This window comes from Mesoplodon mirus (assembly GCF_964341445.2).
Source record: "Mesoplodon mirus genome assembly, chromosome: 7".
Classification (NCBI taxonomy): Eukaryota; Metazoa; Chordata; class Mammalia; order Artiodactyla; family Ziphiidae; genus Mesoplodon; species Mesoplodon mirus.
Genome location: NC_138983.1, coordinates 116,698,593 through 116,809,357, shown reverse-complemented (window position 1 = coordinate 116,809,357; position 110,765 = coordinate 116,698,593). Strand labels below are relative to the sequence as shown.

At 37.1% G+C, this 110,765-nt stretch overlaps 1 protein-coding gene and 1 pseudogene across 2 annotated transcripts; both read right to left on the bottom strand.

Moving 5' to 3' along the window:
- Positions 1-3,382: 3,382 nt before the first annotated feature.
- Positions 3,383-103,369, bottom strand: CUL5 (cullin 5). Its single transcript, XM_082626594.1, has 19 exons — positions 102,937-103,369; positions 83,853-83,962; positions 67,103-67,202; positions 59,614-59,790; positions 57,581-57,722; positions 56,025-56,170; positions 55,862-55,942; positions 35,422-35,515; positions 33,663-33,793; positions 33,301-33,408; positions 30,336-30,400; positions 17,908-18,040; positions 16,752-16,883; positions 13,893-14,016; positions 13,412-13,587; positions 12,684-12,845; positions 11,811-11,929; positions 11,064-11,187; positions 3,383-6,966 (listed from the first exon to the last, which is right to left on the bottom strand). The coding sequence occupies exons 1-19, from the start codon at positions 102,958-102,960 to the stop codon at positions 6,772-6,774; spliced, it is 2,343 nt and encodes a 780-aa protein (XP_082482720.1). The 5' UTR covers positions 102,961-103,369; the 3' UTR covers positions 3,383-6,771.
- On the bottom strand, positions 72,872-75,424 carry LOC309808484 (mitofusin-1-like; annotated as a pseudogene). Its single transcript has one exon. The product of its transcript is annotated as a mitofusin-1-like (transcript).
- Positions 103,370-110,765: the final 7,396 nt, after the last annotated feature.

Below are 110,765 nucleotides of genomic sequence, written 5' to 3'. Positions count from 1 at the left end.
TCTGCTGCTGTCTTAGGCCTCAGACATTGAGGTATGAGCTCAATTAAGAGAAAAATTAGAGCTAGGCCAGTGGTCCAGAAATGCCACAGATTTAAAGCAAACATAATCTTACTGACCACTACTTATCACTCAGTACATTTAGTCTCCTTCCAAACGTAGGCTAAGAAGCAACCCAACAGCTAGTCCCTACCTACTTCACCTAGTATAAGCATTACTATGAAATGTTCTTATTCATTCAGTGAACACAGAAGTAAAGGTGAACAAATGTCAGATTCTAGAGATAATACATAACTAGAATCAATAATGTGGTGTGGGGAGGGGGTCAATAGACAGTCAAATGGAGGTTGCTAACCTGGAAGATGGAGATAGTTATTAAGTGGAGCAAGTCTGTGATGGATGATATGTTCAAGAAATAACTGGAAATACATGTTGATCTTGCAAGCAGTTGCAGACAGTCCCGAGCATCAACATGCAGATGGTGGTTGAAGCCACAGAGGTAGATAAAATTACCCAGGAAGAGTATGTAGCTCAGCAAGAGTAGAAATGGAGATGAAATTCTGGGATGTGCAGGCAGAAGAGCCAGAGAATGAGACTGAGAAAGCTAAGAGGTAAGTGTGGGATCAGGAAAGAATGGTATCTTTGAAGTCAAGAGTTGAACCAAATTCAATAACCAGGAGTGTTCAAGGTGCAAATGCTGTAAGGGGGTCAAGTAAGAGGAAGATTGAAAATGAGCTTCTGATTAAGCAATAGGAGGTCACTGATGACTTTGGCAAGAGGACCAGTGGGGACATAAGCCAATGAGTACTAAGTAGAAGACAGAGAGACAGACTGTGGACTATTCTTTCAAGATGTTTAGCAGAAAATGGAGGAAGGAGGAAAACAAGGTCATAACTTGACCAAGGTAGGGGAAGGCATTTTTTTTAAGAACGGCGGATACTTGAATGTTTGTAAGCCAGTGGTTCTCAAACTTTAGTGCATCAGCATCACCTGGAAGGCTTATTAAAATTCAGATCGCTGAGACACCCCCCACCACCCTGAAGACTTTCTGAATCAGTAGGTCTGGGGTGGAGCTCAAAAACTTGCATTTCCAACAAGTTCTCGAGTGATGATAATGCTGCTGGTCTGTGGACCAAAACTTTGAGAACCCCTGTTGGAGGCTAAGGAGGAAATAACTAATAAAAGGATGTTTGGAAGATATAGGAAATGTAGGTATTCTGGAGCAAAACACGGAAGCAGAAGGAATTCAGTGAAAAGATTAAAAAAAAACAGTTGGCCTCGAGTAAGAAGTGAGGCAGCCCTTCCTCTGAGATAGGTAGGCAGATGAAAATGGACACTGTTAGAGGTAAAGTTTAGAGGTAGAGAAAGCAAGTTATGAAAGTGCATGCCTGAAAGTCTTATTTTATTTTCTCTGCTTATATTCCCAAAGTAAGGTCATCTGCTGAGAATGGAGGAGGTAAGGCAGAGTAGGGGGAATGAAAATTACACACTTAGAAGCCATAGGAAAAGGGCCTTGTAAAGGTAGTCCCAAGCCCCACCCTTTCTTAGAGGTATGGTAACTGTGGCCTCTTAACAGGAGTGTTAATTTTCAAACCTGGCTTGTTGCAAAGTTGGCTCTTTCCTCTCTGCCTTCCTGGTTCCCACTGCTACCCTTCAACCATCAACCACTGTCAAAGAAACATCTAAGTATCAGTCTGCTTCAACATCCACAATAATAAAATACTGTATTTATCATTAATGAAAATAGCAAACCCCAATAACACCCAGGGAAGTCTCCTGTCATTCTTTAGATAAAAACAGCCAAAAACTAGTATAGATCTAAGTTTGAATCAGCACTTGTGACATTAGGCTGTTACCAATTCAGAGAGCAGGCTGCTACTTACTCTCTTTACTCACTGTGGGATCTCACTATCAAAGATTTTTAATCTTGAGTGTTGGAATACTTGAAATTTATACACAGACTTGTTTGTATGTTTATATGCATGTCGTTTTCTTTAACCAGATGCTCATAAAAGTCTGTAACTCCTCAACAGTCTAAGACCCCTGTTCCAGACTATCCATTGGTTAAAATAGAAGTTTAGTGACATGCAAAGTCCATGTTTGATTTTACAGTCTAGAATAGGCAATTAGAAAATAAACTCTTCCCATTTAAAACAAAGTATTAAACTCTACTCTGTTCTCAGGCACACACACCTCATTCATTCAATCCACACGTGAATGCCTTCTGTGTGCCAGACACGTTTCTTTTTGCATTCAGTTTTAGCAGGACTGGATTCAACCTTGGATATTTAGGGGATTCTCTTTGAGAAAAATAATACAAATCACAAATACAAAACTCTTAGGGCCCCTCCCAGTGCCTGGGGAGACATGGGCAAGTAAGGGGCCCAGGAGCTTCTGCCCGTTTCTATGCCTAACCTGTTTCTAGGTTCTGGGGAATCTTAAACTGAGGCCACACTTTTCTCTGCCTTCATTTCCAAGTCAATTTCCCCCCACCTCCAAATCCCAGAAAGTCCAAGGTTGATTTTAGGGTCATTATGAAGTGCTAAAGACTGAATGTCTGTCTCTCTCCAAAAATCCTATGTTGAAACCTAATCCCCAATGTGATGTTAATGGGAGGTGGGGCCTTTACTTTGGGAGGTAATTAGATCATGAGAGTGGAGCCCTTGTGAATGGGATTAGTGCCTTTATAAAGGAGACCCAGAGCTCTCTAAACCCTCTTTCTGCCATGTGAGGACACAGTGAGAAGTCAGCAGTCTGCAACTTGAAAGAGGTTCCTCACCAGAACCAGCCATGCTGGCACTCTGATCTCAGGCTCCGAGCCTGCAGAACTATGAGAAATAAATTTCTGTTGGTTTGTAAGTCATGCAGTCTTTGGTACTTTGTTACAACCACCAAGACTAAGACACAGTCCATCTTTGTAACCTTATTACAACTACCTCTAGCTCTGAAATTAAATATTCACTAACTTCCAAAAATATACAAAACATGAAATAATTTGTTTTATATTTTTTACTTTTCTGATATAAAATTTAAATTTTGGTTATGACATGACCTATCTAAACGGATGAATGAATGCATTAATCACTTTCAGGTTTGAAAATTTTGACCTCTTCCAGGCATGATAGCCCTATGCCATCATCAATGGAAAAGCTACGTTCCTGTTAGCTTTCATTTTGAACTAGATTTTGAAATTTAAAAGAAATAAGTGGGTTACTTTTCATATTTCTGATTCCTAAGGCTGGCTAAGATTTACTATTTCACAATTAAATATATAAATATACCTATTATAAAAATTTTAACTAAACTCTTAGAAACTATTTTACAGTAGAACATCAACATTTTCTTGATAGGTGAAAGCTTTTATATTACATTTTTATTTTGCAAGAAAATAAATTATACAACTTAAAAAATAAAATCCAAAAATTAAGCAGTTCATCAAAATATTTCAGCCTACTGCATACAGAAACTGCTACCATTTAAAATTGTACAGCATTATCATCTCAGTATGTAGTGGCACACATTCAAAATTGTATATACGAGGATAGATTACAACTTAGGAACTCAAATTTGTTCAACACTCCAGACAACATATATAGTGTAGATGACAGGAAAGCTCTCATTGTAATGTTTATTTCACAAACATGACATTGGAAGAGTTTATAAGATAGCATCCCAGTCATTTACATGAAAATAGAAAAAACAAGCTTGAGTTTAAGATAGCAAATCTTTCTGGAAAACTAGCAAAACTTTCACCCAAATTGAATTTTTAAAATTTGCCCTTTGAGCAGGGCCAATGACATCCTACTGCAAATAATACAAAATACTTTTAAACTACTCCAGTCATAGTTTGTATTAAATTTAATAAAAGGTAAAAATAAGAAAGCTAACATTTCATTTTTGGAAATTTTAACATTTATGCACAAAATAAGAGAAAGAGACTTAAATAAAGTTTGCCAGAATGCAGGGACCCCTCCAATAAATGTAAAAATTGGAAGACTTCAGAATTTATTTCAAGATACTCATTAAATCATTAGAACAGTAATACTCTAAATATTTAACTCATTGTAAGCATTAAAGTTGTTCTGTATTTTCACTTTGTATGTTTTGTTTCATATCTACTTACTCTGGCAATGAGATGGCAATAAAGGTTAACATTTTCAAGATGGCTCCACCTTTACATTAGAAAATGAATGTTCAAATCTTAACCTCTGAAGTGTCCTATTGCCATACTGCTCATGAAAAAAATATATGCATATATATGTATATATTTTTCCCCTTAACTATGTCAGAGTTCATCCCTGCTCAGATAGCACTAATTTTAAGTGCACATTAGAGAAAAGGGACTTAGTAATAAAGGATACTAACTGTGATTCTGTATCTTGAGCAAATTGCTGGTAGTTTCTTTTCCAGATCCTTTTTTTTTTTTTAATTAGCAAATCTGTTGTCAAAATATATTTAAAGAAAATTCAACAATGGTATAGGCACCTTGTCAACTAAATGGTTTTCATAAACACCAAAAAGTAGTCAGATAAACTTTTGTATACATAATGAACAAAATGATGAAAACTGTAAGTCTACAGTATTTGTTGCTGTTCTATTCCCCAAAGTACAATTAGGACATAATTATCAATTTAAAAATTTATAAAATTTAATAGAAAACTTTGCTATGGATTTAGAGTTACCCACTTTTGCATTAAATTTGCCTTTATAAATCAAAACATCATGGCTCTCATTCTTAAATGACTAAAAAAGGATTAGAAATTCCAAAAAAAAGTTCTGAGAACTATTCTGGTTTAAAACAACAACAAATCTTAAACTTTAAGAAATGGCCTGTAATTTTTCTTTCCATTGCTTCCTCCTTTGGCGCTCCTGTATCGGATAAGCAAATATGCCAATACCAAACTACTTGTTAAACATAAGGACCACAATTATTACCAAATTATCAGTTTTTAAAAATTTTGAAGTTATCCATTGTTAACAGTCATCTAATTAAACAGTGAGCGCTAATTTAGTTTAATCTTCACAATATACTTGGTCTAATAACTAACATATGCTACCTTAGAGCTCAAATGTAAGATTTTAAATTAGAAACAAAATTCCAATTTCTTATGAGTTTCAGAATAGGCCTTTGACTATAGCCAGCAAAACCTTAAATGTTTTAAATTTGCTGTCCTTTCTTTCAGTAGGCTGCTCACAAAGTCTCTTGGGATTGGGGACAGATTCCATGAAATGCTTTTGAAAGCACTCTGTAATAATACTGTATGCCTTTCAACACTCTGGCACTCCATTTCCTACTATCATCAAAATAATTTAAAATATTACTTAACATCAAATAAAATATAAAATAGTTCACAAGAAAATTTGAAATGTGCACCACAATGAATAAAATCCATGTTGAGCCATTCTTTCCCAATGGGGAGTAAGTTTTTCTCTTTTAAGTTGTTCATGTCCTCAAGTCCTAAAATCTCCATTACTCTGGGTATTCAGTTGCCAGCAACTAGTAAGTTGCTATTTTGGATTGACTAAAAGGAACAAGATAAGTGTTGCCTTCTGAACATTTTTTAAATGTTTATTTTTAAAATATATAAATATATATGTACATATATTTGGCAAGTTTACTGCTTATATTAAGATTGCAACAATTTTGCTTATGCTTTTCAGGTCTATGTTGTGGTTTTTCTCTTCCTCCTAGGTGACTGATACTTAATTATTACTTTTTAAAACAGAATGTCTTCCTTTCCAGAAACCTGAGATTATAAATCCCTAATCATGAGACTTTAAAATTTCAAAATATTTCTATGCTACAAATTAAGAGGTCAGTTACATAACTTTATTATATTAAAGCAGGAGATTTCTGTCTTGTTTTTAATAAATTTGAATATGGCATAATAAATATTAAGTATATAAATATTAAGTGTCTTGGTAAACACTTAATATGCTTGTTTTGCTGTTTTGACTCTGCAATCGACCAACCTATCTCCATACATTTTTTTAAACAATTAAAATAATAATTAATATGAGCTTCACTTTTTCAAAACAAGCTCTCTTAGCCATGTAAGATTTTAAAAACTCCTCATCATTTAACAATAAACAACTAAGACAGTAGTCTCCTGCTTAAAGAAAGCCAACATTTTTTAGTTGGAAAAATTTAATACCATTTTTAAGTCACCACTAAAATCCAGTTGCTATACTGAAGCAGTGTTTGAACATATAATTTGATACTATTATAAACTTATCTTTTCACCTATATCTGCCCTGTCCCAATGTTGTGTAGACCAGCTCACTCTTTTGATCAAAAGAAACCAAGAGTGCTATTTCTAGTTTTAATTGCATTTTTTAAAACAAAACGTAACAGCATTTTTCAGCACACAAACATCTGAAGATCCTTCCTTGTGCAAGTACATTTTTGTAAGAGAGGAAAAAAAGAAAAAAAAAGAGAAAAAAAAGCAACAAGAACCCCACTTTCACCCTTCCCAACTGTATTTCTTCCGGTGGGTATAAATCAGATTTTTAAAAGTTCATAATGGGCTCTTCATGAATGCAAGTTTCTCCACAAAACGGCATGCTGTTAAAACAGAGTGTGCAACATGAAGGGAATGCCACCATGCTAACTAATGTGATTGGCAAAATATAGTTGTTTTGTTAGGTAAGGCAGAGATTTTAATATTTATGTAATCAAAGTCCAAATAAACCTTCCTCTAGCACAAACTGCAAGAACTTTCTGCCCAAGCACTCCAAAATTTTGGTTCTTAATACTGTCCATGATATTCAAAATTATGCCATATATATGAAAGTGTTGATATCAGATTCATCTCTTCTGATGTATTTGTGCTCTATTAGCCATTCTATTTGCTCTTTTATCATTTTCTTTTGTGGCAAGAACATGTTTTTCAAAATTTCTACTAATTCAGTCTGCAGCTGAGCATTACTAATTTTCTTTCTCATCTTCATTATTTGTATGATAGCTTCCTAAAAGAAAAAATAAAATATTAAATTATTTTAAGTAAAACAAAACAAAAGATGACTTTTAATGTATTTTATCCTCTATCCAATACCTATCCAAATGATTAGCAATCACTAGATTAATCTTGAGACCAGTTTTTTTCACTCTGAAAAATAAAATCTGCATATTATGGAGATTTTAAAAAATGAGGAAAAACAAAATTACCCATAACTTCTCTGATGAAAAGAAAATCACACCTAAGGTTTTGGTGTATTTCCTTTCATTCCTTCATATCCACACTATGTACATTTAAAAAGCTTATTTTACCTGTGAACACAATATGTATATAACCTGATATTGTGTTAAGAATCAACTATCAACTAAGATACAACAAACCTCTTACACATACTTTTCCCCTTGTATTCACAGTTACTTCTTTGTATAGCAGTAGAGGCCAGTTGCTGTCTGTTTCAAAAATTAATAATTACTATTCTTTATAAATTTATCAGATTAATAAACTGTACTTGTTATAAGTATCTTCAGTTTGTATTGACTCAATTAAATGGTTTAACTTCCTGTAGGAGTAAGCACTTTTCATCTAAATCAATTTTATCAATAGCTTCCTTGATGATTTCTTCAATTACTATTATTCTTTTAATAAGGAAAATTAGAAAATTACTACATAGTTTCTCTTTTGCCTTTTCCAGTACAAGGTGTCTGCTTAGTCAACAAAAGGCATTCATCTGCCTTAATGGAGGTTAGAATTCATTATAAAAGAAATGTGAAAACAAAAAAAGGAATCAATATTTGCTTTTTAACATTGAAAATGGAGTTTGGCTACAAGGCAATAGGCTTGGGAGTCAGGCACTACTCAGTGTGAGAAAAGTATACCTTCAACTTCCCCTGTACAGATATGAGGATTCCTACACTGCCACTAGGAGGTCAGGTGAATTACTCTCAATGTCAGTATGTCCAGATCCAGACTCTTGATCACAGGGGTTTATGTTAAGGGTCCAGAGAGAAAGAAAGAAGATGGAAAAAGTCTGTCCCCCTACAGGCGCTTGTACATTACAGAAACCAGTAAGTAGGAGAGGAACAACTGTAAATATTCCAATTTCTCCTGTTCTAGCTTTGGTAGAGGTGAAGATGGCTGTGTTAGAGATGTTAAGAGAAAAACAGAGGGGTTCTTGCCCTGGTCCCATTTAATAGGTTGGAGGTCACTTGAAAAGTGGAATGATATGATGGAAGTAATTTGCACTCCTGAATTTCTCTCAGTTCCCATATGATGCAGATAAGAGTTTAGAGCCAATGGACCTGCCACAGGGCCTTCAGTGTCAGGAGAGGGTGATCCTGTAACAGCAGATGATAACAGTGTGCCATGTAGGCCAAGGGCCACAAAGAAGATGTAGCAGAGGCTCAGAGGGCTCAAGAGCTCAGTAAGAGCAGAGGACAGGCAGCCAGAACAGGAAAGAGGCCACGTGGTCCTTACCAACTAGAAAAAGAATAAACCATAGTTCATCTGCTACAGACATCAGCAATAGATAGCAATAGAAAGTCAAATTCCCATAGGTGACAGATAAAGCACTCTAGAGCTGACAGATAAAGCACTCTAGAGCTGACAAGACCAAAAACCCAGAACACTGTTACAACTGTACAGATAGGACAATCCCTTCACTGTCACTATGAAGTCAAGTGAATTTCTCTCAACCTCAATACATGCAGATGCCATCTGTGAAAACAGCAAAGAACAGGGATGGGTGGAGTAGAATCAGGGAGAAATAAGAAAGTCTGAGCATTACCTAAAGGGATAGCTTGGATTAGCAGATTGAGCATAATTATGAATCAGTTTTAGACAAAACAAAAAAACTTCATTTTCTTTGCACATCTTATAGTATGACTATACCTGCCCATTCCACTTCATATCTCAACCCTAATCCATCTGTATTTATCCTGGTGTAGCCATAAACTAAGACTATACCATGCTTTTTCCTCCCAGAAGTAAAATTTTCCAAAATCTCTTATTGAATAATACATTCTCTTTTCATGGGCCATGGAAATCATTTCCTTTATTGCAAAGTTCATCTACACTTATATAGGAAGTTTAATTCTGAGCTATTTTCTTCTATTAATCTGTATGTTATGCTATTTTATTTTTGTAGATATTTTAATATTTGGCAAGGCAAGTTCCACCACCATTAACTCCTTATTTTTTTAAGGTTCTCAATTACTCTCATCTATTTGTTCTTTCTTATAAAACTGAGAATCAATTTTTAAAATTCCAAAAATATTCTTAGTTGAATTTTTGTATGAAATTCAGTAGACTTGTTACTAGTATGGGAAGTTATTCAGCCTTATCATTAAAAAATATGGTATGTCGGACTTCCCTGGTGGCACAGTGGTTAAGAATCCATGTGCCAATGCAGGGGACACAGGTTTGATCCCTGGTCCGGGAAGATCCCACACGCCATGGAGCAACTAAGCCTGTGCACCAAAACTACTGAGCCTGAGCTCTAGAGCCTGTGAGCCACAATTACTGAGCCCACGCGCCCCAACTATTGAAGCCCATGCGCTCTACGACCCATGTGCTGCAACTACTGAGCCCGCGTGCTGCAGCTACTGAAGTCCGTGCGCCTAAAGCCTGTGCTCCACAACAAGAGAAGCCACCACAATGAGACGCCTGCACCCTGCAACAAAGAGTAGCCCCTGCTCACCGCAACTAGAGAAAGCCCACACGCAGCAACAAAGACCCAAAGCAGCCAAAAAAAAAAACAAAAAACAAAAAACAAACGAATGTTATTTCATGTTAACAAGAAGCCAGAGGGCTTCCCTGGTGGCGCAGTGGTTGAGAGTCCACCTGCCGACGCAGGGGACACGGGTTCGTGCCCCGGTCCGGGAAGATCCCACATGCCACAGAGCGGCTGGGCCTGTGAGCCATGGCCGCTGAGCCTGCGCGTCCGGAGCCTGTGCTCCGCAATGGGAGAGGCCACAGCAGTGAGAGGCCCGCGTACTGCAAAAAAAAAAAAAAAAAAAAAAAAAGAAGCCAGATACAAAGAGTACACTGTCTGATTCCATGTATATGAAGACCAAGAACAGGCAAAACAAAGCAATGGTGATAGGAATCAGGTGGGTTGAAGGGGGAGATTGGTTGAATGGAGACATGGGGAAATTACTGGAGTGATAGAAATGTTCTGTATTTTAATTGAGGTGATGGTCACACAGGTATACACATTTAGCAAAACACACTGAAAACTATGAAATATGTATTCTATTGCATGTAAGTTATACCTCAATTAAAAAATTTAGTAAGAAAAAAAGGAACATGATCCTTCTGTTTATTCAAATCTCCTTTTGAATCTCTCAGGCGAAGGCCCCTCTCTTCAAACAGGTCCAACACACTGTTTTTTAAAGAAATGCCTGTGAATTCTATGGTTTCTTCTTTTATTTTCTTAAATTTATTTATTTGTTTATTGCTAAATAGAAAAGCATTTGATTTTTATTTATCTTTTCTCTGTTCCTTTATCATATTATATGATCTACAAGAAGTGAAAAATTTTAATCTTTTCTTCTTTTTTGTTTCATGCTTGATTGCACTGGCCAATAGTTTCAAACAATATTAAATGAAAACAGTAAAAGTGGGACAACTTGGTTTTAATAAGACTATTTCTAAAGTTAAAACAGTCATACATTAGTTTGCAATAGGTATTCTTTATCATGTTCAGAAGGTATAATCCTAGTTTTAAAATACGTTTTTTAAAGTGTCCCTAATTTCCCATTACAATGGAATTAGAAGTGTCAAAATTAAATTTTAAATATTCAATCCTAGAATTGTACTTGTTGCTGATATACATTTATTCTCTTTGGCATGCAGTCAGAGAAGCATAACCTAAAACCAAGGTTTTTACCCAACCAATAGAACCTACCAGAGACCACCAAGTCATATAGACATCTCTTTGAGCAACTAAGAGAATGTTACTAATACAATTTTTAAATTACAGTAAATTGAAAATTAGTTCTGTACAAAAAGTGTGAGTACCTACATTCCTTTAATTTTAAAAAAAGATTTGAAGATTAAAAAACAACAACGTTTTTCAAAATTTAGACATTCTGTCTTAACATTACAAACCTGGGTTCTCAGTATTCTTAGTTGAACTATTCCTTCATTCTCTTCTTCCCTCATCCTTTCTGTAGTGAGCTGCAAGCGGCCAATCAAGTTGATTTTACCCCTTTTCTGAACTTTTGCATTTTTTCTATAAAAAACATTAAATCAAATATTTTACAGTGAAAGCCTTTTTAAACATCATATTATAGCAACAATGTCTAAGAGAAAATATTTAGAAATAGTCTAAAAATTAATATCTAACACTGTTTAAGGGAAAAGTAACAAATAACCAACATGTAGCTTTATTAAAATGAACCCTATGATTTCCCTCAAACATGATAAAAGCTCTGTTAATAAGTGTGGCTATGCTCCCTGTAATAACAAAGTTAATATAATTTATATTGCCATGAAAGTGATTAGATCATTGAAGATATGTGGGTTGTAATTCAACATTATCTTCTAATTGGATCTAAAGGAAACAGTACTCCATGTGGATAAAGCTGCTTTAGAGTGCAAAAGGATGTTTACTTTAAAGATGAAAGGCAATATAGTATGTCAGACACCAAAATGTATCATGAAAAATATGTAAAGAAATAATAAACATCTCTAGTTCATTAATATGTTTAATAAACAACTAAATGGCATAAATCTAAAGTGATGACAGCATACAGATGTTTTAAATATCATGTAAGGAAAATTATTTTGCTAAAAATAAAACATTAAAATTCAAACAAGGTATTTTTATTTTAGATCAATCAACATAAACCTTACATTAAACTGAACTCCTGGTTCACTGAGAAGAGGGTACCTTCTGTAAAGTCTTTGGGTGAGTTGACTTGAGGTTCATACAATAATACTTGCCGTTTGAGCTTTGGGAAAGCTACTAAAGACTATGAAGAATAAAGAGAAAACAATTAGCTTCTATAAACACTATGGAATACCAAGATCAATTCTACAACATGACCAATATAGGTGAAAAAAAATTATGAGCACAAATTCATAATTCAAAATTTTATTTGGTACTTCCATGAATATAACAATGTAAATGCATAATGAGGAAAGAGAATGAGGAGAAAAGAGTTGGTTATGAGGAAGCAATAAATGCTCTCTTTACAATAAGATAACAAAAAAACACAACAACAACAAACTAGAGGGATTGGTCATATATGACCACAGCAAACATCATTGCCAGTTATAAACCAGCTGTTTCTCTCTAGGCAATAATTTATTTTGGAACTTTTAACAGGCATATGGAGTAGGGGGTAAAATGTAGTTTTGAACAGGAGGCTAATAAGTACATTTTACGGGGCCTCAAAAGGACCAAAGTCTTCTTATTCTTAGAATTTTGGTTATCATAAAACTCTTTGAACACATTTTCAATATGAAATCTTTGGTCATGCTCTTCACAGGCAAAATTTAAACATCAACTCAATCTCTTTCTTTCTCTCTCTCTTGCCATTCTCTGTCTTAGTAACTTGCTTATTTTCAATTTTTTTTCCATAAATACCTCACTAGTGTATTTTTCTTGCTTAAAAGTCATTTGAGTGTTATGAATTCATAAATTTATTATAACACAAGCCAACACATGTTTCCTGCTATGTGAGAGGATGCAATGTTAAAAACAAAAAACAAAAACAAACCAACCCATAAAGTCCTTCTAAGCTCAGCATCAGGGAGTTCAGTTGCAAGTTTTAGATTTTCAAAGCTGATTTTCTCTCTGGGTCTTTGGTTCCACGCAAACAATACAGCCAGCTGAAATGTTGTTACCTCCAAATCATATTGACCTACTTCATTCTTAAACGTTATCTATAATAGATAAAATAGTTAAAAAAATAACAATCTCTTCATGATGATTACCATCTATCTACTATAATATCTCTTATATGAGATTATATACAAAAAGACTGCGAGTTGTCTTTCAATATCCATTCTTCCTTTCTTACATGGTAATAAAAATTTTAGCAGACTTTAATGACTGTCCAGAATAAAGGCTCACCTCCCAGCTTTCCTGAGCAAAAATGTGGCCATGTGACTAAGGTCTGGCCAATGAGATTTGAGTGGAAATAATGGGGGAAACTTCTAGAAGTTGCCGTTCAAGGAAGCTATACCCTCACATCTTTCCCCTCCTGTTGGGCTGGAAGACAGACATAGGGAGAGGATCATACTGGATTGTGCAGGCAAGGGAATACCTTAAGGATGGTGTTGTAACCAGAAGTCTATGTCCCTAACAACTTCATGGAACAGATCTACTATATCTGCTCAAACTTTCACTCGTGAGAGAAGGAAAGATCTATCTTGTTTAAACAAATCTTATTTGGAGTCCTGCTACTTTCAGCCAAACCAACATCTGAACTAACACACCATCTACTTACAATTCCATTTGACATGAGATGATGCCAATGTAATTTTCTACCACTATGGTTTTTTTTGTAGAATTCTTCTACTTCGGGTATCAAATCCTCCAGTTCAGTAGGAAGTGAGACAAAGACTTTTTCAGAGCTTCTTGACCAGGCACCAGCATTCAGAATTTTTATATTAACTGAATCAGCTATAGGAAAGTATATCAGAAAATATAAAGCAAATAATCTTGACAATGGGTAAAATTCAAAATACATACTCAGAGGATAAGCTTTGGTGAAAAATAAGACTCTAAAGATTTTGTTAAAAGTGTCTTTCTGTTTCAAAATAAGAATTAGTAAATCTAAATTCTGCTTTGTAGGATATTTTCAAGGAATGTGGACTTTGAAACATCTTTGTCTCTATTACTGCTTAGTTTTATTTTTAATTTACAAGAAAACAAAGATATTCTTTTGTAAAATGTTTAAAAAAATGTATGTAATTATAAAATAATACCTGGTAAAGCCAATTTATTATTTTTGTGCATTTCCTTAAAAGCTTGGTTCAAATCTTCAGATACTTTAATGTCCTGAAACATTCTAGCAAGCTTGTTTACATAATCTGCTGGCATACCAACTTCCTATGAAAACCAAAGACAGAAGAAGTAATAAATAATAAATAATATGATATACTATTAGGAAAAATTTTAATGGAAAACTAAGTTTTAGATGCTTTAATATAAAATTCTTCTTCTCTCTTATATTTATAGAATGTTTATAATCTAATACCTATTAAATTTGATTCTTAGAACCTAAGCAGAATATACAGGCAATCCTGGCTTTCTGTGTATGATTCCAATATGCATGAATTTCAGTTACCACAGTACAGTTAAAAGAACACCAGTACCCCAACAACACTGTTCAACTTTCAATTACCATTATATATTAAACGTGAGTTATGCATAAAGCACAAATTTCACTTCTAGCTCCTCTATCTACAAATCACTAACAAATAACAGAGCAAATCATATCAGTGACCAATCACAATATTTCTTTCAAAATCTGTTAGTCATCTGTTTATTCAGTTCACCCACAGACAGCAAAGCATGTAGCTTTGTTGCATCCATGTCTTCCACTGATAAATCCACATGACATTTTACAAAAACAGATAATTGAAAGAGGTAATTGGTCAAGAAAGATGATAAAAGTACACCAAAAAAAAAAAAAAGCAGAAGAAAAGGAAAGGAAAGAAAAGGAAGGGAGGGAGGGAGGCACGAAGGAAGGAAGGAATGTTGGAAATGAAAATAAAATAGAACATAATGTTGGAAATGAAAATAAAATAGAACATAAATGGAGTTTCTGAAGAAACAGCTAACTGTGGTTGTAATGTTTGTTGATAACGTCAATGCTGAAGAGTCTAAACATGCAGGTACAAGGAACTTAATGAAGGCAAATTATCGACATAAATGAGAAAAGTGGTAGTGACAAAAAAATTAAGAAGAACTGATGCCAGCAAAAACTTTCACGACTTTGAAAGACCAAGAGACAAAAGTTTGGAAGCTGATTCAAACTTACAGAGTATGAGAACTCTTCAAAGTATACAAAAGGTGCTCACTAAGTAACTTGTAAGTTACATGACAAGAAGTCAAGTACTAGTCAAACTACTCTTCATTTTAGTAACAGTGTTATTGAGATATAAATCACGTACCTCAAAATTTGCCCTTTTAAAGTGTACAATTAATCAGGTTTCAGTATATTTACAGAGTTATGCAACCATCACCACTATCTAACTTTAGAACATTTTCATCATCCCCAAAAGAAACTCCATACTCACTAGCAGTCACTCCCCATGTTCCCCCACTCCTCCATTCCTGAAAACCATTAATTTATTTTTTGTCTCTACAGATTTGGCTACTGTGGACACTTTGTATTAGGGAATCATATAGTATGTGGTCTAACTGGCTTCTTTGCTTATTAGCATAATATTTTCAAAGTACATCTATATTGTTGCATACATCAGCACTTCATTTATTTTTATTACCAAAAATATTCCATTATATGAATAAACCATATTTTATCTATTTATCAGCTGACCTTCTGGGTTATTTTCACTATTCAGCTATTATGAATAATGCTGCTGTGAACATTCAGGTACAATTTTTTGTGTGCTCATTATGTTCTCACTTCTCTTGAGTGGAATTACCTAGGAGTAGAATTGCCGGGTCAACTCTATGTTTAACTTTTTGAGGAACCGTCAGTTTTCCAAAGTGGCTGCACCATTTTATGTTCCTACCAGCAATGCATGAGGGTTCCAATTTCTCCTCTTCCTCACCAACATATGTTATTGTCTGAATTTTCAGCCATCCCAGTGGTTTTAATTTGCATTTCCCTAATAACTAATGATGTTGAGCATCTTTGCATACACTTACTGGACATTTATATATCTTTTGTGAAGAAATGTCTATTCTAATTCTTTGCCCATTTTTAACTGAGTTGTCTTTATTGTTGAGTTGTAAGAGTTCTTTATATATTCTAGATACAATATCAGACATGTGAATTGCAATAGCAGTTTTTTCAAAGAAATACAACCCTTTAAGTCTGAAAGTTTGTTTTAAATTACAGTGTACTAAATACATATTAATTTTACTAATTTTTTCTTTCTCCTATATACTTAGATAATAAGAGGTTTTTAATATTTTGACAAAAACTTAAGTCACAGAGCAGTAATTTTTCCCAGTGATTTTTAATATTAAGAGCACCTGAACAGTAATTTTTACTATCCCACACTACCAGGCAAAACAGGGCTATCTGCAAATCTTTAATTTGAAATACACATATAAATGAAAAAAAAAATAAGATACATATAATTATATATATTATAATAGATGTTTTATTATCATATATTAATGCAATATTATATATAACACCATATATATAAATGAAAGACATTCATTTATGTTATACTAATATAACTCAAATTCCATTAAAATGGACTGAAAGGAACAGACGTAAAATATTTTAACATGGGAATTTAGCCATAATTAGCATTGATTAACCTAAATAAGCCATCACCTTTTACCTATTGGTTCTTTTTCCTTAATAGATGTATTTATTTACAAACATCTCTATGGCTAAATATTTAGTACTAAAAACATCTTAAAAATGAAACGGTTTGAAGCAAAGCAAGAGCAAAGATGCTTCACCAGAAGTCTTTATTAAGAAAACATACTTTATTTTATATAATTGATTCTATATTCTTCTAAAACGTTCCATATTTCTTCAATATTAACAATATCAACAAAATGCATTACTTTAGCACACATATGAACCATGTGCTATTTTAAGAAAACCAAATATTTTTAAAAATTTTACTTACTCTTAGCCACTCTACCATATTCTCTTCAATTTCACTATCAGCAGAGATGTCTAATATAAGACGTCGTGTCAAATGAGCTTTGTGATATCTCATAAAAACGTCTTTGTTTTGTACATATTTAAGTACCAAGAGCTGTACAGAAAAAAAAGTTATTTTCAATTTACATATACTCTTAGCCATCCCTCCCATTTAGACCTTTCTACATCCCCAATTGTCAAAATTCAGAAATTTATATAAGCAAATACAGACAGAGGCTTACTAAGTTGCCCATCTCTGAAAAATAACCAGTCCTGAAATACAATACTTTAATACTTTAGGAGTTAGCAAATTTGAGACTGTAACCAAATAACCTTTTAGTTCTTAGAAACATTAATTTTTGAGATTTTATATAAAATGTGATAAAACTTTACATGAAAATCAATGGTTCTTCCCCATTTTTTTCTTCTACATTTCTTCTTCACTTTATTCTGACACTAATCTTCTCTCTAACCACCCCCTACCCCACCCCCCCGCTTTGCTGGCTGCGCCATGCAGCTTATGGGATCTTAGTTCCCCGACCAGGGATTGAACCTTGGCCCAGCAGTGAAAGCAGTCTTAACCACTGGACTGCCATGGAATTCTCCCCTCTAACCCTCTTTGTCTATACTTTCTCTATATCTTTACTTACTAATTTTTTCCTCTTTGATGTGATGTCCTTGGCTTATATCATATTACAATAACAAGCAGAGACAAATAAATATGAAAGCAACTAACTTTTTATCTACACTCATTTATCCCTGGCTATCTATTTTGGGCTCTCACAAAAAGAGAGAAGTGAAAAACTCCCGGTCTCTCAAATATTATTCTAAATACCACCAGCTAGCTCCATTTTCCCATTTTTTGTCCTTTAATACAAGCTAGAATTTAACTGACTTTTAAAAATAATCAAGAAAGGGGCAGAATTAAATACCATTTCCCTTTCTGGCAGCTACAGAATAAAAAATTTCAGTAAGAAAAATAACTGCTCTATACAGATCTTGCACTCGTAAAATTTCATAATATTAGTTGCTTAGAGATATACGTTAAAAAAAAAACTGAGGCTATCACAGAAAGCCTTATAAGCAAAACACAAATTCAAAGATAATTTTAAAATTTCAAGTTAAAAAATTTTATGTACCACTTCTTTAAGCTTTGCTTCAATCTCTTCAGAGGTTAGTTTTTTGCTTAATGGCGTTTTTCTTAGCAACATGTCACAGTAATTGGCAAGCAGCTCAGGGCATTTTGATTCAGGCTGAGTTTTTAATCCCACCCTAAAAAACAAATTAAAAGCAGTTGATGAAAATGACTGAATCTACAAATACTTTTTCTAAAGCCAAGTTTTCACAGATTTCTTACGTTGTATAGATCCACTTGGACTAGGGTAAGCAAGTCTACATCTAGGGTGCATAGTTTAAGGAGGCACTCACTCTTAGGTTCCCATAAGTGCACGTGGAGAACACTGAGAGTGACACCTTCTTGTACTTTGTAACCTATGTGCCACCTTGCCTCACTCTAGTGGCAGCTTTGCCAATGATCTTTAAAAGATTTTATTAAGATGCTTCTAAAATAGTTTTGAAAAACTGTGTAAATCCTTGCACATTTATAAGTTAACATTTAAAACTTTTTTTTAAAGCACTCAGTGTTCGAATTATTTGCAAGATGTCACACAAGTAGCATTCTCCCCTGTTTTTCACGATCTGATTCAGAACATCAATCAATCAATATATGTTAAAACTGTTACCTCACTCTTTGAGACATATCCAATGTAACCTAAATTTCACAGTGATATGATATATATCATCCTTCATTAAAAACAACTGCAAACAAACTTTCCTTAACCAATGAACTTACATCTCTATTTCACTTTCCTAACAAAACTTTAAACAAGTGTATCGTATTTTATGTTTGAAAGTCTTTCATTTATTCTTTATCCTACTTCTCTAAACTATATATGTAAATAAATTTAAATTCAACATTTTAAAACTTCTTATGTATAGATAAAATTCAACTGTTATCAGAAATGAGTTGTCCAAATTATTATAAGTACACGACTTAACAAAACAACATAATTATATTGTATGTGTGTATAAAACATATGCATATGCAAAATTTTGTCTATGAAGTGGGTGAAACTTTTTTCCCCTCCCAATTATGAATGCAGGAAATCATCAATTTTACTTCTACCTTTTGTATTTATAAATTTATGTCTTTTCCCTAAAAAATCTTATTCACATTAAGTTAATAGATAGGACTAGAAGAAGTTTTTCTTATAATGTTACTCAATTCATTGAGCACCTCCTGAGTTATTTGCTAAAAAAACATATACTGATCTAACAAAAAAAGGTATTTTTTAATAATGGATCAAATTAGCCATCAATTGTGTTAAAAGCAAATAATTAGAAACCATTTTGCAAAAGGATATAACATCTAGTCATTAGAAATTCATTTTCTGTACAATACCAGTATTTCAAAATATTCCTTTCCTACACAACTTGGAGGCATTTTACAATTCAAGGCACATACCATAGTAAGAATGAAGAGAGATATGCCTTTCTTTACAAAATAGGGAAGAGTAATTCTGGAAAGGAAAAGGGAAAGGAGAAACTGCAATACTTCCACCAGAGGGCTCAATTTCAGAAAAAAGTAGATGTGGAAGTTGAGGATTTAGAAAGTGATTTCCTTAAAAGTATCTACACTGGCATACTCTTGGGAATTCTTTCTGTATCTCTCGAGGTAGATATAGCAAGTCTAAAGACCACTAACTTACTTCATAAGAATCTATCCATCTCCTCCAATCTATTCCCATTGCCAATGCCTACCTTCTGTATGAACTGCTGTAATAACTGCAGTGGTCTATCTCCCTTCCTCCAATTCAACAGGTTGAGAAGACAGTTTTCAGTCTTTTATTGTTGTTTCTTTGGTATTGTATCATTCCCCCGATCTCTGCCTTTTTGTGTTTTGTTTTGTTTTTTGCCAGTTTTTAGCTGTTTTACTATGATGTACCTAGGAATGGTTTAATTTGTAGTTATCATGCTTGAGATTCAAAGAGTTGCTTGAATACAGAAATTGGCATCTTTTGGCAATTTGGAAAAATTTTGGTCAATAGCTCATGCCTCCTTTTCTTTTCTCTATGATTCCAATTACTTATCGCTATAGATATTTTACCTTTTCTCAGGTAAAAATTTCCACCAATTTGTCTATTAATATATATTACTTACTCATTATTATTCATGATCTATTTAAGATTACTGAGATATAATCCACACACCAATTTATCCATTTGAAGTGTGCAATTCAATGTTTCTTTAAAGTATATTCACAAGGTTGTACAACTATCATCAAAATAAAATTTTAAACATTTTCATTACCCCCAAAACAAACCCCATACTCATTAGTAGTCAAATCTCATTTTCCAGCTATCCTTCCCTCCCAGTCCCTAGTTATAACTAATCTACTTTCTGTTTCTATGGATTTCCTTATTCTGGATATCTCATATAAATGGAAGCATACAATATGTGACCTTTTGTGACTGGTATCTCTTACTTAGCATAATGTTTTTATGATTCATCCGGATCATAGCACATATCCATTCATTCCTTAAAAAAAACTTACCCTTTAATCATGGTCAAAAGATTTATCATATTAGCCATTTTAAGTGTACAATTCAGTGGCCTTAAGTACATTCACAATGTTCTGCAAATATCATCACTATCTATGTCCAGAACTTTTTCATTATCCCCATACTCATTAAACAATAACCTTCCATTCCCTCCTATCCCCAGTTCCTGGTAACGTCTATTCTACTTTTCTGTATCAATAAATTTGCTTATCCTAGATACTTCATATAAGTGTAATCATAAAAAATTTGTCCTTTTGTGTCTGGCTTATTTCACATCTCAAAGTTTCACTCATGCTGTAGCATGTATCAGAATTTCTTTCCTTTTATGACTAAATAAAATTCCATTGCATAGATATACTGCATTTTGTTTATCCATCATCAGATAATGGACATTTGGGTTGTTTCCATTTTTTGGCTATTAAGAATAATATGCTGCTATGAACATTTATGTACAAGTTTTTGAGTAGATATATGTTTTCATTTCTTTTGGGTATATACCCAGGAGTGAAGCTGGGTCACATGTTAACTTCATGTTTAACTTCTTGAGGAACTACAAAACTGTTACCACAGTAGCTATGTACCAACTATAATGATCCCAATCTCTCTCTGCATCTTCACCAACACTTGTTAATGTCTTTTTAATTTTAGCCATCCTAGTGGGCGTGAGTGATATATCACTGTGGTTAAGCTATTAATCTTAATTATTTTAAAGTCCTTATCTGCTAACTCCAATAGTGGGATCACCTGAGAGTCTGCTTCTGAAATTATTTTTCTCTTAGTTGACCATAAATTTCTCGGCCATCACAGGACTAGTAACGTACTGAATACTATGCACTGCATATAAAAGAATCATGCAGGGGAAGAGGGATAAATTAGGAGTTTGGGATTAACATATACACGTTATTATATACAAAACAGATCACCAACAAGGACCTACTGTAGAGCACAGGGAACGAAACTCAGTATTTTGTAATAACCTACAGGAAAAAAGAATCTGAAAAAAATATACATGTATAACTTAATCACTTTGCTGTACACCTGAAATTAACACAACATTGTAAATTAACTGTACTTCAATTGAAAAAAAAAAAAGAATCACAGAGGCACCAGACAATGTTTATCTTCCGTTAAGAATGTGTGTTCACCCTTTGTTCTGCTATGGCAGAGGTTGATCACTTTAATCCAATCAAACTATTTTGGTTCAAGGATGGGTTGTAGTTTTGGTAAGAATCAGTCTACCTCTGGTTACCCACTGAATCTAAGGAATGTCCCTCCTGGGCTTCCTCTTGAGAGCCTAGTGAGTTTTGTCATTCCAGTACTGTGTGACCACCAAAAGCTCTACTGTCCCCCAGCAGTACTGCTCAGCCTGAGCAAAACCTAGATTCTCAGTTACTTTTTTTCAGGGAAACACAGCTACAAAGCATCAGCTAACTTCTGAAAGGTTCTCTCTCATTTCTATAACTTCCAAATATTTTGTTCTAGTTGCTTCTGTAGCTCTTTAATAAAATTAAAATGACTATTTCCTAAATTTACCTGATTTTCCTGATTGTTCTCAGTGGAAGCACTGGCTCACCAAGAACTACTATATTCCTCCTCAGGAGTGAGTCTCCCAAATAACCTGGGTGATACTAGCAGCTTTATTCTTCTAGAACATTACCTCTACCACCTCCAATAGCCACAACACTCATGTTCTGCTGCCTGAATCATCTAATAATACTCATTTTATTCCACAGAAATTTTCTACTTAATCTGGAGCTAAAGACAGACAGGACCTGGTCACCTTAGAATAAAAAAAATAAAGAGAAAGTAATCCCCACTTCTGGGAATTTAGACTGTAGAAACAGATATAAAATGGCAAATGTACAATATTATTCACTGGAGCACTATTATTAGTAATAGCAAAGTATCAGAAAATACTTACTAGAAATAAAGGATCAATTAAATAAACTATGCTATATGTACCACACATAACATCATGCTGCTATTAAGAATAACAAAGTTATGAAAAAAACTCCAGCTAACATACTAATCAGGAATAAGACAAGGATGTCAACATTCACCACTAATGTTCATCACTATGCTAGAAGTTCTATCTAGAGCTAGAAGTTCTAGTTAGAGCAATTAGGCAAGAAAAATAAAGACATCCAAATTGGAAAGAAGAAAGTAAAAGTATCTCTATTCACAGATGTCATGACCTTCTATATACAAAGTATTAAAGAATCCACAGAAAAGCTACTAGAGCCAATGACTGAATTTATTAGCAAAGTTGCAGGGTACAAATCAACACACAAGAATCAGTTGTGTTTTCATACGCCAGCAATGAACAATCCAAAAGGAAATTATATAAACAATTTCATTTATAATAACATCCAAAAGAAAAACATACCTAGAAATAAACTTAACCAAGGACATGAAAGCCCAAGCAGAGTAAAAGAGTCATCCTTGCAGGGTTGCAGCTTTGCATGGGGTGTCACAGCCACTAGAAAGGCCTAGCATCCAGGCATCAAAGACCAAACAGGTAAGGGGTGTGTTGACATGAAGGAGTGGCCATGTATGGAGTATGAGAGAAGAGACCAAATAGGTAAGGAGGGTGTCCATGCAAGGAGAAGGCACAACGGGAGGCATTAAGGCTCCAGTTGGATGAGGAAGGCATTCATGTAGGGGGTGGCCCAGTCTGGGGAGTCAGAGCCTCAGCAGGGTGAGGAATGCATCCACAAAGAAACAAGGCCAGGTATTGTAGTTGTAAATGCGTATGTGTACCTTTAGCTTGTCCACTGAGAGGCTCTAGGAGCAGTGACACAATAGCAATGAATACACCTAGCACCAGATTTTGTCCACTAAATACCAACGTCCACTAAAAGCAACTAGAGCTTTGTGAAAAAATGGCTAACCCTGAGGCTAGGCAAGGGAAAGTACAAAATGAATCTGGAAATCTTCACATCCCAAAAAGAAATAAGAATTTACTGTTAAAAGAACCCAGAAACCAGCTCCCATTAGTGAAATCTAGGATAATCTAAAAATCAAAACAAAGAATAAAAGTAAATTATGGGAATTCCCTGGTGGTCTAGTGGTTAGGATTTGGTGCTTTCACTGCTGTGGTCCGGGTTCGATCCCTGGTCAGGGAACTGAGATCCTGTAATCCATCCAGCACAGCAACCCACCACCCCCACCAGAAAAAAAAAGTAAATTATAACCCATTGAATAAAAATAGTAAACTATGAGTTCATACTGAGATGATAAATCAATGTACAAATTGAAAATTTAATGAGCAATGATGGGATCTTTACATAGTTTTAAAGTACCTGTCAAAAAATATTTAATTACAAAAAGAAAAAGAATGAGTGAAGTCTGGCATACACCAACTTAATCAGGTAATCAAACTAAACTAAATCAGTACTGGGATAAATAAAAATCATGCACCCTCCCTCAGATAAGATGAAATGAGAGAAGCCCTTGGTGGTCCAGGGGTTATGACTCCATGCTTTCACTGCTACGGGCCCAGGTTCAATCCCTGGTCAGAGAACTAGGATCCAGCAAGCCATGTGGCGTGGCCAAAAAAAAGATTCAATGAGAATAATAAACTTTCACTTCTGCCAAAGATGCAAACCTGAATCTAATCATAGAAAACATCAGATTAACTCACACTAAGGGACATCCTACAAAATAATTGGACTGTAATCTTCAAAATGTCAAGGTAATGAGAGTCAAAAGAGAGATAGTTCCACACCAAAGAAAAAGGAATATAAGAACTAAATGCAACACATGATTCTGCAATGGATCCTTCTGCTATAAAAAAAAATACAACATGGTCAATAAATTTAAAGGGATCTGAGGAGTAGATGGTTATTATGCATCAAAGACAATTTTCAGACTTTGATAGTTGTATTGTGATTATATTTGTAGAAAATATACACTAGTGTACTCGGAATAATGAGCAACTTACTCTCAAATGGTTCCAGAAAAAAATGTTTTAATGTATTTCCAAAGAGAAAAGGATAATAAACTTACAACTATATGTACGTTATTTCAACAACTGAGAAGAAAAGATTCCTCGTAAAGCACCACTTGACCAAAACTACAACTAGATTAAATTTAAAATTTTGAAAAGCCTGTGTCTATTAAAGAAATCGAACTTGTGATCAGTACCTGCCCACAGAGAAAACTCCCGACCCAAATGGTTTTACTAATGGATTCTACCAAACATTTAAGGAAGAAGTAATGTCAATTAAACTAATTCTTTTAAAACATACAAAAGGAGGGAATAACTCTCAATACTTTTTGAGGCCAGCATAATCCTGAAACCCTTTTCTGGTTGAAAAGGACAAATATCAAAAAAATGAAAATTGTACAAGGCACAAAGGCCAGAAAGAAAGTGGTAAATCCACAAATATAGACCAAAAAAATTTAACAAAATACTGGCAAATTAAATCCAGGAATACATAAAAAGAATAATACAACACGACCAAGTAGAATTTATCCCAAGAATTCAACCTTGGTTAAATGTTTTCTTAAAAAAATCAATGTATCCTGAAGAAGAAAAATGGAACTGAAGGAATCAGGATCCCTGACTTCAGACTATATTACAAAGCTACAGTCAACAAAACAGTCTGGTACTGGCACGAAAACAGAAATATAGATCCATGGAGAAGGACAGAAAGCCCAGAAATAAACCCATGCACCTATGGTCAATTAATCTATAACAAAGGAGGCAAGAATATACAATGGAGGAAAGACAGTCTCTTCAATAAATGGTGCTGGGAAAACTGGACAGCTACATGTAAAAAATGAAATTAGAACACTCTCTAACACCATACACAAAAACAAACTCAAAATGGATTAAAGACCTAAATGTAAGACTGGACACTATAAAACTCTTAGAGGAAAACATAGGCAGAACACTGTTTGACATAAATTGCAGCAATATCTTTTTTGGATCTACCTTCTAGAATAATGAAAATAAAAACAAAAATAAACAAATGGGACCTAATTAAACATCAAAACTTTTGCATAGCAAAGGAAATCATAAACAAAATGAAAAGACAATCCACAGAATGGGAGAAAATATTTGCAAATGAAGTGACTTGACAAGGGATTAATCTCTAAATTATACAAACAGCTCATGAAGCTCAATATCAAAAAAAACAAACAACCCAATCAAAAAATGGGCAGAAGATCTAAACAGACATTTCTCCAAAAACGACATACAGATGGCCAAAAAACACATGAAAAAATGCTCAACGTTGCTAATTATTAGAGAAATGCAAATCAAAAATACAATGTCACCAGTTAGAATGGCCACCATCCAAAAGTCTACATACAAAAATACAAAATACAAATACAAAAATACAATACACCAGTCAGAATGGCCATCATCCAAAAGTCTACAAACAATAAATACTGGAGAGGGTGTGGAGAAAAGGGAACCCTCTTGAACTGTTGCTGGGAATGTAAATTGATACAACCACTATGGAGAACAGTATGGAGATGCCTTGAAAAACTAAAAATAGAGCTACCACATGACTCAGCAATCCCACTCCTGGGCACATGTCCAGAGAAAACCATAATTTGAAAAGAAACATGCACCCCAATGTTCACTGCAGCACTATTTACAGTAGCCAGGACATGGAAGAAACCTAAATGTCCATCAAAAGAGGAATGGATAAAGAAGAGGTGGTACATATATACAATGGAATATTACTCAACCATAAAAAAGAATGAAATAATGTCATTTGCAGCAACATGGATGGACCTAGAAATTATCATATTAAGTGAAGTAAGTCAGACAAATATTATATGATATCACTTATATGTGAAATCTAAAAAAAATTAATCAAACTTATTTACAAAACAAAGAGACTCACAGACTTCAAAAACAAACTTATGGTTATGAAAGGGGAAATGTGTGTGGGAGGGGAATAAATCAGGTGTTTGGGATTAACATATACACACTACCACATATAAAAAAATAATCGGGCTTCCCTGGTGGCGCAGTGGTTGAGAGTCCGCCTGCCGATGCAGGGGACACGGGTTCGTGCCCCGGTCCGGGAAGATCCCACATGCCGCGGAGCGGCTGGGCCCGTGAGCCATGGCAGCTGAGCCTGCGCGTCCGGAGCCTGTGCTCCGCAACGGGAGAGGCCACAGCAGTGAGAGGCCCGCGTACCACACACACACAAAAAAAATAATAATAATAATAATCAACAGGACCCACTCTATAGCACAGGGAACTCTACTCAATATTCTGTAATAACCTAAATGGGAAAAAAGTCTGAAAAAGAATGGATATATGTATATGTATAACTTAATCACTTTGCTGTTCACCTGAAACTAACACAACATTGTAAATCAACTATACTCCAATATAAAATAAAAATTAAAAAGCAGAACTGAGGTTTCCCTCAGGTTTCTTTCTGAGAAGAAATTCTGCCCAAAGGTGTATAATCAATTCCTGTCCAAGAATTTCCAGCCTGCTAGCCTGCCCTACAAACTTTGGATTTGCCAGCCCCCACAATTACATAAGCCAATTCCTTTAAATAAATCTCTCTTCTATCTCCCCACTCCCCTCCCCCAAATCAATGTATTTCACCACATCAAAAGAATAAGGAAGAAAAACCTTCTGGTCATTTCAACACAGAAAAAGCATTTAATAAGTCAGCACCCATTCATTATCAAACTTTCAGCAAATTAGGAATTTAAAAAAACCCAATTAAAGGCATCTATGAAAAACCCTCACCTAACTTTGTACTTAATGACTAAATATTAAGGCTTTTCCCCTAAGCTTGCCAAAAAAGGCAAAGATGCCCACTCTCACTACTTCTGTTCAACACTGTACTTATGATCCTAGCCAGTGCATCAATCCAGAAAAAGAAATAACTGGTATAAAGATGAGAAAGGAAGAAATAAAGCTGCCTTACTCAAAGATTACATGATATTTTACATAGAAAATCTTAAGAAATCTAAACAAGAACTACTAGAACTAATAACTTTAACAAGGTAACAGGAGGTAAGATCAATATACAAAAATCAACCATATTTTTATATACTAGCAAAATACCAGAATATCAAAAGCACTCAAGGAAAAAAAAAGAACAAAGTTATACCAGCTGACTTAAAGATTTACTGCAGAACTATATTAATCATGGCTGTAACGGCCAAAGGATACCCATTTAATTCAATGGAATAGAATAGAAGGTCCAGAAAAACATACATATTTTTAAGACACTTGATTTTTTTTTTTTTTTTTTTTTGCGGTACGCGGGCCTCTCACTGTTGTGGCCTCTCCCATTGCGGAGCACAGGCTCCGGACGCGCAGGCTCAGCGGCCATGGCTCACAGGCCCAGCCGCTCGACGGCATGTGGGATCTTCCTGGACCGGGGCACGAACCCCTGTCCCCTGCATTGGCAGGCGGACTCTCAACCACTGCGCCACCAGGGAAGCCCAAGTCACTTGATTTTTCACATAAGACACCAAAGCAACCCAGTGGGGAATGGGAAGTATTTCCAACAAATAGTGATGAAACCACCTGCTATCCATACAGAAAAGAAAAAAATGAAATTTAATCCCTTACTTATACTATATGCAAATATCAATTTAAGGTGGCTCTTAAATGTAAATATGAAAGCTAAAAATTATAAAGCTTCTAGAAGAAAACAGAAGGTTATCTTCTTGTTCTAGTGTCAGAGGTAGACAAAGCTTTCCTAGACAAAACATAGAAAGGAAAATCCACAAAAGAAAAGCATATATCTTACAAAGGACCTACATACAGAATATATAAGAACTCACAGCTCACTAATAAAAAGGAACAACCCAACAGAAAAAAAAACAGGCAAAAAATCTGAACACTTTTTAAAGAAAATAAGAGTACCAAAAATACCAAAAAAGTGTTCAATATCAATAGACATGAGGGAAATGGGAATCAAAACTATACTGAGATAATACTACATACATCCAGAATGACTAAAATTAAAATGATAACACTAAACACTGGCGAGAACGAGTATTAAGTGGTATTCTTTTTTTTTTTTTTTTTTTTTTTGCAGTACGCGGGCCTCTCACCGTTGTGGCCTCTCCCTGTTGCGGAGCACAGGCTCCGGACGCGCAGGCTCAACGGCCATGGCTCACGGGCCCAGCCGCTCTGCGGCATGTGGGATCTTCCCAGACCGGGGCACGAACCCATGTCCCCTGCATCGGCAGGCGGACTCTCAACCACTGCGCCACCAGGGAAGCCCCTAAGTGGTATTCTTATACTTTGCTGGTGGGAGTGTAAAACAGTACAACCACTTTAGCAAGCAAACCACTGTGATACAAAAAACATGGATAAATCTTAAAAACACTATGCTGAGTTGAAAAAAGCTGTACACAAAAAGTACATATTGTATGAATTCCATTTATATGTAGTCCTAGATCAGGCAAAACTAACCTATGTTGGGCTTCCCTGGTGGCGCAGTGGTTGAGGGTCCGCCTGCCGATGCAGGGGACACGGGTTCGTGCCCCGGTCCGGGAAGATCCCACATGCCACGGAGTGGCTGGGCCCGTGAGCCATGGCCGCTGGGCGTGCGCGTCCAGAGCCTGTGCTCCACGGCGGGAGAGGCCACAGTGGTGAGAGGCCCGCGTACCACAAAAAAAAAAAAAACTAACCTATGTTGAAATAATCAGAACAATAGTTGCCTTCTGGAAGGAGGTGGGACTGATTGGGAATGGACATGAGGTAATTCTCAAGGATGATGAAGATATTGTGTATCTTAATAGGGATGCAGGCATTTGTCAAATCTGACAAAATTATATACCTAAGATTTATGGATATGACTGTAGGTAAATTTTATCTCAAAACAAACACAAAATTCAATTAATGACTGCATGCTAAAGTGTTTAGGGAGCGAAGTTTACTGATGCTTGCAACTTCTTTTGAAATGCATTTAAAAGTTGACTGATGGATGTATAGGGAGATACATATAAATAAATATACATATAAATATACATATACATATAAAGATACATATACATATAAATAAAGCAACAGAGTGACTTTACTCTTCAGTTTGAAAATTTTCATTAAAAATGCTGGGAGTAGAGTAGAATAAGTAAGACCTTTATGTATTCATATGAAGAGATCTCCAAGATGTAGTGTTATATGTTTCATATTTATAAAGAGCACACAATAAATGCCCTTCTAAAGAATGCCAATAAAACTGTATGACCCAGGTGTCTTCCACTGTGACAGCACTCAAATAACTTACACGGTTCAAAAAAACACAAAATGAAAATGATTGAAAAAAAAAACCAACAAAGCCCTGAACAATTACTTTTCCTTCTTGAGAAATGCTATTTTCGAATATTTTAGCATTGTGTATAAAATTTATTTAAGATTAAGAAAGAAGATTTTTCCAATTAACCTTTAGCACTACTTAGTACAACTCTGAAGATACTATAACTAGCTCAGATTAATTAATATTTCATTAACTTTTCATTTTCAGATTTTCTGTAATAGTAGTAGCACAAATAAATCTATCTTACTTGAGATGAGATCTCACCAATGAGAGATCAACTAAAAAAATATACAAAAATTTACATTAAAATTGATTTCCCTTAAAATCATTATGGTGAATAGAGTCATATTCTATGCTTTTGTAGGTTATAAAATAACTTTGGTGAATAACGAGGAGGGAAAAACAAGAAGAGATTCAAAAAGATTAAGAACAAAACGTTTTTTCACTTAAAAAAATAAGTTCAACATTCTTTGGTCATAAGAGGAGATAATATAAAATTTAAAATCAAGACAGAATTTTTAATAATCAAAGGCAGAAAAAATCATAAAAGTTAAAAAAATGAAAAACAAACCTGATAGGATTAGGGAAACAGGGCACTTTGCATATCCAATAACATACAATACACTCCAAAAAATTTAAGAATTTTAGTGTAAGAATTTTAAACATATGATTTAAAAGACTTACCCTTTCTGCTTCAAAGGTAATTCAAGTTTAAATATGGTAGCATCATTAACAACTGCTTTATATGCCTGCAAATAATATAAAATAAGATATAAACATTATTTTTATACTTAAAATAGATAATTGTAATTCTAAAAATACATAAAATACAAATTAGTTTTTATTTTTAATGATGTATCTGGCCTGATAGAATTTTTCAAGTCAATGATTTCAACATGCTCTTTCTCATGTTATGATTATCACTGTTCTCAAGTGAGGTCTTAATGCTGCCTGACAATCGTAACATTTTCTCTTGTCCACACATTCTCCTAGAAAACATTTTCATACCACCTCCTTTCTCTTCAAACCTCCAGTATTTCCTCTCCCATGCATACTCTCAGCTGATGATGTGGTTTCCTAATTCATTGAGAAAACAGAAGTAATTAGAATGCCCTCCTTTTTCTCCTGTATCATCAATTTCCCCCCTCCATTATTCCTACAGCCTCAATATGCATACATATTATTCTTTAAATTTAAAAATTCTCTCTTGGCTTTGTCCACCTTCAGCTACTGCCCCATATTTCTCTCCCTCTCTTTAAGCTAAACTCCTAGAAGAATTATCTAACTCACTGTCGCTAATTTCTCTACTACCATTCTTATCTGAAACTGTTCTAAACAGGCTTTCACACTACTACTCCAACTGATCATTCTTGTCAAAGTCACTCACAACCTCCATGTTGCTGAAGACAATGGTTAATCCCCATCTTATCTGACCTATCAGCAGCATTTTAAAACAGCAGATCCTGCCCTCCTCCTGGAAAGTGCTTTTTCCACTTGTTTTCTAGCACAGCACTCTCCTGGTCATTCCATTCATTCTCCTCTCTCCTCAGGAAAGATGGCTGGTTCCTTATCGTTCTGATAACTAACTTTAAAATGCCCCAGACCAGTCCTTGGATCTCTTCTCTCTGCTATCTTCACTCTTACTTTGGAGATCATAGCCACTGTCAATGCTTTAAAAACCATCTATATGCTGAAGCTCCCAGATTTATTTTTGCAGGCCCATCCCCTCCCTTAAGCTCCAGATTTGATGTTGCCATATGGATGTTTAATAAGCATTTCAAAGTTAACTTGTCCAGAACTGAGTTCCTAATCTCTCTTCAACCATCTCCCCAAAACCTGCTTCTCCCAAAGTCTTCATCTTCCCTCATCTCAGCAAGCATATACTTCTAATTGATCAGAACAAAAATCTGAGTGTCATCCTTGACTGATCTCTTTCTATCACATTCCACATCTGATTCCATTAGCAAGTCCTGTATAGCCTATTTTTACAATATAATCAAAATCCAACCACTTTTGACTACCTTCACCTACTATCGTTCTAGGCAGAGCTTCCGTCATTACTTAACTGAATTACTTAAATAGATTCTTAACCCATTTCCTTGCTTCCTCTCTTGCCCCCTTCAGTCTATGCTTTCTGCAGCAGGCAGGTGATCCTGATAAAATGTAAGTGAGATCCTGTCATTTGGTTCAAGATCTTTCTATGATTTTCTATCCTACTCAGAGTAGAAATGAAACTCCTTACCATGGCTCAGTCTTACATGATCTGGCCTCCTGTTATCTCTGACTACTTACCTCTGATTTCCTACTATTCTCCCCCTCACTCAATCCACTCTGGCCACAGTGATCTCTTTCTTCTCTGGTTCTGGAACATGACAGGTATAATCCTGCCTTAGAGCCTTTGCATTTGCTCTCCCCTCAGGCTAGAGTATTATTCCCTCAGAGAGCCACATGACATATTCCTTAATCAACTTCAATCTTGATTTGAATGTCACCTCATATAAAGCCTTTGCAGGCCACTCAATTTAATATTTCAAATGACCTCATTACCTCCATACTCCCTTAACCCTTTTCCTACTTTATCTACCTATGTACCTACCTACCTACCTACCTTTCTTTCTACCCATTTATTTATCTAAAGGTAGACAGACAGTAATTTTAAAAAAATGCTACTGGAGAAAGTTGATTGTGTTTTTAGAGTCTAGAAAATAATTTCACTTGGGAAGTAAGGAAAGGTAGTTGAAGAGGGGGGAAAACTAATGGTAATTCTAGTGATAGGTTTATGATATTTAAAAAGATACGGGGCTTCCCTGGTGGTGCAGTGGTTAAGAATCCGCCTGCCAATGCAGAGGACATGGGTTCGAGCCCTGCTCCGGGAAGATCTCACATGCCGCAGAGCAACTAAGCCCGTGCACCACAACTACTGAGCCTGTGCTCTACAGCCCGTGAGCCACAACTACTGAGCCCTCGCGCCACAACTACTGAAGCCCGCACGTCTACAGCCCATGCTCCGCAACAAAAGAAGCCAGCTCAAGGAGAAGCCAGTGCACCACAATGAAGAGTAGCCTCCGCTCACTGCAACTAGAGAAAGCCCACGTGCAGCAATGAAGACCCAACGCAGCCAAAATTAAATAAATAAATAATAAAATAAAATAAATAAATTATTTTAAAATAATAAAATGATAATGACTCTAAGGATAATACTGTTTCATTATCATTATCCTAGACTATAATGATGGGAAAGAAGGTATGGAAAGAAAGGATAAATGTGATACAACTCTCACAAGAGCCCTGTGAAAGGAAACAGGGCAGAGAGATATGGGGGGAGGCAGAGTATCAAGGAAATTCCAGGAGAAGTATACTTTGAGCTGAGTCTTAAAGGAAGGATGAATAAGAATTCAATAATCAATAATATTCAAAAACAGGAAAACATTCTTGAAAAATTAAGAAAGCAACTTTCTAGCTAAATTCTGGTTCACATGCATACCCAATGCTTACAAAAGCATATAAGAAACCAAATATAATATGGTTGTCCTCCACTGATGAAAAATCAGAGTTGCTAGGTTTTTTAGTTTGTAGTTTAATAGCATAATGATGCAAGTTTCTTATTAAAATTAAATTATGACAAGTGTTAACATACAGGAATATATACCTTGTCTCTTGCAGTAAGAAATCGTGGATCATCTTGAAAAGCTTCTTTGACAAGTCTACTAAATCTATTAAACAGTGTAAGTAACTGCTCAACGTATTTCTCAGAGTCCTAAAAATAAAGTATTGTATATTAAGTTGAGTTAAAAAAAAATACAAAAAATGAGAAAATATAAACATAATTTTTATAACAAACTATAGCTTTAAAATTTGGGAACTTTTCTGAAATATTTTTTTCTTATTAAGAAAGGTGTTCCAACATTACTGTTTTGCCATCAATTTAAAATACCTGAGTTTAAATACCCTATCCTGCATTTACTAAATAACTTTGATATATATCTATCATTGTCACTGAGGAGAACTTACAGTAGTAATAGTTTCAGCAGCTGCTACCATATCTGCCAGGCCTGCACTGATGATATGTTCCTCCAAGTCTTTCAACATTGGCTCTATCCCATTAGGAACTTTGTCCATTAATGAAAACATCAAATGTAATTCTGAAACGATAGAACACACCCATGTAATCATTTCATCCATCAGAACAGACTATCTCTATTTGTATCATGGATCTAGAATGCCTATGATAATAAGAGTGTGGGGAAATATTAGCTGGAAGTTGATAGCTTTAATAGTATTCTGGGGCCTCCCTGGTGGCGCAGTGGTTGAGAGTCCGCCTGCCGATGCAGGGGATACGGGTTCGTGCCCCGGTCTGGGAGGATCCCATATGCCGCGGAGCGGCTGGCCCCGTGAGCCATGGCCGCTGGGCCTGCGCGTCCGGAGCCTGTGCTCCGCAACGGGGGAGGCCACAGCAGTGAGAGGCCCGCATACCGCAAAAAGAAGAAAAAAAAAAAAAAAAAAAAAAAAAAAAAAAAATAGTATTCTGTGGGTGCAATTAGCTTAGGAGTTGTTATAGTAAGTACTATAACTTCCTGATCTACCATCTCAGTCTGACAAATATTATTTTTAAAAGAAACTCTAATTAAAGTGATCACACACTGCAAAACCCAACTCCTCTTAAAAGGTGAGTCATTTGACCTTCAATGCAATGGAATATATTTATTCTAAGAAATACAAAAGTTTACACAGAAAATTAGTTACATTTCATAAAGTAGATGCAAGGTTAAATATACAATACAGTCACATCACTAAGGGGTAATGTCCTCAGATTGTTCAGAGTAACAAGGTAATATAAAACTGTATTCATAAAGAATTTTTCAGTTTGCAAAAAGCACTTTCTCCTATTATCCCATTTAACTGACCTTCACAATAACCTTACCTCACAGAATGGTTACCACTAAATAAATCCTTTTGAAGGGAGTCCACCTTGGATCAGACATAACTCTACTTAGTTTGGCATACAGAAATTCAAACTATTTCCTTTATGCCAAATGAGAAACTTGCTTTTACTCCAAAATACTTCTGAAGAGTGTATAGACGTAAGTGAACTGAAATACGTACTTGAAAGACAACTAGAGATTAAATAGGACCTTGCAATTTTATGCAATGAAATCTAGAGAGTAATACATCAAAATGTTAAAAGTGGTTGTCTCTGAGTAGTAAGGATATGGGTAATTTTTACTGTATTCTTTTTGGTATTAATGTACTTGCTACCTCCCAAAACAGAACTTTATCATATTTAAGTAATAAAAAAATAACATTTAAGTAATAAAAAATACACTTCAGAAATCTTAAATTATAAGATATCTAGGGGGAGAGGGATGAAGATTACCAACATAGAGTGTTTTATTACTTTTTAAAAATATTTGCCACAAGGTTCCACACAAAAGTCAAAATACCTAGTTCTATCCTATACCATATGTTTACCATTTAAAATAGCCTTTAAAAGCAATGTCCTACTTTTGAGAACAAATTGAAATTCGCATGTGAGCGCACACAAACATACTGATACCTAAGGGGGAGAAATGCTTAAAACATAAGTTTATAAAGATTTTCTTTACAGTGTCTCTAACTATGCTAAATATTTTTATCATTTTCTTTATGCAGTTTGCCATAACAAAAATACCTATGTATAAAAGAATGATCTAACAGCAATTTATTAAAAGTGATGTGCTTCAAAGATATCCTCTTAAAAGAGTATGAGAACTTTATGTGATGTTTTACCTACTTTCAGTTTCATTTCGCTTGATCATGCCTTGGCACTCTGCTAAGATAGTCTCTTTAAAGGATGTCACCAGGGCATTTACACAGCACTCCATGAGCTGAAATACATCAAAAATTGGTCAAGGCTATTATAAGCAACAGTAAGGCACAAATCTATTCCACTCCATTTTGCTTCATAGTCCCACAAAACCACAATGTTCAACAACAGCAAAAAACTAAGAATACTGAAAGTAGATTTTACTTACCTTTACTAGAGGATTGTTGAAGATGGATACTCTATTTTAGTTTACCAAAGCATACTTCCCCCTAAGGAAAAGGCTATAGAACTTAGGTTCTCTTTAGAAATTTTAATGAAAGTCCCCAACAAGGGGAGGAAAAAAAACTTTTTAATCTACAAAACAAACCGAAAAACTAAACTTTAATGAACTCTTATCTGGAGAGAACCTGTATTGGAGTTAGATTCTAAAATGCTAGAAGTATGAACATCCATTCAACACATAGTAGGTTTCATTGCTGTGAGCACCAAAGAAGTGTTAGGATACAAAGAAGAATAAGCTATAACCTCTGCTTTGGAGAAGATCACTGTCTTATTGAGGGTGGGGAGGGAAGCAAACTTTAATAAATATGACTCAGTTAAGTGGCAAAACACACACAAACAGAAACAAAGGAACTACTATTTTTTTCTGGGTAGTTAAAAAGGTCTCATCCACAAGATGAAATCTAAATTGGATCTTGAAAAGTAAGTACAAATCTTAAAATGGATTGGGTATTCTAAGAAAAAAAAGCTGAATATGAAGAGACAGTGGGAGAGAAAGCTAGAAAGGTAGACTGGAGCCAGATTATGAATGAAAATCTATGGTTTGGAATTTTACTCTATAGGTAGGGAAGGTTTTAAACAGAAGATAAATGTAATGAGCTTCTATTCCCCCACCAAGTCATTTTTAAAAGGTCAGTCTAACGTCAGCAAGGTAGGTGGTACTGAGTGGTGGTAGGGAGACTGGCAAACATGGCTGTTGAAAGATTCCAAGTAAGATGGTCAGGGTCTAATGTTCTGGCTGGCTCCACTCCATCACTGCTCCTTCGTGTCATATATTTACTCTCCTTGCAGGTATCAAAATGAACAGGTTGTGATTACTAACACAAGGTACACTAAGGCTGATATCTCTCTTCTGAAAAACAGATCATCTGTCTGTATTAAGGAAGGGAATTGTGTGTGCCTTAAAAGTTCTTTGCTAAAAATTCCTCTTGGAATTGACATAATGTTGTTAAATTACTGAAGTTAAATTTAGGTAATGGAGGTTCATTATATCGCTGTTCCCACTTTTTAAAATGTTAAAAAAATTTCCATAATAAAAGGGTTTTTTTTCAGGTTCCTCCCTCTATGAGAATTACACCAATGACTTTAAAGTCCATGTATGTCAATTTCTCTCCTAAGAAAAACAACACACATATGAAGTGGTTGAGAAATTTCTGCCAAGGTGGGAAGTTCTGCCCCAATTACTGAGTAATCTCATTCTATACCAGCTCTGGAATATGCACAATGGAACACTCCCACCTTCGACAGAGAATAGGTAAATCTAATTATATACAACTAATGAAGAAGAAAGAGAAAGTGCAATCAGATCAAACTCTGTTTTCTAAAATAAGCTCTATTTTCTGTTTTCTAAAATAATCTGTTTTCGCACTGAAAATTTACACTTGAACATAATCTAGTTCAGGAGTAGTCCAAATTTTGCAGACTCCAAAAATCGTGTGTCATGTGTTTCAAACTGTTGTGAAATGTTTTAATGGCTGCGACCAGCTTGGTTTTTTTTTTTAATATAGAACAGAAAAAAAAAATCAGAGTGAATCACATATAAAAACAACGAATATTATTTCATAACATTGTTTCAGATATGAGCAAATAAACAAAGCATATATTAAGTCACAATAAAAAATGTATTTCTTATTGTGGGTTACAATGAGGATTTAAAGGAGAGACTAGGGAAGCTATGTGTCCAGTGGTTAGGACTCGGGCTCTTACTGCCATGGGTCTCGGTTCAATCCCTGGTCAGAGAACCAAGATCCTGCAAGCCACGTGGTGCGACCAAAAAAATAATATAACATAACAACATAACATAAACGAGAGGCTAAATTGACAAGATAGTTGAAGTAAACTGAGCAGAATTTGGTAACTGCTTAGATGAAAGGAGTTAGGGATATAAAGGTTACTGAAACACTTTCTAGCTTGAAAGGTTAAACAAGTTATTATAATAACAAATATCTTTTAATGAGCACCTACTCTGTATGAAGCATTGTGCTAAATGCTTTACATACATTATCTGATTAACCAATATGTCATTTAACTCATGAAAACCTTATGAAGCAGATATTTAACATATGAGGAAACAAGCTTACAGAGGCTAAGTAACTTACAAATGTTACACAATTAGTTAGTTCATAAGGTCTTGAGCTGTAATATGAGGCCAGGTATGTGACTCCAAGCCTACAACTTTTGATACTACATTAAGAGAGCAAGTATATACTTAGTAATGGCTATGTGCTCAGAAATGAGTTAAGTGTTGTAAGGAATAGAGAAGATAAAACATGGTTTATACACTCAATGCTCTTACAATCCAGTTGTAGTATGTAACTACAGTGTATCTAAAATGTGTGCATACTTCATACATAACAGAGGTATATGAAAAGTTCAATTTCACCAATAAAGCAAAGAGATGGAAATAAACACATTATTACTACACTATAAATAAACATCACAGGGACAGAGACTGTGTTCCATCCAGCTATATATTCATGGACTCAACACATTTGGTGCTTGATAAATAACACAACAAAGTAGCCTATAATATGCTACTAAATCAAGTTGTAGAAACAATTGGTACAGTGGGAATTCAAATAACAGGAAATGGATGAAGGCTAGAGTATTTGGGGAGACTCACAAGATGGGCCTTAAGAATTCTGAAGGATTTGAATAGGCAGAAAAGAAAAGTAAAACATTACTTAAAAAGAATGAATCCAAGAAAAAAACAAATAGAATGAGGTATATGAATAAGGAAATATTCCTTATTGGGTAGAATGACTCTTACTGGACAGTATTAAGTTAGAAAAATAAGTTATGGCCCAATTATGAAGGGCCTTGAAAATCAGAGATAGGAAATCAAGATACTATGGTTTTTTGAATAAAGAAGTAAAATAATGAAAGAGTAGCCTCAACTCACAAAAGAAGAAATACAAATGGTCCATAATAAGAATAAAGTAGTGGAAAATCCAATTTTCTTAATGATAGGAACTAGCAGATGGATATTCCCTTGAATTAAACTATTAATGTCAATCCTAAAAAAATAAAGATGCCCAGCCTCACTAGCAATTTTTTTTTTTTGGGCTGCGCCATGCAGCATGTGGGATCTTAGTTCCCCAACCAGCGATCGAACACGCACCCCGTGCACTGGAAGCGCAAAGTCTTAACCACTGGACTGCCAGGGAAGTCCCCTAGTAATTTGGTAAATTGGCAAAATTAATAGACTGCCAATATGCCTGTTTATCTTTGCTGATCTGGGTTTTTTAATAGAAAAAACCCAGATCAGCAAAGATAAACAGGCATATTGTTAATGGGAATCAGAATTACAACATTTCTGAAAATCAGTTTGGTGTTATATAGCAATCTGTAAAAGGTGCATACCCTTTGCTTCAGCAATCTCATTTCCAGGAAATTCCATTCCAAGAGAATGCCACATGTAAGAAAGATGTATGCATAAAGATGTTAAAAATATATCAGGATATAAGATATAAAGATATAAGCATGTAAATACATTCCAGGAAGTACTATTTATTAAAAAAACATAATAATAACAAATAATAATGAAAATTCCCATCATTAGAGAAGTAGTTAGGTATATTATAGTACATATATATGATGAAATATATACAGGCATTAAAAATAATGTTATAATATAGAAGTATTTAGAGTAAAAATGTACATCATAACTTCTTTAAATGCAAGAGGAAAGGAAGCAAGAGAGAAAAGAAAGAAAAGATGGAATTCCCTGGCAGTCCAGTGGTTAGGACTTGACATTTTTCACTGCCAGGGCCCAGGTTCAATCCCTAATCAGGGAACTAAGATCCTGCAAGCTGCACAGCTCGGTCAAAAAAAAAAAAAAAAAAATTTTTTTTTTAATTTAAAAAAAATAAAGAAAGAAAAGAAGGAAAGGGAAGGAAAGAAAAAGAAAGGATAGGAGAGGAGGAAAGGGAAAAAAGGAAAGAAAAGAAGAAAAGGATCAACCAAGCAAGTATGACAAAATGATCATTGTTGAATCTGCTGGCTAGGTTTGGAGGGTGGGGTTCATTACACTATTTTCTCTACTTCTGAAAATATTTGAAAAGTTTCATAACAAATATTTTTTAAAAAAATAAAGAGAAGGGCTTCCCTGGTGGTGCAGTGGTTGAGAGTCTGCCTGCCGTTGCAGGGGGCACGGGTTCGTGCCCTGGTCCGGGAAGATCCCTCACGCTGCGGAGTGGCTGGGCCCGTGAGCCATGGCTGCTGAGCCTGTGCGTCCGGAGCCTGTGCTCCGCAACAGGAGAGGCCACAACAGTTAGAGGCCCGTGTACCGCAAAAAAAAAAAAAAAAAAAGAGAGAGGGAGAGAATCATGGTATAGATCCCCGTGTATTGAAAATCCTTTAGAAAACTATTTTATGTAGGCAAAAAGTAAGGGAGGTTGCTTGATAGAGTTCTCTCCTTATCTCCAAAGAGTCTTGTCTTAACAAAAGGGTCAGTTCCTTGAGGGCAGGGACCATGTTATTCCTCTTTTGTATTTTTCTCCCCATCATTTACCAAAGTTCTACATACAGAGTCAACCCTGAGTATATACTTGTTATTTGAAAAATACATCTTGAATGGAAAGGATAGTGATAAACCATCTCTCTCACCTTGTATTCCCTTTCTGTCTCCTTTTGCTAGCTTCCGTGAAGAAAAAAACTTTTTGCCATATGTCATCAACTCCTGTATTTTGCCTGAGATGAGCACAACTTCTAAATCCAAAGCAATCTCCCCAGAGGTCTGCAAGGTGAAACACTTTAACTATCAACGTGCTTGATGTTTTACCTTCCTTTATAGCAAAACTCTTCAAAGATGATGCCTGCCATAAAACACAGCAGGCACTCAGTATTTGTTGAATGAATGAATGCATAGCTCTGTGAAGATGAGAAAGGTGGGATACGTAGGCTAACTGATGTACTAGAGGCTATTTTTAGTGGTATTCGATTTGCACAATTAATGCTACTTCACTGAAGTTTAATAAAAACAATAGGAACAGTTCTGATTTTTGTTAGTTATGTAATTTCCTATAAGTAATAGTTTGCTTTTGCCTTAGCTATAAAATAGAGGAGTTGAATTAAAAATCATCCTAGATTACTCCACCTTTTCTACTGTATCATTATCAGCTCTCTAACCATACAAGGATATGTGTATGTATTCAAGAATTCATTAATTCCATGTGTGGTAGGCTATTCTCAAAATTAACTTCTCTTGTTTTTTTTTTTAAAGGTTTTTTTAAACCTTTATAACCAGTGTTTCTTGCTTCATTTCTCAACTAGTTACACAAGTAACTCTCTACATAGACCAATGGAGTCAGTTAGACTCACCCTGACTTTCTAAATACCACCCTTAATATACTTAAATACTGAAGGTTAACAAGTACTTTACTTACTTTAATGTTAACAACTTATGACTTGTGACCTTGTTGCTAATTCCATTCTTTATCAATATTTTGCACAGGTAGCAAAATAGTGTCTATCTGTCTGAGAATCAGTAAGCAACTTCTGTAAACCACAGCCCTAACAGTAAAAACTACCATGCCAGGCACAGCACTTAAATGTTTTGATATAGTAGTTTATTAAGCACAAGTGGGTATTACCCCACTTTACAGTTAGGGAAACAAGGATTACAAAGGTTGAAGAACTTGCCAAAAGGCATACAGCTGGTAAAATGACAATGGAATTCAAATCCTCATCTTCTTCCAACATGTATGTCCCTAACCAGTGTAATACACTGCTTCCCTATCAGAGCTCTGGTCAATGAGAAGAAATGAAGACTTGCCATCACCATTTCACTCTCTATTCCATTATGCCACTGTATAAACAATCCATTTTATTCTAGTGTTACTTTGAAGATAGGAACCCGTTCTATCTTCTTATCCCCACTAGCACAAGGCCTGACATAGTTTAGGTGCATAATAAATAATAAATGACTGCCTTCAGGTAAAACCAAGCTATACAGTACTATCACCTAAAATACTAATAGCCACAGAAAAAAAATTTTAAGTAATTTAAAAATATATTTTCTCTCATTCTTTTCTTACTGTTACCTGTCACTTTTCTGTCAATAATGCCTCTTCAAGCAGCACAGCTCTGAAGCCTCTTACCCGCTTTTACTAATATACCGTGCTCATCTGCTAGAGGCCCATCCAGTGATAATCAAGCTCATTAGAATTGTGTTGGGGCTAAGCTGGATCTGGGTGGGGCTATGTTGTTCTCCTATAAGTAAAAGTTGAAGACTGGGCCTGTCAGACATCTAATGCAATGCAGCTGCTCAGAACTCTTGGCGTAACTTTTTAAGTTCTCCACTGAACTGCAAGTAGCTAAAGTTGCTAAAAGGGTTATCTTCTGGATGAGTCAAGTATTACTATATCATACCCACTACAAACACATTGACAACTCAAGCATGCTTGCACATGTGTACAAAGACACACACACAAAGCATTTGATCCAAGTTTGGGCACTCAACCCAAGCTAGGCCAATTAGAGCTAGGCTAATTAAAACCGGTGGGGCAAGACTCCTCTCAGGTCACAAATTGCAGGGACAAACTGGCAGCATTCATGGTCCTGACTTCAATTTAACACAGGTTCATTGGTGACTCAGATACCATGAGCAGTTATCACTATAGATGATATAAATTTCCAACAGTGAAAAAAATTTAAGATTCCAAACAAAAAATATATTTTCATTGCTCAATTTACACAATAATATACTTAGAAAATGAAGTGTATTACTAATATCATGCAAAAATGTTTTGGTTTAAAAGTAAAATGAAATTGAATTCTAGACTCAGATATCTAAGTGTAAACAAGATTTTCATTTACATGGGTGGCTAGGGGACCACTGAATATTATTTTGGGGATATGGGCTAATTCTTATTTATGTGGGACAGTCTGAGCACTGTGAGATATGCAGCATTCCTGGACTCCATTCACTAAAAATCAATCATTGTGACAACCAAAAAAAAAAAAAAAAACCTCCACAAATTTCTATAACACTAGCTGGAGGTAGATAGTATCTTCATTGAAAATCTCTGGCCTAGAGATTTCAGTTCAAAATATCAACATATTAGCCTATCTAAACAACTCACAGCATAACTCACTTTTCTTTGATTCATTTCTATTAGAATCTGCTGTACTGACGACAAGCAAATCCAAATGAAAGTTGAATTAGGATAAATCTATAAAAGTATCCTAAAAATATTGTGATTACATGCTAAACCAAACATTTAAACATTTTATGTATAAAAAACAGAAATATCTTGAGAGAAACTTTTATTGGCTATATAGTATGTCAAAATCCCTTTGGGGTATAAATTTTTATCCATTAAAAATGGGACTTTGGGACTTCCCTGGAGGTCCAGTTGTTAAGACTCCACACTTCCACTGCAGGGGGCACGGGTTCAATCCCTGGCTGGGGAACTAGGATCCCACATGCTGCACAGTGTGGCCAAAAAAAAAAAAAAAAAGGCAGGGGGACTTTCTGTTCTATCCTAAAATGAAAGAATGCTATTATGTTAGGAACTCTGTTAATGTGATTTCCTGAATTAGTTCAACGGAGGAAAATGCCACATGATCATCTCCATTGATGCTTCCCAAATAATAAAGGCATTCTTCACAATATTCTTTATTTTTTTACATTTTATTTTGATTTCAGCCTTACATAAAAGTTGTAAAAATAGCAGAGTGCCTATACATCCATCACCCTATTTCCCATAATGGTAACTTTTTATATAACTACAGCACAACTATCAAAACCAGGCAAATAATATTTGTACAATATTAATTAACTACAGACCTTATCAGAAATTCACCAGTCTTTCCTATTCCAGGATGCTATCTACAAACCCAGATTACATTTTGTTGTTAGTTTTCCTAGTCTCCTCCAATCTGTGACAATTTCTTGGTCTGTGTGTGTGTGTTATGATCTGGACACATTTATTTAATTTTTATTGGCATATAGTCGCTTTACAATGTTCTGTTAGTTTCTACTATACAGCAAAATGAATCAGCTATACGTATACATATATTCCTTCTTTTTTTTGGATTTCCTTCCCATTTAGGTCACCACAGTGCATTAAGTAGAGTTCCCTGTATTATACAATATGTTCTCATTAGTCAACTATTTTATACACAGTATCAATAGTGTATATGTCAATCCCAATCTCCCAGTTCCTCCCATCCTCCTCTTTCCCTCTTGGTATCCATATATTAGTTCTCTACCTCTGGGTCTCTACTTCTGCTTTGCAAATAGATTTCATCTACACCATTTTTCTAGATTCCACATATGTGCGTTAATATACGATATTTGTTTTTCTGACTTCACTCTGTACGACAGTCTCTAGGTCCATTCACGTCTCTACAAATGATCCAATTACATTCCTTTTTATGGCTGAGTAATATTCCATTGTAGACACATACCACATCTTATTTACCTGTTCCTCTGTTAATGGACATTTAGGTTGCTTCCATGTCCTGGCTATTGTAAATAGTGCTGCTGAGAACACAGGGGAGCATGTGTCTTTTTGAATTATGGTTTTCCCTGGGTATATGCCCAGTAGTGGGATTGCTGGGTCATATGATAGTTCTATTTTTAGTTTTTTAAGGAAGCTTCATACTGTTTTCCACTTACATGGCTGTATCAATTTACACTCCTACCAACAGTGCATGAGGGGTCCCTTTTCTCCACACGCTCTCCAGCATTTGTTTGTAGATTTTTTGATGATGGCCATTCTGACCCGTATGAGGTGATACCTCATCGTAGCTTTGATTTGCATTTCTCTACTAATTCATGATGTTAAGCATCTTTCCACATGCCATCTGTATGTTTTTTGGAGAAATTCCTATTTAGGTCTGCCGCCCATTTTTTGATTAGGTCGTTTTTTTGATATTGAGCTGCATGAGCTGCTTGTATATTTTGGAGATTAATCCTTTGTCAGCTTTGTTTGCAAATATTTTCTCCCATTCTGAGGGTTGTCTCTTTGTCTTGTTTATGGCTTCCTTTGTTGTGCAAAAGCTTTTAATTAGGTCCCATTTGTTTATTTTTATTTATTTATTGATTGATTGATTGATTGCGGTACACGGGCCTCTCACTGTTGTGGCCTCTCCCATTGCGGAGTACAGGCTCTGGACGTGCAGGATTAGCGGCCATGGCTCATGGGCCCAGCCACTCCGAGGCATGTGGGATCTTCCCGGACCGGGGCACAAACCCGTGTCCCCTGCACCGGCAGGCGGACTCTCAACCACTGCGCCACCAGGGAAGCCCCCATTTTTTTTATTTCCATTACTCTAGGAGGTGGGTCAAAAAAGATCTCACTGCGATTTATGTCAGAGTGTTCTGCCTATGTTTTCCTTTAAGAGTTTTATAGTGCCTGGCTTTACATTTAGGTCTTTAATCCATTTTGAGTTTATTTTTGTGTGTGGTGTTAGGGAATGTTCTAATTTCATTCCTTTACCTGTCCAGTTTTCCCAGCACCACTTATTGAAGAGGGTGTCTTTTCTCCATTGTATTATATATTTTTGCCTCCTTTGCCATAGATTAGGTGACCATAGGTGCGTGGGTTTATATCTGGGCTTATATTCTGCTCCATGGATCTATATTTCTGTTTTTGTGCCAGTAACATACTGTCTTGATTACTGTAGCTTTGTAGTATAGTCTGAGGTCAGGGAGCCTGATTCCTCCAGCTCCGTTTTTTGTTCTCAGGATTGCTTTGGCTGTTCCGGGTCTTTTGTGTTTCCACACAAATTGTAAAATTTTTTGTTCTAGTTCTGTGAAAAATGCCACTGGTAATTTGATAGGGATTGCACTGAATCTGTAGATTGCTTTGGGTAGTATAGTCATTTTCACAATATTAATTCTTCCAATCCAAGAACTTGGTGTATCTCGCCATCTGTTTGTGTCATTTTGGTTTCTTTCATCAGTATCCTACAGTTTTCTGTGTACAGGTCTTTTGCCTCCTTAGGTAGGATCTTGACACTTTTAAAGAATAGTAGCCAGTTATTTTGTAGACTGCCCGAAAAATAGGGATTGTCTAAAATTTTCTCATTAGAATAAGAGTACTAATTTTTGACAAGAATACAACAGAAATGATTTTGTACTCTTCTTAGTATATCATATCAAGGGGTACATAATATCAATATGTCCTATTACTGGTTACGTTAACCTTGATCACTTGATTAAGATAAGTGTTTTTGGGTTTCTCCATCCTAGTAACTATTTTTCCCTTACCAAATATCTTGAGGAAGATACTCTGAAACTGTCAATTCTACCTCAAACCTTTAGCCACTGATTTTAGTATCCATTAGTGGAGCTTGTCTGCAACTATTAGTGTGATCATACCTAACAGTGATCATCAATTTCCCTCCACATTTTTAGAGAATTCTTCTCTAAAAATCTGAACATTTTTCATGTTTGATGGCCAGTATTAAGTATATATCTGCATCTTTTTTCCAACGTTCTTCTACCAGATATTTATCATTTTTTGTTCCTCAATTTTTATAAGTTCTTTATATAGTAGAACTTTATATAGTAGGGATATTGGGCTTTTGTCTGTGACATATATTTCAAATACTTTTTCCCAGGTTGTGAGCTGATTTTTAACTTTGCTGATTGTGCTTTTTACAATTACATTTTTAATTTTTTTTTTTCCTTGGTACGCGGGCCTCTCACTGTTGTGGCCTCTCCCGTTGCGGAGCACAGGCTCCGGACGTGCAGGCTCAGCGGCCATGGCTCACGGGCCCAGCCGCTCCGCAGCATGTGGGATCTTCCCGGACCAGGGCACGAACCCATGTGCCCTGCATCGGCAGGTGGACTCTCAACCACTGCGCCACCAGGGAAGCCCACATTTTTTAATATTTAAAATTATTTTATTTTTATTGAGGTATAATTGCCATATAACATTAGTTTAAGGTGTGCAACATAATAGATAATTGTATACATTGTGAATTAAGTCACCACAATTAAGTCCAGTTAACATACATACATAACTACATAGATAGTTAAAAATTTTATTTTCTTATGATGAGAACTTGTAAGATTGCAATTTTTTTAGTGTATAGTCACATTTGTCAGTCTTTTCTTTTACTGACTCTGAACTCTGAGTCATTAAAAAAACCCCTCTCTCTACGCCAAAGTTAAAGAGGAATTCTTCTAATACGTGTATGATTCCATTTTTAACAGTTAGATCCCTGATCTATTTGGGGTTATTTTTCTGAATGGTGTAAAATACAGATTTAAAGATCTTTTTCCAAGTATCTGCTGAGTCATCCCATCACCATTTTTTAAAAAGTCCATCTTTACTGCCACTGATTTGACATCCAACCTTTGTCATATATAATTCTGCACTTTCTCTTCCATTCCACTAGTCCACTATCTATTCATGGGTCAATATCACACTATTTTTTTTAACTCATGTATTTTTATTGAAATCAATTCATAGCTGATTTAAAATATTGTATTACTAGGGTCTCCCTGGTGGCGCAGTGGTTGAGAGTCCGCCTGCCGATGCAGGGGATACGGGTTCGTGCCCCGGTCTGGGAGGATCCCATGTGCCGCGGAGCGGCTGGGCCCGTGAGCCGTGGCCGCTGGGCCTGCGCATCCGGAGCCTGTGCTCCGCAACGGGAGAGGCCACAACAGTGAGAGGCCCGCATACCGCAAAAAGAAAAAAAAAAAAAAATATTGTATTACTTTCAGATAGGTGTACAGTTAGTTAGGTATACAGCATAGTGATTCAGTATTTTTGCAGACTATACTCCATTATAGTTATTATAAGGTAATAGATATAATTCCCTGCACTATACAGTATATCCTTGTTGCTTATATATATATATATTTTTTTGCAGTACACAGGCTTCTCACCATTGTGGCCTCTCCCATTGCGGAGCACAGGCTCCAATTGCACAGGCTCAGCGGCCATGGCTCACGGGCCCAGCCACTCCGCGGCATGTGGGATCTTCCCAGACCTGGGCACGAACCCGCATCCCCTGCATTGGCAGGCAGACTCTCAACCACTGCGCCACCAGGGAAGCTCACTTATCTATTTTATATACAGTAGTTTGTATCTGTTAATCCCATACCCCTAATTTATCTCTCCCCTCTTCCCTTGCCTCTTTGGTAACCACAAGTTTGCTTTCTATATCTGACTCTGTTTCTGTTTTGCATATTTGTATCATTTAGATTCCACATGTAAGTGATACCATACTGTGCATGTCTTTCTCTGATTTATTTCATTAAGCATAATAATCTCTAGGTCCATCTATGTTGCTGCAAATGGCAATATTTCTTTCTTTTTTATGGCTGAGTAATATTCCATTGTGTGTGTGTGTACACATACACCCCACCTCTTAATCCAATCATCTGTTGATGGGTACCTGGGTGGCTTCCATGTCTTGGCTACTGCAAATAGCACTGCTATGAACATTGGGGTGCATGTACCCTTTCAAATTAAGAGTTTTCGTCTTTTCCGGATATATAACCAGGAGTGGGATTGCTGGATAGTATAGTAACTCTATTTTCAGTTTTTTAAGGAACCTCCATACTGTTCTCCATAGTGGCTGCACTAACTTGCACTCCCAACAACAGTGTACAAGAGTACCCTTTTCTCCACATCCTCTCCAACAGTTGTTATTTGTGAACTTTTTGATGATAGCCATTCTGACAGGTGTGAGGTAGTACATCAGTGTAATTTTGATTTGCATTCTCTAATAATTAGCAATGTTGAACATCCTTTCATATGCCTTTTAGCCATCTCTATGCCTTCTTTGGAGAAATGTCTATTCAGGTCTTCTGCCCATTTTTTGATTGGGTTGTTTCTTCTTCTGATATTGAGTTTTATGAGCTGTTCCTACATTTTGGATATTAACAAATCCTCGTTAATCCCTGTCGGCTGCATCATTTGCAAATATTTTCTCCCAGATTGTTTTCGTTTTCTTGATGGTTTCCTTCGCTGTGCAAAAGCTTTTAAGTTTAATTAGGCCCCATTTGTTTATTTTTGCTTTCATTTCTTTTGCCTTGGGAGACTCATCCAAGAAAATATTGTTACGATTTATGACAAAGTATCCTGAATATATTCTCTTCTAGGAGTTTTATGGTTTCAGGTCTTACATTTATGTTTTTAAATTACTTTGAACTTATTTTGTACATGTGTGAGGGAATGTTCTAATCTCATTGCTTTACACATAGCTATATAGTTTCCTCAGACACCACTTATTGAAGAAAGTGTCGGATTGCTTTGGCAATTCAGGGTCTTTTGTGGTTCCATATAAATTTTAGGATTATTTGTACTAGTTCTGTGAAATATGGCACGGGTATTTTGAATAGGGATTGCAGTAAATCTGTAGATTGCTTTGGGTAGTATGGCCATTTTCAAAATATTAATTCTTCCAATCCATGCAAGCATGGGATATCATTCCACTTCTTTGAATCATCTTCAATTTCCTTCATCAATGGCTTATAGTTTTCAGAGTATATGCCTTTAATCTCCTTGGTTAAGTTTATTCCTAGGTATTTACATTTTTTTGATGTCATTTTAAATGATATTGGTTTTTACATTCTCTGATATTTCATTATTAGTGTATAGAAATTCAACAGAAATAGAAGTACATTAATCTTGTATTTTGCAACCTTGCTGAATTCATTTCTTAGTTCTAACAGTTTTGGGGCGGAGACATTATGGTTCTCTATACAGAGTATCATGTCATCTGCAAACAGTGACAATTTTACCTCTTCCCTTTAAATTTGGATACCTTTTCTTTTTCTTGTCTTACTGCTGTGGCTAGGACTTCCAATACTAGGTTAAATAGAAGCAGCTAGAATGGGCATCCTTATCTTGTTCCTGAATTTAGTGGGTAACCTTTCAGCTTTTCACCATAGAGTACTATGCTGAGGGTTTGCTGTAAATGGCCTTTGTTATGTTCCCTCTATACCCACTTTGATAAGAGTTTTTACTATGAACAGATGTTGAATTTTTTCAAATGCTCTTTCTGCATCTACTGAGATGATACTGTGATTTTTATCTTTCCTTTCTTTAATGTGGTGTATCACACTGATTTGCATATGCTGAACCATCCTTGTGACCCTGAAATAAATCCAATTTGATCATGGTGTATGATCCCTTTTACATATTGTTGTATTTGATTTGCTAATATTTTGCTGAGGATTTTTGCATTTGTATTCATGAAAGATATTGGCCTCTAATTTTCTTTTCTTGTAGTGTCTTTGTTTGCTATTGGTATTAGGCCTCATAGAATGAATCTGAGTGTTCCCTCCTCTTCAATTGATTTATTTTTTTTATCTCTGTGGTATCAGTTGCTCTTTCTCCTATTTCTTATTTTGTTTATTCAGATCCTATCCGTTTTTTCTTTGTGAGCCTGGCTGAAGATTTATCAATTTTGTTTATCTTTTCAAAAAACCAGCTCTTGGTTTTAATAATCTTTTCTTTTGGTTTTTTAATCTTTTCTTTTTTCTCTATGATCTTTATTATTTCTTTCCTTCTCCTGACTTTAGGCTTTGTTTGCTCTTCTTTTTCTATTTCTTTTAGGCTGTAAGTTACGTTCTTTGAGATTTTTCTTGTTTTTTGAGGAAGGCTTGAAGTTGCTATATGAATGTCCCTCTTAGAACTGCTTTTGCTGCATCCCACAGATTTTGGAAAGCAGTGCTTCCATTTTCATTTGTCCAGAGGTATTTTCTGATTTCCTCTTTGAGTTTCATCATTGACTCACTGGATTTTTAGCAGCATGTTGTTTAGTCTCCACATGTTTGTTATTTTCCCACTTTTCTTTCTATGGTTGATTTCTAGTTTCACACTGGTGTGATTAGAAAAAAAACTCTTGATATAATTTCTATTCTCTTAAATTTGTTAAGTCTTGTTTCGTGACCTAGTATGTGACCTATCCTGGAAAGTGTTCCATGTGCACTTGAAAAGAATGTTTATTCTGCCCTTTTTTTTGGATGGAATGTCCTGTTGACAACAATTAAATCCAACTCATCTATTCTGTCATTCAGGATCTCTGCTGCCTTATTGTCTGTCTGGATGACATGTCCACTGATGTCAGTGGGGTCCTACTATTACTATATTAACTGTCAATTTCTCCCTTTGTATCTGTTAGTATTTACTTTATACTTAGGTGTTCCTGGATTGGGTGCACATATGTTAACAAGTATAATATCCTCTTCTTGTATCAATTCCTTTATCATTATATACTGCCCTTCTTTGTCATTCATCACGGGCTTTGTTTTAATTTTTTCTGAAATGAGTATTGCTACTCCTGCTTTCTTGTTGTTTCTGTTTGCATGAAATAACTTATCCCATACCCACTTTCAGTCTGTGTGCTCTTCATCCTAAAGGGAGTCTCTTATAGCCAGCATACTGAAGGGTCTTGTTTTTTAATCCAATTAGCCTCCCTATGTCTTTTTTTTTTTTAATTTATTTATGGCTGTGTTGGGTCTTAGTTGCTGCGCACGGGCTTTCTCTAGTTGCAGTGAGCAGGGGCTACTCTTTGTCGTGGTGTGCGGGCCTCTCATTGCAGTGGCTTCTCTTGTTGCAGAGCATGGGCTCTAGGCGCACAGGCTTCAGTAGTTGTGGCAGGTGGGCTCAGTAGTTGTGGCTTACAGGCTCAGTAGTTGTGGCACATGGGCTTAGTTGCTCCACAGTATGTGGGATCCTACTGGACCAGAGCTCAAAACCATGTCCCCTGCACCAGCAGGCAGATTATTAACCACTGTGCCGCCAGGGAAATCCCATCCCTCCCTATGTCTTTTGATCAGTGCACTTAGTCCACTGACATATAAAGTAATTATTGGTATGTGTTTACTTATGGCCCTTTTATTACCTGTTTTCTAGTTGTTTTTGTAGTTCTTCTCTGTTCATTTCATCTTCTTTTTGTTTCTTCTATTGTAATACCACACCACTTAATTACAGAGAATTTATATAGTATGTTTTATGTCTGGTAGGGCTAGTTCTCTTCAAAGTTTTTATTTTCCAGTGTTTTCCTGGCCATTCTTACATGTTTATTTTTCCACATGAGCTTTTTTTTAACTTGTCTAATTTCAATAAAAAGTTGTTGGTATTTTTATTGGAATTACAGGAAATATATAAATTAATTTAGAGAAGAACTGATATCTGTATCATTTCAAGTCATAGAATTTCCGAATAAGAGATATCTTTCTATTTTTTCAAGTCTATATCTGTGTCTTTGGAGTGTCTAAAACTTTTCCTCTTACAGGTTTCACACATTTCTTACTAGATTTTTCCCAAGTATTTAATTTTCTTTGTTGCTACTATAAGTAAGGTTTGCCCTAACCTTATATCCTCTGTTTATTATTTGTGTATATGAAGACTGATATTTGTATGTTAATTTTATATCCTGCCACTTTCCTGAATTACTTTACTGTTTGAGTTTTATCATCAACTGTGGAGTTTTCCAGACAAAGTACTATCATATCATCTCTAAAATGAGACAGTTTTCCTTTTGGCTTACCCATTCTATGCCTCTAATTGATTTCTGAGTTTAACTGAATGGGCTAATACTTCCAATGCGCTGTTCAATAGAAGTAGAAATAGTGGGTGTCCTTGCCTTGTTTATGATCTTCATGGAAATGCCTCTAATGATTCTCCATAAAATAAGATGGCTTTAGGGCTAAGGTAGATAATTCCTGATAATATTCTTAATAAAAGAAAAATAAGTGAGTACTTTCTTAGCATCATAAAATGCATACATCATGCCAGAAAGAAGCATCATGCTTAATGGTGCTTTAGAAGCACCATTTAGAAGCACTCCTATCAAACACTGAAAGAAGACAAGGATCCCCAATATTATTAACATTTTTCTAAAATAAACCATTAACAGATTTAATCAACTGAAGGAAATAAGAGACATTAATATTAGAAAGAAAGATATAATCAGATGTTTAGAATACCCAAAAGAACAAAATAAAACCCTTATAAACAAGGAAGGAATTCAGTAAGCTGCTAAGCACTATATGAACATTACTTGAAATGTTTATTTGGCCTTTATTAGGCCTGGCCTCACAATTGGGTACTACTTAGGTGAGACTTGCTCTATTATACAGAACACTGGTCCAGAAATTTGTTTTCCGAGGATATTGAAAAGTAATCAGGTTTAGAAGATTAAGATCAAGACTTACAACATTCAAAAAAGGTAAGTGATAAATCATAAGAAATTCCTAATTTTCAGAGAAAACACAAATGTCGAAAATGTACATACTTTAATATTAAATTCTGGTGTGCAACATTGTGTAGCCCCATATGAGCTAATTAGGTAACTGTCTTCCACTAGTAATAGCCTAATAGGTAAGGAGAGATGAAACTATTATCAATAAAGCATTAAGATATAGCATAGCATGTTCTGATGGCTGATAATTCCTGTAAGACAGAATTTAGGGCATTAAGTCTGCTCTGAATAGTTTTCAATTATGGAAGTGACTTTTCTTAGTAACTATTCAAATAATACTGTTCATACTTCATACATATTAAATTATGAGAATTATGGTTTACTGTTCCTTCCATTACAACATACTTCACTTTAACACACCATTTCTCTTTGGAAACAGAAACTGTAAATTAACAAATATATAACAAATATTATGTATATAGTATAATGGCCTTAGCTTAGTAAGGTATATAATACAGTAGTGTATCTGCACTAAGCCTTAAATTCCCAATGTTACAGTTAATTCTATAGTTTTCATGCTTAATGTCTTCTCTGCACCAAATTTTGCTGTACAAACTATATAGTGGTCACTGATTAATATTAATCTATGTTCTTAAGAGAAAGGAAAGTGATAATCTTTGGAAAAAAAGATGGTAATAATACTGTGGAGGGAGCATGATGGAAGGTTTCTTACTTGCTGATAATTCTTTTTCTGGTAATTTCACAGGTATGTTCACTTTGTGGTAACTCACTTATACTTGAGATGTTTGTACACTTTTCTGTATATGTTATACTTCAATCAAAATAGTTGATTTAAGAAAAATAAGCAGAAAATCAAAACAAACCATACAAACAGACCTCTTACTTCCCCAATAAAGCACAATTTCTTTGCAAGCACATTATATTGCACTTAGGGTCTTTGTTGAAAGAAAACAAAAACTTATCTTTAAACTCTGGAATCATTCAGCTTGGTAAGATGTTCACACTTGGTATCCATGGAAGAGCAAATTCACATCTTCTATTTCAAGTTTTTCCCAAAATGTGTGTGTGTATTTTAAAGTAGAAAGGGAGACTTAACTGTTCTATACAAGTTTTCATGTGTATTTGTTTATCTCTACCTTTCTCATTCTCTTTTTCTTGCTCTCTCTTACTCACTGTATTAGTTGGACCTCTATAGTTGAATTTCTTTAAGTTTACTACAAATATGATACAACTAAAATAGAGTATAAGAATAGAAGAACAACTCTATCTTACAAACTTACAACATCCCCATCCAGGTGGTATAGGCCCACCAATCAACTCAAAATATTCAAATCCCTCTAACTAAACTCATCTTTCTCCCTCACTATGAAGATTTATTCTTATACCTGATCCTCCTGCAGCAGCACAATTCTCCCAAGCCAAAACCTTAGAAACACTGTTAACTCAATTCTCTCCAATATCAGCCCCATTCATATTACCATGTTCCACCTCTGGGAAGTCTGTCTCTACCCTCTTTCTTTCCATTCCCATTGCTATAATCCTACCTGGCACTCCTAATATCTTGCTTGAATTATTGCAAAAGCCTCCCACTTCCTATTCCAAGCTACTCCCCAATCCAATTTTTAAAAATGTATTTATTTGGCTGTGCGGGTCTTAGTTGCGGCATGCAAGATCTTCAGTTGTGGCATGCGTGATCTAGTTCCCTGACCAGGGATCGAACCCAGGTCCCATGCACTGGGAGCACAGAGTCTTAGCCACTGGACCACCAGGGAAGTCCCCCCGACTCCAATTAATCTTTCATACAGACACTAGATTAATTTTTCTGATGGGTAAGTTTGAGCGTAGCATTATTTGTTTAAAAAATATTCAATGGCCTCCCTACCTTCTGAATGAAGTTCAAGCCTGGCTTTCAATCTCTATAGAGAACTTCTATAAGCAACCACTAAATCTGCCCCTTCTCTGGCCAATATCAGAGTTATATGAAAGAGGATATATACTGCACATAATAAAAAGCAAAACAAACAAAAAAGGGAAAAAAGATCCAACTCAGTCCAATTTCTGAACAAATAAATATGACTATCACTCAAGATGGAAGAAGCCAAAGAAAAATCAGAAGTAAGAAAAAAAGAAATCCCATCCATAGTTGAAAAATGTCTGGTTGTAAGCAAACTGGAATGTTACTTCTTTGAATGTGAATCTAAATCTAGTTTGTAGGCTCCAAAGACTGAAAGGAACTGGAAGAAATATTATTGCTATATTTGAGCAATTTCTAAGACTCTATCCAAACTTGATTCTTAAATTCCTTAACAAAGCACACTAAGGTCGTCATCCATGTAAAAGAAAACACCAGAATAGACACTGTAGCATGGCTACTACCTCTGATCATTTCTTTCTTTTAATGAGGAACTTACAACATAAAATAAATAAAAACTATTTAAAAGACTGATGTTCTCTTATCAAGTAATTAATACTTTATCTCACAACAAGAAAAGTTTGAAAACACCCTCCCATAAAAAGAAGAAATATCCCCTAGTAGTAATGGTTTGGTGCTCATTCATTCAGTGTTTGCAGCCACTATTTTACAGAATGTAATTACCATCAATATTAAGAATCAACTGTATCTCTCAGGATCATACTTTACTTGATACCTGAAAATCCCTAATATGGTTAACTTTAGGTAGGCACAAAACATAATAGAAGGAGATTGATTAAAAATTAAGTACATTAAATATAGAAAAGTCTAGAGCAGGGATGGCAAACAGATTTTATCTTGCACATTAGCTCTGAAGAACAATGAGTTCTGAGTAAGGTGCCTTCTGAAGTTGTACTTTGGTTCACTGGGAACGAATACTAAAATCAATTAGTAATATTGGTCACAGAAGTGAGAAAGGATAAATAATGTTACCTGCTTCATGTATATACCACCCCTGGGCTACTGTACTTCAAATAATCTCAAAGAATAAACAATTACAAAATTACTTACTGCTTCAACAGAGTTACATTCTCGCCTTGTTTCTAAATAACGTAGGGCTCGTTTTTCTTCTTCTTTTAATTTAGCATCTGCCTGTCCAGAAGCAAAATAGCAATCATTTTAAGAAAATCAAGAAAATAGCTCAAATTACCACATACACTAAGTTCTCACTTACATATTTCATATAATTCTGTACACCATTTTGTTGTAAATACGAGGGTGCCTGTGTTCTATAAAATCTCTCTGTTGAATCCAAGTATGCCTTCTCAAAATTGTCCCTATAAATTTGAAGCTTATCCTCTGGATTAGAACAAAGGTTAACTGAAAAACAGAAAATAAAATTTTACTCTAATTATGATTCAAATCAGTATTTTGAGTACAATAAATGAAATAACAACTATTGAGGAGTCATGTTCAAGGAACTGTGACAATGCTCAAGAGAACATAAAGCCATGAAAGACATAATCCTTCTCTATAAGAAACTTAAAAAGATAACAGTACAGAGTAGTAAAGTGACAAATAGTATAGATAACATGAACTATTTTATTTTTGAATAGGAAAGAGACTGATTTCAAAGTGGATGATCAAGAAACCATTCACAGAAAAGATGGGATTTGAATTGAGTCTTTAGGAACAAAGTAGGATTTACACTGATTAGTAAAGGAAGTAAATATTCAGAAGTAGAACAACACAAGATCAAATCGAGGTATAACAATGAGTTTGTCTGCGTGGATTGTAAGGTTAATAGAAGATAAGGTAGCATAGTAAGTTAGGAATGGTTATGGAGAACCCCAAATCTCTGGCTAAGTAACCTGAATTTAGCATGTCCTACCACTAAGTGGGTAAGAAAAACACCAATAAAATTATACTTAAAAATTAATCTTGTGAAAGTATAAGGGCTAAATAATAGCAATAACATCACTATAAGAAGACTGTTTGAAAAGTCTAGAAGTAGAATTCAAAGAAGTCTTAACTAGTGGCAGTTGAAATAAAAAGGAATAAATTTCAGGGACATGGCTAATTAAAATCTAGACTTGATACCTAAAGAAACACAATGGCAATGGAGAAAGCAAGTCAAAGATCAATAAAGGTTCATTTATATAAAACTTTCTTATCGGCAACTATTTTGCGTCAGGCATTCTATGTTCAGTAAAGATATAGTGTCAAGAACATAGTTAAATACACTGAGGTATTATGAGAGGGAAGCACAGGTACTATGAAGCACCTAACCTACTCTGGGAATTAGGAAAGGCCTCCACGGGGCAACAGAGAATGAGGATGAGTTAGCAAATAAAAGAGGAGGAAAAGTATTCTGGTCAGAGGAAACAGCACATTTGATTGAATGAAAAATGAGAGTATCACTATCAGACACTGAAAAGTTTAGAAATTCCAGAATGTACATATGGAATAAACTGATGTCCTAAAAATATAAGTGCAAAACCAGTTACCTTTCATAAGCTAGAGACTCAAATCTACATTTCTCTAATATAGGTTGCTAAAAAGATTCACTAGCCAAGAAATGAGTGAAATGGAGAAAATAAATATTAACCACACGAATATGAACTTTTGTAGTTTTCATTAAAACAGAATATCTTTTATGTACTCTTAATTTCACGTGGCACTAAAAGTAGATGTGACTATATTCTAATAAACATAACTTTGAGACTACTATTCTATAATTGTCTTAATTTCCATGAAAAGGAAATCTGATCATAAAGGTTCAGAACATACCATAGGATTCTCTTACTCCAATGACAAGCTGAGAATCAAAAGCTTCTCCTAATCTTTCAGCATGTACCAGCTTCATTGCACTATCTTGAAGTCTGTTTTTTATATTTGAAAAGATTGACTCATTCCATGTATCAAGCATAAGCTAGGAAAAAAAGAAGAAAATATGCCATCATTTCAATTATTAATATAACAAGTACCATAAATACACACAAAAAAATTTAAGTACAAATGCTAAAAAAGGAAATAAAATTCTTAGACCTCCATTCACTTGAATACTATAGGAAAGCAACTATTTATTTATTGATTGATTGATTGATTGATTGATTGATTGGCTCCTTTGGGTCTTCGTTGCCAGGTGCAGGCTTTCTCTAGTTGTGGTGAGCGGGTATTAATCTTCATTGCGGTGTGTGGGCTTCTCATTGTGGTGGCTTCTCTTGTTGCGGAGCATGGGCTGGGCGCACTGGGCTTCAGTAGTTGCAGCATGCAGGTTCAGTAGTTGTGGCACTCAGGCCCTAGAGCACAAGGGCTTCAGTAGTTGCAGTGCATGGGCTCAGCAGTTACGGCACGTGAGCTCTAGGGTGTGCAGGATTCAGTAGTTGTGGGACGCAGACTCAGTAGTTTTGGCTTGTGGGCTCTAGAGTGCAGTCTCAGTAGCCGTGGTGCAAGGGCTTAGTTGCTCTGCGGCAGGTGGGATTCTCCCGGACCAGGGATCAACCCGTGTCCCCTGCACTGGCAGGTGGATTCTTAAGCACCGCGCCACCAAGGAAGTCCCAGGAAAGCAGTATATTTAAATTTGGTAACTATCATGTGGTAAATACTGACAAAAGAACAAGTGTTTCAGAATCAAACACAACTGGATTTGAATTCCAGCTGTTACTTATCTGCCTGCTTTCTCATCTGTAAAATAGTGAAAATAACAGTACAAATTTCAAGTGCTTGTGTAAAAATTAAATATCGTAATACATGGAAAATGTTACTTTCTCTATAGTTCCAAGGTTGTATTTCAGAGATACTGATATGTGTTTGGGATGGTCATATGCATGTTTGTACAAATATATGATAAATGTGAAAAGGACCAAATGAAAATATGTTTGATAATCTCAAAAAGAAAAGAATATACAAATCCACCCTATGGATGTTCTGTTTAAATGATGAAAATGGCATATACATATTCATGAGTATGCTGTCAGCATTAGTATAAATTTTAAGGCTGGGAAGGGGCAACAAGGTCCAAGACACTATTTAAATGCCTGAGCTGATTGCTAGAACCATCACAGCAAGCAGTGAGTTGTTCAAAGTTCAAATGGCATTTTTTACTTTTCACATCTGTGGTTCCATTTGATTCTTACAAGTAGACATATATGTGTGTGTGTGTGTGTGTGTGTGTGTGTATATTTATGAATATGAAAAATGAGGACAGCAAGGTTAGGGCATTATTGACTGAAGAACTGAAAGGGAAACCTGAGACTCTTCAATTTTAGAGCTGAGTTCTTTCCATTAATTCATGAGTTGTTACTGGGCACAGAGCTTTTAACTAGAAACTATGCAAAATATGAAAATAAACATGGTACATACTGAGTTTATAATAACTAGAATTAAGTAAAAAAATGATAAAGATGACAGCAGTTTAGCCACAATTAAACACAAAGATACCAAAAGGTAACCTAATAAGGAAAGACTTTTTGAACAGAAAAAAAGTAATGGAATTTATAGAAAGGTAAAAGTACAGAGAAAGAATAATGAAATAAAATTATGAAGATAAAACTAGGAAAAGGAGAAAGTGAAAAGGAAAAGCAAACGAGGTAATGTTTGAAGACACAGATTTACAGCTTAAGATCACATAAAAGAAGAAAGAGAACTGAAGCTAAAAAAAGATGAAAGAAAACTAATATTATTCAATAAAACCCGGTAAAAGCTGAAAAGGAATTTATATGTGAAGTAGAAAAACTCATTTCAGTGTAAATTGCTTTCAAAAGTCTTCAACTCACCCTATTTCTGAAGAACATAAGGGAAAAATGGGAAAACTAACTTACCTTTCGAACAATACTGTCTTCTACATTTGATTTTTTATTGCTGCCCTGTTTACCCATTAAAGTAATCTCTAGTTGACAGAAAGGCTTCGGTAAAATATCACACTGTGTAAAGAATTTTCGCCATTCAACAATATAAGCTTTTAGCAAAGCTGTATCATCTTGATGGCTCAGTACTCGCTGAAAAAAAAAGAATCATACCAATTTTAAATAAACACAGGTGCTCAGAGAATAATGGAACATATTCATGCCATAAATTTAAAATATTTTATTTACAGTATAACCTATTTTATACCCAAAAGAAATTAAAACATACATATATATCAAAGAGAAATTAAAACTTGTTCACATAGCCTTACTGTAATGAACATTTCACAATATATACATATATCGAATCATCATGTTGTACACCTGAAACCAATAAAATGTTATATGTTGATTACACTTCAATGAAAAAACCCCCTATATCCTTTAGCTATTACCTTCCTACCTTCCTCCCTTCCTAGTTCCCCCCCTCCCCGCCCAGCCCTAAGCAACCACTAATCTGTTTTCTGTGTCTACGTATTTGCCTATTCTGGACTTGCATATGAATGAGATTACATAATATGTAGACTTTTATGACTGACTCCTTTTATATGGCATAGTTTTTCAGGGCTTGTCCAAGTTGTAGTATATGTCAGTACTTTATTCTGTTTTACTGCTAAATACTATTCCATTTTATGGACATACCACACTTTTTTTATCTGTTTGTCCACTGATGAACATTTGGGTCATTTCCACCTTTGGCTATCATGAATAATGCTGCTATAAACGTCTGTGTACCAAAAAAAAAAAAAAAAAAAAACCACAAAAAACTTGTGCACACTCACCAAGAAGGGGACACAAATAACTAAAATCAAAGATGAAAGAGGAGACATTACAACTGATACCACAGATATACAAAGAATCATGAGAGACTACTACAAACAATTAAACACCAACAAATCTGACAACCTATAAGAAATGGATAAATTCCTGGAAACATATAATCGACAAAACTTAATGGTGAGGAAAAGAAAATCTGATAGACAGATTACTGGTAAGTTATCAAGACTGAATTCATAATAAAAAAATTCCCAACAAATGAAAGTCCAGGATCAGATGGCTTCACTGGTGAATCTTACCAAACATTTAAAGCAGAACTAATACCAACCCTTCTTAAACTCTTCCAAAAAACAGGGAACACTTCCAAACTCATTTTATAAGGTTAGCATTACCCTGATACCAAAATCAGACAAAGATGCCACAAAAAAAGAAAATTACAAGCCAGAATCCCTAATGAATGCAGCTGCAAAAATTCTGAAAAAAATACTAGCAAGTCAAATTCTACAGCACAATAAAAGGATCATACACCATGATCAAGTGGGATTTACTCCAGGGATGCAAGGATGGGTCAACATTCACTAATTAATCAGTGTGAAACACCACATTAACAGAATGACTAAAAATCATATAATCATCTCAATAGATGCAGAAAAAGGATTTGACAAAATGCAATATCTATTTATGATTAAGAACTCTCAAAAATGTAGGTATAGAGGGAATGTATCCCAATGTAATAATGGCCATATATGACAAGCTCACAGCTAACATCGTATTCAATGGTGAAAAGCTGAAACGTTTTCTTCTAAGATGTGGAATAAGACAAGGATGCCTACTCTCACCACTCCTATTCAAAACAGTACTTGAAATCTTGTCCAGAGCAATTAGGCAAGAAAAAGAAACAAAAGGCACCCAAATTGGAAAGAAAGGAATAAAACTGTCACTATTTGCAGATGACATGATATTATATACAGAAAAACACTAAAGACTCCACCAAAAAATAACAAATGAATTAAGTGAAGTTGCAGAATAGAAAAATCAATATACAAAAATCTGTTGAGTTTCTATACACTAATAACAAACTACCAAAAAGAGAAATTAGGGGGAAAGAATCCTGTTTAAAATCACATCAAAAAGAATAAAATACCTAAAAATAAATTTAACTGTGGAGGTGAAAGACCTACACTGAAACACTGATGAAAGAAACTGAATAAGACACAAATAAATGAAAAGATATTCTGTGCTCACAGACTGTTACAATGCTATTGTTAAAATGTCCACACTGGGACTTCCCTGGTGGTCCAGTGGGTAAGACTCCACACTCCCAGTGCAGGGGGCCCAGGTTTGATCCCTGGTCGGGGAACTAGATCCCGCATGTATGCCACAACTAAGAATTTGCATGCTGCAACTAAGAAGTCCACACGTCGCAACGAAGGTCCCGCATGCCGAAACTAAGATCCAGGGCAGCCAAAATAAAAATAAATAAATAAATAAATAAATAAAATGTTCACACTACTCAAAGTAGTACAGATTCAGTGCAATCCCTATCAAAATTCCAATGACATTTTTCACAGAAATAGAACCAAGAATCCTAAAATTTGTATGGAACCATAAAAGACCCTGCATAGCCAAAGCAGTCTTGAGAAATAAGAACAAAGCTGGAGGCATCACGCTTCCTGATTTCAAATTACATTACAAAGCTAGTCATCAAAACAGTATGGTATTGGCATAAAAAGAGACCAAACAGATCAGCAGAACAAAACAGAAAGCTCAGAAATAAACCCACACATATTTGGTCAATTAGTTTATGACAGAGGAGGCAAAATATATGTGGGGAAAGAACAGTCTCTTCAATAAATGGTGTTAGGAAAACTGGAGAGCCACATTCAAAAGAATGAAACTAGACCACTATCTTATAAAAATTAACTCAAAATGAATTAAAGACTTGAACATCAGACCTGAAACCATAAAACTTCTAAAAGAAAACATAGGTAGCAAATTCCTTGACACCAGTCTTGGTGATGATCTTTTGGATTTGACACCAAAAGCAAAGGTACAAAAGCAAAAATAAACAAATGGGACTACCTCAAACTAAAAAGCTTCTGCACATCAAGCGAAACCATTAACAAAACAAAAGGCAACCTATGGGAGAAAATATTTGCAAATCATATATCTGATGTGGGGTTAATATGCAAAGTATATATAAAGAACTCACACAACTCAAAAGCAAAAATTCTGATTAAAAATGAACAGAGGGACTTCCCTAGTGGCACAGTGGTTAAGAATCCACCTACCAATGCAGGGGACATGGGTTTGATCCTTGGTCTGGGAAGAACCCACATGCCGTGGAGCAACTAAGCCCATGCGCCACAACTACTGAGCCTGCACTCTAGAGCCCATGAGCCACAACTACGGAGCCCGCACGCCTAGAGCCAATGCTCCACAACGAGAGAAGCCACTGCAATGAGAAGCCCGAGCACCACAGCGAAAAGCAGGCCCTGCTCACCACATCTAGAGAAAGCCTGTGCTCAGCAACGAAGACACAACGCAGCCAAAATAAATAAATAAATAAACTAATTTTTTAAAAAATGAGCAGAGGATCTGAATAGGCATTTTCCCAAAGACACAGAGATGGCCAACAGGTACATGAAAAGATGCTCAACATCACTAATCACCAGAAAAATGCAAGTCAAAACCACAAGAAGATATCACCCCATCCCTGTTAGAATGGCTATTATCAAAAAGACAACAAATAAGTGTTGTTGAGGATGTGGAGAAAGGAAACCCTTGTACATTGTTGGTGGGAATGTATATTGGTGCAGCCACTACGGAAAACAGCATGGGATTCCTCAAAAAATTAAAAACAGAATTATCATATTTTCCAGCAATTCCACTTCTTGGTATCTATCCAAAGAAAACAAAAACACTAATTCAAAATGACATATGTACCCCCATGTTCACTTCAGCATTATCTACAACAGCCAAGACATGGAAACAACCTAAATGTCCAACAATGGATGAACTGATAAAGAAAATGTGGTATATAGACACAATAGAATATCATTGAGCCATACAAGAGAATGAAATCTTGCCATCTGTGACAACATGGATGGATACCTTGAGAGCATTACGCTTAGTGAAATAAGTCAGAGAAAGACAAATAAATACCTTATGATCTCACTTACATGTGGAATCAAAAACCAAACCCCCAAAAACCCAAAAAACCCAACAAAAAAAAAATCCCAAGCTTACAGATACAGAGAACAGATTGGTGATTGCCAGGCAGGGGGATGGGGAGGAGAGGGATCAAAATGGGTGAAGGGGGTCAAAAGGTACAAACTTCCGGTTATAAAAATAAATTAGGGGGACTTCCCTGGTGGCACAGTGGTTAAGAATCCACCCGCCAACGCAGGAGACACGGGTTCGAGCCCTGGTCCGGGAAGATCCCACATGCTACAGAGTAACTAAGCCCATGTGCCACAACTACTGAGCCTGAGCTCTAGAGCCCACAAGCCACAACTACTGAGCCTGCATGCCACAATTACTGAAGCCCGCGTGCCTAGAGCCCGTGCTCTACAACAAGAGAAGCTACCGCAATGAGAAGCCCATGCACCGCAACAAAGAGTAGCCCTTGCTCTCCGCAGCTAGAGAAAAGCCCACGCGCAGCAATGAAGACCCAATGCAGCCAAAAATAAATTAATTAATTAATTAAAAAAATTAAAAAGTCACAGAGGTGTAATGTACAGCATGGTGACTACAGTTAATATTATTGTAGTACACATTTGAAAGCTGCTAAGAAGAGTAAATCTTAAAAGTTCTCATCACAAGAAAAAAAATTTGTAACTACGTATGGTGACGGATGTGAAAGTAGACTTCCTGTGGTGATCATTTTGCAATATATACAAATATTGAATCATTATGTTGTACACCTGAAACTAGTATAATGTTATGTGTCAATTATACCTAAAACAAAACCTGTGCACAAATGTTCATAGCAGCATTATTCAAAACAGACAAAAAGTAGTGAGAACCCAATGTCTATCAATGACAAATAGGTAAACAAAATACAGCATAGTCATACAACGGAATATTATTCTGCCATAAGAAGGAATGAAATAGTGCTAAATGCTACAATATAGATGAACCTTGAAAACATTATCCCAAGTGAAAGAAGTCAGTCATAAAAGGCCACATATTGTAGGATTCCATTTATAGGAAATGTCCAGAATAAACAAATCCATAGGGACAGAAAGTAGATTAGTGTTTGCCAAAGTGGGGGGAGGGGGGTCATGCGGAAGTAACTGCTAATGGGTACAGAGTTTCTATATGGGCTGATGAAAATGTTCTAAAATTAGTGGGTGATGGCTGTACAACTTTATGAATATAGTAAAACACACAGAATTATACACTTTTTTAAAGTGTGAATTTTGGTATGTAAATTATCTCTCTCTTTTTTTTTTTTTTAAAGATCCTAGTCTATTTCTCCACCACTGGACTTTAGCTGGTCCTGTGACTAACTCTGACCAACAAAATGTTGTAGATGTGACATTGTGAGACTTCTGAGCCAAGACCTGAAGAGATTTGCAAGATTACACTATCACACCTCAAAGACTGGTTTCCTTGAGAACAAGAAACCATGTGAGGGGGAAAAAGCCCCAGAGGGAAGCCAGGATAGTACCAAACACCAGGAATATGAGAAAAGCTCTCTTAGACCATCCAGTCCCTGCAGAGCCTTACTGCTGCCATATTAATAAGCTCAGGCAAAATCAGGTGAGCCTAGCCCAAACTGGTAAGCCACAGAATTATGTATTGGGTTGGCCAAAAAGTTTGTTCAGGTTTTTCCACATGTTGTTACAGGAAACCCGAACGAGCTTTTTGGCCAACCCAATACAAATAAAGGGTTACGTTAATCTTAAAAACAAAACAAACAAAACAAAAACACAAGAAAAAAATTCAATATCCTAATAACTTTCCAAGCATTGCATATTTATTTTTATTTCTTTTTGTCATTTTAAATAATGCTATAATAAACATTTTAATGCTGACTGTCCTATTTGGGAGATTTGGTCCTTCCTAACAGGATAAACTCAATTAGTCTAGTAATTGACTAGTAAACTCACGAAGCTAGATCTTCTTAAAAGTTTTTAAATGTTTTAAAATTATACACCCATGTCTGGCACTGCCAGTCCTGCAATTTAACTGCTCTGAATTAGTGGCACTAAATCCCATCCTCGAGTTCTTGCTAAGGTCTACATTCCAAACTTTCCTGGATCGTTCCAAACATCATTCCAAACCCTGAACATACTTTGTTTTCTAGTGTGAAGTATATTTCTAAATATTTCTAAGATGATTCTTTATGAGCCCATTTCCAGAAACTAAGGAATAATGCTCTATCAATTTGAAATAAACATAATTTATCTTCACCAAAAGTCATAAATAGATAAGCTGATATGCTTTCCACCAATGCAAGCAGAAACTGTTTTCCTAAATCAGTTCTAGAAAATGTATGTTTTGATTAAACTGTGATATTGAAACATTTAATTTTTCTAAGCAAACCTGGTGATTTATTTTCATTAAAAGATAATTTCCTAAAAAGAAAGATAATTTCCTTATAAAACTCTAATTTTAAAAAAATCATTGACCAAGACAGCAGAATTAACGGTGTCATCAATAAAACATTTCATTCTGTAAGTAATATCCTATGTGAGATCATTCTTATTTTATCATGGTAGTGGCTACTAACAGAATTAAATATATACCAAGCATATTCAATTTCAGTATCTTCCTTTAAGTTACATATTCATTTTTAATTTCTAACTGCTAACACTTATTAATATTCAACAAGATTTCTAACAGACTTTTACTAATGTTGTACAAGACAATGATGTAAAAATTCAAATAAAGAACAACAAATTCTAGCTCTCTAGTTTTCAAACTTCATTTTATAGAAAGGAAAATAATCTCATGTCTTTAGGCCCTTCTTCAAAGTGGTAAAGGATGCATTAGTGATGCCAGAGTTGATCTGAAATAATACTTTACCTCTGCATTAATTTTTCCCAAAAGACAAAGGTATTAATAAAGACAAAAAAAAACTAGCTCTTACATAACTGACCTAATGCCTAAATGAGCTCTATCTTCATTTCAATAATATTAAACACTTATACATATCATCAACTCAAGAGTGCTGAATTTCAGCTCAGCAACAGAAATGCAAAGGACAGTCCAAGAATTACAGTCGGAGAAGTATTTAGAATTGAAGAAAACTGCTGTCAGCTTGAAAAGAGGTATTAATTGTGAGGAAAAAAATGATTTATGTGAACTGATATGTGGCCAAAAAAATAATGGTGGTGGGGATTTCTAAAGAATGCATTAAAAATGAAATTCTTTTTATAGCACCTTTTAATTGAGGATAATAATATATTCTTTTGAAAGAAATGTCAGTGGGGGGGGAACAACAAATGACAATCATTTCATTAAAATGACAATCATTTCATTAAAAAATTTATTTAGCCAAGTGTGTCAAAAGTTAATGTGATATTTTAAAATTACTTCAGGAAGCCCTACATTCAAAATCAGAAAATAAGATATTCTCTGAGTAAAGTCTTAAACAATATATAGATGCAAAACTTACTGCCTGTGCTTGCTTAATAAACTCAAGAATATCTTCTTTTAAAGCCTGATGAATTTTTGCTGGGCCTTTATCATCCCAGAGACAGACTGCATGTACATCCCTGTAAAAATAAAGCAGGTAAACAAACATTAACACTGGAAAAAGAACAAAGATCTCTGTTCTGTTTCAATACAGTTTCCATGGACCATGCTAAGGGTGCTTGAATCCATTCACATGAACCAAGCATTCTTTGTAAGCTGTCTCATATACAAACATTTGTTTCTATTTTCTTTGTCATTGCTTTCCTTAAATCTTTGCCACTTACTGATTAAATTTTTTAATTATAAAAGGATCTCCCAATCAGACTCCCAAAGTTAAATACTATCAATATTTTCTTGTGCAAAGACAAGTATAAATCCTTTAATATATAACACAATATATATAAACTATCCTTTTTTAGAAAATTTGTAATTTAAATACCATTACAGCAGAATTCCTAGCTTCCCCCATACATTCATCACATTTACACATCAATTACCACTGTGCCTCCTTTATTTAAAATAAACAGAAACAAAAGCTCTTTAAACTATAAAGCTGACATATTTTACCCAAAGGTCATTCATTATAGAAATATATTTAATATTAATACATGTTCACAGAGTGAATTTTTTAATTACTATATTGTAGAGCAGGGAAACATAACAAAAGGATAGAGTCTTATACTGGAGATTCTTTTATTCAAAAAATGTTTCCCAGTACTTTAAAGAGCCCCTACCATAAAAAATGTCAAAAAAACCCAAAAAATATCTCTAGAATTGTAACATTATAACAATGGCCAAATAGTCTGTTTTACATTCAGATTCTTAGGGACATAATTATAATCCAAAGTTCTGTCTGCATATTAATTTGAACTTGCTTTCATCATTTGTTAAATTCAGCTTAATAGTGGTATCTGGCCCAGAGCAGATGTACTAAGCACACAAATATTTGTTAAATAACAAGATAATAGGTAACAGCTAACTGCTTACTATATGCCAAATATTATTCTAAGCTGTTTTAACTTACTTAACCTTCACAGCAACCCTGAAGTAGTACTATTTTATTGCCATTTTACAGATGGGGAAACTGAGCCAAAGAAAGGTTAAGTAACATTCCCAAGATTACCCAGCTAGTATATGGCAATTACACGGGCAATTGGGCTCTAGAGCCCACATCAAACCATTTCCCTTAATTTACCCTTGCACCCCTCTAATCCATCCAACAGTAGCTAAGGTGATCATCATAAAACTCAAATTACATCTTACTGCCTCTGTATTTCAAATCCTCCAACGGTTTCCCATTGCCTTTTGAATAAAGTACAAAATGGTTAATTGACCCCTGTAATACCTCTGCAATCTCACCTCATGGCTAAAGAAATCTAGAGTCTAAAAGAAGAAACTGATACAAAAATTGATTATATTTAAGTATGTTTATGACTACTAAGCCTATAAACATAAGATGGTTTAGGAACCCAAGGAGAAGGAAAGGATGGAAGTGACAGGTAAAGAGAAAAAGGGAAGACTCTATAGATCACTAGGGTGTATGCAGTGAACTATTAACGAATCAATTTGGCTTGGCTGTCAAGTGTGAAGTGGGGAATGATAAGCAAGAAACTGGGCAAACTAACCCTTTTATAATTCCATCACAGTCCTATTGTATCCATCAGCTAAATGTCTCTCCAATTTGGACATTTCCATCCATCACCACTACCACAGTCAAAATTACCGTCATCTCTTACTTAATTTACTATAACACAAACTAGCATGTATTGACTGCTTACGATGTACGAAGCACTTCACACATATTGACCCATGCAGTGGTTTAGGTTTTCCAAAAAAGAGATGGGATCAGACATGCAAGAGAGATTTATTGAGGGTAATGCCTGTGAGGGACAATGGGAAGTGAGCTACAGGAAGCTGGGCAAAACATAAGCTCACAATGCTGGTCTGATCCCTGTAAGGAAGAGTAGGAAGGATGAAGGTTGGGTAGCAAGAGTCTTAGACTACACAGCAGTTCTAAGAAAGTTTGGTAAAGCTATTTAAGAGTTTTAGAGCAAAAGTCACCCATTAAAGGAGTTCCATACCTCCCCAAAATAGGACTACCTTAGTATCCCTGCCTACTCAAACCCACTGCAGGTACATGTCAGAAGGACTCAAATGTGACTTGAGTCTCATAAGGCAAGAGGGAATGGTGTTGAGTTGGGTACCCAGGAAAGAGTCAAACTTGTGATCAGTACCTCTTCTCCAGCTCCCTTTCCTCAACCTCCAGGTGCTCTTATATGTTGTTACATCATGGAAGAATATCTTCAATACACTCTTATTTGAAACACAATACTTCTCACCACCACACAATAAAACATGTCAAGTCTCCTGGTCAATTTTCATACACATTTTGAGGAATATATTATAATACACTTGAGGACTGTATGATGATAATACCCTAAAAGACCTCTATGTTCCTCTCCCTAATCCTACTCTCTCATCCATCCCCAGAAGTAACTAAGCCTGAATCTGTCATTTTATTTTCAAGTTTTACAGCATACTATGAGGGTTTCTGAACGTTATAGAAATTATATCAAATAATAATTTTTTCAAATAATTTTTTTACTCAACACGTTTCTACTATTTACTCATATAGGTGGATGTAGTTCTCGTTCATGCACTTTATCTTTTTTTAAAGATTTATTTATTTATTTGTTTGTTTATTTATTTATGGCTATGTAGGCTCTTCGTTGCTGTGCGCGGGCTTTCTCTAGCTGCGGTGAGCGGGGGCTACTCTTTGTTGCAGTGCGCGGGCTTCTCATTGTGGTGGCTTCTCTTTGTTGCTGAGCACGGGGTCTAGGTGCGTGGGCTTCAGTAGTTGTGGTTCACAGGCTCTAGAGCACAGGCTCAGTAGTTGTGGCTCACGGTCTTAGTTGCTCCGTGGCATGTGGGATCTTCCTGGACCAGGGCTCAAACCCGTGTCCCCTGCACTGGTAGGCAGATTCTTAATCACTGCACCACCAGGGAAGCCCCATGCACTTTATCTTTTATATAAAATGGCACTTCAACATAAAAGGGAAGGAGTAATGGATGAGCAATAAATATCTGAAATTAAATCTGGATAAGAACACAGTCTCTTGGATTACATAACTAAGTGTTTTTAAAAAGAGACATGCTGTTAAGGGAAATTCTTTTTATTCATTTATTTTTAAATATTTATTTATGTATTTATTTATTTCGCTGCGCCAGGTCTTAGTTGCAGCACACTGGATCGTTGTTGCCATGTGCAGGATCTTCGATGTGGCATGTGGGATCTAGTTCCCTGACCAGGGTTCAAACCCAGGCCCCCTGAATTGGGAGAGTGGAATCTTAACCACTGGACCACCAGGGAAGTCCCAGGGAATTCTTTTTATTTTTTATTTTATTTATTTATTTTAAAAATATTTTCTTGATTTGTTTATTTATTTATTTATTTTGGCTGCGTTGGGTCTTCGTTGCTGCGCACAGGCTTCTCATTGCAGTGGCTTCTCTTGTTGTGGAGCACAGGCTCTAGGCGCACAGCTTCAGTAGTTGTGGCACACAGGCTCTAGAGTGCATGCTCAGTAGCTGTAGCACACGGGGTTAGTTGCTCCGCGGCACGTGGGATCTTCCCGGACCAGGGCTCAAATCCGTGTACCCTGCATTAGCAGGCAGATTCTTAACAACTGTGCCACCAGGGAAGTCCCCCAGGGAATTCTTTTTAAATACTTAACTATATTAGAAAAATCAAGGGGTTGGGGAGTGGGAGAATGATGAAGTAAAAACTTTTTAAAGGTTTCAAGAGGACAGACAGAAGGTATGAGAGAAGAAGAGGTAAGAAGTATTCCAAAGGTTTCAACTTCCTCAAGTTAAACAGGAAGTAAAAGAGAAACAGTGTGACCCTGGTACAAAAAATAGGTATTCTGGGGACTTCCCTGGTGATCCAGTGGTAAAGAATCTGCCTTCCAGCACAGGAAACGCAGGTTCAATCCCTGGTTGGGGAACTTAAGATCCCACAAGCCGTATGGCACAGCCAAAAAAAAAAAAAAAATACAATTAATGGCTATGATTTATTAGGTAGAGATTCTTGCAACTCACAAAAATATAATTTTTTCCTAAGAGCACATGCATACATACAAAATTTTAAAAAGATAATTTTATAGGCTATTTCTCTGATTATAATCAATAAATAAATAATTAAAAATTTCACTATCTAGAAATTTAAGCTCCTAGATAATGCATGGATTAAAGGAAAACGAAAAACAAAAAGAAAAATTACTAACAATCAAGAAAGAAATAAAGGGACTTCCCTAGTGGCGCAGTGGTTAAGAATCCGCCTGCCAATGCAGGGGACACAGGTTCGAGCCCTGGTCCAGGAAGATCCCACATGCCACGGAGTAACTAAGCCCATGCACCACAACTACTGAGCCTGTGCTCTAAAGCACAAGAGCCATAACTACTGAGCCCGCGCGATACAACTACTGAAGCCTGCACACTCTGGGGCCTGTATGCTGCAACTACTGAGCCTGCATGCCTAGAGCTATGCTCCACAACAAGAGAAGCCACTGCAACAAGAGACGTCACGCCAATGAGAAGCCCACACACCACAACGAAGAGTAGCCCATGCTCGCCACAACTAGAGATAGCCCATGCACAGCAACAAAGACCCAACGCAGCCAAAAACTAAATTAAAAATTTAAAAAGAATAGAATCTGTAAGAAAGAAATAAAAAAGGAAAACCCTGAATACCACAGAAACTATGGTGACAATAAAAGCAATATTAAGAAAAAAATGTGTAGCTTGAAAGCTTTCATTGTAAAGAAAAATATTAAAAAGAATTTTAAAATTAAGAATTCAATATAAGAACTAAGAAATCAAAAGACAAAATAAATTGAAGACAGCAGGAAGAAAACACTGATAAGGAAGCAAATTATAAACATAATAATAAACAAAAATGGAATAAATATTATTCTTTCCAAATAACAAATTTTTACCTTTTTTCTTTTCTCTATTCACAACTATTTTGTATTTCATTAATTTTGTCTTTTGTCTTTCCTTCCTCCTACTTTCTTCAGGTTTACTTAGACCATGCACTTTTAGCTTTTTTTGTCTAATATATACATCAAAGGCTATGAACTCCTTAGCATTTAAGCACTGCACAGTTGGATCCAATACGTTTTGATGTATCATATCAAAGTAATTTTTATAGCTTGATTATGTGAAAAGACCTATAAAATGGATCAACTCCTTAATATGGATATTAAAGAAAATATGTAGGATTAGGGATAAAAAAAAAGAGATATGACCACATATAAAATAAGTATACTACTTATAATTCTATGGCAACAAATTTCTAAACCTAGAGGAAATTAAAATGAAGTGTGCAGATACTTTGTCTTATTCCCTATTTTATTTCTTTTACTGTTTTACATCAGTTTTAATGGGAATAAAAGAGAGTAAAAACAGTATTATTTATTAGTGGTTTACACACCTGCCAGGATGGCAAAAGTGATTGTAACCTGCATAAATAATATACTTGAGAACATTTCCACACTCCTTTGTGGTTAGAGCAATGCAGTTTATAAAACAAAAATGTGACTATTCCTGTTGAAGTAGGCATCAAAAATTCGTTTTGAGAAAGCAAATGAAAGGAGCATTCTCTAACTCCTGGATGCCAGGAAGCAGAGTTTTTCAGAATCAAAAACAAAGAGAGCCCTAATTAAGAGAAAGGCCCCACCCCTCAGGGGTCACAGAGTTGGTTCTTTTGCTTTAAACTAATTCATCATTTTCACGTATCAAAGGATTTTTCTCTACCCAAAATTAAAACTAGAAGAGACATCACAACACTTTTCAGAAATGCAAACACCCTGAGATAGATCAATACCAGGATCTACTCAAGGATTTGCTATTTAGGTATATTTAGTAGAATTCATATTTAAAGTCACTTCATAAAAATAACTGTCCCAATCTTCCAAGTTCCATTTTCTCCTATCATGATCACCAAAGCAATCTCTATTGTTAAGATTCTTCTTCATTACTTGAATGTAGAAACTGCTTAGTAAAATTCTCCTGCTTGTTTTCAAGTTGAACAGCTTTATTTCTTAAGCACTTTGAATTGTTTTATATTTTCTCCAATTGATCTATTTCTTTGGATAATCTAGCAATTTCCTCTCCTAGATGTCTTTGTGTAGTATCAACTTGTTGGCACAGGAGAGCAAAAGTGGTTGCCATTTCGTTGTACTTGATGGCTGTGGTTGGTGCTTGTGAAGCTAACAATCATTTGCAGTTTTTCAGTTTCATAATTCAGAAATTGCTGTTTAAAGGCTCTCTCCTTGGCACGGGTGGTCCAAGTCAGCCTTTCATAAAGATACAAAGCTCCATACATACTTAATGAAACAGATATGAGTTTCCAGCCTACAGTTTTCCAAATCACTCCTCCAACAAAAATGATGCCCATAGAAGTTCTAGACGTAAGAGAAGCTAATGCTGTTATTAAGGTAACCATGAGTTCTTCCTGTGACGCTGGATTGGTAGGAGCAGTGGGAGTAGAAGCTAAAGATCTGGGAAGCTGAAAGATAGGCTCTGATAATCCTATAAGAAGCCACTGAGCATTTGTAGGGCCCAAGAAACGATGGGCAAGGGAAGACCAGCCCAAGGAAAAATGAAATACAATATCCTCTTGAAAATCTGAACATAACTTGTGGCAATTTAGGTCATAGCTGAGATCAAATTTCTTGCAAGGAATCAGTGTATGTAGTTTATTCTGCATACCAGCTGGAAGTAATGGCTTCAAATTTCCAATAATTTCTTGCTGGGATTGAAGCATTGAAGCATTGAAGCATTGACTTCATTGGTGCACTGATCAGCCATATTTCTTCCCATTCCATCTTCTATGTGCTTATTTAACTCATTTTTATATACTTTCAATACACTTGGAGTAGGATGAAACTCAGAACAAAATTCATCAACAAAAACAGAGTCAACAAATTTCATCTGTCATTGCACATGAAACATTTGCAACCTCCTCTGAAACCTCCCTGATAATATTCTTAACATTCAGTGTTAAAAGGTTCATCTGGTTTCGGAGAAAGTCCAGTCTATCAATTTGGTCTTCCCTCTCTTCTACTGAATAAACCCCTTTCTCTGCTGCTGTCACGTTTATTGAATCCAATATGTTTTTCACAGTTTCTAGATCTGTTTAGCTCTGATAGTGTGCTGTTCAAACTTTGTTTTCACTGCTGACTGCGAGATACACTCCTCAAAGATTTGTTCAAAATTCTGAAACTCCTGTAATCTTGCCTGAAATCCTTCTGCAAGTGCCCCACCACCTTCTGGCATCCCCTGGGCTTTGTGCTTTCTGGCACTAAGAATTTGCTTTGCAGAAACAAAAAAGTTACGATTCCATGCTTCTAAAGGATTCACAACTTTGAGCTCCTCCACCAAGAAATGTAGGCATCTTTCCATGAGCTGTCTGCGTACATCTTCCATATATTCTGGCTCTGATGCAGAGGCATCCCAACGATTATTCAGAATAAAAATATTAGGCTTGGAAAGTCGTTCATTTACCTTGTGAAAAAACTGTTTTTCCGTGTTCATTAGAGTTGATTTGGAGTTTACAACCAAAATGAAGACATCAGCATCTAAGCAAAACTTATCAATCCAGCTATCCAGCTCTATAGTGACATCTGTACCTGGACTATCCACTAAAACCAGGTCATTTCTCAAGAGGGCACATTTTGCCTTTGGCCAGAACACATGTACAAGACAGCCAGTTTTCAAGTCTTTGTCCATATGAAGGGCATGGGCCAGCTGATTAACTGTCTTCACATTCTTTTTTTCATGTGACCCTTCTGTCATGAGACAGGCTTTATCTCCATCCGTCTCTTCAACACTCAGGAAGCAATTGGTTTTACATCCAATTCCACTAGGGAGGACTTTATCCCACAACATGGCAATGATAACAGAGCTCTTCCCACTGCTTGTCCTGCCAAAAAATGCCACTTTCATGTGTCTCCTCACCAATGATGGAAAGTTTATTTTTATACCTTTGTATTTCTATCAGATCATCCTCAGCAGCTACTAAGTTCTGGATTCTTGTACATTGCTTCAACAAAATGTGATCCTTCTGTAACAAACTCCAGTAACTGGTCAAAGATTGCTGTAATTGCCTTCTTAGCCAGCACAAAGTGCTTCACTGGAGAAGCAGTTTCTGCCATTATGCCTGTCCCGGCTCCGACTTGTCACCCAGCAACCGCAACTCAGCCACAGCCCTCAAGCTGCCTCATTCTCCCAAGAGAGGCTGGGAGACTGGGCTCTTATTCCCAATTTAAATGGAATGCTTCCAACATACTATTACTGGGATGTTGCTGCTAGATTACTTACAGATGATCTTTATCAGTTTAAAGAATAATATTTTCATTTTTCTGTTTTATTTTGGAAAGATTATCTTTTTCTTCATCTACTGAGATGATCGTTTTCTGATATGATTTTGTCTTGTTCTTTTTGTTTTCTGAGTTCAATTTTCATTTCATTATTTCCTCCACTTTTGCTGATTTCTCTCCTTAGCTTTTGAATTTTCAGTTCAAGTTTGTTTTATAACCCCACATGGTTGTGTGAGGATACTGAACTCAGTTCGTAGTGCTGTATTTGTGTTCTACTTCATAGTTGGTTTCTGTGGGACAATTTTTATAAGCTAAAATGTTTCAATTTGTACTTTTTTATAGTTTTGGATAGATAGTGTCTGCTTTTTTCTATTCATATTCATTTCATGGTCAGGATTCCCAGTTCAAGAGTACCTCCTTCAGTTTAGTTCAGTAAAGTTCAATTTCTTTAATGGTCAGTGTTGGTAATAGTGGAGGAAAGGGTATCTGTTTCATTTTTGCAGGATCCTTATATCTTCTAAATACTTACTTGTCTGAAAACATGTTCATCTCGCCTTAAACATGATTGAAAATTTGACTAGGTAGAGAATACTAAGTTCAAAATAATTTCCCTTTAAATATTTAAAGAAAACTGCGTCAGCCTCCTGCATCCAATTTGGCCAATGAAAAGAGTGCGGCCAGTCTGTTTTGCTTGAAAGGTAACTTTCCCTCCAACAATTAGATTATTTTCTTTACCCTTGGAATTCTGAAATGAAGGACATGTGTAGGCATGGTTTTTAGCACTTTCAATATGAAGATCTGGAGGGTTGGGTGGAGACATACAAGATTTCAGCCCCAGGAAATTTTCTTCTTATCCTTTGGGGCTATATCCTCTCCTCTACTTTCTGTCCTCTCCTTCTGGAACCCCTTTTAAGTATAAGTTAGCCCAATTCTAGAGCTGTCCTCAGTATGTCTTCATTTTTATTTAATTTTCCATACTTTGCTCTACATTCAGGGAGAACTCTTTGGTTTTATTTTTTGTATTACTAATTCAATCTTTTTTTATTTAGCTTTTTTATGTTTTAATTCAAAGGTCTTTATTTTGACTATTTCATTTTCGAAGTAGTCTCTTTCATTTTATTCCTCTCTAATGATATAACTAGAATGCTTTTTGAGCTATCTTCTAAACCTTGCATCATCTATTTCCTCTGAAGGTACAGTCTCTAGGATGGCCCCCAATGATCCCTGTCTCCTGGATGGTATTCATACCCATGTATAGTTCCCTCCTACAGTGTACAAAGCATTTGTCTGTGTGATCAACAGCATACAGAAGAAATGAAGGTCTATATATAAGATAGATAACTAATAAGAACCTGCTGTATAGTACAGGGAACTCCACTCAATACTCTAAAATGGTCTATATGGGAAAAGAATCTTAAAAAAAATGGATATATGTATATGTATAACTGATTCACTTTGCTGTACACCTGAAACTAACACAACATTGTAAATCAACTATACTCCAATTAAAAAAGAAAAGAAAAGAAAAGAAATAATGGTTTGTAACTTCCAAAATTATGTTATAAAACACCATGACTTCTGTGACTTCTGTCTTGGGAACACTCTCTCTTGCTCTGGGGAAAGCAAGCTGCCACACAGTAAACAGCTTTATGGAGGGTTCTATACAGTGAGGAACTGAGCAGCTAGTGAAGAACTGAGGCCGCCAACAATCACATGAGTAAGCTTTGAAGATCATTCACTCCTAGTTGAACATAGGCCTAGTTCTTTTGCCTAGAGCTTGATTGCAACTTCTTAAGAGATCCTGAGCTAGAAAGACCCAATTAAGCTGCAACCAGATTCCGGACCTTCAGAAACTGTGAGATAATAAATGTTTGTTGTTTTAAGCTGCTAATCTTCAGGGTAATTTGTTGTGTGGCAATAGATAACTAGAAATACAACAAAGAAGGTACAGGACTACTGTAATCATTCAGGCAAGAGAGTGGGGGGAAAAGACAGATGGGATGGAAAGAAATTCAAGAGGTACTTAAAAGTCTATGAAATCTAGTAATCAAGCGGATATGAAGGAGTGAAAAAACAGGAGGTTGATGGTAGCTTCCAGATTTTTGGTTTGAGACTATAAATAACAGATTTTCATCACTCTAAATTTGGAGTACTTATGGAACTTAAGTATGCAGGACACAATAGGTCACATGGGTATGGAAGTTTGGAGAATAATCTGGATTGCTTAAATAGATGAGAACTCAGGTAAAAGAATAAGAAAAAAACAGAATTCTGAAGGAAACCAACACTTAACGGGCATAAAAGGGATGGATCAGCTTAGATGACTGAGATGATGTAGATAAGAGATCGGAGAAAAAACAGGAGAAAGTGGTATCATAAAAACCAGCTTAGGAACAAGAAAAACATTAAAAAAATTATTTGAGTAAAGATGAATTTTCTTAAAAATAAAGTCTCACAAGTTGAAAATAATTTATTTTTAAATTTTAGCCTCAATTTCACAAACCAGAGTCAAACCAAACAACATGTATCTAAAGCAGCAGTTCTCAACCGAGGGAGGTACTGCCTCAGACATTTGGAAGTGAGAGCTTTTTTTCTTTCAATAATGAGGGGTAGGGAGAGGAGTACACAGAAAGTATCCACTACTAGAGTTTATGAGGGTAAAGGCCAGAGGTGATAAACATGCCACAGTATGCAGAACAATCTTGTAACCACCCAAAACACCAAGAGTACCCCTGCTGAAAAATAATGATACAGGTTATGAGAAAAGGGCAACAAATAGTAAATGTCATTTAATACCAAAACATTATTTTAGTACCTCAGATTTAGAAAGATATAACTAACCTAAAGGTTATTAATTAATATGGCTAAATAGGCTAAAATTTGGAAAGATTTTAATTAATGTAGGTCTTATAATTTTGGTGTGGCATGATAAGACATACAGGAATCCTTTAACTTAAAAGGATTACATATTGAGCAGCCTTGGGTAACTCCACGGAGATCAAGGATTTTTAGAAACAATGTGCTGAGGCCACTAACTGTAGCAAGTACTATTTCTGCTTAGAAGTATACTTTAAGCAGGAAACACCATCACACTATGCTCCTTTTTCCAGTCAGGAATGTACAGAGAATAAGCATTACTCTACATGATAAATCATATTATTAACACAAACTGGCAAAAAGAAAACAAAAAAACCCACCACATTCAACACGTTGTTCATAAAATACATTTAATCAAATAATTTAAGAAAAATATACGTATACATGAATGCGATGAAATTTTTAAAAGGTCTCAGCTGCTTTTTATTGAATTCTAATTTCTCAAAAGGCAGAATCATGGATATAAGTTAGTATTATGCAACAAGTTCTATGTTATTTAGGATTAGACTATTTTCTTCCGTGATAAAGAGAAAAAATGAGCACAGCAGCTTAATGTGTATAGATTATTCAGTCATACATCTTCAACTCATTGATACAGTATTTTACTAGTGCACACACACACACAGAAATTATACCAAGTCTGAAACTACTATCTTTATGAAGACATGGTTGCAAGGTTGGCCCTTGGCTGACATATAGGAACTTGGGTTTTGTGAGAGTTCTCACCATTTCCTGATAAGAATGGCTCACTGTGCCTAAATTGTTATGTAAAAATTCTGATTTATGTTCAACACTTGCTTTTTGTCTAGGATCTGGAATTTTGGTTCACGTCAGGCAGCAGCTGCCTTTGTGACCAGCTCTCTCAGTAAAAACCCTGGGCACTGAGTCTTTAAGAAGCTTCCCTGGGGCTTCCCTGGTGGCGCAGTGGTTGAGAGTCCGCCTGCCTATGCAGGGGACACGGGTTCGTGCCCCGGTCCAGGAAGATCCCACATGCCGCAGAATGGCTGGACCCGTGATCCATGGCCGCTGAGCCTGCGCATCCAGAGCCTGTGCTCCACAATGGGAGAGGCCACAACAGTGAGAGGCCCGCGTACCGCAAAAAAAAAAAAAAAAAAAAAAAAAAAGAAGCTTCCCTGGGGACTTCCCTGCTGATGCAGTGAATAAGACTCCATGCTCCCAATGCAGGGGCCCAGGTTCGATCCCTGGTCAGGGAACTAGATCCCACATGCATGCCGCAACTAAGAGTTGCATGCCAAAACTAAGGAGCCAGCGTGCCACAACTAAGGAGCGGGCCTGCCACAACTAAGGAGCCTGCAAGCCGCAACTAAGACCAGGTGTAACCAAATAAATAAATATTAACAACAACAAAAAAAGAAGCTTCCCTGGTAGATAGCATTTCACATGTGTTGTCCCAATTAGTTGTTGGAGGAATTAAGTGGATATGTTCCACTGGGAGAAGATGCTTAGAAACTTGTACCTGGTTTCCCCTGGACTTTGCCACATGCACCTTTGTTGCATTTTGCTTTGTATCTTTCACTGTAATAAATGATAGTCATGAATACAACTATATGCTGAGTCCTATGAGTCTTCCTAACAATCACTGAACCTGGGGGTGGTCTTAAGACCACTGACATGGTTGGTGTCAGAAGTGGGATTCATTAAACATGGTGAAAGCACTGTTTGAGAAAAGGAAGGACTAAGCGGTAGTATGATGAACCTCTGCTACTTGCATGGCTATGAAATCAACCGTGGTATGAATCAGCAGCTGAGTTGCTATCTGCTGTGAGAAAGGTAAAAGTTACCTATGAAATTTGAAAATGACAGATCTAACCCCAAGAGAGTTGGCTCATTAAATCTTCTAGCTGCTTTGGCCATGCTGACCCAAGTGAGGAGAGAAAAAGCCCAGTACGGATGATGACTTTGGTTTTTGTTCTTGCCTCCAAATAAGAGGAGAAAAGGCCCACAAGTTCTCAAACATAAGCTTTTCAATGGACCAAAAATGTTAAATGTTTGTGCTGGTCTCTCCTCCAAGCAGGAGGAATTAATAGTTATATTAGGTCACAGGGCTGGAGAAAATTTTAGATAACCAAGGGAGAGGAAACTATTCCAGCTGTTTCTTCAGCCTAACTACTGCTGCTTCAGCAACCTCTCCATGCCTTCTACATTCCGGTCAGGATCTCCCAGCAACTGTAATGTTAATATTGTAAATGCTAAATTTATTGCTAGGAGTTTGAATAAATCTGTAATAAGAAAAAAGAGGCAGGGAAAGTTTTAAAGATGGTTTTGTATTCTTTGGCTATTGCACCTGGATATATGATAAATAAAGATATAAAATATTATATGCTTGTACTTTCATAAATGCTAGAGGGATCACATCAATCAGGAAAAGTTGCAAAATAAAAAGTTAGTGACAGACTTCCCTGGTGGCACAGTGGTTAAGAATCAACCTGCCAATGCAGGGGACACGGGTTTCAGCCCTGATTCGGGAAGATGCCACATGCTGCAGAGCAACTAAGCCCATGTGCCACAACTACTGAGCCTGCGCTCTAGAGCCCGTGAGCCACAACTACTGAAGCCTGCACGCCTAGAGCCCAAGCTCCGCAACAAGAGAAGCCACTACAAGGAGAAGCCCGCACACCACAATGAAGAGTAGCCCCCACTCGCCTCAATGAAGACCCAATGCAGCCAAAAATAAAATGTAAATAAATAAATAAAATAAAATAAAAAGCTAGTGAGACACAATTTCCTTGCTTTTTACTGCTGGTGAAAGGATTAGAATTTGAACTGTTTGAGTATTGGAAACAGAATAAATAAATCTCCATAATGGATACTATTATTTCTACTTATTGCCATCTCAGAGAAAAGGGAGACAACATGAAAACATAAGAAATTTCCAAATAGATATACACTTCTGGAGTTTTAAAAAGCAGTTTTTAGTTGCTACTGAGCTCTTGTGAAATCAGATGTCTGACCCTGAAAGGCTGATGATTTTCCAGCATGATGTGCATACTACTGAGTGGATTAATCTGAACTCTAAGACTGACAAAAATAAAAGGGGATTAGAAAAGTCTTGCTTGTCACTTGGACTTAGAACACGACTGGTCTGCAACATCTTGGCTTTGCCACTGCTCGAGAAAAGCCAGTGGCTTTTTTGGAATCCTGAATTCACAAATCCTAATTGCTTGGATCTAACTCTAAGCTGAAACCTGATATTGTCTGACATTGGGCTATTTAAACCTCAACACAAGCTGTGCTGAACTAAAGCAGGCATATGCTCAGTGAACAGGACATTGACTTGTGGACTGTTGAAGATTTAAGACCTCCTCTGTGAAGCCATAAACTGAAAATGTCATGGATTCTGGCTGGAAGATCTAAATCACTTGCAGATGCCCACAGAAAAGGGCTCATTCTCTGATGGGGCCATCTGAAATCAAGCTGCTGATAGCCTCTGTATCAGATATACAGACCTAAAGTGCATTCCTAACTTGTGGTTATTGCTAAAAGCTGCAAGTTGGGAGAAAGCATACTCACTCCTTACAGACTGGATTCATGATCCCCTCTCAGGGATGTTTCACTGCTATGGACTTGTGTCCAGCTTTCTGGATTAGTTGCAGTTTTCAACAATGAATTAAAAACCTGGTATTATTTCCCTCACCTTCGCATCACCCTTCCTTGAACACACACCTTAGTAAAGCAACTTCATTATTAAACACAGCTATCTCCAGAAAGGAATTGATCTCTTCCAGGCTGCTCACTAGGTAAATAGTCAGGACAAAAGGGGTGGGGGTGTGGTGTAAACTTATTATGAAAATTTTTGAAAATTTGGGATTTCATCCAGGCCAATTCCTAAACATATGTCTTTCTAGTTAAGTTGTATAAAAATGTTTTTCTGTAAAAATGTTTTTGTTCCTCCTCCAGGTCTGAGTGACTGGGAAAAAAATGAAAAGCTTTCATTACTGAATGGGACACACTGATTTTATAAGGGAGAAAAAATAAAACTCAGCACCTGGTGAGGCACCAGGGAGAAGGACATGCATGATTTTTGTTTTTCATAAGTATTCTTGAAAGCTTTCCCAGCTCCTGGTGTTGGCTTTCCATGCTGTTGTGAGTGCTTTGAATTCAAACTGAATGGTGCACTTCAATCACACCTAGCAGTACTCTGAGAAGGCTGCGAGTAGCCCCAATTCCTATACCTTCCACAAAGAACACCTCTAAATGTCATCCACACCATGAAGCAAATGAAATGGTGTCGTGGATAAACAAACTGTTTGGAACTAATTGCCTTCAGGTAGTCTGTCTGAAAACAAGGCCTGAACTGAATTAAATGAACTAGACTGAGAACTCTAAAGTGAAAGGGAGGACACATTGAGGGCCCTGTTAACCCATACTATCTAATTTATGTCTTGCTTGGAGTACCCTAAAAAAGTGCAAACTCTTTGTTTCCAGGGTACCATGTGGGTCCTCTGAAATTATACTTCTTTTTGTATGTACCCTATCATGACACTGCTTCAACCGTGGAAAATTTTCAGGTCAAATTCAACTTTATGGCTATAGTTGTGCTTTGCCTGAATTGATGCCTCAGGCCATGTCAAAGGTCCATGCAGAAACTGAAAGAGAAAGCCACCTGCTTTTCTAAGATAAACCTCATGGTTGGCGGGATTTATTTTAACTGACTAAATTTAGGCCCTCTAAAAGGCATAACTGAGATCAATACTACAAGTTGGTCTTACCTTGCTGCACACGGGGGGGTGGGGATGGGGGCAGGGGTGGTGTCCTACTGGTAACAGTTTTGCTGTAAAGACATTCTGGCCAAAGGCTAAGAGTTAACATAACAGATCTGAGACTGTATTCCTTAGAAAAGCCTGTCTGGCTGGGATCTGAGAACTTGAATGTCTGACAGTTTCCTACACGGATAGAAAATTTTCCTGAAATTATGAGAATGGCTCACTGTGCCTAACCTGTTTGTACAAACAACATGGTTTATACTGAACACCTGCTCTTTCTGAGAGTCTAGAATTTTGGTACATGACAGGCAGAGGCTGCCTATGTGAGCAGCCCCCAGTAAAAACCCTGGGTACTGAGTCTCCAAAGAGCTTCTTGGTGACAGCATATCACATATGTTGTCAATCTTGTTGCTGGGGAAATTAAGTGCGTCCTGTGTGACTCGACTGGGAGAGTACTCTTGGAAGTTTGTGCCTGTTCCCCAGACTTGACCCCATATACCTTTCCCTTTGCTAATTTTGCTTTGTATCCTTTAGCTGTAATACATCACAGCTGTGAGTATGACTTTGTGTTCAGTCCTATGAGTCCTCCGAGCAAATCACCAAACCTAGGGGTGGTCTTGGGGACCCCCAACACAATCAGTAATAATTTCAAACAGGTAAACAGTCCAATCTGGAGCCAATATTCCATTTGAATATAGCCACCAAATTTTCCTTTATGTTATCAAAAAGGTAGAATGAATGGATTACTTACGAAAACAGATCAAACCACTGCTGTTTTGTAACAGATTCCTGGCGTAAAAGCTTCAAAACAATTGGACGCATGAAGTCCCATTTGTCTTCAAACTGAAGAGAACCTTTATTCTTAAAAAAAAAAAAAAAAAAGTAATTTAAGTGCAGTTAAATCAGAAGTGGCTGTTATTTTTATCTCTTAAGAGACAACTAAAGAAATTTAAAAGAACCAATTTTCCATAATGGAATCCCTATAACTTAATCTGGTATCAAAGAATCACAGGAAGACAACCATAAAAGAAAAAAAACAGTTATGTGAAAGTGTGTAGCAAAGAATTTGGCCTTGTCCAAAGAGCCGGTCTGGCCTTTGCCCTTGGCTTCTAGTAGGTAATATCCTTGGGCCCTAAGAATGTTATATCTGATAAGAGAGTCTTTGTTAGCCTGGGGCCTTGGGTCATACTGGATAACCTAACAATGTGATTCAGGGAGGGGACTGGCAAACTCATATAGTCTTAGGGAGCAGGCCAATCCGGAAAGCAACAGTATGACTTAGGGTAGGGGGTTTGGGTCAATCAACCTGGAGACTGAGATTACCCACATGAGCAATGCCTACATGATGAAGCCTTAATAAAAATTCTGGACACCAAAGGTTGTGTGAGCTTCCCTGGCTGGCAGTACTTATATGCCCTGTCATTTAATGAGGGAAGGAGAGAAATGTGACCTGACAACACCAGAGAGGACAAGGGAAGCTCTGTGTTTGATCCTCCTGGACACTGTTTCTTCCTTTAGCTGATCTTAATCTGTATCCTTTCCCTTAATAAACCATAACCATGAGCAAAGCAGTTTTCAGTAAGATCTATGAATATTTCTAACAAATTATTGAACCTCAGGGTTTTGGGAACCTCCCAAATTTGCAGCTGATGTCAGAAGTGAGGGTGGTCTTGTGTGTAGAGACTGTGCCTTAAACTCCTCACAAAAAGTATGTCAAAAATCCATATAAACTCTGAAAGTTGAGGAAGAAAAAAACCCAGAAAGATACTCATCTCATTTTATAATGCTAACAAAACCCTGATACCAAACTGGTGAGGAGAGAACAAGAAATGGTAACTGTAGACCAATCTAATTAGAACATATAGGTGCAAAAGTCTTTAAAAATATTAGTAAATTAAACAATTAAATAATACCTCATAATCATGCAAGTTTATTCCAGTGATTTGAAAGTGGTTCGATATTAAGGGGAAAAAATCAATTCATTACTAATAAGAAAAGGGGGGCACCCCACATGTGTTACTCATGAGTATTGTTCCTTTTCAAGTTAGGTATGGCCATGTGACTTGCTTTAATCAATAAATTTCAACAAAAATCATTAATTTTCTAATACAGCAGCACCAAACACCCCTATGAATCTCATTATTGTTTTCACCATACAATTGTTGAGAATGTTGTTCACTCGTATGAGATAAGATCCATGTACTGAATGTAATGTTCGAACTCCCTGAAATTATATCCCGGAAGCAGTTTCTAAACATATGGTCTAACAAGAACCTACATCAGGATCACCTAGGATGGTGCTTACACATACATTTATAAAACCTACCACAGACGGGCTGGATCAGAATCTCTTGAGATGAGTTCAGAATTTATATGTTTAGCAAATTCACAATAAACTACATAAAAATGTTACAGGGTCTATGACCCCAAAAAGGTTAAGAACCACTAACATTAAACTCCTGTGAAAGCAAATGATACTTCTTACATCTACAAACACAGCTGATCCTAAAAGTTACTGTACTTTCTTGCCCCAGGTACCTAACTTTTATCACAAAGTATTCTTATTATAGGGACCCATGGGAGATACTCAAAATTTAGTACTGGGATTAACTGTGCTTCTCCCCTGAAAAACTAGTTTGTTTTTACCTTATGAACTTAAGTGAATCATGTGGGTAACTTTGCTTTCCTTAGTGTTGGCTAATGAGAAATTCAGTCAGATTTGAGATCCTATGGTATATACTTCGTGTACTAATCTTATGGCTGGCTACACTTTTTGTGTTAATATCTTCCTACAACCATCATTTCTTCATTTACTCTTCCCTCTGAGAAAAGGGTGTGCAAATAAACAAATATGGAAGAACCACAGAAAGGACATGCAAATCTTTTCTTGACTATGACATGGAGAAACATAATACCTTCTTAATAAGAGAATATTTTATAATGTCAACTAGGTCTACTTCCATAAGCGATTCTGGCAACTTACAAAATGAAACCTAGTGTAAATCCTGCAATTAAAAATCAAAAAGGGGGGGCTTCCCCGGTGGTGCAGTGGTTGAGAGTCCGCCTGCGGATGCAGGGGACACGGGTTCGTACCCCGGTCCGGGAAGATCCCACATGCCGTGGAGTGGCTAGGCCCGTGAGCCATGGCTGCTGAGCCCACGTGTCCGGAGCCTGTGCTCCGCAACGGGAGAGGCCACAACAGTGAGAGGCCCGCGTACCGCAAAAAAAAAAAAAAAAAAAAAAAAAATCAAAAAGGGGGCTTCCCTGGAGGTGCAGTGGTTAAGAATCTGTCTGCCAATGCAAGGGACAAGGGTTCAAGCCCTGGTCTGGGAAGATCCCACATGTCGCGGAGCAACTAAGCCCGTGTGCCACAACTACTGAGCCTGCGTTCTACAGCCTGTGAGCCACAACTACTGAAGCAAGCCCACGTGCCTAGACCCCGTCCTCCGCAGCAAGAGAGGTCACCACAATGAGAAGCCTGCATGCCACAACGAAGAGTAGCCCCCACTCGCTGCAACTAGAGAAAGCCCTCGCGCAGCAACAAAGAAAGACCCAGCACAGCCAAAAATAAATAAATAAATTTATTTTTAAAAAAATAAATAAAAAATCAAAATCAAAAAGGTACATAATACTAAATAAGTATGAGATAAATACTGGTTAGGCTCTGAAATCTATCAGCTATGGTAAAATGACAGGAAACACTGTCTCTTAGTTGATGAAACATACAAGATTAACTACAGAAATATTTTCCTCTAATACTCAGTTAAAGGAGAAATTAAATAATTGAATTTTCCTATTAAGCTTTTATAATAGATTCCAAAAATGATGTTCAAGCAGTTCTTTGACCTATTCTCTGTTAAACTGAAAAGCATATAATTAAATCAAAACTAAGCAGCATGACACCAAACCTACTATCTACAAAAGATATTAATAGGCGAAGACACCCTCAAATTACGAACCCTGATTTATGAATTTTTCCAATGGCTAACTAAAGGCTGCCTCATCTTTACTGATGTGCTACAAGTCTCTCCTGCTTAAGTCTTTCATTACCACTCAGAATAGCTAGTAAGTCTAGGATTATCTCACCCACCGGCTCTCTTTCACCAATAGGATTTCAACATTTGCCATATCCTTGTCCCTCTATCCTTCACTTTTTACAGCACAACTAATTCCCTCAGAGGCACTCTTCTCAAACACACAGATGGACCATGGGGAAGCTGATGGGAGATTGACCATGGGGGATAACTGGGAGAAGAATATTCCACGCAGAGGAAGCAGCCATTGTAAAGACCCTACGGTAGAAGCATGCCTGATGTATTCAAGGTAGAGCAAAATAAGGACAGAGGAGAGTGGATGAGGTCAGGGAAGCAATATAGGGCTGGATCTTGTAGGGCCTTGAAGGCCATTGTAAAAAGTTTGGCTTCTATTATAAGTGAGATAGGGAACCATTAAAAGATTCTGAGCAAGAAGTGACATGATCTGACTTATATTTTTAAAGCTTCCTGATTGCTATGCTGAGAATACAATAAAGGGGCAAGTGTTAAACCTGAGTGTAGGAGGCAAGGTTAGAAATAATAGTGACATGGACCAGGGTGGTAGCAGTGTAGGTAGTGAGTAGTAATTAGATTTTATATGTTTTAAAGGTAGTGCTAACAAGATTTCCTGACAGCAGGCATCTGGGATGAGAGAAAGGAATAAAGCCTGACTCTCAGGTTTTTGTCTGGTAAAGTTAATTTGTATATTGGAACAGCAAAACGGAGGCCACCCCATTGGCCCAGCCCACATCAAAAATCTAAACTTAAATCAGCCTGCACATATGGGAAACACCTCACTGTCAAGGAAACATAACACCAATCACAACCCTCAGTTTCAGCTAGCTAACCTTACCTAAAAAATAGGACCTGCTTACCTTATAAGGAAATCCCTGACCTCCTAGCCAATCATGCCTTATTTCTGTATTGCCTCTTCTAACATTCTATAAAACTCGCTCGGACTTCCCTGGTGGTGCAGTGGTTAAGAATCCGCCTGCCAATGCAGGGGACACGGGTTTAAGCCCTGGTCCAGGAAGATCCCACATGCCACGGAGCAACTAAGCCCGTGTGCCACAACTACTGAGCCCACGTGCCTAGAGCCCACAGGCCACAACTACTGAATCCCATGAGCCTAGAGCCCGTGCTCCGCAACAAAAGAAGCCACCGCAATGAGAAGCCCGCGCACCGCAATGAAGAGTAGCCCCTGCTCGCCGCAACTAGAGAAAGCCGGCACGCAGCAACGACGACCCAATACAGCCAGAAGTAAATAAATAAATAAACTTATTTAAAAAAAAAAAAAAAAACACCTCACTCGTCCCCAAAATCCTTCAGGAAGAGTGCTCCACTGCTTGTTAGGCACTGTACTATTCCAATCCATGGATTATTTTCCCTTGAATAAAGGGAAACTCGTTACTAAATTGTTTTAGTTTTGTAATTTGACATGTCCAAGAAGTATGGCATTGCTATCAACTGAAATGGGAAAGACTGTAGATGTAACAGGCTTAAGAAGGAAAGCTCAGGAGTAAAGCTGTAGAGATGTTACATCTGACACATCTATCAAACAGCCATTTGAAGATGTTGAACAGGCAGTTCAATAAGCAAATTTAGAATTTAAAAGAAAGGTCTGGGGCCTCCCTGGTGGCGCAGTGGTTGAGAGTCCGCCTGCCGATGCAGGGGATACGGGTTCGTGCCCCGGTCTGGGAGGATCCCATATGCCGCGGAGCGGCTGGGCCCGTGAGCCACGGCCGCTGGGCCGGCGCGTCCGGAGCCTGTGCTCCGCAACGGGAGAGGCCACAACAGTGAGAGGCCCGCATACCGCAAAAAGAAAAAAAAAAAAAAAAAAAAAAAAGAAAGGTCTGACCAGGAAATAAAAATTTGGAAGTCATCAGAGTACAGATGGGTTTTAAAACTTGTTATCGAATGAGATCAATAAGGGAGTAAATATAAATAGAGAAGAGCCAGGCCTGAGTCCTTAGGTATCTAACATTAAGAGTAGGGGAGAAGAGTAAGAACTAGGAAAGAGAAAGCAACCGAAGAGGTGGCAAGAAAACCACGAGTGTGGCATTCTGGAAACCAACTAAACAAAGCTGATCAGGAAAGGAGGAGTAATCAACTTTAGCAAGTATTACTGATACATCATGTAAGACAGTGGTCCCCAACCTTTTTGGCACCAGGGACCGGTTTCGTGGAAGACAATTTATCCACGGGCGGTGGGGGGGAGGGGGGAGGGGCCGGTTCAAGCAGTAATGCGAGCGATGGGAAGTGATGGGCAGCGGCAGATGAAGCTTCGCTCGAAAGCCCGCCCACCACTCACCTCCTGCTATGCAGCCCAGTTCCTAACAGGCCAAGGACCGCTAACAGTCTGTGGCCAGGGGGTTGGGGACCCCTGATGTAAGACAACCACTGAAATAGCAATATGAGGGTCACTGAGATTTTGTCAATGGCAGGTTTTGTAGGGTGTCAAGACAAAAGCCAGACTGGAATAGAATTAAGGGGGGCTGGCAAGTGGGGACTGGAAAAAGTATGCACAACTCTTGACAGTTTTTGCTATAAAAGGGAGCACAGAAACAGCATGATAACTGATAGGGTGAGAGGGAATTAAAAAAAATTTTTTTTATTGGAGTATAATTGCTTTACAATGTTGTGTTATTTTCTGCTGTACAGTGAAGTGAATCAGCTATATGTATACATATATCCCCTCCCTCTTGGACCTCCCTCCCCCCATCCCACCCATCTAGATGGAATACAGTATGTTTGTATACTGATAAGTATGTTCCAAGATATAATACTGATGATGTAGGAGAAAAGAAGGAAATTGTTGGAGAATTTTAAATGCCCTGGACAGGCAAAAGGGAATGGAATCTAATGCACAGATGGAGGAACTGACTATATGCTAAGAGAAGGCAAAGTACATGGTATGTGCAGATGTGGGTATGAGGGTAGATGTGGCACCACTGTGAGAAGTTCCTTTTTGATTGCTTCAGCTTCTCAGTGATATGGAAATAAGGAAAATGCCATGGAAGATGGGGGAGGAGGTGCCAAAATTTTGAGAGAAAAGATGTGAAACAGACATCTAGGAAAGTGGAAGAATAAATGACTATGGAAGTACAGTGTAGCTGGGCTCAATTATAGTTTGTGGTCATGAATTTAAAGTGAAAATAGCATGTGTATATCTTTTTCTCCTGCAACATTCAACTGCATAGATGGCACTAAAAGGTGAAGAGGTGGATCCAGGGTTGTGGTTTTCCCCAGTGAAACAAGAGGAGCAGAGAAGTCAAAAGTGTATTCCAGGGAGAGATTATAATGATTGAACAGAGAATTTATGCTGGGTAAGGGGAAGAGAAAGGACAACGGGATGATGAAAGACAGAGACCTCTGCTTCCAACCAGGATAGAATAACAGATGCCAGATTTCTCCTCCTGCTTGAACAACTGGAAAACCAAAGGGGGGTACAGGACAGTGTTTCCTGAGAAAAGATAAACAAATGAGGTGAGCCCTACAAATGCCCAAGCATACTGCCTAGAGTTTCCAGGACTGAGCATAATCAGAGGGACCCCAAACAGCCTGGTGGTTTCACTAAGTTTAGGAGACAAGAGTTCAGAGTTTGCAGAGGCCAAGGTAATGAAAATGCGTAGCACAGAGTATCAGAAAAAAAGGGAATTGCACACACAGGGAGCTCTGGAGATATGTAGAGGACTCCCCTCAAGCCTTTGACTATTAAATATTAACCTATACATGTGAGTGAGAAAACTGTCAGAGACTGGGGAAAGAACCATTTGAAAGGAGTAGACAAAACAATCACCAGAGTCCACACAGGGCTAGTAATAGTTCACGTTCTGCCAGCCAGAGTGGAAACACTCCCTAATATGCTAGGCATCTGGCAGTCTACAGAAAGGTATTGCATCTATAATGACACCAAAGTAGCCGTACCTTCGGTGCTGTTTGGACCCACTCTAACTTTAAAAGCAAGCTTCAGAAGGACCAAACTGATTCCAAGTAACTTAACTGTGTCACAGCCAAAATATTTAAATATTTAAAGGAAATTTTAAAAATCCAGCCCCTAAAACATAAAACACACGTCTGGCATCAATCAAAAATTATCAAGCAGGCAAAGAAGCAGGAAAATATTAACTCACCATCAAGAGAAAAACCAAACAATGGAAACTGACCCAAAAATGACGTGGATGATAGTGTAGACAATGATGTTAAACTAGCTATTATGAATACACTCCACACATTTAAGAAAATAGCAGAAAGCATGAACATCACAGAAACAAAAGTTGTTTAAAAACAATTATCAGGGAGGGATAAATTAGGAGTTCGGGATCAACACATACACACTACTATAAATAAAAGAGATAATCAACAAAGACCTACTTTATAGTACAGGTAACTACACTATAACTATATTTTGTAATAACCTATAAGGGAAAAGAATCTGGAAAAGAATATATATATATGTATATGTATGTATAACTGAATCACTGTGCTGTACACCTGAAACTAAAGCAACATTGCAAATCAACCATATGTCAATAAATAAATAAATAAAATTAAAAATAAAAAGAATATCAGTGAGCTGTGAGACAACATCAAATGACCTCATCTACATATAACCGGAATCTTGGGATTCAGAGAATATTTGAAGAAATAAAGGCTAAAATGTTTCCTGATTTGGTGAAAACTATAAACCCAGAGATTTCAGACATTAAACAATGAGGCAGAATCAATGAGCTGGAGACCATAGTGGAGCTGGATGATCAGAATAAGAGCACTAGAATGAGTTAGAAAAACAGGAGAGGGTAATCAGAGTAGGATGCTTGAAACTGGAATGATAAAAAATTTCTGATTATATTTTTGCTTAATCATTCCACTGCAAGACTTTCTACTATTTCTTTCATTACCAATATACGGCATTTGGCTAATTCGGGGTTATAGAAACCAATGAATTTTGTACATGTGATAAATGTGGTACAAAAGAGCATTTCCTTTTATCTTCAAATAGTTTCCTTTACATTTCCAAGGGCAGTTCAAACATTTGAGATCTGTGAAAAAATATGAGTTCAGCTATTTATACCCTCTATTATTTAACTTCAGTATAGATCACTCCATCACTTTGATCATTTCACCTTATAACATCTGATTGCCAATTATGTGTCAGGTTCTATTCTAAATATATACCTACAAATATTAATTTATTTAACCTTTACAACTACCCTATGTGTTAGGTGACATTATTATCATTTTAGAGGTGAAAAAACTGTACACTGTAATTAGGTTAGGTTACTTCCCTAAGGTTACAAGCAGTAAGTGGCAGGGCGAGGAGTCAAATCCAAACAGTTTAGTTCTGTTAGAGCCACATTCTTAAATACTCCCTGGACCTTTCCTGGAAGAGGAATGGTAGGACTTCTAACCTATGGGCCAGATCCAGCCCTTGGCTTCACCTCATCAGGCTTATAAACTGAAGGAAAAAAAAAATCTATGATTATAAAAATTTAGTGGCAATTATCTAGAAGCCATAAGGTGGAAGCATCACTACATAAAAGACGTATTTCTCTTTAAACATAGTGGGGGAGTGGGCGGACACATTTTTCCATTGAAATGAAAAATTTCACATTCCACTTCCCTTTAAAACTTTTAGGTTTCTTTTGACCCATAAATGAGGAGTCCAAAAAAAAAAGCTTTTAGGTTTCTTTTATAGAGGTAAAAAAAATTTTTTTAACAAATTCTGACAATGCTTGTACTTTTAAAAACCCAAACAACTAATTTTAAGGAGAAAAAAATAACTACTAATGAAAGAGTTTGAACTTATTTTGGGGGTGGGATTCTTAATCATTCATTACTACACTTATTCATTCAACAAACATCTGACTACCTGCTGTACATGAAGAATTATGCTAGTCATTGGGACACATAAATGAAAGGTCCTCAAGTAATTCACTTTCCAGTATAGTATTTCTTAAATTGTGGATAATGGACATGTGCTTGTTCTGCCTGTTGGATAATACAACATGGCTCTCAGATTTCTGACTTGAATGAATGGCTGGTGGAATCACTGACCATAGAAAAAAATGCCAGGGGAATAATGCATTTGAGTTGGATGGTTTATAAGAGGTGATGCATTTTGGATGTATTGTCCAATAAAAGCAAATGTTGAAGTTATAACTCTTGGGGTTCATTTCTTTTTTCCCTGCGTTCTCCCTTCTTCTTTCTTTATTTTAAATAAGATAAAAGCTTATCTACTACTGAATTGCTTTTTACTTAATGTAAAACCCCGAGGGCTGAGGGGGAAAAAAAATCAGTGTAGGAACTTCCTTGGTGGTCCAGTGGTTAAGACTCTAAGTTCCCCATACAGGGGGCCTGGGCTCCATCCCTGGTCAGGGAACTAGATCCCACATGCATGCTGCAACTAAGAGTCCGCATGCCACAACTAAAAAGATCCCGCATGCCACAGCGAAGATCCCACGAGACACAATTAAGACCCAGTGAAGCCAAAAAAAAAAAAAAAATCAGTGTAAAGTTTCTCACAAACAATTAGGAGAGGATAAAAACGGTAAAGAAAAATGAAAAGAAAAACGGGTGAACAAAGGTTCAGCTCCCTTTCCCTGCTCTAATCAGTACAAAGAAATCAGGATCTCTTAATATAACATGTTGGTTGCCCAGACCCAAATAAAATACATTCAGCTTTACCTGAAAAATATTCCCTAGTAGAAGAATCAGTTCTAAAACAGTTTTGACAGTAAAGTCCCACAATCTCTTATTTATAGCCCTGGTGGTTGTTTCAAAGAAAAACAAACGTGCACTAGGAAGAAGGTAAATTACAGAAAAAAAATATTTTTTTGTAATATATTGGAGTGGAGGGAGGTGTTATAGGCCAGTAATGAAAGATGCTATATAGATCTTTCTAGAATATGTCATTGATTTAAAAATCTGCACATCTCCCACTGAAATTCAAAAGTGCTTTTTCAAGCAATGAATTCATCTACCACAATTCCATGTTACCTGATCCCAAGAAAGAGTAAATGTATAATTGCTTATGTGTAAATATAAAATTTGGTACTATGGGGCTTCCCTGGTGGCGCAGTGGTTGAGAGTCTGCCTGCCGATGCAGGGGACACGGGTTCCTGCCCCGGTCCGGGAAGATCCCACATGCCGCGGAGCGGCTGCGCCCCTGAGCCATGGCCGCTGAGCCTGCGCGTCCGGAGCCTGTGCTCCGCAACGGGAGAGGCCACAACAGTGAGAGGCCCGCGTACCGCAAAAATAAATAAATAAATAAATAAATTTGGTACTATGTTAAAAAATAGGAGTGCTTAAATAAACACATGAGAAACAGAAAACCCTACTGGCTTGCAAAATGTTTTAAAAGTAATAGAGTCATTTTTAAATTACTCACTTACTTTGCAACAATATAATACAAATATTGACCTATTAGTTTGCCCTGAAAATGTCCAGAAATCCCTATACTACAGGACAAAACATACCCCATCAAATTGTGGGAACAATATTACAACAATATTTTATAATGATGTCAAATGTTGCATATTTAAAAGGAAACAAAGAATGTAGTTACTATTGCTGTAGGTCTTCTTGCTACATCTTCATGATGACAAAAGTACAAAAATGTTAAAGGACAAGTTGTAAGCAAGACAAGAAATAATAATACTCACAATTGACAGCAATTATTTTTTGTCACCTGTATTCTTTCATGTCCATAACATTCTACCACGACACAAGGACTTTAGCTGTTTAAGATTTGTATTTGTTCCTTCTTTGAAGTTCCCAGTCAGGAATTCCCTGGCGGTCCAGTGGTTAGGACTCTGAGCTTCCACTGCAAGGGGCACAGGTTCAATCCCTGGTCGGGGAACTAAGATCCCGCATGCTGCTGCACAGTTCCTGGTCTATTGATTATGGATTATATCCAATGATGGCATTCTAATAACTTTCAAAGAGAAACCAATTTGTATATTTTAGGTCTTTGGTGTAAATTATGAGGTTGGCTATTTGACTGTGTGGATTCCCACAATCTCTACGAGCCACTAGTGCTCCAAGTTATGTGATTTAAAACCACGTTTGCAAACCCCAGTAAACAGAAGAACCACCAAACTACAGTATATATTTGAATACTGGCAATTCTCAATATGTTCCAGCCACACCACCCTTTTAAAGGCGTTACTCAAATATGCCAGGCTCACCACTGCACCTCAGACCTTTGCCTAGAAAGCAGATCATTTGGGTCTCAGTGTCACTGTCACCTCAGAGAGGCCTTCCCAAGCCAACCTAAGAAGAATGTCATTCCCTTTTCCTTTCTGCAGATCCAGAGCCAAGGTCTTGAGCAGGTAGGACAGTTACTTTGATTGGCTATGAGAATGAAATTTTAATTCAGACTAAACAGTACTTTTTAAAATTTTTGGCTGCACCGCTCAGCTCGCAGGATCTTAGTTCCCCAGCCAGCGATCGAACCCGAGCCCCCCGCAATGGAAGCATGGAGTCCTAACCACTGGACCTCCAGGGAATTCCCTAAACAGTACTTTTTAAAAAAACCCAGAAAACTATGGGATCTGGCTGAAATGTCATCAAATAGCAGGGAAGGAAAATTCAACAGAACATAATTGAAAGCAGTATTTAGGGGAAAAAATTATTTTCTGCTGTAAATAAGGAAGTAAAATAGTGGCACCATCTTCTGAGCACTCTTGATTATACTGTTTTCATCACAGACCTCATTACTATAAAAACTTCCCAATGTGTTAACTTATTTCTTTGGTGTTGGTATTTATGCATTAGCATATAAGCTCCAAACACTAGGGACCTTGTCTGTCTTATTCACTGCTGTATCACTGACACTTAGAATAGGATTCAGCACAGAGTGGATACTAATGTATCTGTGGAATGAACAAGCCCAGTTATACAGATCAAATATCCTTGATGTTACTCACCTCTATGTACTCCATGTATAGTGACCAACGTTTTAACCTGAGCTGTAACTTGTTTACTTGTTTACAGAGCCTATCAGGCACCAATTTACTCTATTACTATACCAAGGCAAGAGCCATGACTTTCTGGATACAACTTAGGTTCACTAGGACCCTAACAAAATACCTAATAAGAAACACCTGTCTGTCTCTCTTTGCCACCCTTCTCTGTCCACCAGATGGATGCCTAGTGTCCTCTTGAAACCCTACTGCAGTCTGAAATTCCTCTCTTCTAATCCACTGATAAATGACTGATCTCTAAAGTGTATCTTAAACTGTCACTTCCTGTTAGTAGCTTTAATTTACATATATCACCTCCAGATTATGGTAACTACCCACTCATTTATATTTTCACAGAACATGAAAGATTTTCACATTTACATTTATCACAGTTTTATAGTAAGTGATGATTTAGTCCTCTATTCCCACTCCCACCTCTAGTGATGGCCAATATACACACCCTCGAATTGGTTTTCTCCCTCGGCTGTGAGTGTCAAATGTAACCAGGTCTCTAGGACAGGCCAGTGGAGTGAAGGAAGGTGGCCCTAAGGATCACATTCCTCTTAGATGTCCATTCAAAAGGGCAATTTCCATCAACCCAATGAAAAGTTAGGTTCTAAATAAGGCTCTCATTTATGTTTAAATAGACATTAAAAAGAATTATCCACTTGTGTATCTTAACCACATTCACCGACACTATTCAAATCTTGGTATCACATCCATATTCTTTGCCAAGCACGTTCTACCAAATTTTCCCCTAATCATCACCTACAAAAAGTCCAGCCAGTCTCCAAAATCCAGCTCCAATGCTTTCTCCATAAAACTTTCCTTGATCATCCCACCAGAAGTGATCTCCTATGTCTATGAGGGGCCAATACAACACATGGTAGCACTCCTAAAGTTCTTGCCTTAAAACAAATCATTAGTACTTTATCTCCTTTAGTATCTGGTTAATTCCCAAAGAGCATGGACATTGTTCTGCATTATCTTTGCATCCTAGTGCCTTGCACATGTGTCTATAAAATTATTTAAATAAAAAATAAATTCTACAAACACTTTGAACCACTCCTTCGTATTTCCATTTTCTTTCCTCTCAAAGGGTAAAAAAAGTTTCCACTGAAAAAAGTAGTGTCCTTCATATTTCAGTTTTAAGTTTGGATTGCCTTGTGGGTTGGTTTTATACCTCTACTCCCCTCTCTCCCCCTCTCTAGATCTACTTAGAAGGGAATAAAGGCAGAAAATTCCTCCCTTTAACCAATCAACACTCATTTACTGAGCATCTACAATGCATGCACTAGACTTCTCTTTTCAAACAACTATCACTCATTTATGGAGCACCTACCATGAGTAATCACTGCACTAAATGGTTAAAGCATCAACGGATTATAAAGTCCCTAAACTAATACTGCTTACAATCTAGAAAGGGAGTTAGATATATATGTAAACATATCCTGTAACTAATACAGAAGGCAAAATGTTAAGTGCTAGAAGAGATTGATGCAGTACTATGCCTGTGCAGAGTAAGCAACAATTAAATTCCAAATGAGAGCACTAAAAAGAAAGGAGGGGGACTTCCCTGGTAGTTCAGCAGTTAAGACTCTGCGCTCCCAATGCAGGGTGCCCAGGTTCAATCTCTGCTCAGGGAACTAGATCCCGCATGCTGACACTAAAGATCTCGCACACGGCAATGGAGATTCTGCATGCTGCAACTAAGACCCGGCACAGCCAAATAAATAAATACATTAAAAAAAAAAAAAAAGACGAAGAAAGGAGGTATCTAGGCTGGGTCTTGATGACTAAATAGGATTTTGACAGGCTAATACTGAGGGGGGGATTCCTGACAGGAGAAACAGCAAACAGAGACTTCCCTGGTGGCCCAGTGATAAAGAATCTGTCTTCCAATGCAGGGGACATGGGTTCGATACCTGGTCGGGGAACTAAGATCACACATGCCACAGGGCGACTAAGCCCGCACACCACAACTACTGAGTTCGCACAAGAGAGCTTGAGTGCCACAACTACAGAGCCTACGTGCCCTGGAGCCCATGCACCACAACTAGAGAGAGAAAACCGACACACAGCAACTAGAGAAAAGCCCGCGTGCCCATAAATAAATATTAAAAAAAAAAACAAAACAGGAAACATAAAAAGTCTTGAAGACTCTGGTATGCAGTAAATCAAGAAGTAACCAGCCAGGTAGAGGGAGGGGTAAGGGTGTGTGTGTGTGTGTGTGTGTGTGTATGTGTGTGCGAGAGACACAGAGAGAGAGAGAGAGAGAGAGAGAGAGAGAGAGAGAGAGAGAGAGAGAGAGAGAGAGAGAGGAGGGTGGGGGGAAAGGGAGGAGAAAGGTATTAGGGAGAAGACCCAGCTAGAAAGATCTCAAAGAACTTGAACTATCAAAGATATATGAGCGGGACTTCCCTGGTGGCACAGTGGATAAGAATCCACTCCCAATGCAGGGGGCCCAGGTTCGATCCCTGGTCAGGGAACTAGATCCCACATGCATGTCGCAACTAAGGAGCCCACGTGCTGCAACTAAAGAGCCGGCAAGCTGCAACTAAGGAGCCCTGGAGCAGCAACTAAGGAGCGAGCCTCCTTGCCACAACTTAGACCCGGTGCAACCAAATAAATAAATAAATTTTTTTTTTTAAATGAGCTGTAAAGTGATATGGTCAGCACTGTGTTTTGGTCTAGTCCTCAGATCAGATTTAAGAGATAAAAATAGTGAAATTATGGGAGTTAAGACTGACCCAGAAAAAAAAAAGTACAAAGACAGAAAAAGGATGAAGATTAAATCCTGAGAAATAATTATACTGGGGAGGAGAGGTGAAAAACACATGAGATTTGAGAGATAGGAAACCAAGGAGAGAATGGCATAAAACCAAAAGGGAAGCATTAAGTAGCAAGCAAGCAACAATATCAGAATAGAGGATGAATGTATCCGGGGAGAATCTCCTTTGGCAATCAGGAGGTTGCTAGTGATCTTGAGACTGACAGTTTTAATATAATTGGGTGGGGGTACGGGGAGAGCCAAGTCATAATAAATTAAGGAAAAAGGTGAAGAATTATAAAAGAAGCAATTGGGGGCTGCTTTTCTAAGAACCATGACAGTGAATGGAAAGAGAAAAGGGCAGAGGTTTGAAACCAAAGCAGAGTACAGGTTAAGTTTATATGAGGGGGATAGGTGAACTTTCTTATCCTCATAGAAGTGAGAATAAAGGAGACTGAAACAAAGTAACAGGGGACATGCTGCTAAGTCCTGGGGGGACAAAAGAAGGCTGAACAAGAACAAGTGGAAGCAGGCAATATAGCAGGTGCCTTGGAAAAGAGGAGAATATAGGGGAAACTAGAAAGGGTTGTGGTATTATTGACCAAGAAAGTTAAGGGCATTCAAATAGCTGGATAAAGTAATGTGCTAAGAATTAAACAGGGTTAGGCTTAACAAAATAAGATTTCAACAACAGCTATTTGGAATAGGATAATCACTTGGAAATGAAGAAAATGTGCACTGAAGGCCTAGATGGTAACGGCAAAAGTAAAGGAACGAGAAGAATTATATGTTAAAACAGCAAAATTAAAGTAGTAATACTGAAAGGTTTTGGGAGATATAAACCCCCAAGCAACTGATAATTGTATATGTCAAATTGTATAATACAAATATTTGTATATCCAAAAGATTTCCAAAACCCAGCAGTAGCCCACTTACTTTAGTAAATATAATTATTATTACAATCAGATTCCAATATGAAATAAGTAGCTGGTTTTTATCGCATTGTGTTCTGATTTTCAAGTTTCATGGCAAAGTTCTGAACCTTGTTACCTTTCATAAACATATTAGCTATCTCTTCGAACTCTTCATCCACAAATTCAATAAACTTCACTCCAACCAGGTTACTGGTACACTGGAAGAGGACATATTTTTTCAGCAGGACACTAAAGGCCTCCCTTCAGGGTTGATGATTTATTACTCATCATTCTTCAGGTACAGCTGTTTAGCTGAAAATCAAATTCTAACTGTATTCTCATCTAGCCCACATCCCTCCATTTTGACCATAAGACATGATAATTCTGTCAAATATGCTCTGATGAAATCTAACCACGCAATGTCTAAGGCATTTGTCTAATGAACTAACTTATTAATCCTGTCAAAAAAGGAAATGAGGCTAAGTTGGCCACTCCCCAGCCGGCTCTATCTCTATTCAAGGAACTACCAGACTTGAATTTATTTATTTATTTATTTATTTAAATTGAAGTACAGTTGATTTACAATGTTGTGTTCATTTCTACTGTACAGCAAAGTGCTTCAGTTCTCTCTCTCTCTATATATATATACACACACACATACACACACACATACACACACATTCTTTTTCATATTCTTTTCCATTATGGTTTATCACAGGATATTGAATAGTTTCCTGTTCTATATAATAGTAGCACCTTGTTGTTTATCCATTCTCTATATACTAGTTTGCATCTGCTAACCCCAAACTCCCACTCCATTCCTCTCCCACACCCTCCTTCAGACTTGAATTTAAATGATCCTATGAATTCTGTTAGGATCTTACTGCATTTCTCCAAGAAGACAAACTTCCCCACTTTTTAATTAAGTACTTCTAAATGTATAAACACAAGGCAATTCCCCTCCAGCCTCCCACCCCCGCAATGAGGAGAGAAAAAAGAAAAAAAAAAAAAGGTTTTCTGGCCACCTTGAATACATAAACTTTTGGTGATACAGATAAAAGAATCAAATGTCTACTTATAATATCCATTTCATTATGTTAGTTGTACATATTTAAAATCACATACTATATAAAATATTTAGAAATTCTTTTTCCCCCTTTTCAACATTTCATTAAATAATTTTGTTGAAAATTTTCCAGTGTATCTTTGGCATCTCTTCATGTTCACTAAAGAGACTGAGTCTTTTACCAGTTTGTCAAAGCATTATCACTTTCCTTTCATTTATAAAAGTTATTTGAGTTACAGAACTGTTTGAATTACGATCTTTTTAACCTAAGTCCTAAGTGCCGATTTCTAGACATTCAGGGAGTTTTTTCATTCTATAGGTAGGTGTGTGCTATAGATGTCGATTCACAATCTCTACAAGGTAACCACTTACTAGTATTGACTGAAGTAGCTTCAGACTTATATCTCCTCCAAACAATCCTTTGTAAGGCTTTGTATGGAGTAGAATAAAGTGACTCGCTCTTTTCTGAGAGAGAAATCAGGGAGGAAAAAAGACCTTGCTTTATATCCAGGTAATCAACAAGGCAAAAATTCACAAAGAATAAGGAATTCAATTACTTCTTAAACACATTTCAATTAATAACATACACTACTGCTTATGTAAATACACGGATGCATTAACAGGAGTCTTTCTGAATTAACAAGTTAAAGTTTTCTTTCTGAATTAACACATTAGAGCTTTGCTATACTGTTATAAAAGAAGAGTAGAAAATGGGTTACTCAATTCCCATTCATTTGTTTTCTTAGAGAAGCAGCAGAAATAGTAACTCTAGCACTTTATGTGTATTGGGTACTAATTAAGTTCCAGTCACTGTTTTAAGATTTTACATATATTAACTCAATCTTCACAATGCTCCTATGAAATAGGTGCTATTGATAATGCCACTGTATTGATGAAGAAGCTCAGGCACGGAGAGGTTTAGAAACTTGCCCAAAGTCATACAGCTTCTAAGTGGCAGAAGTTCAGTCTAGTTCGAGGTCCCTCCCCCTTTTAAAAGATATACTGCCTCTTAAATTAGTAAAATTAGGTCTACATTTTAGGAGACAGTCCCATGTATTAAACAGTTAACAGTGTAGTAGTCTAAAGAAGATATGAGTGAGGTTACAGTAAATTTTAATATATTTTCTGTTCTATTATTTTCTATTATCGATCCACACTGTCTGAAGGCCTAATGATGGGTTTGAGGGAGGAGTAGTTCATCCTTTGTATTTATGTTCCCTGAGCTAATCACTACCCCCATTTCAGTCACTACTTTTAAGACAAAAGGTTCCTATTACAAAGACAGCATAGCAGAAACTAGTGCCATGTCTTCCTCCTTCTCCTCCAAACTTTTTAACTGATGGTAGAGAATCTGCCTCTCTGGGCCTACATCCCCCTTGCTATCCCAAATACATAAAACTAAGTTTAACCGTTTTCTTTGATAAGGCAACTATCCTAACCCATAAAACGAGGGTAGTGCTTCCACAGTAATCATCTGGTTGTGTGCTGTAATGGGGTTGAGGAACAGTTTCCTAAGGAAAACAGGGTAAAATATGAACTTAAGAAAGGGAGAATAGGAGGGAAGGAGTAGCATGCAGATAAGGGAGGGAGTGGGGTGACAGGCACTGCTGTCTGACTTGTAGTTTCATGCAGGCAGAATGAGACCAGAAATTGAGCAGGTGGGGGTCCAGTCATTAAAACCTGTTAGGGAACATTTTCTCGGATTTTCCTTTTATGCGCCTTAGGCTCTCATTTCAGAAGAAACTGAGACCCCAAGAATACTAACTGCCCTATCCTTCAGGACCCGGCAACACCCTTCTCCTGCGGCCCCAGGCCAGAGCTGCTCCCTTGAAAGCACTGCTTCCCTCCAGCCCTCGGCAGGGCCTTTCACACACCGGTCAACCGGCAAGAGGCACAACCAGGGCCTCTCCACCCCAAGGCCGGAGACCCGCGTTCCGGTCCTCGGCGGCAGCCTCCCTGGCTTCCTTTCCGGTAGGCAACCCCTGAACACTCCCACATTTTGCCGCTGAACCTGGGCCGAGCCATTCCCTAAGAGCTGAACCCAGCGCCCCCGGGGTAAATACCAAGCTGAACTGAGGGTCTTACCTTTAACAGATTAGACGTCGCCATGTTCCTTCAACTTAGACTCTCGCGAGACGGCGCGAGATTTCGTGGCGCTCCTTGCCAGGCCACAGCTGCAGGCCGGAGTTTCCACCTGGGCTGACGGGGCCACCGGCCCGCAATGGAGATGTGGGGGGAGGCGGGGCGGCGTGCCAACAGCGGTGACCTCGTCCCAGGCACCTGGAGCTTCCTCACTTTTCCCCCCTACATGGTCACCGAAGCCTCCCCAGACGAAAGAGCTCATGCAAACGCTCAGGAAGATAGCAAAGGCGAATGGTGAGAAGGTAACGGGAGCCGACCTGAATTGGAAGAGGAAGCATCGACTTCGCGAGCCTCCCCACTCCTTCGGATTAGCCTTTGTGGTTGCACCCGCAGAGGCGACCGGCAACGAACTTAGCCCGGTTTGGGCCCTGCAGCTCTGGTTCGGTGGCCGAGTCACGTGATGCGACGGGCGGGGCCGCGCTAGGGAGCGAGCGTGGGAGCCTGAAAGCCTCGTGGGCCGGGAGGCTGCGGAGAGTGCGAAAGCACGCCCTCTGCTGGCGGGACTAGACGTATTCCCTCAACCCCCGCCTCGGGGATTCCCGAATGAAATGCTTGTAATAGCTGTCTTCAAGAAGAAAGGGCACATAGAAGGCACCCACTAAATATTTGTTTGCATGAATGAATGAATGCATGCACGAAAGTGTTAACTATTAATATTTCTACTCAAGAGTGCCTGGCAGTGAAATAACCTATAAGAGGTTGTTCAGGTAATGAATATAAATCTTGGATTACCTGAAGGCACATTATCCTAGAATATCCTAAGCCATAAACCCCTAAGCTTTATCCCTTCAGACCTCAAACCACTGGGAGAAGAAAGAGAATATATTCTATATATAGAACCTATATAGATACAGAATATATCTAGTATTATACACGTTTCCAAACTGTGTTCATTGACACATAATATGTTAGAAATAAATAAGAGAAGTACAGAAATAAATAAGAGCTATAGGGTAAAATAAAGCAGGGAAAGGTAATGAAGTTTGCAGGGGGGTTTTTTTGTTTTTTGTTTTTTTGGCTGCATTGGCTCTTCGTTGCTGCGCACGGTCTTTCTCTAGTTGCGGCGAGCAGGGACTACTTTTCACTGCGGTGCGCGGGCTTCTCATTGCAGTGGCTCCTCTTGTTGCAGAGCACACGCTCTAGGCACGCGGGCTTCAGTAGTTGTAGCACGTGGGCTCAGTAGTTGTGGCTCGAGGGCTATAGAGCACAGGCTCAGTAGTTGTGGCACACGGGCTTAGTTGCTCCAAGGCATGTGGGATCTTCCCGGACCAGGAATCGAACCATGTCCGTTGCAATGGCAGGCGGATTCTTAACCACTGCGCCACTAGGGAAGTCCCTAGTTTGCAGTTTTAAATAGAGGGATCCAAGTTGATCTCACTGAGAAGATGGCATTTGAGCAAAATGACTTGAAAGAGATGAAGGAGAAGGCCAGGACATATGCAGGAGAAGAGCATTCCAAATCGGGGGAAACACAGGTGGCAAGTTGCCCAGAGTGTCAGAGGAACAGTAAGAAGGTTGGTATGTGCAGAGCAGAGATAGTAAGAGCATAAGGGCTTATAGGGCCTCGTGGACCACAGTAAAGACAGGCTTTTATTCTGAGTGAGATGGGCAATCATTGCAGGCTTGTCATTGCAGGCTTGTGAAGAGGGGAGTGGTATGATCAAACTCCCATTCCAACATGATCATTCTGACTACTGTGTAGTGAATAGAAGGAGAAGGGTAATTTAGAAAACTTTTGTATTGTCTCATTAAATCAGCACAATCATGCCACCTAGTTACCCCACATTTTACAGTGATTTATTAGAGAGTAATCTAGGCATGATTAAACAATGACTACGTGGTAGAACAAGGATTCAGAGCCACTAGGCCTGTAATGTCCTGCCAGAATGTCAACATAGGGATGACTCTTAGAGGTCATCTTTGTTCTACAGATGGGAAAATGGAGGCTTCTCTCTGGTCAAGGTCACAGCTGGGTCAGAGAAAAGGCCTAGTCCGGAATAAACTTTATATAATTATGGTTCCCTTTTCCAGTGAAACTGGGTTGTCTTCAACCCTAGTCCAACTCTACTGCTTAATTTAAAGTGTAAGTTGATTGAATTATAACCAACTTTATGTACCATAAAAAAAAGTTAGGTGACAAACTGTGATATAACAATTGAATTAATTCATAAATTAATGACCCTGCTTAAAGAATCCAATTAAGTATTTAATACTTGTTTGAATACCTATTATGTACTAGGCACTGGAAATATAGGATTAAATATGACAGACAAGACCTCTGCCCTCTTAGAGTTTACAGTCTAATAAGGGAGCTAGATATTAAGCATAGTTATACAAACCAAATGTTGCTTAATTGGAGTTGTGGTAAATACTGCAACGGTAAAATACAACGTGCAGTTCAGAGCATATGGTTTGGAGGGGACTACTATCCTATGACAGTACTATTCCTATGATCACGCTCTGAACTTATGATTACTTTTGAAAACAGTTTCAAATATCCCACTGTCTAACAAGACATTCCTTTCTCCCAACTCGCTTGTTCTGGAAACACCACGGCTACAAAAGTCTGATCTCAAATGAGTTCTTCTTTCCATTTACCCCACCACTTCCTTGTTACCTATCATCCCCCCCTGTTTTCACTTTCTTCCTCATCCAGTTTAGAGTCTATAAACCATCATTATTAAAATGTTTAAATATTTTAAATGCTTAAATATTTAATTTATTTAAAGATAGAGAACAAGCACATAATATAAAATTCAGAAGGTGCTAAAAGGAATACAGTTAAGAGTAAGCCTCCTTCCTCTTCCTGGGGTAATTTAATGTTCTGTATTGTAGTAGGTATTTGGGTTATTCAGGTATATGCATTTGTCAGAACTCAGCCAGTGTACCCTTAAGATTTTTGCATCTCATTCAAAAGAAAAAAGAGTAAACAAAATTTGAGTTTAGTTAATGATATTCATGCTGAAGTATTCAGGGATAACTTATGTTTACTATTTGCTTTGAAATGTATCCAAAAAAAGGATGGATTTTTTAAAATATTTATTTATTTATTTGGCTGAGCCGGGTCTTAGTTGCAGCACGCAGGATCTTTAGTTGTGGCATGCAGGCTAGAGCTTTAGTTGTGGCATGCAAGATCTTTAGATGTGGCATGCAGGCTAGTTCCCTGACCAGGGATTGAACCTGAGCCCCCTGCACTGGGAATGTGGAGTCTTAACGGCTGGACCACCAGGGAGGTCCTAATAAGATGGATTGTTGATTGCATAGAAAGGGGACAAAGCAAGTATAGCAAAAATGTTAATGACAGAATCTGGGGGTGGGTTTACTAGTGTTCTCTATGTAAAATCTTTCAGCTTGTCTATATGTTTGAAATTTTTCATAAAGAAGTGTTGTGGGAAATTTATTTTAATAGGCCCCCTTCCTCCATAGTCCCTCAGGCATCCATTCTCCCTTACTCAGAGACAACCACAATTATAATAAATTTCTTGTGAATTAAATTAAAAAATTAAAAAAAATACTCTTTAACATCTTTTTTTCCCCACTCAGCTGTATGATATAAATCTCTGAAAAATATGTTTGTGCTTATTTTTTTCACACTTCGTTATAGAAATCCAAACAAGACTAGCAGACCCTAAAGCACCTGTTGCTTCCACGATGTTTGGGATTGTTACTTCCAAAATAGGCTCTTGAAGTCCATTTTTGACACAATAGCTATAAAGTCAAAGCTTTTCACTTGTAAGAAGCAAAAAACAAAGCTTTGTGCATATAAAGGTAGTATGTAAAGGGTAATCAATAAACAAAGAACTGGTGAAAAACTAGATGGGGCATCAAGGGTTTTCAAGATTTTGGAGTGGGAGAGGGAGGAAGATGGCTATTGGGGCTTCCTAGACCTTTGGGTACTACATGGAGAAAAAGAAGAGTTCACCTCGAAAGACTGTACCATTGCCTGGCACCAGGAAGACCCACAAATCCAGCCCTAAGCCTAACTGTAACTGGAATTGAACTGTATCCCTATATCAATTTCTATCCTTATTCCTAATCCAGAAGATCCTTTGCTGTGACAGAGGATGCCACACCTTGCCAGTGATGATAGGTGTATTACTTGCCTTTCTTGGGAGAGAGTATCTCAGAGGCAGCTGCCTTCTCCATATTGCATAAAAGCAATCACCTTAAGTCTGCTCAGCCCATGGGACTATATTTGGATGACTTCATCTTCCATGGCCCCCAAACACTCCTAAGCTCCACTTCCACCTCCAGAAAGTGGGACCCTGGACAAGATGGGTGACTGGGGGATGGGGAGATAAGGAAGTGAAATCCCCACTAGCAACTTATGAAACTGAAGAGAACCATCCTAAGGTTTCCACCCATAGGACAAGGTCAGGAGTGAAATTCCCTCAGTCTAATTTATACATGTTAAGTAATCACTTTCTTGAAAAATATCTACAACCTAGCCCCTTTTCTCCTCTGTTGTACATAAGTAATAAAATCACAACCTTCAATAAACCCTCTCTGTCTTCTTGATGCCTACACCCAAGTAGCTGAACGTTGTTGGACAAAAGCCCAAAACCAGGTTGAGTGGTTTCTCTTTAAGCTCAAATTCAGACCTCAAATGGGAACTTAACACTACCCAACAATCCTGTCCTATTTTTCTCTGGTGGGCTTGCTCTTCCACTGCATTCCCTTGTTCACCTATTTCATTTCATAACCTCTTACTCCCCTTCCTCCTCCATAGTGGATTACCTCCATCCATACTTCATTGCAAAAATAAATGGCATCTTTCTTTTCCTCTCCCATGAAATCTTCAAACTTCTGTCCTTCCATCTTTTAATCCCTTTCTCTTACTGTATTATTGGCCAGGCCCCTCCTCCAGCCCAGTACTTCTACTTATATTCTGGATCCCATCTCAAGAACTAGCCATCACCCACCTCTTTTGTATCATCAGTTTTTTTACCCTCTCTCCTATTTTATTTCCATCAGCATAAAAAACATGTTCAGAAGCATCTTTCATCTTAAAAGAAAAGAATCCTTCCTTTAATTCCCTCATCAGTTTTAATGGTCATTGCCCTGATTTTAATTCCCCACATATTTCAGTGCACTTCTCCACTTTCCCTTTCCTGAAAGGCTCTCCTCTCTTGGCCTCCATGACACCAAACTCTCCTGTTTCCCACATCATAGTTATATCTCTCTCATATTGTGCCCTTCTCCTCTACTTAACGTTTATGGTTATAGTTCCTTGGAGCTCTATCTTAGACCCTCTTTTCTCTATATACAATTTCTCCTTTAGTGATCATACCAAGTCCCATAGTGTTAACTATCACCCATAATGTTGAGAACTTTCAAATATATATTTCCAGCCTTGAACCTCTCTCCCAGATTCCTGACTCACATATCCAGCCACCTGCTTGCCATCTCTACTTGGGATCTCACAAATATCTCAAGTATAACATACTGACTGTTGACTTTACATGAGCCCTGTTCTCCTAGAAAACAATGACAGGTAATCCCCCATACCAAACTTTGTTTTCCAGAAACAGCTTACTACAAAGAAAGACCCTTCTCCATATGACTTAGATTGTCCATTCTTTCTCATGACTCCCTGAAGACTCACTCACAAGTGACTCTCTCATCTACCTGTGATAAGGCCAGACACAGACCCACCAAATTCACATTCTTGGTCTCATAAATGATTAGCTGAACTAATCTCTAGACATAGAGATTCCCTGATTATAAAAACAAGCCCCCCCACAAAAAAACAACACCAATAGTAAAATTGTTACTGAACCAAACTTGGGTCTGCTCAACTGCAGCAGTAAAACCAATCTACTAGCACTGGGTTGTGATGAAGAAATTGCAGCATTTATTTCAGGGCACCAAGCAAGGAGTTAAGGATAGCTAGTGCTCAAAAAGCCCGAACTCTTGGATGAGTTTCAGCAAAGCATTTTAAAGGCAAGGTGAGGGAGGGGTGTCCTAGGGTATGTGATCAGCTCAGGCACAATTCTCTGATTGGTTGATGGTAACAGGGTGGTGTCACAAGGGTTAATATTATCAATTGGTAGCTGCCAGTAGGCCTGGGGGCTACATGCTCATGTCCTCAAGTAGTTAACTTTTTCCATTTGGTGAGGGCTTTAGCATCTGTAAAACAACTCAAATGTACATCAGATACTATTATCTAGACCCTTCAGAGAAGAGCTAAAGCAGAGGATATGGGGGAGGGGTCTGTTCTGGGAAGGCCTCATAGGGTTCTGTTCAGTTACAAAATCACCCTGTAACAGGGAAGAGCCAATTTTGACTCCATGTTGGATCTGTTTTTTGACTTTTAACCTTTGCTTTTCATTGCTTTTGTTATTATAATCATACATAATGGCCTGCCTCAGGGAACCCTGCCCCTCTGCCTAAATGTTAAAGTGCCTTTGTTTAGCTCACATGGAGACAATCTGACCCTGCCCACCTGTGAACGGCTGCAGAAAAGAAGAAATTAACATATCCCCTCCCCAATGTAGGCCATGCAAAGGAGATGTTTAGCAAGGCCTTTTTACTTTACTTCCTCACCTCCTCCCCATCTCTGCTCTATAAAAGAAACTGGCAGCCAGACCCTGATAAGATGGTTTTTTGGGGACCCTAGTCTGCCATCTTCTCAGTCTGCCGGCTCTCCAAATAAAGTCATGTCTCTTGCCTCAACACCTCGTCTCCTGGTTTACTGGCCTGTCGTGCAGAGAACAGAGCAAGCTTGGACTCGATAACAACCCCACCTAGAAATTGGCTATTCTTCCAGGCAAGATCACCCTACGAATTTACCTCTAATCTTTGGATTTGGGGTGCTCTCCCCATTGCAATAGCCCGAGTATAATCAACTTCCTTACTTGGTGTTTTTGTATCAGGGAAGAGCTAATCCCCACGCCACGTTGTATCTGTTTCTCTTTCTTTAAACTTTGCTCTCCGCTGCTTTTGTTCACTAAAAGGATACTGTCTATACATAATGGCCTGCCTCAGGGAATCCTGCCCCTCTGCTTGAATGTTAAACCAAAGTGCCTTTGTTCAGGGAAGTATCCTGACCCTGTCCACCTGTGGATGGATGGCTGCAAGAAAGAAGAAATTAACACATCCCCTCCCCGAGGCTGGCCATTCCAAGAGATATTTGCAAGAGTTATGGCCTTTTTACTTTAGTTCCCCACCTCCTCCCCCTCTCTGTTCTATAAAAGAAACTGGCATCCAAACCCCGATAAGATGGTTTTTTAGAGACATTACTCTGCCATCTTCTAAGTCTTCCAACTTTCTGAATAAAGTCGTATTCTTTGCCTTAACACCTCGTCTCCTGATTTATTGGCTTGGACTCAGTAACATTTTTACCTTCGACAATATGCAAAACATAACTTCTGATCTTCTCTCTCCTTTAACAGCCATTTCCATGCCTTTTGCTCGTCCAAACGTGTTTCTCGCCAAGGCGTCCTCATCTCAGTTTAAACAACCACCCTCCACCCAGTTGTTCAGGCCCAGAACCTTGGCATCATCATTCCTCCTTTTCCCTGTCCCCTAAACCAATGCATCAGCAAATCCTCTTAATTCTGTTTCCAAAACATAATTTGAATCTGTCCATTTTCACTCTATAACCACTGCCATCACCTTATTACAAGCCAGGATAACTTCAACAGATCCCTAAGTACGCTTCTCTAATTCATTCTCTATGTAGTAGATGTGGATCGGAGCAGATGGAAGAATTAGTGACCATCTGATATGTTGTAAGGCTACCAGATTATACTTAATTTGGGGTACTAAAA

Excerpts from the sequence above, each read along its gene's own strand:
- CUL5 (XM_082626594.1), bottom strand. The coding sequence starts at position 102,960 with ATGGCGACGTCTAATCTGTTAAAG. Across the intron at positions 59,791-67,102 it reads TTATTAAGCAAGCACAGGCA|CGAGTACTGAGCCATCAAGA; the intron begins GTAAGTTTTGCA and ends TTTTTTTTTCAG. Across the intron at positions 6,967-11,063 it reads TAAGAATACTGAGAACCCAG|GAAGCTATCATACAAATAAT; the intron begins GTTTGTAATGTT and ends TTTTTCTTTTAG.